We start from the raw sequence: 120,000 nt of genomic DNA, 5'->3' as shown, positions 1-120,000 counted from the left end.
AACTTCATCATCACGTCTTGTTCAGCAGCCAACAGACTTCGCTCTCGCCTCAGTGTCTGTAGTGTATTTTCTTGGTGTTACCAGGAAGACGTTAACGTGTCTCTTCTTGCTTTGAGCCAGACGGTCCCCGGCGCCGCCAAGTAGCAGAGATCCCTACGGCAGCACGTCAGTCAGCAGCAGCAGCAACGCGGGCTCCTGCAAAGGCAGCGACTGCAGCCCCAGCAAAGGGTAGAGCATCAGAAAATGGACCATATCCACAGTCCAAATGCAGTAAAAAGTTCTGCCATGGGCAGAAAGTGTAAAATACCATCAGTAATGTCTCCATGTCTGTGACACATTACGATGACGTGCCCCACACTTCCACACTGATCCCTGTAAACGGTCATGTGGTTTGCATGTAATGGGTTCATAGCCGCTCTATGAAACAGGGACACAAACGTTTGTTTCCCCCCCCCCCAGGTCAGTATTAAAAGCTGCCGTATGAAGCTGCCACACTTGTAACTAGCATTAAGCTTTGCTTCCCAGGCGCCATCAGAAGTACGCGTCCTGCACAGACAACCATGGCATCCGGCCCCCTCCGCCGGAGCAGTACCTCACGCCCCTGCAACAGAAAGAGGTGTGTATCCGCCACCTGCGGGCCAGGTTGAAGGAAACGATAAACACGCTGCAAGACAGGTGAGATGCAAAGTTAAGCACATTTTCATATTGTCTAAATCAGTGGTCCCCAACCTTATTCCTGCCACGGACCCGTTTCATAACGGGCAATTTTTTTGCGTACTGGAGGGTAATGAATTTAAAAAAGAGGAATATCTTACTAATAAACTTTATATTATGCACTTGCAATAACTATTAAACAAGTATTTAATAGTTACACAATGTCTACTCACCATTAGTTGTGGTCTCAATAATTGCTTCTGTCCTTCATGGTCACGTTTTTGTGTGTCATAAATTCCACATTCTTGTCTTTTAATCCAGGGATCTTGTGTTTTAATCCACGGTTCTTGGTCTCTATGTGCCGAAGCAGTTTTGAACACTTTGTTGCCACTTTTAAAACACATTCTAGATGCTAATAATCGATACAATGGAAATTGTATAAATTATTTCTTCGTTCTGTGCGGCCTGGTAACAAATGCCTCATGGGCCGGTACCGGTGGTTGGGGACCACTGGTATAAATGCTTGATTATCTTGCGTTTCCCTAAGACTGAGATCATCGTCATTGGTCCACCCTCTCTTCCTCCATCCTTCCTTTATTTTTTCCTTTGGAATGCTTAGGGACACAGAGATTGATGGACTGAGAGGACAGCTTTACAGGATGCAGCAGGACTGGGTTGAGGAGGAATGTCACCGCGTGGAGGCCCAGCTGGCACTTAAGGAAGCGCGTCAGGAGATCCTGCAACTCAAACAGGCTGTGGACACTGTCCGTGCCAGACTCAGCGATGCTGGGGAGATCAGCGGGGACATAGGGGTCCAGAAGTACTTCCAGGACATCAACACTCAGAACCACAAGCTTGAAATTCTTTTGCTCAATATGGAGCTAGCCCAAGTGGCATTAGCCAAAGAAGGGAAAGTCATACCAGGCCGTGGGACCCGTGATGGCGGTTCAGCCCCAGCATCGTTGTCGGGGGAAAGTCCAGGGGGAATGCCCAAACCGTCAATAGGAGGGAGGGGTTCTAGTTCCTGTAATGGTTCCCCAGCCCATTGTCTTACCAGGAGCTCCACTTACACTAAACTGAGTGATCAGGCCATGGGGGACAGCAAGCGGGACAGTGGCTTTGTGTGCTGTGGTGAGAGCAGCCTCCCCAGCCGGGCGGACCTGCTGCTGGAGGCCGCCTTCCTCTCTGAGGAAACGGCGTCTTTGCTCAACTCGTATACGAAGACCTTTTCACAGTCTGTGACCAGCCCTCTCCCCAGCTGTCCGCCTGACACACTCTCCCACGCCTTCCCTCATTCTTTCCCCCACAGTCTACCCCACACTATGCCACACTCCTCCACTTATGAGAAGCTTTGCACAGGTGAGCGACTAATGCCTTTTCGTTGTAGCCTGGGTGGAGTGGGCTGCATGAGCCACCCCCGCGTGTCCCATCACCACCTCTACCTACATTCCCTGCAGGAGACAGGTATTCAGACCGAAAGCTGCCCAGTCCCTGAAACCGCAGGCTACCCATCTGATCTTGACACTATAACTGAGCAACGCACTTTCCGCTCCCAAGCCTGCAGCCCCACATCCACCTGGATGTCTGATGAGGGAGAGGAGGACTTTGACTCCATCACAACGACCATGTCAGCAACCACAGCAACAGTCATAAGCGCAGCCACAGAGCCAATTCCAGTCTCCACAACACCGCCGGTGCCTCCCTTACCACGTTCCGCGACGATGGTTTGTTCTATGGAAAGTCTTTTGTGTCGGGGGTCAGAAGATGTCGAGATAGAGGAAGAGCAAGAGGGAGGGAACAGAGAGAAGGTGGAGCTGGGAGAAATGGCAGCAATAGAAATCACAAAGGAAGGTCAACAAAGCCAGACGGGCTCTCTGGGAGGGAATCACATGGAAGTCCAGGGTGAAATGAGAGCGACAGGTCCAGGAGAAACGTCTGAAGGTATGCAAGGTGGCCTGAGTTCTGGAGGAGGCTGTGGAGAAGACCAACGGGCTGGGACAACAGTAGGAGACAGACAAGAAGAGGCTGATCTAGCAGGAGGATCAACCCAGGTAGAGACAGCAGAAACGAGCCCCCCCGGATTACCGTCTGATCTAGAACCTCACACCTCCCAGCCGAGGAGCAGTGTGTCCCGTGAGGAGATGGCTGGTGTCGCTGTGGTGGCAGTGCGCGATATGAATGATGAAGATGAACAGGGCATCCCAGACAGTGGCGCAGCAGAGGAGGGCGATCCCGCTGGCGCTGGTCAAATTCAAAAGAACTACTGGAGCCGGCACTTCCTGGTAGATTTGCTAGCCGTGGCCATACCTGTGGTGCCAACGGTGGCCTGGCTGTGCCGTGGTCCAGTCCGCGGCGGACAGCCCATCTATCACATCGGGTCCCTGCTGCGTGGCTGTTGCACTGTGGCGCTGCACTCACTTCGCAGAGGAGGGGGGCTAAGGCATTACCCCGCAGGTGGGGGGGACATGGGAAGATCGCTGATTTAAGACTAAGTTCTGTTCAGCAGCACCTCTGTGGCCCTTAAAGCAGACAGAAACCCGCTTGGTCTTGGGTCGCTGGGTTGCTGGAAGACACTTGATCAGAGGGATGAAAGCATCGTCCTCTGCTTGTTTCCCTGCAAGGTTTTTAGAGACGAGGGCCAGGAACTGGTCCGGTCCGGCCGCCTGCTGTTCCTCGCCTACTGGACCGACAGCTGATGCAGGACCGTTTGCTGCTGCTTGCTGTGTTTCCTTTTGTGCAGCTTATTCCTGAGCATCAGAGTAAACGGCTCTGAGTTAAAAGTGCTTGTGATGAACCAGGAGATCCAGTTTGAGTGTGTTAAAGGCTTGTTGGATTCCGTGCCAGTGGGCAATAGTGCTTTAATTTTATAACTGTTTTATTTACTGCGTTGTTTTTTTTGTTTGCTTGTCATGACAATCGCAAAGTCAGCATTCCTTTTATAATTAAATAAATGTGAATGGTGTGGATGGGTATGTTTCGAATCTGCATCCAGGTGCAGCTGAAGCGCTCTCTCTGGTATGGAGGACCAAAACGGCCATATTTAAAAATAAATATAAATGGGGAAAAATTATAAAAATAAAAATGAATAAATACAAAACAGTTCATATAAATACAAAAATATAAAACAAGACTCCCTGTACAGCCACCTTATCGTGGTGGAGGGGTTTGCGTGTCCCAATGATCCTAGGAGCTCAGTAGTCGGGGGCTATATGCCCCTGGTAGGGTCACCCATGGCAAACAGGTCCTAGGGGAGGGACCGACCAAGGGTGGCTCAAAAACCCCTCATGATGAATACAATAATTGGTCCTGGGCTTCCCTCGTCTGGACACGGGTCACCGCGGCCCCCTCCTGGAGCCAGGCCTGGGGGTGGGGCATGATGGCGAGCGCCTGGTGGCCGGGTCTTCACCCATGGAGCCCGATCGGGCATCGCCCGAAGAACCAACGTGGGACCTTCTTCCCGTGGGCTCACCACCCATAGGAGGGACCAGAGGGGTCGGGTGCAATGTGAGCTGGGCGGCAGCCAAAGGCGGGGACCTTTGCGGTCCGACCCTCGGCTCCAGAAACTAGCTCTCGGGACGTGGAATGTCACCTCTCTGGCGGGGAAGGCGTCTGAGCTGGTGTGCGAGGTTGAGAAGTTCCAACTGGGTATAGTTGGCCTCACCTCGACACACAGCAAGGACTCCGGAACCACCCTTCTTGAGAGGGGTTGGACTCTCTTCCACTCTGGAGTTGCCACTGGTGGGAGGCGCCGGGCAGGGGTGGCAATACTTATTGCCCCCCGGCTTAGTGCCTGTATGTTGGAGTTTACCCCAATAAACGAGAGGGTAGCCTCCCTCCACCTTCGGGTGGCGGGACGGATCCTGACTGTTGTTTGTGCCTATGGTCCAAACAGCGGTTCAGAGTATCCACCCTTTTTGGAGTCCCTGGAGGGGGTACTGGAGAGTGCTCCTTCTGGGGATTCCCTCGTTCTGTTGGGGGACTTCAACGCCCATGTTGGCAATGACAGTGAGACCTGGAGGGGTGTGATTGGGAGGAATGGCCCCCCTGATCGGAATCCGAGTGGTGTTTTGTTATTGGACTTCTGTGCTCGTCACAGATTGTCCATAACGAACACCATGTTCAAGCATAAGGGTGTCCATATGTGCACTTGGCACCAGGACACCCTAGTCCGCAGTTCGATGATCAATTTTATAGTCACTCGGGTGAAGAGAGGGGTGGAGCTTTCAACCGATCATCACCTGGTGGTGAGCCAACTCCGACGGTGGGGGAGGATGCCGGACAGACCTGGCAGGCCCAAATGTATTGTGAGGGTCTGTTGGGAACGTCTGGCAGAATCTCCTGTCAGAAGGAGTTTTAACTCCCACCTCCGGGAGAGCTTCGACCATGTACCGGGGGAGGTAGGGGACATTGAGTCTGAGTGGACTATGTTTCGTGCCTCCATTGTTGAAGCGGCCGATCGGTGCTGTGGCCGTAAGGTGGTCGGTGCCTGTCGTGGCGGCAATCCCAGAACCTCATGGTGGACTCCGGTGGTGAGGGATGCCGTCAAGCTGAAGAAGGAGTCCTATCAGGCCCTTTTGGCCTGTGGGACTCCGGAGGCAGCTGACAAGTACCGACAGACCAAGCGGAGTGCAGCTGGTGGGGATGGTGTGCTGCTGACCTCGACTCGAGATGTCGTAGATCGGTGGAGGGACGACTTCGAAGACCTCCTCAATCCCACCGACATGCCTTCCAGTGAGGAAGCAGGGCCTGGGGACTCGGGGGTGAGCTCCTCCATCTCTGGGGCCGAGGTTGCTGAGGTAGTTAAAAAGCTCCTCGTATGGCAAGGCCCCAGGGGTGGATGATATCCGCCGACAGTTCCTTAAGGCTCTGGATGTTGTAGGGCTGTCATGGTTGACACGACTCTGCAACATTGCATGGACATCGGGGGCAGTGCCTTTGGATTGGCAGACCGGGGTGGTGGTCCCTCTTTATAAGAAGGGGGACCGGAGGGTGTGTTCCAACTATAGAGGGATCACACTCCTCAGCCTCCCTGGTAAGGTCTATTCAGGGGTACTGGAGAGGAGGGTCCGCCGGATAGTCGAACCTCGGATTCAGGAGAAGCAATGTGGTTTTCGTCCTGGCCGTGGAACTGTGGACCAGCTCTACACCCTCGGCAGGGTCCTGGGGGGTGCATGGGAGTTTGCCCAACCAGTCCACATGTGTTTTGTGGATTTGGAGAAGGCATTCGACCGTGTCCCTCGGGGAGTCCTGTGGGGGGTGCTCCGGGAGTACGGGGTGTCGGACCCCCTGATACGGGGTGTCCGCTCCCTATATGACCGGTGCCAGAGCTTGGTCCGCATTGCCGGCAGTAAGTCGGACCTATTTCCAGTGCGGGTTGGACTCCGTCAGGGCTGCCCTTTGTCACCGATTCTGTTCAGAACCTTTATGGACAGAATTTCTAGGTGCAGCCGGGGCGTTGAGGGGGTTCGGTTTGGTGACCTCAGGATGGGGTCGCTGCTTTTGGCAGACGACGTGATCCTGTTGGCTTCATCAAGCCGTGCCCTCCAGCTCTCACTGGATCGGTTCATCAGCCGCATGTGAAGCGGCCGGGATGAGAATCAGCACCTCTAAATCCAAAGCCATGGTTCTCAGCCGGAAAAGGGTGGAGAGCACCCTCCAGGTCGGGGAGGAGATCCTGCCCCAAGTGGAGGAGTTCAAGTACCTCGGGGTCTTGTTCACGAGTGAGGAAAGGATGGAGCGAGAGATCGACAGACGGATTGGTGCAGCGTCTGCAGTGATGTGGACTCTGCACAGATCCGTCATGGTGAAGAGAGAGCTGAGCCGAAAGGCAAAGCTCTCGATTTACCGGTCGATCTCCGTTCCTACCCTCACCTCTGGTCACGGAGCTTTGGGTAGTGACCAAAAGAACAAGATCACGGGTACAAGCGGCTGAAATGAGCTTCCTCCGTAGGGGGGCTGGGCTCTCCCTTAGAGATAGGGTGAGAAGCTCAGTCATCCGGGAGGAGCTCGGAGTTTGCAGGGACTCGGGTGAAGTTGTTGAGCAACTAAATATTCAAGTCACAAGTTCTGGTGACGGTGGGCAAGCTGGTCGTGCATCGCTGGGGCTCTCCCTGCAAGCCGTGGAGACTTAACTTGTTGTTGTTGATCAACCAATAGGAGAACAGTTAAACTCAGAGACACACCTAAGACCCGCCCCCTCATTTGAATAACGTTTTTGCTGCATTTTTCATCTGCAGCATGAAAAATATAAATATATAAGCAGAGAGCTTTTATTTATTTATTTATATTTATATATTTATTTTCGTATTTATTTCCACATATATATTTTTTTAATCTTGTTTTATATTTTTGTATTCATAATAACTGTTTTTTATTTATTTCTGTATATATATATATTATTGTGGCAGTTTTTGTCCTCCATAGTAAAACAGACCGGTGATGAGTGCAGGATTTACTGTCTAGCATTATGACACATGCTAGAAAGTTTCATCCATTCATATTTACCGTGATAATGTTAATGCAGTATCAGGAATACAAGTCAACACCGTCAAAATGACGAAAGGAGACCAACACTGGGACGCTGGCACATCGTCGTACCGAATTCAAGGTCATCAAAATTACAGAATCACAATTGATCACGGAAAATACTATATAATATATTTTTTAGCCTGTGTGTATATTGATAGTCAACCAGAAACACATGATAACTTTAGTATATGGATCCGGATGCTTGGTTTTCATTGTCTCTGTAATAAGTCTCAGGGAGCGGCTGCGACAGTGACTTATATTAGTTCTATGTCTCAGAGCGTGGGGGCGTCGCCATTCCTGCACGGCTCCATGACTTAGCCGGTTTAGAAGAACATGGCCGTCCTTTACATTATTGTGTCCCCACTTGCAAACATTTCCAAATATTTCCGATTACAATCTAATGTTGATGATGGATTAGAAGCCTGGCTCCTTTTTAATGGTGTTTGCTGTGTCCAGCTGACCCAATGGTCCATCTCAAGACAATCCAGCCCTTGTGATTGGCCAATGCGGAGCGTAGTTTGTCTGAATGAATGCTAGCTGTGGTTCAGGCTGACACTTCAAACCATCCTTTATCGGGGTGTCAAGAAATCACCTGGATTTCTGGAACGTAACTTTGTTTTCGACTCCGTTTGAAGCTTTCCCTTTGGCGGCCGTTGATCCTGACCCGACAGGCGGTCTTAGCTTAGCGTGGAGACTAAAGGCACTTTGGCAGTGCAAGCTTTGCCTTCTATATTTAACATCTTACATGTTTAATCTTCCACAAATGTAAAAAAAAAGCAATAGTTTAACATGAATTTAGGTACTTATCATTTCCTCTTAATGAGATGTAGAAAGATGGACATTTCACAAATTAAAGAGCATTTCGCCTTTTTGTTTGTAGTTTTGAGACGTGATTAACCGAAACACAGGAACTGCTCGCAATCCTTCACCTGAATCAGAGGAAATATACCTCCAGACCAGCAGGTGGCAGCATGACTCATTTAGTCGCCATATTTTGCACTATTGTTCACTTTATGAATTTTAAGCAATGACTTGATGAGACTGTATCCAAAGTGTTGTATATTTCCTGGATGAATGCCAGTTAGCGTTTCATGACGCTGATATGATCGAGGTCAAGTGTGCGTCTCCATGCGTGTCATTATTGTGTGAATAATGTAAAGCTGTTGCCTTCATCCGTGATCGGAGCTGTCTACCACAGTAGACCTACAGTCAACCTACAGTCAACCTACAGCCGGCCTGCAGTAAATGAAATGAAATGCTTTTATTAATCATCATCTGCTGACGCACACAATGAAATCGAATTTTCACCTAGAACAACGGGCCCCTTGAAACAACCACACAATACGTGCATCAAAGGGCCCTAGCACACAGACATTATGTTTTACTGTCCCTTGCTCAAGGGCACCTCGGCAGTGCTCTGGAGGCAGACTGGCCCCTCTCCAGTCACCAGCCCACACTCCACATCCCACCAGAGTGGACTTCTCTGCTTCCCAGCCCAGGGCCCAACCCACTGAGCCACTGCCGCCCCTACAACAGTGGGCCAACAGTCAGCCTAAAGTCAGGCTACAGTCAGCCTAAAGTCAGCCTAAAGTCAGCCTACAGTCAGCCTAAGGTCAGCCTACAGTCAGCCTAAAGTCAGCCTACAGTCAGCCTAAGGTCAGCCTACAGTCAGCCTACAGTCAGCCTACAGTCAGCCTACAGTCAGCCTAAGGTCAGCCAACAGTCAGCCTACAGTCAGCCTACAGTCAGCCTAAAGTCAGCCTACTGTCAGCCTAAAGTCAGCCTACAGTCAGCCTACAGTCAGCCTACAGTCAGCCTACAGTCAGGCTACAGTCAGCCTACAGTCAGCCTACATTCAGCCTACAGTCAGCCTAAAGTCAGCCTACAGTCAGCCTACAGTCAGCCTACAGTCAGCCTACAGTCAGCCTACAGTCAGGCTACAGTCAGCCTACAGTCAGCCTAAAGTCAGCCTAAAGTCAGCCTAAGGTCAGCCTAAGGTCAGCCTACAGTCAGCCTAAGGTCAGCCAACAGTCAGCCTAAAGTCAGCATTCAGTCAGCCTAAAGTCAGCCTACAGTCAGCCTACAGTCAGCCTACAGTCAGCCTAAAGTCAGCCTACAGGCTACGTGCTGCTCTAAAACCACACACACACAGAACAGTCTGTCGGTTAAACTATTGGTGTGTTTTCACTTCAACAGACTGAACACATCAGCCTAATGCAGATGAGGAGAGACGCAGGGTCATGTTTAACAAGAAGCCAAATATATATATATATACATATATATATATATGTATATGTGTACACAACTGTGTACTAATGAGCCATTCCGTAAGTTTAAATTTAAACACATTACAGGTCTCTGGATTTCTGACCGTCACTGGGATGGAATTCCACTCATGTGCAGCTTTAGAGGAAAAGGCAGACTGACCAAACGAGCTTTTCCTGAGTGGGATAACGCAGTCGCCTCTAGAGACTCGATGTGTGGCAGTTCTTACATCCACAAACTGTCCGAGCGGAGATGTTAAACCATTAATAATTTTAAACATCAGACATGAATTTATATATTTAATCACATTTTCCCCGTTTAACAATCTGTGTTTATGTAATATCGGGCAGTGATGAAAATGTGCTGGTTTCTTGTCCAGTATTTTGAGTGTTTGTTTGTACACAGACCGTAGAGGTATTAGAGTAGTGGGACTGAATCTACCACATCCGTCATCGTCTCCCTTTATCGTTGCTGTTGGAGGGATATTAAACATGTAGATCTGCAGCGTCATCCGTTTTAGGATTCCGAAGTTGAAATGTCCCCGTCTCTTCAGGGCGTGGCTCACCTGACATTCATCCAGTTCTGGTCCACCTGATCTTCCTGCTGTAGCGTGAGGTCCTATCAGTGTACAGTCAGAGGATGCCAGAGTGACGTAGTAATTAGATGAGGAGAGGTGGGGGGGGGGGGGGGGGGTCTGTTTTAGATCAATATGTGAATGTGTACTGTCAATACCTGCTTTGCTCCTTGTGTGACTGTTTCTGTGTTTCTGTTTCTGGTCCTTCAACATCCAGGCGAGGATGAACGTAGCTGGAACCACTGATTCTACAGAGAACCTGTAACCATTGTACTGGCAGTCGTATTGTATACAGTAAAACACATCAGTCGAATACTTCTCCATTCACCCCCCCGCAGGGCATAAAGACCCACAGCCAATATTAAACAGCATGGAGGCAACGTTCCTGTTTCTGTGTGTTTGTCTCGGGATGTTCTCAGTGGAACTCTGGTTCCTCTCATATTGGTAGCACGTATACTATACAGAGAGATTACTCCCATTGTACACACTATATATGGAGAGTTTGCATACAGCTACAGATGCGTCAACGTTTTTTTTCTGTTAGGGGCCTGCAGAACGGATCGTGAAGGCCTTGAGGAAGACTTCTTTGACCTTGACCCTGGCTGAAATGTGATTGGTTAGATGTCTGGAAACAGCACAACCACCGGAAAAGCTACGAAAGGAAGCGGACAGACCATTTGGAATTATTTAATAAGTATTGATGAACAAAATGTAATTAACTTCAGTCTGAGTCAGATATTTTTTTAGGCCAGCAGAGAAGGCCTTGCAGGCCCTGACGGCCCCCTACTGATCGAAACAAACACGAGCACCCGTCCCCCAGCCAGCATGTGAATCCTTCACCTAAATCAGAGGAAATATACCTCCAGACCAGCAGGTGGCAGTACTCCACCACACCAACATCATTTTCCTGGTTTACTTCATGTTCTCATCTGCCTTATCAAATCAAGACAAATGCAACAGGGATATGGATGAGAGCTACCTCGCCTTTTTATACTTCCTCTCTCTTCTTTTTTTCTTTGGCTCAACTACCAGTCAGCCGTTTCTCTGCCTGCTCTGTCGCCAATCTAACATACTCAAAGTGGCAGAACTGGGTTTCAAAGTAAACAGTAAAAAACGTGCGTGAAGTGAAAGACTTTTATTGGTTTTACAGTATTATCTTGGTTACATTCGCACATAAACTTTGATCTTCGTAGAATCTTCTCCCAGAATGACGGCGACGATTATCGGATTGCATACACAGAAAGGAAGAATATGCATCGTCCAAACATGAACAGCATAAAAGGATCGACTTTATATAACAAGTAGAAAGTCATACTTATACTACGACATGGCCCTGCTCTGTCAACAGGGGGCGCGCTACCGAGAGACGTCCCCTCAGCGCAGAGGACGGTCGTTGGCGAAGTCCATGATGGGGAACGCTTTTAGCTTCCTACAGTTAAAACAGCTACAAAGATAAAAAGGCTCACTGCTGAAATGATTACAGGAAAGACCTCGTAAGGTACTGGAAAGTGCACTTCATGGGTCTGTCCAGCAAAGACCCCGTTCCAAATGTAGACCGCGGCCCACGAGCGGACCCATCGTACGTTTCTGAAATGACTGTAAACTCGGACCCGTCAGCAAACATTAACTCAGCTCGGATTATCTCTGCATCAGGGGCAGAAGTTGGGCGCACCGCCAGCCAGCAGGGCGGCGATGGCCGCCTGCCAGCTTTTACAGCATCCTGACAACACGAAGCTACATCGATGCTTCGTCTCTGGACTCGAGACAAAAAAAGGTCCTTGATCAGTGACATAAGCTAATAGGCTATCAGCTAATGCAGAGTAGCAGATATACTGAGCAACAGAATAGAGCCATTACATTATTGTACGATGAGAGAGAGAGAGAGAGAGAGAGAGAGAGAGAGAGGGGCCACCCTGGCCGTTGGCAGGCCTCTGCGGGGGCTTCACACCTCTGGGACAGAGTGGTCCATGGCTGAGCGCAGGAGACCAGTGGACATCCTGGGGGAGCACACAGTCACCTCGAGCGTTAGCTGCAGCTGCCCGACTCGCCCCCGGGACACGCCGCCGGGACACGCCGCCGGGACACGCCGCCGGACACGCCCCCGGGACACGCCGCCGGACACGTACCTCTTTATCATGTGCTCATAGATGAACTTTGGCATGACGGTGATGGTCATGGCAGACGGAGACGTGGTCAGGATGTCCTTGATCTGGGCATCCTGGGGTCGGACAGGAAGTGACACGGGAGGACCTCGTGAGACCGGCTAGCGACGTTCAAAGCGTCCCACGCTAACACGCTAACAGGCTTTGGGCCTGACCTTGAGCCCAATGACGTTCTGCCCGTTGACCTCACAGATGTAGTGCTCGACCAGCAGGCCGTTGCGCGCAGCAGAGCCGTCCTTGGCCAGCGAGGTGATCTTGCCACTCTTGTAGATGAAGCCCACGTGGCCGGTGCTGTCTTTGTGCATGGTGACCGTGCGCTGAAACGGCCTGAAGACACAGAAAGACGTGCGCATGCGTGACGACAGCAGGGACAAGCGGCCGCGGCGCCCCGCTGAAACGAACGCCGCTTTGAACGTCTGGCCGAACCCGGTCCTTGGAGGGACTTGTGTCTGGTGCTTCCTCACCGGTCCCGGACCACCAGCTCGATGCGGGTCTCCGCCGCAGCCTTCAGGGCCTTGTGGGACTTGTCTGCACTCCAGCCGGCACAGTTCTGCCCGTTGATCTGAAGGACCTGGTCCCCAAAGCGCAGCCCGGCCAACGCGGCGGGGGAGTTCGCCTGCACCAGCTGGAGAAACACTCCCTGCAGGAGAAAACATTCAGTTAGTCCAAGGGAAGGGTGAAGAGGCGGAGCTAAGCCGGTCTCATCAGAGTCCTTGAAAGGCCGCTCACGTTTACTGCTACTAGTAGCGAGTATAAAACAAGCCTGTTTGGTTCCAGCGGTACAATCAAAGTATATTTACGGTCTCGCTGAATGCATTTTGGAAGTTGAGCCTCTGTCCACTAGGGGCTAGCCGCTATCGTCCTCTATGCCCGGTGTTACGGTAATGATGCACCGCCGTTACCGGGAACCGGCGCCGGCGCTGCGGTCCAAGAGACTGGCTTTGACCAGCAGGTGGTGCTGGTGCCTCGGCCTTACTCACGTTGTCAATGGCTCTGAGGCGGAGCCCCACCCTCCCATCCTGGTCCTTACACAGGATGATCTCCCGCAGCCCTGGCCGGATGTCCGCTCGCCTGATGCCGACGTCAGCCCCGGTGACGGGCTGCACCATGCCGACGCCGTAGCCGACGCCGTAGCCGACGGGCACGCCCACCTGCTGGAGAGCAGCGGAAAGAACCAGGGAAAGTGAGGGAGACGATGGAGGAAGAACGGATCTGCATCAGCGTGCCACCGTTACCCCGGTAACAACACAGTCCTTACACCGTCTGCCGCCGGCACCAGAGCCAGGTCCCGCTGAACTTCGTCGCCGTTCAGGGCCAGGCCCATGTAGTCGCCCAGCTCCTCCAGGTCGGGGTACAGGGCTGGAAGCGCAGAGACACGATGAGATCGGCGCAGATCTCCATGGAGACCCGTAAACACAAAGCAGAGGAGTCATCTCCGCATCTACAGCTGGTCATTAGCATCAGAGGAATTACAGAGGAAGCCACAGGAAACGTCCACGGAGCGGGAAGACCCACATTCCACAGCGAGACACGCCCCGAGACACGCCCAGTCCACAGAGGACCTGGGACAAGGGCCGAAACAGAAAGGGAGGTGCCCTCTAGTGTAACGGTGCGGGCGTTACAGCACGCACAGAGGAGACGGGGGAAACCCTTTCCTGTTGTTGCAGTGTGCACCAACAGCCACCAGGTGGTGCATGTGAGCATGCATTCTCTTGCTGTGTGTGTGTGTAAATCACTCCCCTCTCCTTTTGAAATCAGCTTACTTACCCTTTCTCCCATCAGTCTCCGTGGCGACTCGCTGCAGCGGTGAAAATAAAAGCCGAAGGCTGCAGCACTGGCAACAGTTCTGGAATCCCTAAAGGGCCCCCACTTTTAACCGTTTCTTCCCCCTCACTACGGCTGACCGTAGAAACACAAGGTAGCAACAAGCGCAGCAGGAAGGAGAGATAGAACGGCCCGAATCACACGCTCCTCTAATACTACAGTTGTGTACATTAGCGCCGCACCAGCAGCACAGGCGCCGGCGCCGAGCAGGATCAGCAGACAAATCAAGGTCCGGCAGGGGCCGAGAGAGACTAAACGAAGAGAGGGATACAAGAACGTCTGAAGAACTCACTCGATCCTGACACCCCAGCAGGGGCAGGCTGAGGCGGGTAGGGCCCCCCAGTGATGGCTGGCATGGGGCCGGGAGTCTGGGAGAACTGGGCCTGGGCCTGAAATAAAGACACATATACGGATCAAAGCGGCGTCCGTCGTGCGTCTTTGATCCCCTGCGGTTGGCAAATTTATCGTTTGAAAAAAGGACTTAAATGCTTTTATTTATTTTTTTAATGCAAACAATAGAATTGGTATAAATAAATAAAAGCGACCCATTTGGGGGAAATTAGATCAAGTTTTAAAAACAATTGTATTGTAGCCATTTAAAAATCCTAATAAAAGCATCAATAATAAATTACAACTGTAAACTTTGAACACTTAGCAACAGCCTGAACATGACAAATGTAACTACTACTACTACTACTACTACAACTACTACTAACTATTCAAGCTCAAAGGTTTTGGCTAGAAAGATTAGCGTATCCACATTTCCTGCAGAAAGCACAGATCTGGTTGCCGTGACAACATCTCCAGCAGAGCAGGAAACCCGCTCGCTAGCAACAGAGCTAGCTGGAATACAGAGCTAATGCTTTGCTAGTTTTGCTACGTGTGCTCGCCTGCGAGCTTCCAGAGCCCCTCCCCCTCAGTCAATGGTGTCCGACACTCGGAGCGAAAACTCGCTCGGGACTTCATATTTTTGTATTATACACGTATACATGTATTATACATGTATAATACATGATATTTTACATGAAGGAAGCTGCAGGAAGTGCCGTCTTTCCAAGGTTACTTCCGGAGGCACTCAGGAGGTAATGAAGGAAGCACCAGGTGCTCCAAGGATAAAGACTCAGTCGGGTTCCCAGCGCTGCTCTCCTCCACACACTGACCTTGATGACCTTGTCGACCTTGAGGTCCTCCAGGGATGGATACAGGGACATCCTGAGGACACAGAAACAGGCGGGACTCAAGGAGGATAGCTGTGTAGACGCCATGAGTACCGAATGAGACCAGCTCAAGTTAGCTCACTGCCATTCCGCACCCCGGAACTTACCCCATCGCCATGGAAACAAACGACTTCCTGACGCGAGCGCGTCAACGCAACACGTCCATCAGACTGCAAAGACAACGCTGGAGTGGACGATTCTTTAAAGTCTCATTCGACAAGTGGAAGCCCTTAGGCCACGCCCATCGACCGGCCCATCGACCGGCCCATCGACCGGCCCAGCGACCGGTTAGCGACCGGTTAGCGACCGGCTAGGGACCAGCCCATCTTTTTTACGGCTAGATTCTACTCCGATACACGATACACGCTGTATGTATGGGATTAGGGGAAATGTAACAGCTGAGAGAACTTTGGCACCACAGCGTGTAGCGTGTAGCGTGTATCGTGTAGCGTGAAGCGTGTATCGTGTAGTGTGTATCGTGTAACGTGTAGCGTGTATCGTGTAGTGTGTATCGTGTAGCGTGAAGCGTGTATCGTGTAGTGTGTATCGTGTAGCGTGTATCGTGTAGTGTGTATCGTGTAGCGTGTAGCGTGTATCGTGTAGCGTGAAGCGTGTATCGTGAAGCGTGTATCGTGTATCGTGTAACGTGTAGCGTGTATCGTGTAGTGTGTATCGTGTAACGTGTAGCGTGTATCGTGTAGTGTGTATCGTGTAACGTGTAGCGTGAAGCGTGTATCGTGTATCGTGTAGTGTGTATCGTGTAACGTGAAGCGTGTATCGTGTATCGTGTAGTGTGTATCGTGTAACGTGTAGCGTGTATCGTGTAGTGTGTATCGTGTAACGTGTAGCGTGAAGCGTGTATCGTGTATCGTGAAGCGTGTAGCGTGTATCGTGTAGCGTGTATCGTGTAACGTGTAGCGTGAAGCGTGTATCGTGTAGCGTGTAGCGTGTATCGTGTAGCGTGTAGCGTGAAGCGTGTATCGTGAAGCGTGTATCGTGTAGCGTGTATCGTGTAGCGTGAAGCGTGTATCGTGAAGCGTGTATCGTGTAGTGTGTATCGTGTAACGTGTAGCGTGTATCGTGTAGTGTGTATCGTGTAACGTGTAGCGTGAAGCGTGAAGCGTGTATCGTGTATCGTGAAGCGTGTAGCGTGTATCGTGTAGCGTGTAGCGTGAAGCGTGTATCGTGAAGCGTGTATCGTGTAGCGTGTATCGTGTAGCGTGAAGCGTGTATCGTGAAGCGTGTAGCGTGTATCGTGTATCGTGTAGCATGTAGCGTGTAACGTGTAGCGTGAAGCGTGTAGCGTGAAACGTGTAGCGTGTAGCGTGTAGCGTGAAGCGTGTAGCGTGTAGCGTGTAGCGTGTAGCGTGTATCGTGTAGCGTGTATCGTGTATCGTGTAGCGTGTATCGTGTATCGTGTAGCGTGTATCGTGTATCGTGTAGCGTGAAGCGTGTATCGTGAAGCGTGTATCATGTATCGTGTAACGTGTAGCGTGAAGCGTGTATCGTGTATCGTGTATCGTGTAGTGTGTATCGTGTAACGTGTAGCGTGTATCGTGTATCGTGTAGTGTGCATCGTGTAACGTGTAGCGTGAAGCGTGTATCGTGTAGTGTGTATCGTGTAACGTGTAGCGTGAAGCGTGTATCGTGTATCGTGAAGCGTGTAGCGTGTAGCGTGAAGCGTGTAGCGTGTAGCGTGAAGCGTGTAGCGTGAAGCGTGAAGCGTGTAGCGTGTAGCGTGAAGCGTGTAACGTGTAGCGTGTAGCGTGAAGCGTGTAACGTGTAGCGTGAAGCGTGTAACGTGTAGCGTGAAGCGTGTAACGTGTAGCGTGAAGCGTGAAGCGTGTAACGTGTAGCGTGAAGCGTGAAGCGTGTAACGTGAAGCGTGAAGCGTGTAACGTGTAGCGTGAAGCGTGTAGCGTGAAGCGTGAAGCGTGAAGCATGAAGCGTGTAACGTGTAGCGTGAAGCGTGTAGCGTGAAGCGTGAAGCGTGTAACGTGTAGCGTGAAGCGTGTAGCGTGAAGCGTGTAACGTGTAGCATGAAGCGTGAAGCGTGAAGCGTGTAACGTGTAGCGTGTAGCGTGAAGCGTGAAGCGTGTAACGTGTAGCGTGTAGCGTGTAGCGTGTAACGCGTAGCGTGTAGCATGAAGCGTGAAGCGTGTAGCGTGAAGCGTGAAGCGTGAAGCGTGTAGCTTGTAGCGTGTAGCGTGTAGCGTGTAGCGCAGGCATAGGCAAACCCAGGCCCGGGGGCCATATGCGGCCCGTTGGTCTTTTTAATCCGGCCCGCCGAACTTGTCCAAACTATATCATTAAATAAAATTGTATTCTAATTAAACTTCATTCATTTGACCTTTTCCCTGTAATGCTGCCTGTAAAAGGTCAAATCCTTTAATGCAATAGCTTTCATGTGTCATTTATATTAGCTCACACAAACACTCCATCCATCTGTTCTTGGTCCGGCCCCTCTGTCAAATTCTAGAACCTATTGTGGCCCGCGAGTCAAAACGTTTGCCCCCCCTGGTGTAGTGTGTAAGAGCGAAAGCATGAGCCGGCTCAACCAGGACGACGGACTCATTCCCGCCGTCGTTCTCCAGTAATCTGAACTCAAATACGTCCAATAATCCCAACGTGCCAGAGATTAACAAACAGACCTTTCGCTGATGACTCACAATCAGAAGACACGCCCACAGCCCGATTAGAAAGGAACAGGAAAACAAAGGACACTGATCTATCGCTACACACACCATGGCAACCATGCGTCCCACAAACGGGCAAGACACACGAGGGACACACGAGGGACGCACAAGACGCACGAGGGACACACGAGGGACACACGAGAGACACACGAGGGACACACGAGGGACACACGAGACACACGAGGGACGCACGAGACGCACGAGGGACGCACGAGGGACACAGGAGGGACACACGAGGGACGCACGAGACGCACGAGGGACGCACGAGGGACGCACGAAGGACGCACGAGGGACGCACAAGAGACGCACGAGGGACGCACGAGGGACGCACGAGAGACGCACGAGAGACGCACAAGACACGCACGAGAGACGCACGAGGGACGCACAAGGGACACACGAGGGACACACGGGGGACGCACGAGGGACGCACGAGGGACGCACGAGAGACGCACGAGGGACGCACGAGGGACGCACGAAGGACGCACGAAGGACGCACGAGGGACGCACGAGGGACACACGAGGGACACACGAGGGACACACTAGGGACGCACTAGGGACGCACGAGGGACGCACGAGGGACGCACGAGGGACCCACGAGGGACGCACGAGGGACACACGAGGGACACACAAGGGACACACGAGAGACACACGAGGGACACACGAGAGACACACTAGGGACACACGAGGGACACACGAGGGACACACGAGGGACACACGAGGGACGCACGAGGGACGCACGAGGGACGCACGAGGGACACTCGAGGGACACACGAGGGACACACGAGAAACACACGAGGGACGCACAGGGGACGCACGAGGGACACACGAGGGACACACGAGAGACACACGAGGGACACACGAGGGACACACGAGGGACACACGAGGGACGCAGCAGAAAGACACGGATTAGTCCATCAGTGAAGCTCGAACAGGAAGCGGAACCGCCAGAAACACGAGTCTCCTGACTGATGTCACGAAAATGAAGACGCCACGGGCAGGGTGCGGAGGGGACAGAGGGGACAGAGGGGACGACCTCCTGCCGTTGTCCTCTTTATTCCGCCCTGATCCAGCTGGGCTGAACCTCCCCTGGAAAAAATGAGCCATTTTCCCAAAGTCGCGACGAGATCCGGAAGTCAAAGAGAAGTTTGTAGAAAGTGAAAGAAGCTCAGCTCAGCTGGCTTCCGGTTCCGCCCGGACGACAGAAGCGGAGGCCTGACCCGGTTCGGGGCGACCCACACCCTGACAGCTCATAGTACTTGTACACACTATACTACAGTAACTGTGTTCACGATACACAACGCCCGTTTCCGCCTTCAACAAGCACAGCACAGCTCTGTACTGGAGTACCACGTTACATTACTCTGCCGTTACAAAGTAACGCGGAGACAGACGTGTACGTCAGCGAGCGGAGGACCCGCTGGGCTCCGAATCGGAGCTCGGCAGACGGACTGGTCTGAGCCGAGTCTTTGTTCGGCCAGCAGAGAGCTAGCCGCAGCGCTAGCCTGAGTTAGCCGCAGCGCTAGCTCGAGTTAGCCGCAGCGCTAGCCTGAGTTAGCCGCAGCGCTAGCTCGAGTTAGCCGCAGCGCTAGCTCGAGTTAGCCGCAGCGCTAGCTCGAGTTAGCCGCAGCGCTAGCCTGAGTTAGCCGCAGCGCTAGCTCGAGTTAGCCGCACCGCTAGCTTGAGTTAGCCGCACCGCTAGCTTGAGTTAGCCGCCTCACCTCGTAGCTTCGGTCGTAGGATCCGTGGACAGCCGCCTCCCTCGCTTCTTTGTGTTCGAGTCTCTTTCCTGTCGCGGTCGCAGCACAGACGGGGGATTTCTGGAAAGTAACGTTCCTGCCACGCAATCACGTCAATCGACGTCGACGTCATAAACCACGCCTTCAGCCGGTCACGCGCTGTGACTCGCAGAAACTGGATGAAAACACGACACAAAAGACCGAGAACAGTTTAGACAGTGGTGAGGACAGCCATGATGGACGGCTCAGAGACAGTGGTGAGGACAGCCATGATGGACGGCTCAGAGACAGTGGTGAGGACAGCCATGATGGACGGCTCAGAGACAGTGGTGAGGACAGCCATGATGGACGGCTTAGAGACAGTGGTGAGGACAGCCATGATGGACGGCTCAGAGACAGTGGTGAGGACAGCCATGATGGATGGCTTAGAGACAGTGGTGAGGACAGCCATGATGGACGGCTTAGAGACAGTGGTGAGGACAGCCATGATGGACGGCTCAGAGACAGTGGTGAGGACAGCCATGATGGACGGCTCAGAGACAGTGGTGAGGACAGCCATGATGGACGGCTTAGAGACAGTGGTGAGGACAGCCATGATGGACGGCTTAGAGACAGTGGTGAGGACAGCCATGATGGACGGCTTAGAGACAGTGGTGAGGACAGCCATGATGGACGGCTTAGAGACAGTGGTGAGGACAGACATGATGGACGGCTTAGAGACAGTGGTGAGGACAGCCATGATGGACGGCTTAGAGACAGTGGTGAGGACAGACATGATGGATGGTTAGAGACAGTGGTGAGGACAGCCATGATGGACGGCTTAGAGACAGTGGTGAGGACAGCCATGATGGACGGTTAGAGACAGTGGTGAGGACAGCCATGATGGACGGCTTAGAGACAGTGGTGAGGACAGCCATGATGGACGGCTGAGAGACAGTGGTGAGGACAGACATGATGGACGGTTAGAGACAGTGTCTCTGAGCTAAAGACAGGAGGCGGAGCTAGAAGTGGAGGAGATGAAGATGCTGAGGTTCTCCTTGGCAGTGACCAGGTTGGACAGGATTAGAAATGAGACAATAAGAGGGACAGTGAGGGTGAGACGTCTTGGAGACAAGGTCAGAGAGACCAGACTTTGATACACATCAGAATCAGAATCAGTTTATTGTCAGTGAGGGTTCAGACTAGGAATGTTTCTCAGTGAAAAGCTCCCCCTAGAGGCAGACTCATCACCATCCGAGATGAGCCCGATGTTTAATCAGTTCAACTGATGGCTGGAGGTGCAGCAGTTAGTGCAGTCAGAAGTGGAGAACGTTGATTTGCTGTGGCGACCCCTCATGGGACAAGAAGAAAGTCCAGTAGTGGTAGAACCAGCCCCCCGTTCCCCATCCAGGGGTCGATCCAGACCCCCAACCAGCTTCCCAACTCCCTGGTGTCGTGCTCTTGACCATTCTGCTCCAGGACCGAGTGGAGATGGATTCTGCTCCCAGACGGCTCAACCGCCTTGGACTTGTTGCGTTCTGGACTATTGGACTTGTTGCGTTCTGGACTATTGGACTTGTTGCGTTCTGGACTATTGGACTTGTTGCGTTCTGGACTATTGGACTTGTTGAGTTCTGGACTATTGGACTTGTTGCGTTCTGGACTATTGGACTTGTTGCGTTCTGGACTATTGGACTTGTTGAGTTCTGGACTATTGGACTTGTTGCGTTCTGGACTATTGGACTTGTTGAGTTCTGGACTATTGGACTTGTTGCGTTCTGGACTATTGGACTTGTTGCGTTCTGGACTATTGGACTTGTTGAGTTCTGGACTATTGGACTTTTTGCGTTCTGGACTATTGGACTTGTTGCGTTCTGGACTATTGGACTTGTTGAGTTCTGGACTATTGGACTTGTTGAGTTCTGGACTATTGGACTTGTTGAGTTCTGGACTATTGGACTTGTTGAGTTCTGGACTATTGGACTTGTTGAGTTCTGGACTATTGGACTTGTTGCGTTCTGGACTATTGGACTTGTTGCGTTCTGGACTATTGGACTTGTTGAGTTCTGGACTATTGGACTTGTTGAGTTCTGGACTATTGGACTTGTTGCGTTCTGGACTATTGGACTTGTTGCGTTCTGGACTATTGGACTTGTTGCGTTCTGGACTATTGGACTTGTTGCGTTCTGGACTATTGGACTTGTTGAGTTCTGGACTATTGGACTTTTTGCGTTCTGGACTATTGGACTTGTTGCGTTCTGGACTATTGGACTTGTTGAGTTCTGGACTATTGGACTTGTTGAGTTCTGGACTATTGGACTTGTTGCGTTCTGGACTATTGGACTTGTTGCGTTCTGGACTATTGGACTTGTTGCGTTCTGGACTATTGGACTTTTTGCGTTCTGGACTATTGGACTTGTTGAGTTCTGGACTATTGGACTTGTTGAGTTCTGGACTATTGGACTTGTTGAGTTCTGGACTATTGGACTTGTTGCGTTCTGGACTATTGGACTTGTTGAGTTCTGGACTATTGGACTTGTTGAGTTCTGGACTATTGGACTTGTTGCGTTCTGGACTATTGGACTTGTTGCGTTCTGGACTATTGGACTTGTTGCGTTCTGGACTATTGGACTTTTTGCGTTCTGGACTATTGGACTTGTTGAGTTCTGGACTATTGGACTTGTTGAGTTCTGGACTATTGGACTTGTTGAGTTCTGGACTATTGGACTTGTTGCGTTCTGGACTATTGGACTTGTTGAGTTCTGGACTATTGGACTTGTTGAGTTCTGGACTATTGGACTTGTTGCGTTCTGGACTATTGGACTTGTTGCGTTCTGGACTATTGGACTTGTTGCGTTCTGGACTATTGGACTTGTTGCGTTCTGGACTATTGGACATTTACCCACCTGAGGCAGAGGGACCCCTCAGCCGTTTCTTCTTCTTCTTCTTCCATGTGTGGTGCTTTATGGAGTTTCTCCCCCCAGTGCGGCGGTCTCCAGCAGAGGGCGTCACTCTGTCCAGACCCTCACCTGGGTTCAGGTAAGCGGCCGCAGACGGACAAATACTGATCGTTTACTGAATTACTGAAAGAATGAATGAAATATTTGTTTCAGGAACTTGTTCCACGGAGAAATGTCATCTTAAATATTGTGAGTAACTTCATTTTTTTGGTGCAGAATCTCCACTGACTTCATCGGGGCAGCCTTTTGATAATACTCTTAATACTTTAAATACTTTAATGTCCCTCTGTAATCAGGAATCAAGTATGACCTCCCTTTTCTTTATGCCAGAAATCATTTTCAGTTGTTCTTTAGTTCTAAACTCTTTTGTCATGACCCCCCCCCCCCAAAAAAAGTATTTCACTTCCTGTTTACTGGAATCCCAAATACTGCATATCCATCTGGCTGACAATAAGTTCATGTTTTTTAAGTTGGCCCGTCCAGGAAGATCGTCATTTCATTTAAAGCTCCAATATCTGAACTCCTCTTTATGAAAATCGCTCCCAGTTCCAACAATAAAATAAATAAATCATTGGGGGGAGAATGAATTGGTTGAATTTGACATTTTAACCTCAAATCTCTCCCTGCTGGAGGGAAACAGAACTGCATCATGTTAGCTCCCTCAATACATTTAACGCTAACCCAAACCCAAATCTACAAAGAAGCAGACAAAGTCCAGACAGAACATGGATTTAAATAACTGAACACTGTAAAACGTGTATTCGTTGTCATCCTGTCCTATCCAGTACTGGAACTTGATAACGTCAGGTGATCTCACTGACTTTAGACTCATGTGACTGCCTGGTCATAAGACGACAGGATGTTGAGAATGATTATCCAAACTCAGATCAAAGATATGTGAACGAGATCAATCATGGATTATCCAAACTCAGATCAAACATATGTGAACGAGATCAATCATGGATTATCCAAACTCAGATTAAAGATATGTGAACGAGATCAATCATGGATTATCCAAACTCAGATCAAAGATATGTGAACGAGATCAATCATGTCTCCTTGCAGCGATATGAACGTTGCCTTTGCTGACAGCAACTCCTGAAGCTTTGCCATCCGCTGTGAAACGTACACGTTGTCCACCCCAAACTGGAAGAAGTCCTGTCCCGGACCGCTGTCCCGGACCGCTGTCTCCCGGACCGCTGTCCCGGACCGCTGTCTCCCGGACCGCTGTCTCCCGGACCGCTGTCCCCCGGACCGCTGTCCCCCGGACCGCTGTCTCCCGGACCGCTGACAGCCGTGAACAAAAAGACTCGTGATGGTAGAAAATGATTTTATAAATGTTTGGGAGAGATCTGCATTCCAAAAACACACAAAAGTACTGAACAAACGTTTTTACTCACACTGATACCAGTAATCGGTCAGGAGGTGTATTTGTTACTCGCGCTCCGTGCAGAACTGAAGTCCCAGCGAGTTTCCGCCTGAGTGTCGCACACAGTAAAACTAGCAAAGCATTAGCTCTGTAGCTAGCGAGTGGGCTTTCTTCACTGCTGGAGATGTTGTCACGGCAACCAGATCTGTACTTTCTGCAGAAAATGTGGATTAGTTCATCTTTCTAGCCAAAACCTTTAAAATTGAATAATTAGTAATAGTAATAGTAACATTTGTCATATTCAGGCTGTTGCTGCCAAGTGTTATTATTAATAATAATTTTATAAAGATTTTTAAATTGCTACAATGACAATAGTTTTTAAAACTGAAATATCACCCAAATAGGTCGCTTCTATTTTTTGATACAAATTCTGTTGTTTGCATTTTTTGAAATAAAAGCATTTGAATTCATTTTTTCCCGCCTTTTTTGTACTGAAAATAAACCGAACCAAAATAACATTTTTGTGTCCCGTCACACCCCTAATTAGAACGCCCTCGGTCAAAAAACCTCAAGTATTTAAGAAGGTAAATGACAGGTTTTAGCTTTATTAGGAGAATATCTATCTGTGTACAATTGTTACGAAATTAAATGAAACATTTCCAATCACACTTACTTTCATCCGTTACAGTGACAATAATAAACAAAGTAAACATTTACAAATACAAATTTCTGACAGTTGAGAAAAAAAAGAATAAGCGTGTTTTCACGACCATAGGGGCACTAATCGGAACGAAACAGTCAGATAAGTTAAACTTTATTCAACGGATTCTCAAGATGAAACTCGCCCGGCGTCGCCTCCCCGTCTCGGTGAACGTGTGTTCTTCTGTCTCCAGCGCTCTGCAGCTCACAGTTTAACGGTGAACGGTTGGAGTTCTTTGGTTAATCCACCCGGGATGATGATGATAAATTCGATATTAGCTAGTTAGCTAGCTTCACTCCGGTTTAGACCGTATCGGTGAGATCGGTACGCACGGAGTCGCAGGTCTCAGGAGCCGAGTTGCTGCAGGTCGTCTTGTTGCTTCCTCCTCTTCCTCCATTGATTCATTAATGCTGGATTCTCTCGCCGCTGCTCTATTCCCGTGTTCTGCTGCGGGACCGACAGCCTCGAGTTGGAACTCCGCTTAGTCAGCACGCCATAATACTATGCTGAAGGACAGCACCGGTACGTATCACTCCGCGAGGCTCCTGACCATAATACTATGGTGAAGGACAGCACCGGTACGTATCACTCCGCGAGGCTCCTGACCATAATACTATGGTGAAGGACAGCACCGGTACGTATCACTCCGCGAGGCTCCTGACTATAATACTATGGTGAAGGACAGCACCGGTACGTATCACTCCGCGAGGCTCCTGACTATAATACTATGTTGAAGGACAGCACCGGTACGTATCACTCCGCGAGGCTCCTGACTATAATACTATGGTGAAGGACAGCACCGGTACGTATCACTCCGCGAGACTCCTGACTATAATACTATGGTGAAGGACAGCACCGGTACGTATCACTCCGCGAGGCTCCTGACTATAATACTATGGTGAAGGACAGCACCGGTACGTGTCACTCCGTGAGACTCCTGACTATAATACTATGTTGAAGGACAGCACCGGTACGTATCACTCCGCGAGGCTCCTGACTATAATACTATGGTGAAGGACAGCACCGGTACGTATCACTCCGCGAGGCTCCTGACTATAATACTATGTTGAAGGACAGCACCGGTACGTATCACTCCGCGAGGCTCCTGACTATAATACTATGGTGAAGGACAGCACCGGTACGTATCACTCCGCGAGACTCCTGACTATAATACTATGGTGAAGGACAGCACCGGTACGTATCACTCCGCGAGGCTCCTGACTATAATACTATGGTGAAGGACAGCACCGGTACGTGTCACTCCGTGAGACTCCTGATTATAATACTATGTTGAAGGACAGCACCGGTACGTATCACTCCGCGAGGCTCCTGACTGTAATACTATGTTGAAGGACAGCACCGGTACGTATCACTCCGCGAGACTCCTGACTATAATACTATGTTGAAGGACTATGTTGAAAAGCCTTTGGGGGTTGAGTTCACATAAAGGACATAAAAGGGCCCCGCCAGGACTACAAAGGACGCTGATGAGACGGGAGGAGCTGAACCTGCAGGCGTCCCACAAACCCGGATCATAAAACACGTCCCCCTGCATCAGGAACATTCTGGACATTCAAAGGAGCTGCTCTCTCAGGACCGTTGTTCTGAAAGGCAAAGCCGATTGTTCCTCCCAGCGTGAGAGCTGAGATGCTGCAGAAGGTTCGACGCCCATCCAGGCTTCGTTAAATGCAAAGAGCAGGAGACGTTCTCTCTGGAGAACACGTCATTAAAAGCTCCATTTGCAGCACATTCAAATGCAATAACGTCAAAGACCCACTTGTGTGTTCACGAAATACCAGACAGAGCTCGGGCAAAAGTTGGACTGTTCCATCCTGACCGGGACGAATATCGGCCGTGCGGATTACTACTCGAAATATCCCGAAGTGGCAAGACTTCCACGGACAACGAGCAATCATGGGCTCGTTGCCCTCAGGTCGATGTTTGCTCGACATGGAATCCCAGACGTTGGGCCCAGTTTGCCGCAAGGCAACGTCTTCAGAAGAGACAGGAGGCGTCTGCTCGGGACAACGACCCACTCCTGAGGACAGCCACCGATCAAGCTGCTGCTAATCCAACAGCAGCCGAAGGGCGGAGCAGGTGGAGCAGCTACGGCAGTGCTAACACCTCCCAAAAGATACTCAACGCATGTCATGAAATAAAGACCATGTTAATGTTTAGCACGCATCGCCATGTAAACCGCAGGCCAGCTGGAAACGTGCACCGTTGTTATTTTGTGTCGGTGTTCATTGTCAGTATCGCCACGCCGACCCGTACGAGCCGGAGCCGGAGCCGGAGCCTTTGCTCCTCCGATGAGGCGGCTCCCCGTTTTTCTAGCCGTGTACTTTCAGGTTGCCATTTTGAGGACGACTCGTTTAGTGGAAGTTTCTTTGGTCTGCGTTGCGTTTTTACAACCTCGACATTGATATTCATTCAAACTTCCCGATCTAACGAGCTGGATTAACATTTCCTGTGAGAATATTTAGCTACGGACAACGGACCGTTGTTCTGTTTATCCTTCGTTTAATAACTAAAGCAATAAGCAGCAAATTAAACACTGTTTAACTCATTTTGCCCTGGATTCCAAAACCCACAGGATACTATGGGTTATACTATGACGAGGCAAACACCGAACCTACCGAACAAAAGATCCGAGTCGCTTCTTTCTTCAGGAAAAAAATGTGCGTTCCGACCATTTTGCATTCTGGAGTTATTGAAAGGAGGAAGAACTTTAGCCGTCGATGGCATTGAATGAGTTAAAATGAGCTTTTTATTCACATTAGCATTTCTTTTATTGGTGGTTTGAACAGTTCGCTGATGGAAGCGGAGAACACGTCAAACACGACGACAGACACAAACTCAACCGACCGTTCAGGGTCAAACTATTTTTATTCAATCCCATGTATTGAAAAGATTCTTGAATTAAAGTGAATTAAATTCTACAACAGAAATTTGCTCAGAAATCAAAATGGAATCTGTATTTTTTGGGGGTCACAACCTCGTGGTTGTCCTTTAAAACCGGTTCAAAGGGGACAGCGTCTGTAAACCGCGATCCGAGTGGAGCCGTACCGACACAAACACGTCTGGACCGGCCCACGAAACAGAACAAAATGGCTGCCCGCTGCGTCATGGCGACGCATGAACACACAACCACAGCCTGGATTTATTCCAGCAGAGGCCCGAACATGTTCCGTGCTGCCCCCGGAGGCAGAGAGGATGTCGGCGCGCGGAACGTTTGTCGTGTTACGCAACATCAAAAACGCCACCGTCAACCTGGAGGGACAAGGAAAGACACGCCACCACCTCCATGTGGACAGGGGGAGTAAGGCTAGGGGGCGGGGCCTTCTAGCACATCAGCGCACCTCTCAGTGGAGACGTGAAACGTGCACGTTCCCTAGGAAACGAACGGACTCTCTCGTGGGTCTGCTTCGTGCTGCGACAGTTCAAGGGCAAATTAAGGTCCGCCTCTAAATCCTCCCGCCCCGTAACCGAGAGCGACGCTTCATACCTAAACAGCTGTCTGAGGGGGTGGAGTCACGCAGCCTTTGAGCGCATGGGAAATGGAGCGAGGTTTAGTGAGCGGGGGGGGGGGGGGCAGTTTGGATGTCATGTTTCACTCTTCAAAAAAAAATAGAAATCACTCGTTCATACATGAGTCCATGTTCGTTCCTCCCTCAGAGGGGGCAGCGGGTCTCTTGATTGCCCCCCCCCCCCCCCCCGCCTCACTTTAGCTGCTGCACGATGACAGCGTTGAGGAGGTTGGCTTGCTGCAGCGTCTGGCTCTCGTCCGACAGCTCCATGTTGGGGAAGGTGGTCATGAGGACAAACTCCCTGGCAGCCATAGCGGGCCGCGCCGCCACCACGTACTGCCGGAGGTCGGACACCCTGAGGGACAACAGGCAATCAGATGCAATGCCCTCTAGTGGTAGAAGACAGCAACAGCAACAGCAACGGCAGCGCAAACAGGGCTGGACCGGTCCGCAGCATCCACCTGCATCAAGCTCCGCCCGTAGCACCGGCGCATTGTTACCGTGGAGACCGACTTTGGCCAGCAGGTGGCGCCGGTGCTACCGGGACGCTCCCCCCCACCTGTGAGTGTAGTTGAACCGCTGCACCAGCCTGCCGCCGTCGGCCAGGCGGATCTGGATGTTTGTGAGCGGCTGGGAGGCGTCGACGGCCACGGAGGCGCCGGCCTGGGCCTCGTCGGCAGCCCGGTCCCCCTGGGAGGTAGCCGGGGCAGTAGTCAACTCCGGGGTGGCACTGGGGGGGGGGGGGGGGACATCAATACTGAAATACTTGATGGAACATTACATTTGATTGTTGCTTGTCGTTTATTTTACTTTGTCTATTTATTCATCTTCTTCCTCATGATGCTCTTAGTTTCGTTTGTCGTTCCACGCGACAGTTATACTCTAAACGCATCACTGTTGCCGTGACGACATGTTTCCAGCTTTCTGATTGGCAGGTCGGCCATGCAGACCTGTGAGCACAACAACCGTTTCCACGGCGACTTCACGTGAACTTTAATCAAACGTTTCCCTTTTAACACCTTAATCAGGTATCAGGCTTGAGACTTCATTATGTTTATATCCAAATGCATCAAACTAGAGCTCAGACCCCCCCCCCCCCCCCCCCTCCTAACTGGACCCACACGGTGATCTGGATCAGCACCAGAAGGTTCTAGATTGTTCTGGTACCTTTAAACACCAACATGAAAAGTAAACGTGAATCAGAGCTGATGTTTATTTTTAACTGATTCTTAATCCGTAAATGGGTTTAAATGTTAATATTTAAAATACTATCCTGACCTCATTCTGGATCAGAACCAGAAGACATTGTTCATGATACCGGACCCCTTTGTGACGGAGATTTCTGGTGAGTGAATTAAATGCAGATTTGATTTTTTAGATAGGATTTCTTTTTTAAAGCATCCAGTATAAGTAAATGGGAAAATCCAGATCCACCCAGCTCAGAAGCAGAACCAGAACCTCCTGCTGCCCAAACTCACCTTCCCAACTTCTGGCCTTCACCTCCGAAGGCTCTGAAGGCCAGCTTAGGTTTGGAGAAGTCCTCGTCTCTGTGATCCTCCATGTCCAGGTTGACCTGTCCCCCCCGAGACCGCTGCCTCAGCTCCAGGGGGATCTCCCTGTGGAGAGGGACAATCAGAGGGGGACCCGGGGGCCAGTCCTCTACAGTCCGACGACTCACCCCCGCCTGATGGCCTCCAGGAACTGGGTATTGCCAGGATCATTGTAGGTTCTGAGTTCACCATTATCCAGACTGAAACCCGTCTTCCACAGCTTCAGCACCACGTGCACCTGAAACACACCACACACACACACACACACACACACACACACACACACACACACACCGTGTTTTAACCGGACACACGTGGACTACTGCCAATGGTAATAAAGTTATTATTTGTTGTAGTTGATCTATATTGCTTTCTTTTTCATGTTAATAAGGATACAAGAGTGTTTTCTTTGGGGGGGGGGGGGGGGGGCGTAACAGAAAATAATTGAGAAGCACTGCACTAAGCTAGCAAGAGAAAACAGCAGCCACTAAGCTAGCAGGAGTGAACAGCAGCCCCGAAGCTAGCAGGAGTGAACAGCAGCCACTAAGCTAGCAGGAGTGAACAGCAGCCACTAAGCTAGCAGGAGTGAACAGCAGCCACTAAGCTAGCAGGAGTGAATGGCAGCCCCTAAGCTAGCAGGAGTGAACAGCAGCCCCGAAGCTAGCAGGAGTGAACAGCAGCCCCTAAGCTAGCAGGAGTGAACAGCAGCCCCTAAGCTAGCAAGAGAAAACAGCAGCCACTAAGCTAGCAGGAGTGAACAGCAGCCCCTAAGCTAGCAGGAGTGAACGGCAGCCACTAAGCTAGCAGGAGTGAACGGCAGCCCCTAAGCTAGCAGGAGTGAACAGCAGCCACTAAGCTAGCAGGAGTGAACGGCAGCCACTAAGCTAGCAGGAGTGAACAGCAGCCACTAAGCTAGCAGGAGTGAACGGCAGCCCCTAAGCTAGCAGGAGTGAACGGCAGCCACTAAGCTAGCAGGAGTGAACAGCAGCCACTAAGCTAGCAGGAGTGAACAGCAGCCCCTAAGCTAGCAGGAGTGAACGGCAGCCACTAAGCTAGCAGGAGTGAACGGCAGCCCCTAAGCTAGCAGGAGTGAACAGCAGCCACTAAGCTAGCAGGAGTGAACAGCAGCCCCTAAGCTAGCAGGAGTGAACGGCAGCCACTAAGCTAGCAGGAGTGAACGGCAGCCCCTAAGCTAGCAGGAGTGAACAGCAGCCCCTAAGCTAGCAGGAGTGAACGGCAGCCACTAAGCTAGCAGGAGTGAACGGCAGTCACTAAGCTAGCAGGAGTGAACGGCAGCCCCTAAGCTAGCAGGAGTGAACAGCAGCCCCTAAGCTAGCAGGAGTGAACGGCAGCCACTAAGCTAGCAGGAGTGAACGGCAGCCACTAAGCTAGCAGGAGTGAACGGCAGTCACTAAGCTAGCAGGAGTGAACGGCAGCCACTAAGCTAGCAGGAGTGAACGGCAGCCACTAAGCTAGCAGGAGTGAACGGCAGCCACTAAGCTAGCAGGAGTGAATGGCAGCCACTAAGCTAGCAGGAGTGAACGGCAGCCCCTAAGCTAGCAGGAGTGAATGGCAGCCCCTAAGCTAGCAGGAGTGAACCGCAGCCCCTAAGCTAGCAGGAGTGAACAGCAGCCCCTAAGCTAGCAGGAGTGAACAGCAGCCACTAAGCTAGCAGGAGTGAACAGCAGCCCCTAAGCTAGCAGGAGTGAACAGCAGCCCCTAAGCTAGCAGGAGTGAACAGCAGCCACTAAGCTAGCAGGAGTGAACAGCAGCCCCTAAGCTAGCAGGAGTGAACAGCAGCCACTAAGCTAGCAGGAGTGAACAGCAGCCACTAAGCTAGCAGGAGTGAACAGCAGCCACTAAGCTAGCAGGAGTGAACACAACGGCCATTTCTTGATGGAATGGACACCATAAACACGTCCACACCTCAGCAATGCAATGCCAACTTCATTCACTGATAAACAATAGACAGAAATCAATAAATGGAATGTAGCGCAAACATCGAACAAATGCTAATTAACTGCGTGGTGACGAGGTTCTTCAGTCCTTTAAAGCGTCTTTTGTTTTTCTTCTTCGGCTTCAGGGGACGACATTTAGAAGTTGAATATTGTTACCCTCATAGCATAATTGCTCATTGTCAATAGATTAAGGCAATTATGCTATGAGGATAATGCTAGCTAGCAGCAGAGCTTCATATACACGGCAGGTTGTATAGAGACCCGCCTCGTGTCCACGATGACGTGTCCTCCCGGCGAGGAGACCCGCCTCGTGTCCACGATGACGTGTCCTCCCGGCGAGGAGACCCGCCTCGTGTCCACGATGACGTGTCCTCCCGGCGAGGAGACCCGCCTCGTGTCCACGATGACGTGTCCTCCCGCGAGGAGACCCGCCTCGTGTCCACGATGCCAGACCCGGTCACACGAGCAAGGAGCAGCCATGACGCTGCGTACTCACATCCTGCAGGCCTTTGGAAGCTTGTCTCTCTGCAGACACGTAGGCCGACTCCTCCTCCGGAGCGGCGCCGAGCCTGTAGCCCCCCCCAAAGAAGGCCTGAGTGATGCGAGGAGACAATATGATGAAGACATCTAAAAAAAAAGAGCTGAAGAAACAGATCCTTCAAGCACAAAGAGATGTAGATGCAAGGGTTCGGACAGGCAGACTACGTCCCTCCGTCCTTTTTACACCAGGGGACAACAAAGTGAAAGACAAGGCGAAGGGGACGGGTGGAGGACCCGGTCACCTTGGCTTTGCTGGGCTCTCCCAGCCCTTTCCCACTGCGGTCCAGAGGCACAGCACCATGTTCCCTCGCTCCCTTGAACAAATCCTCCACCACTTCGTTGGAGCTCTTCTTCTTCGGCGGTCCAACTATTTGCTGCCCGCTGCGCTCGGATCCTCCGGCGAAGAACCTGGGAGAGGGGGTTCCATTATACTGCAGTACAAATACTCACAGACATTATACTGCAGTACAAACACACACAGACATTATATACTGCAGTACAAACGCTCAGACATCATACTGCAGTACAAACGCTCACAGACATTATATACTGCAGTACAAACGCTCAGACATCATACTGCAGTACAAACGCTCACAGACATTATACTGCAGTACAAACACTCAGACATTATACTGCAGTACAAGCGCTCACAGACATTATACTGCAGTACAAGCGCTCACAGACATTATACTGCAGTACAAACGCTCACAGACATTATATACTGCAGTACAAACACTCAGACATCATACTGCAGTACAAACGCTCACAGACATTATACTGCAGTACAAACGCTCACAGACATCATACTGCAGTACAAACGCTCACAGACATTATATACTGCAGTACAAACACACACAGACATTACACTGCAGTACAAACACTCACAGACATTATACTGCAGTACAAACACTCAGACATTATACTGCAGTACAAGCGCTCACAGACATTATACTGCAGTACAAGCGCTCACAGACATTATACTGCAGTACAAACGCTCACAGACATTATATACTGCAGTACAAACACTCAGACATCATACTGCAGTACAAACGCTCACAGACATTATACTGCAGTACAAACGCTCACAGACATCATACTGCAGTACAAACGCTCACAGACATTATATACTGCAGTACAAACACACACAGACATTACACTGCAGTACAAACACTCACAGACATTATACTGCAGTACAAACGCTCACAGACATTATATACTGCAGTACAAACACTCAGACATCATACTGCAGTACAAACGCTCACAGACATTATACTGCAGTACAAACACTCAGACATTATACTGCAGTACAAGCGCTCACAGACATTATACTGCAGTACAAGCGCTCACAGACATTATACTGCAGTACAAACGCTCACAGACATTATATACTGCAGTACAAACACTCAGACATCATACTGCAGTACAAACGCTCACAGACATTATACTGCAGTACAAACGCTCACAGACATCATACTGCAGTACAAACGCTCACAGACATTATACTGCAGTACAAACACTCAGACATCATACTGCAGTACAAACGCTCACAGACATTATACTGCAGTACAAACACTCAGACATTATACTGCAGTACAAGCGCTCACAGACATTATACTGCAGTACAAGCGCTCACAGACATTATACTGCAGTACAAACGCTCACAGACATTATATACTGCAGTACAAACACTCAGACATCATACTGCAGTACAAACGCTCACAGACATTATACTGCAGTACAAACGCTCACAGACATCATACTGCAGTACAAACGCTCACAGACATTATATACTGCAGTACAAACACACACAGACATTACACTGCAGTACAAACACTCACAGACATTATACTGCAGTACAAACGCTCACAGACATTATATACTGCAGTACAAACACTCAGACATCATACTGCAGTACAAACGCTCACAGACATTATACTGCAGTACAAACGCTCACAGACATTATACTGCAGTACAAATACTCACAGACATTATACTGCAGTACAAATACTCACAGACATCATACTGCAGTACAAACACTCACAGACATTATATACTGCAGTACAAACACACACAGACATTACACTGCAGTACAAACACACACAGACACTATACTGCAGTACAAACACACAGACATTATACCGCAGTACAAACACTGAGACATCATACTGCAGTACAAACACTCAGACATCATACTGCAGTACAAACACTCACAGACATTATACTGCAGGACAAACACTCACAGACATTATACTGCAGGACAAACGCTCAGACATTATACTGCAGTACAAACACTCACAGACATTATACTGCAGTACAAACACACAGACATTATACTGCAGTACAAACACTCACAGACATTATACTGCAGTACAAACGCTCACAGACATTATACTGCAGTACAAACGCTCACAGACATTATACTGCAGTACAAACGCTCACAGACATTATATACTGCAGTACAAACACTCAGACATCATACTGCAGTACAAACGCTCACAGACATTATACTGCAGTACAAACGCTCACAGACATTATACTGCAGTACAAATACTCACAGACATTATACTGCAGTACAAATACTCACAGACATCATACTGCAGTACAAACACTCACAGACATTATATACTGCAGTACAAACACACACAGACATTACACTGCAGTACAAACACACACAGACACTATACTGCAGTACAAACACACAGACATTATACCGCAGTACAAACACTGAGACATCATACTGCAGTACAAACACTCAGACATCATACTGCAGTACAAACACTCACAGACATTATACTGCAGGACAAACACTCACAGACATTATACTGCAGGACAAACGCTCAGACATTATACTGCAGTACAAACACTCACAGACATTATACTGCAGTACAAACACACAGACATTATACTGCAGTACAAACACTCACAGACATTATACTGCAGTACAAACGCTCACAGACATTATACTGCAGTACAAACGCTCACAGACATTATACTGCAGTACAAACGCTCACAGACATTATACTGCAGTACAAACGCTCACAGACATACTGCAGTACAAACGCTCACAGACATTATACTGCAGTACAAACGCTCACAGACATTATACTGCAGTACAAACACACAGACATTATACTGCAGTACAAACACACACAGACATTATACTGCAGTATGAACACACAGACATTATACTGCAGTACAAACACACACAGACATTATACTGCAGTACAAACACTCAGACATTATACTGCAGTACAAACACTCAGACATTATACTGCAGTACAAACACTCACAGACATTATACTGCAGTACAAACACTCACAGACATTATACTGCAGTACAAACGCTCACAGACATTATACTGCAGTACAAACACTCAGACATTATACTGCAGTACAAACACTCACAGACATTATACTGCAGTACAAACACTCAGACATTATACTGCAGTACGAACACACAGACATTATACTGCAGTACAAACACACACAGACATTATACTGCAGTACAAACACACAGACATTATACTGCAGTACGAACACACAGACATTATACTGCAGTACAAACACACACAGACATTATACTGCAGTACAAATACTCACAGACATCATACTGCAGTACAAACACTCACAGACATTATATACTGCAGTACAAACACACACAGACATTATACTGCAGTACAAACACTGAGATATCATACTGCAGTACAAACACTGAGACATCATACTGCAGTACAAACACTGAGACATCATACTGCAGTACAAACACTCAGACATCATACTGCAGTACAAACACTCACAGACACTATACTGCAGTACAAACACTCAGACATCATACTGCAGTACAAACACTCAGACATTACACTGCAGTACAAACACACACAGACACTATACTGCAGTACAAACACTCACAGACATTATACTGCAGTACAAAAGCTCACAGACATTATACTGCAGTACAAACGCTCACAGACATTATACTGCAGTACAAACACACACAGACATTATACTGCAGTACAAACACACAGACATTATACTGCAATACAAACACACACAGACATTATACTGCAGTACGAACACACAGACATTATACTGCAGTACAAACACACACAGACATTATACTGCAGTACAAACACACAGACATTATAATGCAGTACAAACACTCACAGACATTATACTGCAGTACAAACACTCACAGACATTATACTGCAGTACAAACACACACAGACATTATAATGCAGTACAAACACACAGACATTATACTGCAGTACAACCACTCACAGACATTATACTGCAGTACAAACACACACAGACATTATACTGCAGTACAAACACTCAGACATTATACTGCAGTACAAACACACACTGCTCCAGCTCACAGCCAATGAGGCGAGCCCTAGCGTACATGTGCATTCTGGACTCGCCTCATTGGCTAGCTGCTCTAAACCATCGGACCACCTCCCGTCCTCGGGTGAGAGAATCAACCGGACAAAGATCTCACCTTTGGCCTTCCTCTTCATCACTCTCCTCATCCGCTTCATGCATCAGGTCTCTGATGGAGGTCACTCTGGGCTGAGGGCTAGCACGGAGACAGACAAAGGGTTGAAGCACCAAACGGGCGTTACCAAGATCAAAGGAGCCTTTGTTACCGGGACACAAGCGTTACCAAGAACAAAGGAGCCTTTGTTACCGAGACACGGGTGTTACAAAGAACAAAGGAGCCTTTGTTACCGGGACACGGGTGTTACAAAGAACAAAGGAGCCTTTGTTACCGGGACACGGGCGTTACAAAGAACAAAGGAGCCTTTGTTACCAGGACACGGGCGTTACCAAGAACAAAGGAGCCTTTGTTACCGGGACACGGGCGTTACCAAGAACAAAGGAGTCTTTGTTACCGGGACATGGGCGTTACCAAGAACAAAGGAGCCTTTGTTACCGGGACATGAGCGTTACCAAGAACAAAGGAGCCTCTGTTACCGGGACACGAGCGTTACCAAGAACAAAGGAGCCTTTGTTACCGGGACACGGGCGTTACCAAGAACAAAGGAGCCTTTGTTACCGGGACACGGGCGTTACCAAGAACAAAGGAGCCTTTGTTACCGGGACACGAGCGCTACAAAGAACAAAGGAGCCTTTGTTACAGGGACACGAGCGTTACAAAGATCAAAGGAGCCTTTGTTACCGGGACACGGAGCTCCCTTCAGGTGGAGGAAGAGTCACGATGTCATCGTCAGCGCCGTCCTCAAAGAAACTGGCCAGTGCGAGCTGGGAGGAGACGGAAGATGACGTCACAAGAAACCCTGCCCGGAAGCTTCCTACATGAAGAGTCATCGTTCAACCCCCCCCCCCCCCCGCTGTGTGTTTAAAATCTCCTTAGTGACAGCTGAAGAGGAGGAGGAGCCCTTTAGCGTCTCGTATCGATTTACGGATCCGTTATTGAGAGTTAATGACCACAAACTGAAATTCCGCGCTACGAACAATCCCGATCCCGATGATGTGACAGACACCGCGGCGTGGCAAGCTAATCATGCTAGCGGCTAAAGTTAACTTGAACCGCCGCTGCGGTGAAACAGAAATGGACCTTCTGATAACAGACCTAAGCGGCCGGAGAGCGGCCGGAGAGCCGCCAGGCCATCGCCAGAGAATGACTTGCACAAACGACCGGCAACACAGGCTAGCGTTAGCCGGTGGCTACACACCGGACACCGCCGCGCGGCGTCCATCGCGGACCGAAGACCGACCTGAAGGTTCCAGCCGGCGGACTCCAGGAAGAACCGCGCCCGCTCCTCGTCCACGTCAGTGACAGCGACGAACTCCCTCACAGACTCCTCTTGGCCCGCCATTTTGATACGCTCCTCCGAGTCCGACCGCTCGTCCGACTGCATGCGGGGAAACAAGCCACGGAGGAAGGTTCCTAGTCGGACTCGGTTCCTACCGGAACCAGAACGACGCAGCAATTTAAATTTAAAAGAAAACATGTGTATTAATGGTCGTTGAGGATTCTTCATTCTGAACGTCCACAGTCTTTATTTTGTTAAAATCATCAGAATGATGAAAATAAATGTTGAATCATGTGAAGTGAGAGAAAATAAAAAGAATAATAAAAACACATTCAAGCAGCTGGCACGCAGTTTTTATCATCTCTGCGGGTAATCAATACCTTTTTCTTTTTTTTACCTTGTCTGCATTCGTGCTCCACAGTGACGTACACAACGTCAGTCTCTGCTAGATTCTATGCTTTTTATTCTTATAGTGATTGTGACCGTCACCTGCCCTCTTGGCAGACTAGCCTATTCATATTTTATTAGTTTTATTACCTGCTTACCGCCGTAGAGGGCTGTGCACACCGCAGTGAACACACAACATGGACAAACACAAAGTGACAAATACACAGTGTTCTGAGGAGAGAGTGCAACGGATTTATTTGTGCTCCTTAATTCTACCCCTTCCATCCAATCCTCACCAAGAGTTGTCCCAATACACCAGGTTCACATCAGCCTCTAGAGGAAAGTCTGGATCACCAAGTTCTCAGGAGATCTGAGGAAGAAGAGAGAGAGCATAGTGAGAGCCACAAACACTGAACCAGCAACCTCCACTGACTCAGAGATCTGTGGGCGGAGTTAACTCTCAGATCGAGTTTTGATTGGTGCTGGAGTGGTGGATCTGGCATGCATGAAACCTCCACCTAAGAACGGGGCAGCCACCCCGGACCCAACAATGGCAACATAAGCCCCCAGATCACCCCAAGCAGCCACAGCAACCCGAGAACGACCCCCGGGCCCCCCCCAGAGCCACACGCAGAAGAACCAGCCCAGGGCCCGGGAGCAACCCCCGGGGCCCCCCCAGAGCCACACGCAGAAGAACCAGCTCGGGGCCCGGGAGCAACCGTCACCAACACAGCCGACGAAACCAAGGCCAGTGCAACGGCACGGGGCACAGCGGGCCGGCCCGGCGTCCCATCAGCACCCAACACCACGCCCCCCACAGCCGCCCGCCCCCCTCCCAGCACGCTCCACCCATCCCGCACACCCGCATACCCCCCCAGCCCCCCAGCCCCCCAGCCCAGCCACCCACCACCCCTACAGGGGATGCGGAGGAGGGCAACGGGACGCTCGGTGAACGCCCCCCAGCACCAGGCCCCCCAAGTGCATGTACCCTATGTGTGTACAGTAGTCCCTTATTTTCCGCGGGGGTTACGTTCCAAAAACAACCCGCAATAAGTGAAATCCGCAATGTAGTAATTTTCTTTTTTTTTCAATTATTATACATGTACATAAATGTTTTAAGGCTGTAAAACCCCTCACCACACACTTTATACACGTTTAACAGGCAGGCATTAATCTAAATAGATTGTTTCAGTATTATAGAATGAAAGCAAAGATCAAAACCTTTTCAGAACTAAACATTTGTTCGAGAAATACAAATATATAGTACGTACAGTAAACGTTTTCCTGTTAATAATGTTAAGGCGTGCAGGTCGAGGAAAGAGCCGCTTGGAGTGCAGAAGAACAAATATTCTACTCGTGCTGTCTTTAGCCTCTCATGCTGCTTTATTGGATAGCTTAGCACAGCGGAACGGCAGCGGCTACATGTATCAACAGGAAGAAACGAAACCCAAAAGGGACGTGACGTTTATGCTCCTACAAAATAAAAGCCTCTTTTTACACAGAGAATAAGAGCGCTATAAAACAAACGCTTAACAAATAAACATGATAGCTTTTAGAAATAACAAATTTTATTTTAATGATCAACCTATGAGGTTGAACACATGAGAAATGATTAATAGCGACTCGCGCGTATTTCACAGTTCCTCCGACCGGCACATTCGTCATTGCGCCGTTTCAAGGCGCGTTCAAGTGCAAAAAAAAAAATCGGAAATTGCACCAAAAAACTCCGCGAAGCAGCGAAGTCGCGGAAAATGAACCGCATTATATCGAGGGACTACTGTATTTACAAATGTGTTGTGCTAAGGTGGTGAATTAAGAGGCGCAGCACATGAGGCCCCGACCAACCAGGCGTGGGGAGGAGGGAGCCCGACCATAATGCCCCCAGCCTCAACCATCCCACCCACAGGTGCCAGAGGGCCCAACCATGCACAGGGCCAGGGTCGAGCACCGCCCCTGATGCCTCCCACCCAGCCCCCATAAACCAGCCCCCAGGAAGGAGGGAGCCGCAAGGCCCTAAAAGGTAATCAATACCTTTTACATGGGCGTGTCCTCCAGCCTGCTTAATAAATACTTTGCCTATTGTTAACCGCTCCACGGAGGAGGTCACCAAGGTCGCCGGGATGCCAGCCGGGACACCAGCTGGGACGCCAGCCGGGACGGACTGGCACATGACTCTCGGACTCTCCTCTTCCATTTGCAGATGGATAAACGACTTCCTGTCTGACTACCCACAAACCATCAGAGTGGGCTCCCACCTCCAACCCCCCATCCCACTCAACACCGGCTCCCCACAAGGTTGTGTAATACGTCTACTCTTGTACTCTCTGTACACACATAACTGCACACCAACCCATCTCTCTGGGGCTGAGTCGTGGAGGCAACAGACTGAGCGGGGGGGCTCCACTCCAAGCTCCTCCCCCTGTCTCCCTGCAGAGGAAACTCATTTTAGCTGCTTGTATCCGGGATCGTTTCCTTTCGGCATGACTATAGGTGAGAGTAGGAACGTGGATTGACGGGTAAATCCCTTTTTGGCTCAGCTCCGTCTTCACCGCGACAGACCGATATAGTGACGCCAGATCCACCAGATCCACCAGATCCACCAGATCCACCTGCCCTCTCTTATTCCATCCTTCCTTTACTCCTGAACAGGACCCCAAGATTCTTGTGCTGCTCCCCTTGTGGCAAAGACTCCCCACCGACCAAAAGAAGCAACAACCTTCATTTTTATCGAGAACCATGGCCTCGGATTTTGCTGTAGTTCTGGTTGGTGTCCTCAGAGGACAGGCGCAGCTGTTGATGTTGATTTATTTGTTGTGGACGTTGTCATCCAATACTTCCATTAATTTACAACACTGACCTTCTAATTGTAGCGGCTGAAATGAGCTTCCTCCGTAGGGTGGCTGGGCTCTCCCTTAGAGATAGGGTGAGAAGCTCAGTCATCCGGGAGGAGCTCGGAGTAGAGCCGCTGCTCCTCCGCGTTGAGAGGAGCCAGATGAGGTGCATCTATTCAGGATGCCTCCTGAACGCCTCCCTGGTGAGGTGTTCAGGGCACGTCCCACCGGGAGGAGACCACGGGGAAGACCCAGGACACGCTGGAGAGACTATGTCTCTCTGCTGGCCTGGGAACGCCTCGGGATCCCCCCGGAAGAGCTGGAGGAAGTGGCCGGGGAGAGGGAAGTCTGGGCTTCCCTGCTTAGGCTGCTGCCCCCGCGACCCGGCCCCGGATAAGCGGAAGAAGATGAGATGAGACCTTCTAATTGTATTCAAAGGAAAACCATCTTGTTTGGACGACCCTTGATTCTTATTTAAGTTGATGTGACGAAAGGAGTGGACTGGCCCCACGGGCCGACCTCTGAACAGGGCCGGGGGGGGGGGAGTAGAAAAGCTGCACGAGCGTCTACTCTGCAGCGATCCGGTGATCCAATGGGGACACGTAGAGAGATCTGTTAGGTGCAGACCGGTACAAGAGGCCATTAAGGAGATGTGGAATCAGAGCAGCACATCACAGCATTGTTAGCATAACACTGAACATTTGGAGACACTTTGATGCAGACAGGTTCCATACTGTAAAGGATGGAGAGAAGCAGGCCCAGGATTGAACCCTGAGGCACACCCTTGGATAAACGCAGGCTTGTAGAAGTCCAGAGAGACCAGAGAGTTGTAATAGAACACGAGAAATGCAAACTGTCTCGTCACTGAATTGGGAAAAAAGTTTGATCCTCTTTGAGGTCGATCATTTCTATTAGTTCCACAATCATTGATTTGGACGTCTTGTGGTCTAGTAGGGGCGATGGTGGCGCAGTGGTTGAGAGGGTCGTCCTATGATCGGGGTTGGCAGTTCGATTCCCGGCTCAGGCACATGTGTACGCTGTCGTTGTGTCCTCAGGCAAGACGCTTCACCCACATCGCCTGGGCGCGTGCGCACGCTGCGACCAGCAGCAGACTACAGTTAGACTGTAACTGCAAACCATCGCCCTCCGAGGGACAAATCAATAAAAAGTATTTAGTATTTGTTCTAAACCTGAGAGGACATCAGCAGAGGCAGAATCTACCCAAATACGAGTCGTTTCCATTTCTACTGCTAAACTGTGTACATTCAAAGGAATGATATATTTATTAGATAGACTGTTAGGGCAGTACAAGTACAGTCAAACAGTTGCGTGTATTACAGTACAAGTACAGTCAAACAGTCGCGTGTATTACAGTACAAGTACAGTCAAACAGTAGCGTGTATTATAGTACAAGTACAGTCAAACACCCTGTCTAAGAGGAGCAGGGTGATAAAACAGCATCTGGAACACATTTCTAGAAGGACTCGGCTTCGGCCGAGATGCAAGTGAAGACCAGGAATTGTCTTTCCTGTGCGGCTCCACAATGGAACGTAAAAGCTTGACCGAGCGTCCCAAGGCAGCGGGGGAGGGTATTCCTGCAGGCTTTTAGTGTTGTGTGTCAGAACCGAGCCCCAAAGGTTCAACCCAATCACCATTTAGGAACGAGACTAGTATTCTTTCTTTCAGCAAGGGAGCCCTCGACTCTCCCAGCAAGGGAGAGTGGCTGCTGCTAGCCTCGTCCTCGATTCTCAGAGAAACAGCTCCCCCTGCTGGTTTTATTAGCAGATAAGAATGTGTACGTGCGTAAATCACGCAGACATGAAGACTCCAACCTTGAGCAGATAGCTCTTCCAGACAACACAAAGTGTTCACTTCTTCAGTCTCGTCAGCATATAACAGATATACGATTGTCACATACTTTATGAATATCTTGAGTATTGATTATGAAGGAAATGATTATAAATGGCCTTAAAAGAACCATGACATAACTACTGCTCCTGATTGGTGAATTAATGATAAACACATTCGCAGATTTATCTAACAGCTGCATAAAGATGAAGGCGTGGTTGGTGGGTCACAAACTGGCTTCCCAGAGCCGCTCATGACCCTCGAGGGACAGAGCTCACAGTTCTGAGTGGCCCTCTTGAGGTCCACATTAACCCCTGTAGGCTAGAAGTACTTGCAGTACATCGTTTCATTCTACCTACAAAAACGACACCAAAACATGCAGGATTGTTTGTACATTTGCTATCATGAAGACATATCATTTGTATTTTCTCATGTACGCCGTTGACAGACACGTCTGCTCAGACTGCAACGACGGCACATATTCAAACGGAACCTTCCTGTGCTGCCTGCCGCACACGCAGGAAGTGAAGCCGCACACCAGGGCCGAATGCGTCGCGTCTGCCACGCAGGTGTGAATCCATGAATCGACGTCTGGTAAGTCCAGGGACAGCCTCAGCTGGCGCCCAATGTGGAAGACAGACTTCTCTCCTGGCAGGAATTGTGGGCAGCGCTGTTGTGGGGGTTTTGGCAGCAGGTGGCGCTGTAGCTGTAATGTTCTTAGCATTTTACAGAAGGAAGGGAAAGTCAAACAGGTATGATTCACAATTGGAGATTTGAAAACAAATAACATGACAGTACCGTCTTCACATTATTATGCTGTCGATCGGGATCCATGTCATTTATTGCACATTATCAATGATTGGCCGACTGGAGCAGGTAAGAGAGCCGCGTTCCCTCTGCTCAGAGGTTCTGATGTGGGAACGAAATGGAGCCTTTTGGGCTTCTGATGGAATATCTTCTAGAATAGACAGACGTGTTCTGTCCTGTGTCGAGACATTAAATGAGTCCAATGTGATTTATTGAAACCACCTCCCAAACAGAAAGAAAGAAAGAAAGAAAGAAGTAGCCAGTCTTGATGAGAAACTCGCACAGCTACGTCTCCCATCCATCCATCCATCCATCCATCTTCTTTCTACTTGTGGGTCACGTTGCTGGAGCCAATCAGAACTGACAATGGGCGAGAGGCGGGGCATGCCCCAAAAGCTTCGCCGGAACATCACGAGGCCACACAGACGCCTGTGATGGAGATCAAAATCAACCACGAACGGTCTGCCGGACGTATTGGACCGCGGTATATTTCCTTCACAAGAAGGTGCATGAAGCCTTCCATAGTCAGAAAACAACTCACCATCGGATCTGATCGTTGAAGTACGGATACGGATGATGGAACAAGGACTTGTGGAATATTCCAGGCACTGAGGAACTTCCTCTCCAGGGCACAGCACCGATGAATCTCCAGGGAACTGCGAAGTCAATTGTCTGGAACAACGCGCTGGCAAGCCTCAGGAGAAGCGCAGTGTTCCGTTGCTCCGGACGGATGCCTGCCTGGACATGTCTGGTTATTAGGATTATGCTCAAGTTCAATATTGCAATTAACACCATGTGGCTACCCATCCTGAGAGACAAGCTCGTGGGTATGGGGGTGACCCACTAGCTTCTTTTTGTCCACAGCGTCTTGGTGAAGGCAGCAGAAGCAGAACCTCCTTTGTGGAGCTAATCAGAGAGACATTATTGAAAGGGTCCAAAAAATAAGTCGTTTTGTTGTGAAAATGTACCCTGATTTCACCTGGACCTGTTTCCTCAGGTATCAAAGATAGAACTAGGGAATACGGGACGACACGTAGAACAGGAGAACCTGAAAATACTGAGGAACCAGAGAGGATGTTCTGCCAGAGAACTGTCCAGAGAGGGAGGAGCTGATCAGGTGAGATGTGGAACAGGTGAGATCTTTCAGGTCAACGATGCCTGCAGCTGTGCAGGGCAGAAATCAACGTGCAGCAACAGTCGCCATAGCAACCCTCACACATGGAGTTTAATGTTAAAATGTAATATTCTTTCCTGACCTTATTCTGGATCAGATCCAGAAGACATTTTGCATGATAGTTCATATCGGACCCCTTTGTGGCTGTGATGTTTGGTGATGAAGTGAATGCAGATTTGATGAGATATGATTTATGAAAAAAACCTCCATTATAACTAAACGGGAAGCTCCGGATCTGATCCAGATGAAATTCTGAGGTGAGGTAGAGGCCCCCACCCGACATGATTGAGTCAAATTCCATAAACATCGGTCAATAATCTACCGAGATGTTGAGGAACACATTCTGAAGCTCCAGAAATTTCAAAGTGATCCAGAATCCAAGATCTTTTCTGGATCATCACCAAAACGTAATCAGCTGTTCCTGGTAAAATGCAAATAGAAAGAACAGTTGCTGCTGAGTGGAGGTGACGTCATCAACCAGATGAGGCGTCAGTCAGCTCTTGGTTTCCATCAGACCCTGGAGAAGTCTGTGATGAGGGCAGCGTTTTGTTCCCTGACCAGTAGGTGGCGGTAGCAGACTACAACATAATAGACAAGTCAGAAGGATTCATTTACAGCATTTACGGAGAAGAGCCTCCAGTCCGGCGAGGTAAAAGTCCTTTCTAACCATGAGTGTGTGTTCAGGGTGAGAGCTCCCTCTGATCGCTGCAGCGCGTCGGACCGGCCAACGCGTCACGACGCAGGTGAGTTTGGACTCCGGTAACCATAGTGAGGTCCGACGGGTCGCATCAAGGTACCTAGAGATTGTACTCGAGCCTTCGGAAGTAAGGACGTTTCACTTTCAAATTAAAACTACCCACAGTTTGACGCTGCCTTCAACGTTCTACTTGGAGTCCTGCGTTTTAATTTGAAAAAGCAAACCGGAAGTAGTCGTCCTAATTGAATTACTCTGACAAATCCTTCACCGGAGAACCGTCTCATGTCCCAGACGAAACTTCAGAGCAGCTCGACAAAGAGAACTACAACCTGACCAGGTAACACTGGGAGAACTACAACCTGACCAGGTAACACTGGGAGAACTACAACCTGACCAGGTAACACTGGGAGAACTACAACCTGACCAGGTAACACTGGGAGAACTACAACCTGACCGGGTAACACTGAGAGAACTACAACCTGACCAGTCAACACTGGGAGAACTACAACCTGACCGGGTAACACTGGGAGAACTACAACCTGACCAGTCAACACTGGGAGAACTACAACCTGACCAGGTAACACTGGGAGAACTACAACCTGACCAGTCAACACTGGGAGAACTACAACCTGACCAGGTAACACTGAGAGAACTACAACCTGACCAGTCAACACTGGGAGAACTACAACCTGACCAGGTAACACTGGGAGAACTACAACCTGACCAGTCAAAACTGAGAGAACTACAACCTGACCAGTTAACACTGGGAGAACTACAACCTGACCAGTCAACTCTGGGAGAACTACAACCTGACCAGTTAACACTGGGAGAACTACAACCTGACCAGTTAACACTGGGAGAACTACAACCTGACCAGGTAACACTGGGAGAACTACAACCTGACCAGGTAACACCGGGAGAACTACAACCTGACCAGTTAACACTGGGAGAACTACAACCTGACCAGGTAACACTGAGAGAACTACAACCTGACCAGTTAACACTGGGAGAACTACAACCTGACCAGGTAACACCGGGAGAACTACAACCTGACCAGTTAACACTGGGAGAACTACAACCTGACCAGGTAACACTGAGAGAACTACAACCTGACCAGTCAAAACTGAGAGAACTACAACCTGACCAGTCAACTCTGGGAGAACTACAACCTGACCAGTTAACACTGGGAGAACTACAACCTGACCAGTTAACACTGGGAGAACTACAACCTGACCAGGTAACACTGGGAGAACTACAACCTGACCAGTTAACACTGGGAGAACTACAACCTGACCAGTTAACACTGGGAGAACTACAACCTGACCAGGTAACACCGGGAGAACTACAACCTGACCAGTTAACACTGGGAGAACTACAACCTGACCAGGTAACACCGGGAGAACTACAACCTGACCAGTTAACACTGGGAGAACTACAACCTGACCAGTTAACACTGGGAGAACTACAACCTGACCAGGTAACACCGGGAGAACTACAACCTGACCAGTTAACACTGGGAGAACTACAACCTGACCAGTCAACACTGGGAGAACTACAAATTTACAGCCGTCTGCAGCCTGACTAGTTGACGCTGTTGCCGTGAGACGGATCCATAATGGACTTGGACTTGGTGAAAATGAGAGCCCACTACAGCGGGTAAGTTTTTGGCGTGTTGGTTGTACCTCAAATGGGTCACAGTGACTGATTGTTCTCCAGGGACATGAACAATGTCTTCTGGATCTGATCCAGAATGAGGTCAGGACAAATATTAAACTTTACGCTTTTAATTTTCATGGTTGGTGTGTAAAGATACCAAGAACAAATGATAACCTGTTGATGACAATCCAGGTCACCATGTGGATGAACTTTTCAATATATTGTTATTTATTTATGGTGCCTTGGTGGAGTTGTGCTCTCCAAGTGCTTTTTCTTTTTCTTTTTCTTTTTCTTCCAACCCCTTTCTTGTTTCTCTCTCTCTTTCTTCTGTCCAGTGCAGTTGCTTTGTGTAACTCAGTAATAAATAAAATGCAGACTCTGCAACTGGAGAAGGATGGTCTCCTCTTTTGCAGAGAAAAGACTATTTTTTAAACCGTTTGGCTCAACCAACCTCAGGCTTATGGAAGAGAGGCCTAAAGCTTTGATCTGATAAAGAGTGGTGGAGTTACGTGAACTATTGCAGCACAAGTCGTCACATTGCCAGTGAGTGGGAGGCGATCACTAACTAGTAAGTTCTTCAAGTTCTGTAGCAATCTTCAAATAAAAGAAGATAGTTTTTTGTTTTTAGTCTCACTACACACTGGGGTTAAACACATCCCATTTGTCTCAAGGATCGGCTCAACCAATCCCATTTTGTCTGGAGCATAGACACTTCTTGGTGCAAGGGTCAAGGGTCAGCCATAGAACTGGATACAGTTACGGACTGCGAGGTTTCCTCCCATGCATCAGCAGCTTCGGTTTAAAGAGCCAGTTGAGTTGGAATGGAATGGAAGTTATTCCTCGTTTCGTGTTCCAAGGCGAGACTTCAGTCCCTCCAAGCCAGGACTCAGTCCGGAGATCGATACAGTTCTACCTGCTGGGGCAGGATGGGATCCAGTTTCTGCCGGTCCTCCCCGGATCGATCCCTGAGCTTTGCCCAGGTCCTCGATTCGAGACACCACACGGTCCCCCAGAGCACCGAAGAGCACTTTTAGATCCATGGTCAATTTATCCAGAACTTTGAAAGCCGCCCCCCCCGATAAGCCACCAATAAGTTGGATGCAGAATGCTGATATGTAATGACACCTGCAACAGCATTTATCTGTAATTATATCAATGCTGCATAATCCTTCATTCATTCATTGTCCCAACCGCTTATTCCGTCATCGGGTCGCGGGCCAAGCTGGAGCCAATCTCAGCAGTCAATGGGCGAGAGGCGGGGCTACACCCTGGACAAGCCGCCAGTCCATCTCAGGGCAACACAGAGACAGACAATCAGCCACACACACACTCACACCTACGGGCAATTTAGTGTCACCAATCAGCCTAGGCTGCATGTTTTTGGTGGTGGGAGGAAGCCGGAGAACCCGGAGAGAACCCACACAGACACGGGGAGAACCCGGAGAGAACCCACGCAGACACGGAGAGAACCCACGCAGACACGGGGAGAACCCGGAGAGAACCCACACAGACACGGAGAACATGCAAACTCCTCACAGAAAAGCCACAAGTTGGAGACGAACCTGCGACCATCTCGATGTGAGGCAACAGCGCTTACCACTGCGCCACCGGGCCGCCCTGCTGCATAATCGTTAATCATTTATTTTTTGGCTGCATCGATGACATTCCAATAACTCTATGACCCTCTACTGGCTCAATGTGTGTGTGTGTGTGTGTGGGTGTGTGTGTGTGTGTGTGTGAGAGAGACATCATTTCATGTTTACTATGTGAGCATTCCTGTTGGGAATCATTTGTGCCGCACCTTTCCAGAGTCCAAGGAACACACCTGGAAACCGTGCGCCGCAGTGTGCACACACCATTCACACTGTGCGTAGCATGGTGAACGTGAACGCACGCCAGAAGTCTGATCGGAATAAAAATGCTTCATGTACACACCCAAACCGGATTAGTCTGACCCGATCAAGATTCTATCCCGATTGAGAGGAGTGGTTTATGCCGATTGATGATCCGATCAGGGCGCATGAAAACACTTATTCCGATGTTTCGGGACAAGCCGTCCTTACTGCGCTACGTCAGCTAAACATGCTAATGCTATTCCCGGAAGCTAGTTGAAGCAGAGCGAGCAAAAGACAGAACTGATCAATATCTGAGACAAACACGTTACCGGAGATATTAAAGGAGGAAACTAAAACCGCAAACGGGGAAAACACACAAAATAACGCTAACGATTGAAGCAGGAAAGGGCGGAGCCATGCTTTGTTTCCAAAGGCTTCTTCTTCTACTACTCTTTCCGGTATATTTGGTAAAATGTCAAAAGGACTTATTGCGATCGAAAGTGTGATGCATGAACACGCAAGTCCTCAAGTTGAGGAACTAGTGCTCCTGGTGAGGAACTAGTGCTCCTGGTGAGGAACTAGTGCTCCTGGTGAGGAACTAGTGCTCCTGGTGAGGAACTAGTGCTCCTGGTGAGGAACTAGTGATCCTGGTGAGGAACTAGTGCTCCTGTTGAGGAACTAGTGCTCTTGGTGAGGAACTAGTGCTCCTGTTGAGGAGCTAGTGCTCCTGGTGAGGAACCAGTGCTCTTGGTGAGGAACTAGTGCTCCTGTTGAGGAACTAGTGCTCCTGGTGAGGAACTAGTGCTCCTGGTGAGGAACTAGTGCTCCTGGGGAGGAACTAGTGCTCCTGTTGAGGAACTAGTGCTCCTGGTGAGGAACCAGTGCTCTTGGTGAGGAACTAGTGCTCTTGGTGAGGAACTAGTGCTCTTGGTGAGGAACTAGTGCTCTTGGTGAGGAACTAGTGCTCCTGGTGATGAACTAGTGCTCCTGGTGAGGAACTAGTGCTCTTGGTGAGGAACTAGTGCTCCTGGGGAGGAACCAGTGCTCCTGGGGAGGAACTAGTGCTCCTGGTGAGGAACTAGTGCTCCTGTTGAGGAACCAGTGCTCCTGGTGAGGAACTAGTGCTCTTGGTGAGGAACCAGTGCTTCTGGTGAGGAACTAGTGCTCTTGGTGAGGAACTAGTGCTCTTGGTGAGGAACTAGTTCTCCTGGTGAGGAACTAGTGCATCTGGTGAGGAACTAGTGCTCTTGGTGAGGAACTAGTTCTCCTGTTGAGGAACCAGTGCTCCTGGTGAGGAACTAGTGCTCCTGGTGAGGAACCGGTGCTCCTGGTGAGGAACCAGTGCTCTTGGTGAGGAACTAGTGCTCTTGGTGAGGAACTAGTGCTCCTGTTGAGGAACTAGTGCTCCTGGTGAGGAACTAGTGCTCCTGGTGATGAACTAGTGCTCCTGGTGAGGAACTAGTGCTCTTGGTGAGGAACTAGTGCTCCTGGTGAGGAACTAGTGCTCCTGTTGAGGAACTAGTGCTCCTGGTGAGGAACCAGTGCTCTTGGTGAGGAACTAGTGCTCTTGGTGAGGAACTAGTGCTCTTGGTGAGGAACTAGTGCTCTTGGTGAGGAACTAGTGCTCCTGGTGATGAACTAGTGCTCCTGGTGAGGAACTAGTGCTCTTGGTGAGGAACTAGTGCTCCTGGGGAGGAACTAGTGCTCCTGTTGAGGAACTAGTGCTCCTGGTGAGGAACTAGTGCTCTTGGTGAGGAACCAGTGCTCCTGGTGAGGAACTAGTGCTCTTGGTGAGGAACCAGTGCTTCTGGTGAGGAACTAGTGCTCTTGGTGAGGAACTAGTGCTCCTGGTGAGGAACTAGTGCTCTTGGTGAGGAACTAGTGCTCCTGGGGAGGAACTAGTGCTCTTGGTGAGGAACTAGTTCTCCTGTTGAGGAACCAGTGCTCCTGGTGAGGAACTAGTGCTCCTGTTGAGGAACTAGTGCTCTTGGTGAGGAACTAGTGCTCCTGGTGAGGAACCAGTGCTCCTGTTGAGGAACTAGTGCTCCTGGTGAGGAACTAGTGCTCTTGGTGAGGAACTAGTGCTCTTGGTGAGGAACTAGTGCTCCTGGTGAGGAACTAGTGCTCTTGGTGAGGAACTAGTGCATCTGGTGAGGAACTAGTGCTCTTGGTGAGGAACTAGTGCTCCTGGTGAGGAACCAGTGCTCCTGTTGAGGAACTAGTGCTCCTGGTGAGGAACTAGTGCTCTTGGTGAGGAACTAGTGCTCCTGGTGAGAAACCAGTGCTCCTGTTGAGGAACTAGTGCTCCTGGTGATGAACTAGTGCTCCTGGTGAGGAACTAGTGCTCCTGGTGAGGAACTAGTGCTCTTGGTGAGGAACTAGTGCTCCTGTTGAGGAACTAGTGCTCCTGTTGAGGAAGTAGTGCTCCTGGTGAGGAACTAGTGCTCCTGTTGAGGAACTAGTGCTCCTGGTGAGGAACTAGTGCTCCTGTTGAGGAACCAGTGCTCTTGGTGAGGAACTAGTGCTCCTGGTGATGAACTAGTGCTCTTGGTGAGGAACTAGTGCTCCTGTTGAGAAACTAGTGCTCCTGTTGAGGAACTAGTGCTCCTGGTGAGGAACTAGTGCTCCTGTTGAGGAACTAGTGCTCTTGGTGAGGAACTAGTGCTCCTGGTGATGAACTAGTACTCCTGTTGAGGAACTAGTGCTCCTGGGGAGGAACTAGTGCTCCTGGGCAGGAACTAGTGCTCCTGGTAAGGAACTAGTGCTCCTGGGCAGGAACTAGTGCTCCTGGTAAGGAACTAGTGCTCCTGGGCAGGAACTAGTGCTCCTGGTGAGGAACTAGTGCTCCTGGGGAGGAACTAGTGCTCCTGTTGAGGAACTAGTGCTCCTGGTGAGGAACTAGTGCTCCTGGGGAGGAACTAGTGCTCCTGGTGAGGAACTAGTGCTCCTGGTGATGAACTAGTGCTCCTGGTGAGGAACTAGTGCTCCTGTTGAGGAACTAGTGCTCCTGGTGAGGAACTAGTGCTCCTGGTGAGGAACTAGTGCTCCTGGTGAGGAACTAGTGATCCTGGTGAGGAACTAGTGCTCCTGTTGAGGAACTAGTGCTCTTGGTGAGGAACTAGTGCTCCTGTTGAGGAGCTAGTGCTCCTGGTGAGGAACCAGTGCTCTTGGTGAGGAACTAGTGCTCCTGTTGAGGAACTAGTGCTCCTGGGGAGGAACCAGTGCTCCTGGTGAGGAACCAGTGTTCCTGGTGAGGAACTAGTGCTCCTGGGGAGGAACTAGTGCTCCTGTTGAGGAACTAGTGCTCCTGGTGAGGAACCAGTGCTCTTGGTGAGGAACTAGTGCTCTTGGTGAGGAACTAGTGCTCTTGGTGAGGAACTAGTGCTCTTGGTGAGGAACTAGTGCTCCTGGTGATGAACTAGTGCTCCTGGTGAGGAACTAGTGCTCTTGGTGAGGAACTAGTGCTCCTGGTGAGGAAGTAGTGCTCCTGGTGAGGAACTAGTGCTCCTGTTGAGGAAGTAGTGCTCCTGGTGAGGAACTAGTGCTCCTGTTGAGGAAGTAGTGCTCCTGGTGAGGAACCAGTGCTCTTGGTGAGGAACTAGTGCTCCTGTTGAGGAACTAGTGCTCCTGGGGAGGAACCAGTGCTCCTGGTGAGGAACCAGTGCTCCTGGTGAGGAACTAGTGCTCCTGGGGAGGAACTAGTGCTCCTGTTGAGGAACTAGTGCTCCTGGTGAGGAACCAGTGCTCTTGGTGAGGAACTAGTGCTCTTGGTGAGGAACTAGTGCTCTTGGTGAGGAACTAGTGCTCTTGGTGAGGAACTAGTGCTCCTGTTGAGGAGCTAGTGCTCCTGGTGAGGAACCAGTGCTCTTGGTGAGGAACTAGTGCTCCTGTTGAGGAACTAGTGCTCCTGGGGAGGAACCAGTGCTCCTGGTGAGGAACCAGTGCTCCTGGTGAGGAACTAGTGCTCCTGGGGAGGAACTAGTGCTCCTGTTGAGGAACTAGTGCTCCTGGTGAGGAACCAGTGCTCTTGGTGAGGAACTAGTGCTCTTGGTGAGGAACTAGTGCTCTTGGGGAGGAACTAGTGCTCTTGGTGAGGAACTAGTGCTCCTGGTGATGAACTAGTGCTCCTGGTGAGGAACTAGTGCTCTTGGTGAGGAACTAGTGCTCCTGGTGAGGAAGTAGTGCTCCTGGTGAGGAACTAGTGCTCCTGTTGAGGAAGTAGTGCTCCTGGTGAGGAACTAGTGCTCCTGGTGAGGAACCAGTGCTCTTGGTGAGGAACTAGTGCTCCTGTTGAGGAACTAGTGCTCCTGGGGAGGAACCAGTGCTCCTGGTGAGGAACCAGTGCTCCTGGTGAGGAACTAGTGCTCCTGGGGAGGAACTAGTGCTCCTGTTGAGGAACTAGTGCTCCTGGTGAGGAACCAGTGCTCTTGGTGAGGAACTAGTGCTCTTGGTGAGGAACTAGTGCTCTTGGTGAGGAACTAGTGCTCTTGGTGAGGAACTAGTGCTCCTGGTGATGAACTAGTGCTCCTGGTGAGGAACTAGTGCTCTTGGTGAGGAACTAGTGCTCCTGGTGAGGAAGTAGTGCTCCTGGTGAGGAACTAGTGCTCCTGGTGAGGAAGTAGTGCTCCTGGTGAGGAACTAGTGCTCCTGGTGAGGAACTAGTGCTCCTGTTGAGGAAGTAGTGCTCCTGGTGAGGAACTAGTGCTCCTGGTGAGGAACTAGTGCTCCTGGTGAGGCTTCAGCGGTGAGGAGAGGATGGATTGGCTCCGGACATTCTGGAGGATAAGAGGCTGTGACCAAAATATGACCCTTAATTTCTACTGTAAATGTCCTATTTCATTGCATGCATTTGTTTGCCTCTTATCATAACCCCCCCTCTCTCTCTCCCCCTCTCTCTCTCCCCCTCTCTCCCCTCCCTCCCCTCTATCTCTCTGCCTTTCTCCCCCACTCTCTCTCCCCTACTCTCTCTCCCTTCCTCTCTCCCCTCCCTCGCTCCCCCTCTCTCCCTCTCGTCCCCTCTCTCTCTCCCCTCCCACTCTCCCTCTTGTCCCCTCTCTCCCTCCCTCTCTCCCCCTCTCTCCCCTCCCTCCCCTCTATCTCTCTGCCTTTCTCCCCCACTCTCTCTCTCTCCCTCTCTCCCTCCCTCTCTCCCCCTCTCTCCCCCCTCCCCCTCGCTATGTCCATTCAGGGACATGCTTATAACAGACCTTCCAGCCACACTAACCTTTGTGGAGTTGTGTGAGGAGGTGAGATCAATGTTCAGTGTCGCCAGGCAGCAGCCAATCACACTCAAGTGGATAGATGATGAAGGTGGGTAGAGAAAACTCTTCATCACTCTGTGTACTCTGCCTGTCTTGCTTTTTGCTGCTGTGACTGATTTGCATGATGTTTGTGCTGTCCCTGAAAGCCACGCTGGAGCAGGAGCTCAAACTTTATTCAACTGTTTTGAGCAAACTGCTGGTCAGACCTCCATGGGTTGATTGTGGGTCCGCTGAAGAGAGGATGCAAATAGAGACGTATCTGTTTTTGTAGAATGGTGAACTATAGATCAGAGATTTATATTTCATTAATCCCCTGAATTCTGTATATAATGCATTTATGCTAAGGCTGCTGCTCTACAGTTATCGGTTGAAGACGCGGCTCACAACTGACCGGATGCAGTTCGACAAAGATGGAACCGCTGATGCCATGGTTTGCGATTGTGTGCCCAGGGGACCCTTGTACCATCTCATCTCAAATGGAGCTGCAGGAAGCGCTTCGTATTTACAGTCGAACCACGAGATCTGGACTGCTGCTGCACGGTGAGGGAGATCCGAATCGTCCTGAATGTCTAACAATAAAGGGAACACTTTAGTCAGATCATGATGAACAAGCTATTCATGTCTTTACTGGTGTACCTTGTTAATTTATTGAGAACAACATGATGCAACAACGGTCAACGGAAACAGAAATTAGAGGCTGATGTTCTGGGGACGCTCCGCTCAGACTTGGGTCATGGCACCGATTAGCTCTGGACAGTCTGTGGTGCCATGCCCTTAGCCCAGTCCTTCTCATGAAGGTCTGTGCAGCCATGTTGGGTTGGAGGTGACACCTCAAGAATCAGTCAGGAAGGCCTGGAGAGGAAGCCATTCCCTTTTTGGGGGCTACCTAGTTTTTTCCTCCCATTACACCTTTTGTCACTTTTATTTGCACCAAAGCAGGATAAATTGCTTCAGTCACTCCTGCACATCCAAAATGGACAGTTTAATATCCATAAACTTAAACTGGTGCTATACTGTGATCATAAAGTGTTCCCTCTCTGATTGTCTGTCTATATACATGTATATACTGTATATGTACATGTATATACTGTACGTAAAGTATCAGCTTTGGGGTGAAAATTCAGGATGAATCAAATATGCACTATAACAGGTGAACTTAATGTGATCTTCTCTAATGTGGAGCTTAACGGCAAAATTCAAATTCAACACAGGTGTTTGATCCATGCGTTGAACAGATTTCTTGGTTCAGTCAGAATTGGTGTTTAGACAGTCCTCCTCACCGTGAGAGCAAGACGACACCTCAACACTGGTCAGTAGTACCTCGCCGTGGCGAGGCTTCAGACAGGACGTTCTCAGAAGTAAGAGGCCACTAAGTGTAAGAGTGTCATCAGCACGATGAAACCGCGATCCTGGAAGGGTCACAAAAAGGCACAGAAGTGGACATTCTTTGGCCACATTCCACATTGTTGTTCGCTTTCGGATGATAAATGGCAGGTATATTTAAAGGAGGTGGGAGGCACCCAAGTTCCACCGCAGAGCGTTCGGTCTGCGCGCTCGACGGCCTGAAAGAGTACCTCTCCACGGCTTCCTCGTCTTTCACGGCGCCAGGACGGACCCGTGGGCCTCAGTGCTGAGATTCATGTTGAGCAGAAACAGAGACACTGAGGAGCGTGCTGTGTGCCTTTGGTGAGGGTGGTACTGCAGTGTGGGCAGGTGTGCCCAGAACTGCCCGGAACCCTGTGAAGGCTCATCGTACCCGAGTAGCGCCGTTAACGCAGCCATTGTGCCCCTGCATGGACAACAAAGACCTATCTTTGGATGCACGGCCCACAATGCAGCAGCATCATGAGCAAACGGCTGCTGGAGACTGGGGTACCCCCAACGGCGTAACCGGCGGCACTTTTAACCGACCCGAATCCCGTGTAGAACCTCCTGACCTGAGGGACGCCTTTCAGGGAAAGTGGGATCCATTCCACACACCGTTGTCGAGCTCTAAGTTATTGAGACATTGATATTTTGTTTTACTGTATTTGCATGTGTATATATATTCTGATTGAACTGGTATTTTGCAGTATTCCCAGGTATCCCGGAGCAGCCTGGCCTACCCTGCCCTGGAGAGAACAGTGAGTAAATCAGCTTGGACTCTTTACGTGCCCTCCAGGACTCCTACGGTATCGAGTCGTGTTTTCCTTCATATTGGAAGCTACAGTACTTTAAAGCCGTTACTTTGTGAGTAATTCAAGTCATTTTTCCTACTTTCTCGACGCCTCCAGTCGCAGACCCAAAGTGAAACGTTCTCCGTATGAGTGTGAGATTTGAATTAGGCTGAATTTGGTTCAATAAACCACCTTTCATGTCATCGTTATCTTTCTTGAGAGAGTCGATCTGTTCTTCCATGTGTTTCACTTTCGTTTTACACTCTTCCAGCTCCTCTGAGTTTCGCTGCGCTGTTTTAATAGCAGCAGCTAGCATGGCGCTGTGTTGTAGCATTTGTGTGCTAACCTCCTCCATGCGGTCGTCGACACGTTTTGCTAGAGACTCGATAGCTTTCAGAATGGCGCAGATGGATTCAGAGTCCTTCTCTTCAGACGTACCTTTCGCTTTCTTCTCCGTGTGTGATTTATCTGGAGTACTTGCAGGGCTTGTTGACCTTCTGTCCCGTTAGCTGCTGCTAGCGTTAGCTGCTGCTAGCGTTAGCTGCTTCCATCGGAGTTGAGTCGTCGTGCTCTTCGTTCCTTTGGGTCGTAAACTTGAGGTTTTTCGCTGGCGAAGGTTTCGTGCTGTGAGTTTTCTTCATGTTCGGGCTGGAACTGTAAGGGACGTGGAATATATGCGCTCAAAAAATATTACAGGGACTTCGATAAGGAGCTCAAGCGGAAGCGACTGCTTAGTACGCCATCTTCCCCAGGACTCCCACTACTGTAAGTCTGATCTTCACAGGGGCGCTCCGGGGCCCAGGGGCCCAGGGGCCCAGGGGCCCGCTATGACGTGAAACTGTTGGAACTCCTGTGTGCTGAACCTTTTGCCTACTTTTTTGGGTGCTTTTCTGGTTTTGACTTCTGTCTGCATTTTGCATTCCTTAAATTAAAATCCTGTGCTGTACCTTTGGTAACTCTGCACACGGCTGATCTATACTCAATATGATAACACCAGGTGTACCAAAGTACATTCAGTGGCACATTGTAGTATTTTCTCACCCCCCCCCCACCCGCTCCCTCCCACTGCCTCCTCATTTTCCCAGCATCCTCCTGCCTCCCTCTCAGCTGTGTGGCTCCACTGTCACTTCAGGGAGGAGCTTGGAGTGTTTCTGCATCACAGCAGAGGCAGCGGCTGAGCAACATTGTGTGAGTGTGGAGGGAGAGAGAGAGAGGGGGGGAGGGAGAGAGAGAGGGAGCGAGGGAGAGGGAGGGAGGGAGAGGGAGAGAGAGAGAGAGGGAGCGAGGGAGAGGGCGAGAGAGCGAGAGGGAGGGAGAGAGTGAGCGAGAGGGAGGGAGAGAGCGAGCGAGGGAGGGAGGGAGGGAGAGAGGGAGAGAGGGAGGGAGAGGGAGAAAGGGAGGGAGAGGGCGAGAGAGCGCGAGAGGGAGGGAGAGAACAAGCGAGGGAGGGAGGAAGGGAGAGAGGGAGCGAGGGAGAGAGGGAGGGAGGGAGAGGGAGGGAGGGAGAGAGCAAGCGAGGGAGAGGGAGAGGGCGAGAGAGAGGGAGGGAGGGAGCGCCGTGGAGCATCTCGCCCTTCCAGCTCCTTTCGGACGCGGCAGGCGCAGAATCTTTTCAGGCTTTCTCGTCTTTCTAGCCGTGAGAATAGGCAAAGCCGTCATCAAGCAGGACAAGCCCCCCCCCCCCCCCAAAAAAAGAACGGCAGCTGACCCAGGGAGGAAGAGCGGAGGAGGGGATGACAGAGGGCAGGAAATTATTAAATAACAGTCAGGGAGGAGAGAGAAAGCGGGAGGGATTGTAGCAGTGTGTATCCTTGGTTCACCACCCACACACACACACACAAGCACACACACACACACACACACACACACACACACACACACACACACACACACACACATCTAGCCTGGATAATGTGCTGAAAGAGGTGGAGAGAAAGGAGGAGACAAACCGGTGAGCTATCTTCCATCTTTCTTTAGGCCATCGTTTAGTGCAGTGTTCTGGAGACTGAAGGTTTGGGTCAGCCTGCGTGTGTGTGTGTGTGTGAGTGCGTGTGCGTGTGTGTGTGTGACGTCTTCCTCCACATAGACACTGTGCCATTGATCCATTCCTTGCTGCTGATCATGCCGTGCATCGCAGGCAGAGGATGAATGCGACCGGCTAGCTGCGTTAGCACCACTGGTAGCTCTGGCCCAGCTGCACCTGCTAACGGGCTCAACGTGGGGCTCCTGTTTTTCCGGCTGCTTTGTGATGGCGAGTGCTTGAGACGAGCACCGGTCTTCATGTGCAATAGGGAGTGCCTTCTGCCTCTGATCTGGTCTAAACGCGGTTCCACAGACTCACCAGGTGCGTCTGGAACTGCGTGTACCAACGGTGGAAAGATAATGGTGGTGCTTTAAGAAAAAAACGTTTTAAATTAATGTGTGTGTGTGTGAGAGAGCGAGCGAGAGAGACAGAGAGAGAGCATCCCGTCTGGCAATGTTGTGAGCCAAAGTCATTTCATGTTTCATGGTCGGGACTGGTAAGCCTTTGGAAACGGCAGCTTTAGCATGTTTCAGATACGCAGGGTTTGATGTCAGTGGCTTTGATGTCAGTGGCTTTAGAAAATCTCATGTGTATAAACTGTTACAATCACGTTTGAGATTCTACGGTTACCGAAATGAAACTATGCGTTTGGACTCGAGCTAAAAACTCATCATGTGCAATACCCCAAAATAAAACTACACCTCACATCCTGCCTGGACACACCCACACCCAACCATGAATGGCCGAAGGGAAACCACCTCACCAAAGCTAGTGCTTTGAAATGAGCGCCTGATCAGTGTTGTTCTTTGGTGGTGAGGACAAGGATGAAGAGAATGCCTGTTTTCTGGAGGCGATGTTTATACCCAGGATCAACGGACACAGAGAGAAGACGTGTTTTCTGTTTGTCCCTCGTCTCGGTCTCAAGCTCGGATAAATGCAGAGAATGGCGTCATTGAAGAAAGTCACACCGGGTCGGTCGAGGTCCGGGGTAACAACGACCGCCGGCAAAGTTGTTAACCCACGGAGCGCTGCTGCATTACTGTGGGTCAAAGACAGAGACGAAGAGGAGGAAGACGAGTTCATCAGCAGCGAGAGAAGAGGGAATGGAAGAGTTCAGGACTGAGAGTAGAGACTCTGAATGTTGGTAGGAGGTGAGTTAGAGGAGGAGAAGTTCTTACGCTCCTCAGGTAGGAGGTGAGTTAGAGGAGGAGAAGTTCTTACGCTCCACAGGTAGGAGGTGAGTTAGAGGAGGAGAAGTTCTTACGCTCCACAGGTAGGAGGTGAGTTAGAGGAGAAGGAGAAGTTCTTACGCTCCACAGGTAGGAGGTGAGTTGGAGGAGAAGGAGAAGTTCTTACGCTCCACAGGTAGGAGGTGAGTTAGAGGAGGAGGAGACGTTCTTACGCTCCACAGGTAGGAGGTGAGTTAGAGGAGAAGGAGAAGTTCTTACGCTCCACAGGTAGGAGGTGAGTTAGAGGAGGAGAAGTTCTTACGCTCCACAGGTAGGAGGTGAGTTAGAGGAGAAGGAGAAGTTCTTACGCTCCACAGGTAGGAGGTGAGTTAGAGGAGGAGGAGACGTTCTTACGCTCCACAGGTAGGAGGTGAGTTAGAGGAGGAGGAGACGTTCTTACGCTCCACAGGTAGGAGGTGAGTTAGAGGAGAAGGAGAAGTTCTTACGCTCCACAGGTAGGAGGTGAGTTAGAGGAGAAGGAGAAGTTCTTACGCTCCACAGATAGGAGGTGAGTTAGAGGAGAAGGAGAAGTTCTTACGCTCCACAGGTAGGAGGTGAGTTAGAGGAGAAGGAGAAGTTCTGGAGTGTCTTAGATGAAGTGCTTCAGAGCATCCTAGCAGAGAGAGAGTCCTGATTGGAGCAGACCTCAATGGGCGTGTTGGTGAAGGAAATAGAGGAGATGAAGAAGTGATGGTAAGTTTGGTGTTCAGGACCAGAACAGAGAAGCGACTAGAGGCCAGTCGTGTGTAGGAAGAAGGAAGAAGTATTTGTTGACCAGGAAGTACCAAAGATTAGCATGAGTGAAGTAACAAAGGCGATGAAGAGGATGAAGAATGGGAATACAGTTGGACCGGATTACCTGTGGAGGTGTGGAAGTATCTAGGAGAGGAAGCTGCAGAGTTTTTAACGGGGTTGTTGAATACAATCCTAGAGGAAGAAGATGAAGAGGAACGGAGGAGAAGAGTTCTGGTGTTCTTCAAGAAGAAGGGAGACAAACAGAGTTGTAGAAACTCCAGAGGATAAAGCTGATGAGATACGATGAGGTTATGGAAAAGGTGTTTGAGGCTAGACTAAGGACAGAAGTGAGTATCTGTGAGCAGCAGTATTGCTTCATGCTGATGAAGAGTACCACAGACACAACGTTAGCATTGAGGCTAGCAATGGAGAAGTACAGGAAGGTCAGAAGGAGCTGCATTGTGTCTTTGTAGTTCTAGAGAAAGCCTAGGACAGGGTGTACAGAGAGGAACTGTGGTACTGCATGAGGAACTGTAGTACTATATGGGGTACTATGGTACTGCATGAGGACGTCTGGAGAGGCAGAGAAGTATGTCAGAGTAGTTCAGGATATGTAGGACAGCAGTGAAGTGTGCAGTAGGAGTAACAGGTGAGTTTAGTGTAGAGGTGGGATGCACCAGGGATCAGCTCTGAGCCCCTTTTTGTTGCCATGGTGATGGATAGACTAACAGATGAGGTGAGACAGGAAGCTCCTCTGAATATGATGTTTGCAGATGACATTGTGATCTGCAGGTAGAGGAGAATCTAGAGAAGTGGAGGTCTGCTCTAGAAAAGAGAGGGATGAAGGTGAGCAGGAGTAAAACAGAGTACATGTGTGTACATGAGAAGGTCCCAGGGGGGACAGTGAAGCTACAAGGAAGAGACGTAAAGAAGGGAGAGGACTTCAGGTACCTCGGGTCAACAGAGCAGAGTGATGGAGAGAATGTGGAAAGGAGGTGAAGAATCGTGTGCAGGCAGGCTGGAACGGGGGGAGGAGAGTATCAGGTGTGCTCTGTGATAGGACGAAGGGACAGGTCTACAAGACAGTGGTGAGGACAGACATGATGGACGGCTTAGAGACAGTGGTGAGGACAGCCATGATGGACGGCTTAGAGACCGTGGTGAGGACAGCCATGATGGACGGCTCAGAGACAGTGGTGAGGACAGCCATGATGGACGGCTCAGAGACAGTGGTGAGGCCAGCAATGATGGACGGCTTAAAGACAGTGGTGAGGACAGCCATGATGGACGGCTCAGAGACAGTGGTGAGGACAGCCATGATGGACGGCTCAGAGACAGTGGTGAGGCCAGCAATGATGGACGGCTTAAAGACAGTGGTGAGGACAGCCATGATGGACGGCTCAGAGACAGTGGTGAGGACAGCCATGATGGACGGCTCAGAGACAGTGGTGAGGACAGACATGATGGACGGCTTAGAGACAGTGGTGAGGACAGACATGATGGACGGCTTAGAGACAGTGGTGAGGACAGCCATGATGGACGGCTTAGAGACAGTGATGAGGACAGACATGATGGATGGCTGAGAGACAGTGTCTCTGAGGAAAAGACAGGAGGCGGAGCTAGAAGTGGAGGAGATGAAGATGCTGAGGTTCTCCTTGGGAGTGACCAGGTTGGACAGGATTAGAAATGAGACAATAAGAGGGACAGTGAAGGTGAGACGTTTTGGAGACGAGGTCAGAGAGACCAGACTTTGATGGTTTGCTTTGATCACAGCAGCCGTTTGGGGGCGTAGGTGTGTGTGTGTTTCCTTAGGTGTGTGTGTGTGTGTGTGTGTGTGTGTGTGTTTCCTTAGGTGTGTGTGTGTGTGTGTGTGTGTGTGTTTCCTTAGGTGTGTGTGTGTGTGTGTGTGTTTCCTTAGGTGTGTGTGTGTTTCCTTAGGTGTGTGTGTGTGTGTGTGTGTGTGTGTGTGTGTGTGTGTGTTTCCTTAGGTGTGTGTGTGTGTGTGTGTGTGTGTGTGTGTTTCCTTAGGTGTGTGTGTGTGTGTGTGTGTGTGTGTGTGTGTTCCTTAGGTGTGTGTGTGTGTGTGTGTGTGTGTGTGTGTGTGTGTTTCCTTAGGTGTGTGTGTGTGTGTGTGTGTGTGTGTTTCCTTAGGTGTGTGTGTGTGTGTGTGTGTGTGTTTCCTTAGGTGTGTGTGTGTGTGTGTGTGTGTGTGTTTCCTTAGGTGTGTGTGTGTGTGTGTGTTTCCTTAGGTGTGTGTGTGTGTGTGTGTGTTTCCTTAGGTGTGTGTGTGTGTGTGTGTGTGTGTGTTTCCTTAGGTGTGTGTGTGTGTGTGTGTGTGTGTTTCCTTAGGTGTGTGTGTGTGTGTGTGTGTGTGTGTGTGTGTTTCCTTAGGTGTGTGTGTGTGTGTGTGTGTGTGTGTGTGTGTTTCCTTAGGTGTGTGTGTGTGTGTGTGTGTGTGTGTGTGTTTCCTTAGGTGTGTGTGTTCTGACTACACACTGACCTATTAATAGCTCTTTATTGATCAATCAGCTCAGCCGGCTGTTTCAGGGTGCTCTACGAGGGGAGCCTTCCGGCCCCCCCACTGGGCCTGGGGGGCCGGCACGCTGCTGCCGTCTACGTCCGGCTACCAGCACCATTCACCTGAGGACGGAGCGCCACCTGCTGTCCTCTTGTCTGGTGATCATATTAGCGATGATGAGCTCCCGACCTCGATGGGAAACACACAAAGTTCAAACGTCCTGCCCGGAAGTCATCGCCATGGCGATATGGCCCCACTGAGCGGCTCCTACGCTCACGTTGGAGCTACAAGCTAATTGAAGAGCCGAGCGAAGGTCTTAGCATCTTAGCATCTTAGCATCTTAGCGAACACTGAAGCTCCCTAATGTTTTGACGATCTTTTATTGATTGATTGATTTTTAATTTGGGCAGACCCCTTCAGGATTTATCTCGAGTACATTCTGGCCAAACGCACCATAATAGAGTAGAAAGATGGGAAAGTGAGTTTTCATGATGAAGCTGAAGCAGCCTCGGGTCTGAGGGACGGAGCGCCACCTGGTTGGGGCCACCTGGTTGGGGCCACCTTGTTGGGGCCACCTTGTTGGGGCCACCTTGTTGGGGCCACCTTGTTGGGGCCACCTTGTTGGGGCCACCTGGTTGGGGCCACCTTGTTGGGGCCACCTTGTTGGGGCCACCTGGTTGGGGCCACCTGGTTGGGGCCACCTGGTTGGGGCCACCTTGTTGCCCTCACCAGGGCAGCTCCTGAGAGCCTCGCTCTTCTCCTGGGGCAGATGAGTTCTGCTGATGTAATACGAGTCCTAGTTTAGGGGGTTGAGGGCGTAAGAGAAATGCTCTCGAGTGTGTTTCTGCTTTCTGGTGGCTTTGATGTTCTACCAAAGAACCGGACTTTGCTTGAACAGCCTGCATGAGCCCCCCCCTGCTCTGAGCCCCCCCTGCTCTGAGCCCCCCTGCTCTGAGCCCCCCTGCTCTGGAGCATCGAGCACACAGTCGACCTTGTTGAATGAACAACCAGACAAAACTGCACGACTTCAGTTTGAGTGCAAACGTTGACTTTCTGGTTGCTCTCTCTGCATCAATGCAACGCAGTGTAGCCCCTCCCTGAGTGGCCCCTGCCCCCATAGCGGCGGCCGTTCACCCTGCGGCCCCTCCCTGGGTGGCCCCTGCCCCCATAGCGGCGGCCGTTCACCCTGCAGCCCCTCCCTGAGTGGCCCCTGCCCCCATAGCGGCGGCCGTTCACCCTGCAGCCCCTCCCTGAGTGGCCCCTGCCCCCATAGCGGCGGCCGTTCACCCTGCAGCCCCTCCCTGAGTGGCCCCTGCCCCCATAGCGGCGGCCGTTCACCCTGCAGCCCCTCCCTGGGTGGCCCCTGCCCCCATAGCGGCGGCCGTTCACCCTGCAGCCCCTCCCTGAGTGGCCCCTGCCCCCATAGCGGCGGCCGTTCACCCTGCAGCCCCTCCCTGAGTGGCCCCTGCCCCCATAGCGGCAACCGTTCACCCTGCGGCCCCTCCCTGAGTGGCCCCTGCCCCCATAGCGGCGGCCGTTCACCCTGCGGCCCCTCCCTGAGTGGCCCCTGCCCCCATAGCGGCGGCCGTTCACCCTGCGGCCCCTCCCTGAGTGGCCCCTGCCCCCATAGCGGCGGCCGTTCACCCTGCGGCCCCTCCCTGAGTGGCCCCTGCCCCCATAGCGGCGGCCGTTCACCCTGCGGCCCCTCCCTGGGTGACCCCTGCCCCCATAGCGGCGGCCGTTCACCCTGCGGCCCCTCCCTGAGTGGCCCCTGCCCCCATAGCGGCAGCCGTTCACCCTGCGGCCCCTCCCTGAGTGGCCCCTGAGAGTTAAGCTGATTTGGTCGTTCAAACAAAGACTCATTATACGTAGCTAAGCTCCAGCGGAGAACGTCGTATAAACGCTCGTATATTTTACACAGTCTGTGTATTCTGGACTCACCATACCCTCTAAAGTTACCAGTTTCTAGAGTGGTTTGTGAATTCAAACTGATTTAACTCCCACCAGTAAGATAAGACAGTGCTGTGGGAATGAAGCGACTTTAAAGCAACTTAGTTATTGACCTATTTAAGACTGTAAAAAGACAAGCTCATTTGCATATCTGCACCAGGCATGCTTCTGCCGGAGAAGAGCCCGACAGCGGAAGGGTCGCGCTGCCATCGACTTGGGCGAGTACGCGAGCGTCCTTCCTAACGTTCCCTGCGGGTGGCGTGGCGCTATGAGCGTCTTTAAGGGGCTGCTAATGAGCAATTACAATAGTCCCGCCCAGATGAATGAATGAATCATGTGACTAGGGAACGTCTGGTCTGTCCGGCCTCCGGACCGAGAGTAGGCTTTGCGAGAAGATATTTAATTACAGCTAGTCTGAATGTCTGTGATGGTTTATTGATAAAGATCAATTGATTATGCCGAATGGAGAAGCGCTGACTCGGGGTGAAACCTTTCCGCCTGCCCATCAAACCCGGATTCAAACGCACCAATCACAGGCTTCCTCTACTGCCATTTTCACCAGCGGAACTTTGAAATGCTTCATAATACTTTTGAACAACAGCTTTGCAGTTCTGGGCTGTGTCTGCGCGTAACCCAAATACTATTAAATTAGGAGCCCAGCGCAGCCTGAGCGTGTGAATGGGCCCTTGTTAGCAAGCGTTGGCACAGGACAGCACTCTTGTTCTGCCTTTAACACACTGGCTGTGACACAGATTGGGCGGGGGGGGGTCGCTGCCCTGATCCAGCCCTGTTGTGTTGAGACGATGCAGCGTGTCGAGCTACTAGCTAGAATACACAGGCTCAGTACTCTCCTCGTCGCTCCTTCGTCTTTGTGACTCTGGAACTTCTTCAGCGCCTGGTTCAAATCTCCAGTTTGAGTCTTTTGAAAGCCCGGGTGACTGTGTGACCTGAGTGGGGAGCTTCTGGCGGTCAGATTAGGACACTAAGTGCTTCTTAAATGTTCTAAATGTCTGCAGCGTCGCACCCAGCTGTTGGGTTCAGAGCCCATCTCCACATTCACAAGCATGCCAAACTCTCGCTAAAGAATCTCATTCAAGATAATCCTAAATCAATGCTAACATTGTAATGCTCAACTGTATTTCTGCTACAATGATCAGAATGTAGTATTCCAAGACGTTGGTTGCTAGGTGATGAATGATGATAATGATAACAAGCAGCTTATAAAGCTCTTCCTCCTTTTGTATCCAACAGATGCAAAACGGTGTCAGCAATCATTTACGGCAGTTTTTGTTTTTCATTCGTGCTAGCTGTGCTAGCCACTCAGGTAGCAACCGCGACTGTTTCAGAGCGCTCCCTCTAGTGGATCATGTCATTATGACAACATAGCAGGCCAACTTCTGCTAAAAAAGGAGCGTTTGTTCCGCTCAGCTGTAAGGAGAGCTGACTCAGGATGCGTCAGGTTAGGGTTCTAAAGGTATTCTGCAGTACTCTGATGTTCTCTCACGGTACAGCTGATGAACATCTGCATCCATGCTGGCTTTAACTCAACCTTTTTTGAGCCGCGGCACATTTTTTACATTTACAAAATCCTGGGGCAGACCACCAACCAAAATGACACAAAATGACGCTCTAACAGTACATATTAGATTAGATGACCTTTAATACATATAGTTAATAATATAGTTTTTTAATGTATTTCTACTTAGTGGGAAACCTGGGGCTGCTTCGATGAGTTCCTCTTGCTCCTTTAAACGGAATCCGTTCATTTTATCGGTGCTTGTAAGCAAATTTTCATTTCGGCCTTGCATCCGAGTGTTCAGTTCATTCACATGATGAAATATATCTGACAGGTACGCCAGCTTTGAGTAATCGGACCTCTCGTTTGTCAGAAACACTTTAAGTTCCTCTCGTAGCTCGTACACACGGGCCAGCCACCGGACCTCCGTGTGGAGCAACACGCTCCCACTTTAGCTATCTCTGTGGCCGCGTCAGGGCCGAGCATCTTGTTTACCTTCACAAGCTGCAGTATTAATGTTTCTGCCACAGTGTGGGACATTTTTGATTTAGCTACAAGTTCAGCAACGAGGTAGCTAGCTTTGAGGACTCTCTCCTTTACCTTTGAGGTTTCTCTAAAAACAGTTTCCTGTTTCTCATTGTTTGTACGTAAGCGTACAGAATAGTCCATCGGCTTGTTCTGAACGGGGTGTTCCGTTTGGAGACGGCGTTTGAGCTTGCTTGGCACCGTGGAGTTATTGGATAGCTTCTCACCACACACCAAGCCCAGCGGAGTCGGTGCCGTTGCATCCCCGGTGAAAGTCAATCCAAATGAGAGATAGCTTTCGCTGTATTGCCTCGAGCTCACCGTCTTTTCTTTATTCTTTGGTCGACCACTCATACTAGGGCCTTCATCTGGGTCTGGATTTTGTCCAGGGTCCTGTTCGGCATTTGCATTTTCTCTTCTCAAAAACGTCTCCATCACTGTCACTTGCTCGTCTTGCTGTGATCCCAAACTGCCACTGAGGATGACCCCCCCCTCAAAGGGGAACCGAAGCGCTCACAAAGTGTAGAGTAGGCAAAAGCCAAGGCATGAAGAACTGGTTTTAGGGGAAATATTTGTTTTCTGTTTTTTAATAAATGTGTTTTTTAAAAATTTGCCACACTCTAAATGCAGCGCAGTTGCGTGGCATTTATTTTGAAGTGTGCGCTCTTATTCTGAAGTGCAAGGAGAAGTTGCTGTACTAGAGTTAGCGGCAGAGAGGAACAGAGCGACACCGTGCTCAGGTCTGAAGAGCGATCTACGGGCGGAACACACTTTATTACAGCACAGACACCGACAATGTTAATCAGGTGATGTTAGGTCATTTCTCACGGCACGCCTGTGGTTGCGTAAAAATGGACGGAGTGAGGCGGTAGAGTGTGATGTGGCTCACCATGTGCAAGGTCCAAAACCAGCAAGCCGAATTCACACTGAAACAGGAATCAGAACATACCTGCAAGCAACCGAGCACAAAACGTGAGGGACAGATGTAGAAAGTACTTCCTGCCCGTACATTTCATTAGATTAATGGTTTAGGGGACTTCTTACAATATACAGTATATAGAAATGTGAAAATGTTAGTCTAGGCTACCAAGTCTATCTGATTTATGTGGATCCAAATTGAGAAACTGGTTGCAAAAAGAACGGGGAGAGGTTAAGGAAATGTACAGCCCGGGGGCCATATGCGGCCCGTGGGCTTTTTAATCCGGCCCACCGAACTTCAGTCCAAATTATATCATTAAATTACATTTCATTATAATTAAACCTCATTCATTCGCCATGTCCCTGTAATTTGTACAATGAGATTTGCATATTCATGCTACCTGGAAAAGGTCAAATCCTTTTCTGTAATGGTTTTACTTGTCTTTTATATTAGTTCACACAAAAACTCCATCCATCTTTTCCTGGCCCGGCCCCTCTAGCAGATTTTAGAATCCATTGTGGTCCGCGAGTCCAAAAGTTTGCAGAGGCATTACCAGCCGTGACAAAATATTTATTGGCTCGGTAAGGAGTTGATGATTATCGACATTGAATTTGGCCTTTCTGGGTACATTTACTTCTCAGTGTCCTGATGGTTTGCCAGCCAGATCTGTTCCTGGAGGTCTTTACACCAAAGCAGATCTGGTGAACCAGCATAGGCAGTAGAGGAAACCAAGGACAGTTTTTAATCCTGGTTTTCTTTACAGGACCAAGTTGAGCGAATGTGGATTTGAAAAATAACCAAGGACCCTCAATGTTTGTAGAAGAAGGCCTGTCCATTAACGTGTTTTAGCAGATGCTTAGAACCGATGGAAGTGGGTCTTTTGGGGTTAGTACCTTTGAGTACACAAATGTCTCTACAGGGATCATTGAGGCCTTGGCAAGAAAAAAATCCTGATTCAAGTCACCTGACAGACAGACAGACACACACACACACACACACACACACACACACACACTCACACTCACACACTAGACTAGTGGGAAGCTCCAGCAGTAGAAGCTGTCTTTTGAGACAGCAGCGGTTGCAGAGAAAGTTTGTGGTAAGGAATTAATGCGAGATGAATCATGAAGAGCTGCTTGTGATAAGAACCAGCCAACTGACCTAAATAAGCTGCTTCCACACAAAAAGGCTTGTATCTGCCGTGCAGGAGAAAATGAAGAAGAGGAAAATGACAATCAGACTAAAGCATGTTGTAAGGAGTGTTTCCCCCTCGGTGCAGCTTTGCATGGCCAAAATAACTAATTGCTACACACACAGCACACAGTCTTTCTCCGATGGAAGATCGAGGCTTTGCTAAACACATTCATAAGCATGCCAAACTCTCGTTACTATTTTGTGTTCGACTACCGGGTCGTTGTGGAACCGAGGGTCCACTGTACTTCCTGTTTGGAAGCGACGCGGCCTCTGAGAGGAATCTCTTCTGAAATGGGAGAAGAATAAAAATGACACTTTTTCACGTCTTTCCTCCTCCCTTTTCTGTGATTTGTGTAACTCCGATGGCGTATGCAACAATATATACGTACATCCAGGTCGCTAAACACATACTTTTTATATTTCAAACCCGTCATAACTCAGAGTCGGCGTTAAACAAGCACGTCGTTAAGTGAGGATCACCTGGAATCTTATCTTGTCTTATCCTTTTTTTTTTTTTCGTTTAAATCTCAATTTAAAGCAAAAACATGACTAATCGCTTTTTTTTTCAGAATCTTGCAGCCCTACTGCGAATATTTAAATGTAGTAGACAAAAACATTTGCAATTACAAAAACATTAAAAGGTTAATTGATTGAAGTATATTGATTAGTGATATGGAGGTGAACAAATAACAGGTAAACCAGAATCTAAGTTGGATGTTCCTTAAAATCAGTACGAAAATGTTTCCCAGCCCAGAGTCTAAAGAACTGCAAAGGAGCCTTGGCTCCCGTCAGGGCCGTGATCTGGTATTTGATAGTATGTAATAGTTTAGCTAAAATCATTTCTGTACTGCGACTAAAACTGACTTGACTGAAGTAATGATTAACTTTAGCCTTTTCTTGATTGAGACAGATCTAAAAACATGCAACATGCATTTTGACCTTCGTCACAAACATAACTCCAACAGGAAACGACGTTCCATTAAAGAAGTTGGCTTGTTTCATTCAGCACAACCATGAAGGTTCTGATCTCTTCTCTACCTCTGCTGCTGACCTCATTTTTTTTGTGCAGCGTGATTCAGAGCGGCTGCCATGTACTACTATTGAATCTTTGCAGTGAAGCGTGTTAGCCTGGAGCACATCTGTTCAAATGGCTAATCCATGAAAGCCTAGTCCTTTGCATCGTGCTCACAACGAGCAACCGCTTTAGCTGGTGTACATGACCCGTGCAACAACTAGCCACGATGAGGCTATGTAAGGAGCTAAAAACAAGGTCAAGGGTTGTGTTTGTGACAGGGGCGTAACCGTTTCGGTTCTGCATGTTCCGTTTTGAATTTTCGGTATCTTAGGGTTAGGGTTAGGGTTAGGGTGCGAAAATAAAGCCCTGGGCGGGTTTGTGCACAGACGCTTCTGAGTTCATCTTTCTAACCAAAAATGTTAATCTTGAATAGTTAGTAGTAGTAGTAGTAGTAGTAGTAGTAGTCACTTCCAGTCATTTGTCGTTACTGGTTATGGTGGACAACCTCCGTGAAACCAGCCAGCCTCTGTTTTCTAATGCAGGCCACTGCCTCCAGCCAGCGCTGGTTGAGCGCTGGTTGAGCGCTGGTTGAGCGCTGGTTGAGTGCTGGTTGAGCGCTGGTTTAATTGCTGGTTGAGCGCTGGTTGAGCGCTGGTTGAGCGCTGGTTTAATCGCTGGTTGAGTGCTGGTTGAGCGCTGGTTGAGTGCTGGTTGAGTGCTGGTTGAGCGCTGGTTGAGAGCTGGTTGAGCGCTGTTTGAGCGCTGGTTGAGCGCTGGTTGAGTGCTGGTTGAGCGCTGGCTGAGCGCTGGTTGAGTGCTGGTTGAGCGCTGGTTGAGAGCTGGTTGAGCGCTGGTTGAGTGCTGGTTGAGCGCTGGTTTAATCGCTGGTTGAGCGCTGGTTGAGCGCTGGTTGAGCGCTGGTTGAGTGCTGGTTGAGCACTGGTTGAGCGCTGGTTGAGCGCTGGTTTAATCGCTGGTTGAGCGCTGGTTGAGCGCTGGTTGAGCGCTGGTTGAGCGCTGGTTGAGTGCTGGTTGAGCGCTGGTTGAGTGCTGGTTGAGTGCTGGTTGAGCGCTGGTTGAGTGCTGGTTGAGTGCTGGTTGAGCGCTGGTTGAGAGCTGGTTGAGCGCTGTTTGAGCGCTGGTTGAGCGCTGGTTGAGTGCTGGTTGAGCGCTGGCTGAGCGCTGGTTGAGTGCTGGTTGAGCGCTGGTTGAGAGCTGGTTGAGCGCTGGTTGAGCGCTGGTTGAGTGCTGGTTGAGCGCTGGTTTAATCGCTGGTTGAGCACTGGTTGAGCGCTGGTTGAGTGCTGGTTGAGCACTGGTTGAGCGCTGGTTGAGCGCTGGTTTAATCGCTGGTTGAGCGCTGGTTGAGTGCTGGTTGAGCGCTGGTTGAGTGCTGGTTGAGCACTGGTTGAGCGCTGGTTGAGCGCTGGTTGAGCGCTGGTTTAATCGCTGGTTGAGCGCTGGTTGAGCGCTGGTTTAATCGCTGGTTGAGTGCTGGTTGAGCGCTGGTTGAGTGCTGGTTGAGTGCTGGTTGAGCGCTGGTTGAGTGCTGGTTGAGTGCTGGTTGAGCGCTGGTTGAGAGCTGGTTGAGCGCTGTTTGAGCGCTGGTTGAGCGCTGGTTGAGTGCTGGTTGAGCGCTGGCTGAGCGCTGGTTGAGTGCTGGTTGAGCGCTGGTTGAGAGCTGGTTGAGCGCTGGTTGAGCGCTGGTTGAGTGCTGGTTGAGCGCTGGTTTAATCGCTGGTTGAGCACTGGTTGAGCGCTGGTTGAGTGCTGGTTGAGCACTGGTTGAGCGCTGGTTGAGCGCTGGTTTAATCGCTGGTTGAGCGCTGGTTGAGTGCTGGTTGAGCGCTGGTTGAGTGCTGGTTGAGCACTGGTTGAGCGCTGGTTGAGAGCTGGTTGAGCGCTGGTTGAGCACTGGTTGAGTGCTGGTTGAGCACTGGTTTAATTGCTGGTTGAGCGCTGGTTTAATTGCTGGTTGAGCGCTGGTTTAATCGCTGGTTGAGTGCTGGTTGAGAGCTGGTTGAGCGCTGGTTGAGTGCTGGTTGAGCGCTGGTTGAGAGCTGGTTGAGCGCTGGTTGAGCGCTGGTTGAGCGCTGGTTGAGTGCTGGTTGAGCGCTGGCTGAGCGCTGGTTGAGTGCTGGTTGAGCGCTGGTTGAGAGCTGGTTGAGCGCTGGTTGAGCGCTGGTTGAGTGCTGGTTGAGCGCTGGTTGAGAGCTGGTTGAGCGCTGGTTGAGCGCTGGTTGAGTGCTGGTTGAGCGCTGGTTGAGCGCTGGTTGAGTGCTGGTTGAGTGCTGGTTGAGCACTGGTTTAATTGCTGGTTGAGCGCTGGTTGAGTGCTGGTTGAGTGCTGGTTTAATCGCTGGTTGAGCGCTGGTTGAGCGCTGGTTGAGAGCTGGTTGAGCGCTGGTTGAGCACTGGTTGAGCGCTGGTTGAGTGCTGGTTTAATCGCTGGTTGAGCGCTGGTTTAATCGCTGGTTGAGCGCTGGTTTAATTGCTGGTTGAGTGCTGGTTTAATCGCTGGTTGAGCGCTGGTTTAATTGCTGGTTGAGTGCTGGTTTAATCGCTGGTTGAGTGCTGGTTGAGCGCTGGTTTAATCGCTGGTTGAGAACTGGTTGAGTGCTGGTTGAGCGCTGGTTGAGCGCTGGTTGATCGCTGGTTTAATTGCTGGTTGAGCGCTGGTTGAGCGCTGGTTGAGTGCTGGTTGAGCACTGGTTGAGTGCTGGTTTAATCGCTGGTTGAGCGCTGGTTTAATCGCTGGTTGAGCGCTGGTTTAATCGCTGGTTGAGTGCTGGTTAAGCGCTGGTTTAATTGCTGGTTGAGCGCTGGTTGATCGCTGGTTGAGTGCTGGTTGAGCGCTGGTTGGTCGCTGGTTTAATTGCTGGTTGAGCGCTGGTTGAGCGCTGGTTGAGTGCTGGTTTAATCGCTGGTTGAGTGCTGGTTGAGCGCTGGTTGAGCGCTGGTTTAATCGCTGGTTGAGTGCTGGTTTAATCGCTGGTTGAGTGCTGGTTGAGCGCTGGTTTAATCGCTGGTTGAGAACTGGTTGAGTGCTGGTTGAGCGCTGGTTGAGTGCTGGTTTAATCGCTGGTTGAGAACTGGTTGAGTGCTGGTTGAGCGCTGGTTGATCGCTGGTTTAATTGCTGGTTGAGCGCTGGTTAAGTGCTGGTTTAATCGCTGGTTGAGTGCAGGTTGAGCGCTGGTTGAGTGCTGGTTGAGCGCTGATTTAATCGCTGGTTGAGCGCTGGTTGAGCGCTGGCTGAGCACTGGTTTAATCGCTGGTTGAGTGCTGGTTGAGCGCTGGTTGAGCGCTGGTTGAGTGCTGGTTTAATCGCTGGTTGAGCGCTGGTTTAATCGCTGGTTGAGTGCTGGTTGAGCGCTGGTTGAGCGCTGGTTGAGTGCTGGTTTAATCGCTGGTTGAGCGCTGGTTTAATCGCTGGTTGAGCGCTGGTTTAATCGCTGGTTGAGTGCTGGTTAAGCGCTGGTTTAATTGCTGGTTGAGCGCTGGTTGATCGCTGGTTGAGTGCTGGTTGAGCGCTGGTTGGTCGCTGGTTTAATTGCTGGTTGAGCGCTGGTTGAGCGCTGGTTGAGTGCTGGTTTAATCGCTGGTTGAGTGCTGGTTGAGCGCTGGTTGAGCGCTGGTTTAATCGCTGGTTGAGTGCTGGTTTAATCGCTGGTTGAGTGCTGGTTGAGCGCTGGTTTAATCGCTGGTTGAGAACTGGTTGAGTGCTGGTTGAGCGCTGGTTGAGCGCTGGTTGATCGCTGGTTTAAATGCTGGTTGAGCGCTGGTTAAGTGCTGGTTTAATCGCTGGTTGAGTGCAGGTTGAGCGCTGGTTGAGTGCTGGTTGAGCGCTGATTTAATCGCTGGTTGAGCGCTGGTTGAGCGCTGGTTGAGCGCTGGTTGAGTGCTGGTTGAGCGCTGGTTTAATCGCTGGTTGAGCGCTGGTTGAGCGCTGGTTGAGCGCTGGTTGAGTGCTGGTTGAGCACTGGTTGAGCGCTGGTTGAGCGCTGGTTTAATCGCTGGTTGAGCGCTGGTTGAGCGCTGGTTGAGCGCTGGTTTAATCGCTGGTTGAGTGCTGGTTGAGCGCTGGTTGAGTGCTGGTTGAGTGCTGGTTGAGCGCTGGTTGAGTGCTGGTTGAGTGCTGGTTGAGCGCTGGTTGAGAGCTGGTTGAGCGCTGTTTGAGCGCTGGTTGAGCGCTGGTTGAGTGCTGGTTGAGCGCTGGCTGAGCGCTGGTTGAGTGCTGGTTGAGCGCTGGTTGAGAGCTGGTTGAGCGCTGGTTGAGCGCTGGTTGAGTGCTGGTTGAGCGCTGGTTTAATCGCTGGTTGAGCACTGGTTGAGCGCTGGTTGAGTGCTGGTTGAGCACTGGTTGAGCGCTGGTTGAGCGCTGGTTTAATCGCTGGTTGAGCGCTGGTTGAGTGCTGGTTGAGCGCTGGTTGAGTGCTGGTTGAGCACTGGTTGAGCGCTGGTTGAGCGCTGGTTGAGCACTGGTTTAATCGCTGGTTGAGCGCTGGTTGAGCGCTGGTTGAGCGCTGGTTTAATCGCTGGTTGAGTGCTGGTTGAGCGCTGGTTGAGTGCTGGTTGAGTGCTGGTTGAGCGCTGGTTGAGTGCTGGTTTAATCGCTGGTTGAGTGCTGGTTGAGCGCTGGTTGAGCGCTGGTTTAATCGCTGGTTGAGTGCTGGTTTAATCGCTGGTTGAGTGCTGGTTGAGCGCTGGTTTAATCGCTGGTTGAGAACTGGTTGAGTGCTGGTTGAGCGCTGGTTGAGCGCTGGTTGATCGCTGGTTTAATTGCTGGTTGAGCGCTGGTTAAGTGCTGGTTGAGCGCTGGTTTAATTGCTGGTTGAGTGCTGGTTTAATCGCTGGTTGAGCACTGGTTTAATCGCTGGTTGAGCGCTGGTTGATCGCTGGTTGAGAGCTGGTTGAGTGCTGGTTGAGCGCTGGTTGAGCGCTGGTTGATCGCTGGTTTAATTGCTGGTTGAGCGCTGGTTGAGTGCTGGTTGAGTGCTGGTTTAATTGCTGGTTGAGTGCTGGTTGAGCGCTGGTTGAGCGCTGGTTGAGCGCTGGTTGAGTGCTGGTTGAGCGCTGGTTTAATCGCTGGTTGAGCGCTGGTTGAATGCTGGTTGAGTGCTGGTTGAGCGCTGGTTTAATTGCTGGTTGAGCGCTGGTTGAGCGCTGGTTGATCACTGGTTGAGTGCTGGTTGAGCGCCTGTTTTGAATGCTGGTTGAGCGCTGGTTGAGAGCTGGTTGAGCGCTGGCTGAGCGCTGGTTGAGCACTGGTTGAGCGCTGGTTTAATCGCTGGTTGAGCGCTGGCTGAGCGCTGGTTGAGTGCTGGTTGAGCGCTGGTTTAATTGCTGGTTGAGCGCTGGTTTAATCGCTGGTTGAGCGCTGGTGCGCTGGTTTAATTGCTGGGTTGAGCGCTGGTTGAGTGCTGAGCGCTGGTTTAATCGCTGGTTGAGCGCTGGTTGAGCGCTGGTTGAGTGCTGGTTTAATCGCTGGTTGAGAACTGGTTGAGTGCTGGTTGAGCGCTGGTTGAGCGCTGGTTGATCGCTGGTTTAATTGCTGGTTGAGCGCTGGTTGAGCGCTGGTTGAGTGCTGGTTGAGCACTGGTTGAGTGCTGGTTTAATCGCTGGTTGAGCGCTGGTTTAATCGCTGGTTGAGCGCTGGTTTAATCGCTGGTTGAGTGCTGGTTAAGCGCTGGTTTAATTGCTGGTTGAGCACTGGTTGATCGCTGGTTGAGTGCTGGTTGAGCGCTGGTTGGTCGCTGGTTTAATTGCTGGTTGAGCGCTGGTTGAGCGCTGGTTGAGTGCTGGTTTAATCGCTGGTTGAGTGCTGGTTGAGCGCTGGTTGAGCGCTGGTTTAATCGCTGGTTGAGTGCTGGTTTAATCGCTGGTTGAGTGCTGGTTGAGCGCTGGTTTAATCGCTGGTTGAGAACTGGTTGAGTGCTGGTTGAGCGCTGGTTGAGTGCTGGTTTAATCGCTGGTTGAGAACTGGTTGAGTGCTGGTTGAGCGCTGGTTGATCGCTGGTTTAATTGCTGGTTGAGCGCTGGTTAAGTGCTGGTTTAATCGCTGGTTGAGTGCAGGTTGAGCGCTGGTTGAGTGCTGGTTGAGCGCTGATTTAATCGCTGGTTGAGCGCTGGTTGAGCGCTGGCTGAGCACTGGTTTAATCGCTGGTTGAGTGCTGGTTGAGCGCTGGTTGAGCGCTGGTTGAGTGCTGGTTTAATCGCTGGTTGAGCGCTGGTTTAATCGCTGGTTGAGTGCTGGTTGAGCGCTGGTTGAGCGCTGGTTGAGTGCTGGTTTAATCGCTGGTTGAGCGCTGGTTTAATCGCTGGTTGAGCGCTGGTTTAATCGCTGGTTGAGTGCTGGTTAAGCGCTGGTTTAATTGCTGGTTGAGCGCTGGTTGATCGCTGGTTGAGTGCTGGTTGAGCGCTGGTTGGTCGCTGGTTTAATTGCTGGTTGAGCGCTGGTTGAGCGCTGGTTGAGTGCTGGTTTAATCGCTGGTTGAGTGCTGGTTGAGCGCTGGTTGAGCGCTGGTTTAATCGCTGGTTGAGTGCTGGTTTAATCGCTGGTTGAGTGCTGGTTGAGCGCTGGTTTAATCGCTGGTTGAGAACTGGTTGAGTGCTGGTTGAGCGCTGGTTGAGCGCTGGTTGATCGCTGGTTTAAATGCTGGTTGAGCGCTGGTTAAGTGCTGGTTTAATCGCTGGTTGAGTGCAGGTTGAGCGCTGGTTGAGTGCTGGTTGAGCGCTGATTTAATCGCTGGTTGAGCGCTGGTTGAGCGCTGGTTGAGCGCTGGTTGAGTGCTGGTTGAGCGCTGGTTTAATCGCTGGTTGAGCGCTGGTTGAGCGCTGGTTGAGCGCTGGTTGAGTGCTGGTTGAGCACTGGTTGAGCGCTGGTTGAGCGCTGGTTTAATCGCTGGTTGAGCGCTGGTTGAGCGCTGGTTGAGCGCTGGTTTAATCGCTGGTTGAGTGCTGGTTGAGCGCTGGTTGAGTGCTGGTTGAGTGCTGGTTGAGCGCTGGTTGAGTGCTGGTTGAGTGCTGGTTGAGCGCTGGTTGAGAGCTGGTTGAGCGCTGTTTGAGCGCTGGTTGAGCGCTGGTTGAGTGCTGGTTGAGCGCTGGCTGAGCGCTGGTTGAGTGCTGGTTGAGCGCTGGTTGAGAGCTGGTTGAGCGCTGGTTGAGCGCTGGTTGAGTGCTGGTTGAGCGCTGGTTTAATCGCTGGTTGAGCACTGGTTGAGCGCTGGTTGAGTGCTGGTTGAGCACTGGTTGAGCGCTGGTTGAGCGCTGGTTTAATCGCTGGTTGAGCGCTGGTTGAGTGCTGGTTGAGCGCTGGTTGAGTGCTGGTTGAGCACTGGTTGAGCGCTGGTTGAGCGCTGGTTGAGCACTGGTTTAATCGCTGGTTGAGCGCTGGTTGAGCGCTGGTTGAGCGCTGGTTTAATCGCTGGTTGAGTGCTGGTTGAGCGCTGGTTGAGTGCTGGTTGAGTGCTGGTTGAGCGCTGGTTGAGTGCTGGTTTAATCGCTGGTTGAGTGCTGGTTGAGCGCTGGTTGAATCGCTGGTTGAGTGCTGGTTGAGCGCTGGTTTAATCGCTGGTTGAGAACTGGTTGAGTGCTGGTTGAGCGCTGGTTGAGCGCTGGTTGATCGCTGGTTTAATTGCTGGTTGAGCGCTGGTTAAGTGCTGGTTGAGCGCTGGTTTAATTGCTGGTTGAGTGCTGGTTTAATCGCTGGTTGAGTGCTGGTTTAATCGCTGGTTGAGTGCTGGTTGAGCACTGGTTTAATCGCTGGTTGAGCGCTGGTTGATCGCTGGTTGAGAGCTGGTTGAGTGCTGGTTGAGCGCTGGTTGAGCGCTGGTTGATCGCTGGTTTAATTGCTGGTTGAGCGCTGGTTGAGTGCTGGTTGAGTGCTGGTTTAATCGCTGGTTGAGTGCTGGTTGAGCGCTGGTTGAGCGCTGGTTGAGCGCTGGTTGAGTGCTGGTTGAGCGCTGGTTTAATCGCTGGTTGAGCGCTGGTTGAACGCTGGTTGAGTGCTGGTTGAGCGCTGGTTTAATCGCTGGTTGAGCGCTGGTTGAGCGCTGGTTGATCACTGGTTGAGTGCTGGTTGAGCGCCTGTTTTGAATTCTGGTTGAGCGCTGGTTGAGAGCTGGTTGAGCGCTGGCTGAGCGCTGGTTGAGCACTGGTTGAGCGCTGGTTTAATCGCTGGTTGAGCGCTGGCTGAGCGCTGGTTGAGTGCTGGTTGAGCGCTGGTTTAATTGCTGGTTGAGCGCTGGTTTAATCGCTGGTTGAGCGCTGGTGCGCTGGTTTAATTGCTGGGTTGAGCGCTGGTTGAGTGCTGAGCGCTGGTTTAATCGCTGGTTGAGCGCTGGTTGAGCGCTGGTTGAGTGCTGGTTGAGCGCTGGTTTAATCGCTGGTTGAGCGCTGGTTGAGTGCTGAGCGCTGGTTTAATCGCTGGTTGAGCGCTGGTGCGCTGGTTTAATTGCTGGGTTGAGCGCTGGTTGAGTGCTGAGCGCTGGTTTAATTGCTGGTTGAGCGCTGGTTGAGCCTGGAGGCGGGGCTCTTCGTCACCACCGGCTCCGAGCACCGCTGATAACGTCAAAATGCCTTGAAGGTTTCTGTGATAAAGCCAGAGAGAAGCTTTCCACCCTCACTGTGAAGGAATGAAGAAAATGTTTGCACCACCGCCAGGCTGCCAAGGGAACAGCGCCCATGTTGACCTTCCAAAGAGTCTTTCTGTGCTGGAATGTTTGCCCTTCAGCCACAACTTGCACTACACGCATCAAGTTTTCATGATTTACTCAATAGTATTTTATCTCTTCATCATCTGGAGTTGCTTTTCTTGTTGAGGGTCGGGGTGGTGGTAGGTGTGTGTGGAGGCATGGAGTACACCCTGGACCAGTCACCAGCTTGTCACTAACACCAATGAGATACATCTAGAAGACGATGGACGGTATGTTAAAACCCAGGAGCTCACAGACACCTCTCACTGGTGCACATTGTGGCATCGGTCATATCAAGGGAAGCTGTTGTCTCATGGAAAATGGTTCCAAGGTCAGCAAAAGTAAACGTCAGATAATGCAACAATGGCTACGGCTCAGAGAGACAAGGAGAACTTCTGGCGTCAGGTGTTGGGATCTAATCCCAGAAACAGATAGAGACAGAAACGCTGGTCGAGACTAACACTTTATTCTACATCAGTCCCTCATTAGCTTGTGGTGGGGAGAGGAAGACAGAGCTGTAACCGTAGCAACAGTAACATCTACTGTAACAGAAAGATTGTAATTGAGTTAGATATTAGTATTTAGAAGAGTTAAAGAAGAGCACAGTGGCGGAGTGGGTAGTGCTGTCGCCTCACAGCAAGAAGGAACCGGGTCCGTATCCTATCTGTGCGGAGTTAGCAGGTTCTCCCCATGTCAGTTTTCTCCGGGTTCTGCAGTTTCCTCCAAAAACATGCAATCTAATTACAAATTGCACATTACAAACGGACATTAGTGCAGAATCTGCAGCGGTAGCAGCAATCTGGGTGGGATAATCAGGCGTGCTCTAAGGTGCACCATGCAGGGCAGATGACTCTTGCCCTGCATCTGGTGGTGGCTCCTGATGGGGGGGTCCTTGGAGCAGACTTTACCAGCCTCTGCAGCACCGCCTTCTCTGTCACAGACAACCAACAGTGTGAAACATGAGGTCAGGATGCTCTACACCACATATGTCAAAGTCAAGGCCCGGGGGCCACATCAGGCCCGCGAGAAGGTTTTCTCAACCTTCTGTAGCCTTTGTTCCGTATTCTTGTTTTTGTCCGTGTTTCCTTCCATAATGTCTCCGATTATACTCTTTCAGTACCCCACACTTCCTCCACACAGAAGACACGCAGGTTCTCCAGCTTCCTCCATGAACATGGACTCCGACCCCCACCTTGTTTGAAACCCCCGGTTCTCAGGGTCCACCTTCCGTTCTGCCATTTTTGATGGGTATCTGAAAGTTAACTTTACTGTTATTCTAACGACTGCTTGGTGCGTCAATGTTGCATTGTGGGAAATGTAGTATTGGTGCGTGTAATAGATCTGCGGGCTGCGGGCCGGTTCTAATAATAAATCAATATCATCTCAGGGGCCGTAGAAAACCTTCTCGCGGGCCTGATGTGGCCCCCGGGCCTTGACTTTGACATATGTGAATTAGACGCTGTCAGTGGATTAGAAATCAAAAGTAAAGTGAATAAAAGTACAATGAAGCTATTTTTGGATGGCATCAAATGAATCGGTGTTTCACGATGTTCTATTAAAAGAGGGCTTGAAGCACCGTGAGACAGGCCACTTCTAGGACAGGCACCAGAAATAGTCCACATGGTAAGAGTTTTGTTGGAATGAGGATGGTGCCATAAGAGTCCGAGCTGCTTCTGCCATCTTGTGGCCAAACGATGCACTTGCATTGTGGAGACGTGTGTCGTGGTGAAGAAGGAGCTGAGCAGAAAGGCAAAGCTCAGTTCTACGTTCCTACTCTCACCGACGGCCATGAGCTTTGGGTCATGAGCGGAAGGACAAGATCCCGGATGCAAGCGGGGGGGCTGGGCATTCCCTGAGAGGCAGGGGGAGGAGCTCAGTCACCAGGCAGGAACTCGGAGTAGAGCCGATGCTCCTCCGCATCGAGAGGAGTCAGCTGAGGTGGCTGGGGCGTCTATTTCGGATGCCCGATGGACGCCTCCTCGGGAGGTGTTCCGTCCATGTCCTTCTGGGAGGAGGCCTCGACACCCTGGAGAGATGTCCAGGCCTGGGAATGACTTGGGATACCCCTGGACGAGCTGGAGGAGGTGGCTATGGACGGGGAAGTCTGGAAACCCCGGCACCGGATAAGTGTTGGGTGGGGGGATGGATGGATGGGATTCAGCGCCACGACCTCTAATCGTTGGCTCACCTGAGTGCCAGCTATCCTGACGGAACCTTCAGAGGCAGCCAGCTTCATTTCCTCTTTGGTTCCTACACCAAGGAGGACCCCGAGGGGCCTCGGATCCCACCTCAGCCGGAGCTGCACAGGGAGCCCACATGTTGAACGCACCAGCCGGTGGTCAGGAGGGAATCTAGAAATGTTATTTATGCTTATTCAGAGGGATTAGAGAAATCCTCGACAGTAATTCGTGCTGATTGGCTCGCCGTTGGGATTGGACAACAGCGCTTGTCTCGTCGTTGTGTCCTCTTCTTCATGAACTTCATCGTAGTTTCGATGAACCAACTGAAGTCTTCTGTGAAGTAACGAGACTGATTCTGGTTAAATGTATCAGTGCAGTCACACAAACCCGAACCCTGCAACATCTACTGTTGTAAAATATGGAATTGGAACTAGAAAGCCTTTATTGTCATTGCATAGTGAGTCTACAACGAGATTAGGAAATGAATAGAAGCAAAGAATCGACTGGACTTGCTTCGGGTTGGTGTTCTACACTCACAGATTCCCCTGTGGTCCTGAAAAGACTCGAAACAACTCTTTTCAGTGATCCCGGCTTTGAGTTGGACACCTTGTGTCAGGTGAAAAGCACACTGGCCAGCAGGAGCAGTGTCCTGGAGATGACCTGCCCACGCTGCTACCTTCCTGTCAGACGGACAATCTCTGGAAACGAGTCGAGCTCCTATGAGTGCTGCGCCTCGGGGACATTGTGCCGCAGCACCAGATATCAGCTACAGGAAGCCCAGCCAGGCCTCTGTTCTCTGTTAGACCTTCAACGGACAACATGGCAGGACTGTATCTGCTGGCCTTTACTTCTGGGGGTGTAGTATGTCATTTGGATTCCTAATTTGACAAGCTGTTTCACTTCTCTGAGTCCGACTCTGATTCCGGCACTGGCACGCCGATCGTTCTCGGGGGGGAGATTAGTTGTAGCAGGTCGCCCTTGTGACGGGCAGTGAGTCGGGGGAAGGCTCAACGTGAGCTCTGTTGAAGACATCTCATATAAGAGTTTGTCTCCGGCTATGAAAGTCTAACTTGTGCTTCGTACCGGCTGCTCTACCCACGCAGAGCAACACAGAGAAGTTCCATCGTCTTTGCTATAATAATAGTTTCACGGCGACGGAGGCGGAATAAAAGGCGAGCGGAGGAGGGCTTGACAGAAAGTCCCATTAGCTGGACCGCCCACCAGACGGGAAAACAGGCGGGCACGAATAACGGGCTGAGGTCGGAGAGAAGGCAACGGGCGCGTAGGACGTAGGACTGCTGAAGTCCATTTCTGCAGTTCATCATTTGTCTTCTCACTGTTCTGTCACACACCTTCAGGGCGTCGGCAGAATCAGAGCCCTTTTTGATCACCAGAGCGATAGCGAGACCTTCCGTCCCAGCTGAACATGCCTCTGTCGTCCCACCATGCTTTCCTCTCTCCTAGGATCCATCTATCGCCGTGGAGCCAGAAGATGGAGGAAGCTGTATCGCGCCAACGGACACCTCTTCCAGGCCAGGCACTTTAACAGGGTGAGTGGCCGACCGATGCTCAAAGTGTTTGGCTCCCTAGACATGTTGCCCAACCCAGACCTGGCCAACTTCACCTTTCTCCTCCTGCCTCGCCGTTCTTCTCCGCACACACCGAAGCATCGCTGCAGAACCAAACGATTCGCACCTTAATTTAACAGTAAATCAAAGTTTCCCTTTTCAGGGACCAGTCCATTCTGTTTCTGTGTCAGGCCATTGACTATTGACCATCAGGTTCTGAAAGCGTGACTTGGAGCCTCTGCCGACGGTCCAGACCCTGTCGGTTGGTTCCCTAGTTCTACGTCAGGCCCCCTAACCGGTTGGTGTGCCTCCTCCTGTCCGTGTCTAACAGAAAGCCTACTGTGGCCACTGTGGTGAAAGGATATGGGGGCTTGGCAGCCAGGGCTACAAGTGTATCAGCTGCAAACTGCTGGCCCATAAGCGCTGTCACCGACTCGTCCCTCAGACCTGCCAGAGGCTTATGGTGTGTATTCGGTTGAAGTGTAAATGCTTTAATGCATTATGGCGTGTTGAACTCTGACTCGCTGTCTTTCCTCACATCCATGTTTGGGTTCCTCTCTTCAGGATCCAGTCATGCCATCACAGGAGCCCCCTTCAGATACCAAGAGTGATGTGGACCTTCCACCAGAGGACACCGAGGACACAGAGGACACCGGCAGTAAGACAGGCAGTGCAATGTGCTTGTTGTCACACAGTGCTGCCCTGGCCGTGGGTGATTGTGTTCATGGCTTTGTAGCTTCAGGCGTCTCAGGAGTCGGAGATGGTTCTAATGTGCATTACAGGAGCCAATATATCGCCAATATACCAAAAACACGTGACTCGCACAGGGCGGCCCGGTGGTGCGGTGGTAGGCGCTGCCTCCTCACAGCAAGGAGGTTGCAGGTTCGAATCCGACTTGTGGCCTTTCTCTGGGTTTGCATGTTCTCTCCACAAGTCTGCGTGGGTTCTCTCCGAAAACAGGCTGATTGTCTATCAGAAGACTTCAGCCAGTCTATCTGTGTCGGCCTGCGATGACCTGTCCAGGGTGTACCCCGAGGTGTACCCCGCCTCTTGCCCGTTGTCCAGCTTGACCCGCAACCCAATTCTGAGAAGTGATAAATCTGAATAAGCATGACCAGGAAGCTCTGCGGTCTTGTTTCCGTTGAAAGTCCTTCGTACATAAATCATCGACATTTAACAATACAAATAAAACTAATATTAAATTACTCAATTTATGTAAAGGTGAAGATGACGTTTCCTGCACAGCCGTTTTTTCTGTTTTATTTATCTAGAAAACACTTATTTTGGCAATATGATGATATAAATATTACAAATGTAAACATTTATACAAACGGCAGAATTGTGCGCTCGAGTGGAGAACCCGCAATAAAGCGTGGGACGACAATCGTTTCAGTCGATTCTGTGTCCTCTACCGCCCTCTGCTGGACACGAAAAAGCGGTGCGTTCAAGCGTCTCGGCCCTGATTCAGATTCTCTTCCTCTGCTCCTCCGCAGTATCCTTTTTACCTCACAACTGTACAGTGGATAAAAGAGAAGATGCAGACTCAGAGGTAAGAAAAGTGCTGAATCACAGCAGAACTGACCTTTGCCCTCGTGAGACTGCCGACCTTTCTGCCTGCCATCATTTATAAAACCCTGCTGTTGCCGGTTGCATGAAATATTTCAGCCGTATGATTTATTTTAAAGGCATTAATTCAGTTGTTCCATCGCTGCCTCTCCAGGACATGAAAGAAGTGGTGGACGGCATCGATGGCATTAAACTGACCCAGGGCCTGGTTCTGGGCCTGACAGACTTTGACCTGATCCGGGTTATTGGCCGTGGAAGCTACGCCAAGGTCCTGCTGGTCCGGCTGAAGAAGAACGATCAAGTGTATGCCATGAAGGTGGTGAAGAAGGAGCTGGTCCATGACGATGAAGTGAGTCGCCTTTCCCCGCGTGTTGTAGAAAAAGACAAGAAACAACTGTTTACCCTTTCATACCTAAAAACGCATCCCTGGACTGGTCAGTCGTTTGTGGGGCTTGATTTGGCTGTGGTTACTGGAAACGAGTACTGGAAGTCCATGTACTTTGACACACCTGAGCAGGTATCACTCGTTCAGCCTCAACGTCCAGACTGATGAAGATGATGGTTCCTCCCCTCCTAAGCTGAACGCTTCACCGTAGCCTTTAAGCCTTTGGTTCCTGTCTGAGGTGAACAAGTGTGACTGTGGGAGTAAACCTCCCATATTTAACGTTCTCCTGTGAGTAAACCTCCCATATTTAACGTTCTCCTGTGAGTAAACCTCCCATATTTAACGTTCTCCTGTGAGTAAACCTCCCATATTTAACGTTCTCCTGTGAGTAAACCTCCCATATTTAACGTTCTCCTGTGAGTAAACCTCCCATATTTAACGTTCTCCTGTGAGTAAACCCTCCCCATATTTAATGTTCTCCTGTGAGTAAACCCTCCCATATTTAACGTTCTCCTGTGAGTAAACCTCCCATATTTAACGTTCTCCTGTGAGTAAACCTCCCATATTTAACGTTCTCCTGTGAGTAAACCCTCCCCATATTTAATGTTCTCCTGTGAGTAAACCCTCCCATATTTAACGTTCTCCTGTGAGTAAACCTCCCATATTTAACGTTCTCCTGTGAGTAAACCCTCCCCATATTTAATGTTCTCCTGTGAGTAAACCTCCCATATTTAACGTTCTCCTGTGAGTAAACCTCCCCATATTTAATGTTCTCCTGTGAGTAAACCTCCCATATTTAACGTTCTCCTGTGAGTAAACCTCCCATATTTAACGTTCTCCTGTGAGTAAACCCTCCCCATATTTAATGTTCTCCTGTGAGTAAACCCTCCCATATTTAACGTTCTCCTGTGAGTAAACCTCCCATATTTAACGTTCTCCTGTGAGTAAACCTCCCATATTTAACGTTCTCCTGTGAGTAAACCCTCCCCATATTTAATGTTCTCCTGTGAGTAAACCCTCCCATATTTAACGTTCTCCTGTGAGTAAACCTCCCCATATTTAATGTTCTCCTGTGAGTAAACCCTTCCATATTTAACGTTCTCCTGTGAGTAAACCCTCCCATATTTAATGTTCTCCTGTGAGTAAACCTCCCCATATTTAATGTTCTCCTGTGAGTAAACCTCCCCATATTTAACATTCTCCTGTGAGTAAACCTCCCATATTTAATGTTCTCCTGTGAGTAAACCTCCCCATATTTAACGTTTTCCTGTGAGTAAACCTCCCATATTTAATGTTCTCCTGTGAGTAAACCTCCCCATATTTAACGTTCTCCTGTGAGTAAACCTCCCCATATTTAACGTTCTCCTGTGAGTAAACCTCCCCATATTTAATGTTCTCCTGTGAGTAAACCTCCCATATTTAATGTTCTCCTGTGAGTAAACCCTCCCCATATTTAACATTCTCCTGTGAGTAAACCTCCCATATTTAACGTTCTCCTGTGAGTAAACCTCCCATATTTAATGTTCTCCTGTGAGTAAACCCTCCCATATTTAACGTTCTCCTGTGAGTAAACCTCCCATATTTAACGTTCTCCTGTGAGTAAACCTCCCATATTTAACGTTCTCCTGTGAGTAAACCCTCCCATATTTAATGTTCTCCTGTGAGTAAACCTCCCATATTTAATGTTCTCCTGTGAGTAAACCTCCCCATATTTAACGTTCTCCTGTGAGTAAACCTCCCCATATTTAACGTTCTCCTGTGAGTAAACCCTCCCCATATTTAACGTTCTCCTGTGAGTAAACCTCCCCATATTTAACGTTCTCCTGTGAGTAAACCCTCCCATATTTAACGTTCTCCTGTGAGTAAACCTCCCATATTTAACGTTCTCCTGTGAGTAAACCTCCCATATTTAACGTTCTCCTGTGAGTAAACCCTCCCATATTTAATGTTCTCCTGTGAGTAAACCTCCCATATTTAATGTTCTCCTGTGAGTAAACCTCCCCATATTTAACGTTCTCCTGTGAGTAAACCTCCCCATATTTAACGTTCTCCTGTGAGTAAACCCTCCCCATATTTAACGTTCTCCTGTGAGTAAACCTCCCATATTTAACGTTCTCCTGTGAGTAAACCTCCCATATTTAACGTTCTCCTGTGAGTAAACCTCCCCATATTTAACGTTCTCCTGTGAGTAAACCCTCCCATATTTAACGTTCTCCTGTGAGTAAACCTCCCATATTTAACGTTCTCCTGTGAGTAAACCTCCCCATATTTGACGGACTGTGAAGTGTAGATTTATTGATTGACAGCGAATCACCTGATCGTTGTCCCATTGTGGAACAGTCAGAAGTGTTCGACTGTCTCTGGTCTCCATGAGCGCCGTGTCCAGCATGAAGCCATCGCCTTGACTATACCAGCCCACTAGATGGCGTGTTTGCTTCATATAAGAGAGCAACTCGTCCCAGGCTCAGTGTGGTTGGTCAGAACGCTGAAGGTCCAGCCAATCCCAGACAAGATCAATAACAGGACTGGCCTCAGGCTCCGCCTCCCTCGCCAGCTCGCTCACCAACACTCAAGCGCTTGTGTTATTGAAACGAACAAAGTCGACACTCACAAAAAAGATGAAAAGAAATCATGGCTTGCTCATGTTTTCATTGGACGCCAATCTTCATTGATTCGTGCGCGGTATTTGAATAATTCATCTGCGTGTTCGTCTGAAGCCCGACAGCGTTCCAGAGCGAGGGTGAAAACATCAAACACGTCGGGCTAATAAGGGAGAGGGTAACATGGGGTATTTAATGTTTAACCCCACCCACCTTGATGACTCAGCATAAAACCATCTTTGCCTCAGGCTACTGAGGAATAGTTCTCTCCGTGGAACGTCTCTGTGGAACGTCGTATACCAACAACCTCCTGCTGCTCCTCGAGCAGTTCGGCGGTCGGAACTTCTCGTGTCTGTCGGTCCCTGTGCTCCTGCTCTGGATGAAATCCATCAGGACTGAACCTTTCCTCGCCGTTCTTCCCGAGTGTTCCGTGTCCAGATGCTCTAAAGACTCTGCAGTTGCAGCGAGGACCCGTAGCTTTAGCATTTAGCTACCTGTAGGACATTCCTTTGAGACCTTTACCCTGTCATTCACTTTGCTTCCGTGTGCCGGGATAAAGGCGTTTATTTCTTTGCTTTTGACTGTACTGTCAATGATGATGATGACATCATCATCGTCATCATCAGATATGTATATAAAGAAGCAATAACTGCACTCGATCGACGACGAGGCCCTGAATCATGCGGCAGATTTCCGTTCTTCTTGAGAGCAGCTGCTCTCCTGAAAAGCTTGAAAGATTGAGACGAGATGGCCGGTGAGAGCGCTCGCACTGCAGATCCACCTCGATCAGCGCTCTACAAGAGAAAGCAACATCTCCTAAAGACCATCCAGGTCCTCGAGGATGGAAAGCCGTACCGTTGTCGAGGAGGTGCATGGAAACGCCTTCAGTGTGAATTTCACTGAGCGTAGCCGTGGCTACTGCTAACAACTTCCTTCTGTCGGCGTCCGGTTGATTGTGAACACTACGCACGCTGTTCATGGCTGTCCCTCATCATGCCTGTCCTCATTTCTGCAGGACATAGACTGGGTGCAGACGGAGAAGCATGTCTTTGAGCAGGCATCCACCAATCCATTCCTCGTCGGCCTCCATTCCTGTTTCCAGACGGAAAGTCGGTAAGAGACGGAGGAGATGTTGGTGGCACGTTTTACTTCCAGCTGTAGAACAGAACTTTTCAGTACTTCTCCATCCCAGGAAATGTTCATTCCTCTAATTCAATAAAGGAGCGTTAGGATTAGGGTTTAGGGTTAGTATTTAGGTTTACCGCTAACTGACTACTCCTGTTCACTTAGATCAGGGTAATGCCTTCTTTCCACATTATATTCTTTTGGCCATGCAGCTGAGCAGTTTGTCCCAAAGGTGCTGATTGTCTCACATGCAAACATCCACAGAAACGGGCCTGGCCTGAAATGGGCCGTGCCTTTCAGTAAACGGTCCATCCAGTGAGGACAGCCCTGGTTCTTGTCTGATGGATTGTGTCATCGTGGTTTTCAGGTTATTCCTGGTGATTGAATATGTAAACGGCGGAGATTTGATGTTTCATATGCAACGACAAAGGAAGCTTCCTGAAGATCATGCCAGGTAGGCGTCCAGATGAATGCACCTGTTTAAGTACATCGTTAAGAGTTCCGATCCCAGAGCAGCATTTTAGCTTCTGTCTGAGCGGCGACACGAATGCACTGACATTTATAAATGTACAACCGTTGAAATAGATTTTGCTTTGGCCTTCACTGGCTACCATGGACTGGACTATCTGGTGCCGAATGCAGATGGGCCTCACCAATCCTACGCCACCTCTGATTGGCTTGGCATGGAACGATTCTCATGTAGACCCTTTGTCTACGTGAGAATCATCACTTTGACTTTGGGTCGGAATCCCGGCCCCAAACCATCTTCAGGACATTATCCACTGGTTATCCGGGGCCGGGTCATCGAGGCAACCGATTTTCCAGACTTCCCTTGTCCCAGAGACCTCCTCCAGCTCTTCCGCGGGAATCCTGAGGCGTTCTCAGGCCAGCCGAGAGACACGGTCTCTCCAGCGTGTCTTGGGTCTTCCCAGAGGCCTCCTCTCAGTGGGACGTGCCCAGAACTCCTCTCCAGGGAGGCGTCCAGGGGACAGCCGAAATAGACGTCCTTGTCACCTCAACTGACTCCTCTCGATGTGGAGGAGCAGCGGCTCTACTCCGAGCTCCTCCCTGGTGACTGAGCTCCTCACCGTGTCTCTAAGGGAGAGCCCAGCCCCCCTGCGGAGGAAGCTCATTTTGACTGCTTGGATCCGGGGTCTTGTCCTTTCGGTCCTGACACAAAGCACATGGTGAGAGTAGGATCATAGATTGACTGGTAGATCAATCGGTAGATCAATCGGTAGGTGTGATGCCCCCCACTTCATCACATGCATCACATCTCGAAATCCAAGCACCTTTTTACCTCCCCAGAGCCCCCACATAAGGGCTGTTCACAGGGCTTTTTACACCCATCCTCCTTCCTACTACTTCCATCGCTCTTCACGGCTGTGGAAACAACGGGAAAGCACAACTTGAAATATAACGAGCACCCATAATTCATTGTGCCGGTGTCTTTGCAGGGCACTTCCACTGCGGCACAGATAAAGGCTGGATCAAAGGCAGGGTAATTTAGAGAGACACCCTATCAGCCCCAGCGATCTGCATCCAGGAGACTGGCTGTACACATGCAAAGCAGCGTGTTAATCACTTAGAACCATTGTACATATTCATGAGCAGCTCTAGGAGAGAGCGCCCTGCCGCATTCCCACCGCCCAACGGTCGGCGATGCTGATAGGCCACAGCTTCAATCAGGCCAATGAAACGGGGCAGACAGCGAGGACTGCGTGGGAGCCGTCAGATGGAGGCTTATCTCCGAGACACAGGACGCACACTACCTACCCGTGAAAAGAAAACATGATCCTGATTCACGCACAAGTGCGTCCAATCAAAATGCACGCTTTAAAGGGGGTTGGTTGAAGCATAACGCTCACTGTTATTTAAAACTTGTGTATTAAAGTGCCTCAGACTCTGTCATCAGAAACATGCAAATATGCATGTTTACATCTAAACATCGCTCTTCTAGACTGCATGATCACGTTGGACAGAACACATCGATCATTAACCCTTTCCTCCCTGACAGTCGTCTGGGGCTGCTGCCCTACAAATGATTTCCACTATGTGTCCTGAGCTAATCTGGCTAACGAGTGCAATTCTCGGGGGCCGCGTCTCACGCGCCGCTAGTTAGTGGGTTCTCGTGGGGGAGCAATGTTTTCCGTGAAGCTGGCAAACTGCTCGCGTGTCATTCTCTAGGAATCTATCTTGTCACTGGTCCGTTGTCAGATCTAAGTTTATACTAGACCAGGGGTCGGCAACCTCAGACACGCGTGTCCTGGCTGGCACACGAGGGCATTTATGTTGGTGCGCAGAATATTAAGTGGCAGTCATTCTCCAGGTTACCGGGTCGCGGGCCAAGCTGGAGCCCATCTCAACAGTCAAAGGACAAGCCGCCCCAGTTCATCAGCGCAACACAGAGACACACACACTCACTACGGGAAATTTAGCGTCACCAATCCGCCTAGGCTGCATGTTTTTGGAGGAAGCCGGATAACCCGGAGAGAACCCACGCAAACACGGGGAGAACATGCAAACTCACAGAAAGGCCACAAGTCGGATTCGAACCTGCGACCTCCTAGATGCGAGGCAACAGCGCTTACCACTGCACCTCACAAGAAACGGAGCCTCATGTTAAATAAATACTTAAATACTGAATAGATACTTAAACAAATAACGGTTTAATACGTAGCGTAAATCATTACGCTGATTCAGCTTGTCACCACCGGTAAGCTAGTCAGCTAGCTTAGCAGCGGTGTTAGCATGTCGCGTAAACTAGCCTCCAGTCATTCTTTTTAACATAGTTGGACAGGGGAGCATGGATTTCTTTCAGAAGGAGACCGGGGGATATGCGTCCTTTGCTGTGAAAGTGTGGAGTGTAGGACATCGAGTGTGTGGCGGCATTTTGAGGCTAAACAAGAAAAGAAATTGCATCAATAAAAATTGCGCTAGCAAGTATGCTAGTATGCTAAACAGAGCAACACCTTCGAGATGTTTTGTATTGTTGAAAACCAGGCAACGGAGTGGAGTAATAACATTTCTCACACAGCAAAACATGGAAAACCATTCGCTGGCGGAGAATACATAAAGGAGACTTTCCTGTCAACTGCGGTGGTTTTATTTGAAGGACTGCCAAATAAGGACAGAATTACGTCAAGAGTCTGAGACACAGGTGTCAAACTCATAGCCCGGGGGGCCAATACGTTATTTTTTGTGGCCCGTAGAGCTATGTGTCGACATTTGTTTTTGACTGTTGATTGATGGAGTAATTTTGTTTTCTTCACCTGATAAATTAAAAGGATTAATGTTATAACTAGAAAAGCACTCGGAGAGCACAGACCTCCTCCAAGCAGCTCGTTCCCCTCCTAATTAGTTTTACACCGTCCACATGGTGATCTGGATCATCATCAAAAGGTTCTAGATTGTTCTGGTACCTTTATACACCAACCATGAAAAGTCCAAGCGAATCAGAGTTGATTCACTTTTTAACTATTTTTAACTGATTTTTGAATCCTTAAATGGGGTTTTAATATTAAAATTAAATATTTTGTACTGACTCCATTCTGGATCAGATCCGGATGAAATGTGGGGGTGCAATAGAGGCCCCCGCCCTACATAACTGTGTCACATTCCATAAACATCAGTCAATAATCAACCGGGATATTGAGGAACACATTCTAAAGCTCCAATTGGCTGCAACGCTAACTAAAGATTCAAAGTAATCCAGAATCCAGGATCCCTTCTGGGTCGTCACCAAAATGGAATCATCTGTTTCTGGTAACATTCTTAACATTTCATGAAAAGTTCATCAGGATCCGTCCAGAACGTTTTGAGTTATCTTGCTAACAGGTGCAAAGACAGAGGCCGGCGATTACATAGCCTCGCCTCGGCGGAGGGAAATACAGCAATAAGCTATCAGTATAATTTTACACCACGTATTTGCATATGTAATGTTTGTAACTTAATTGTGTAGTAGTGATAAGTAAAAAGCATGTTAAGGAGTAGTTACATTACATTTAGTTACATTTACACTGTGTTCCTGGCCCTTTGAGGGTCACCATAATGCTGATGTGGCCCTCGGAGAACATGAGTTTCACACCCCTGAGCTGAGAGATGCCCCTTTCAGCAGGGACTGTGGAAAGGCGTGTCAGTGAAGTGTCAGAAAACGTCTCTTGTCTTCTGCACCCTTTGGGTTCCGGACGGAACGTCGCTGGCACTTTGGGCTTGAGTACATTGTGAAGTGGCACGCGTCATGAAAAAGGTTGCCGACCCCTGCACGAGAACAACACGACAACGGCCTTCGATTTGAATTGTTTCTCTTTGTTTTTATCAGACACGTCTTTATCTTTTTCCATAGATTTTATGCGGCTGAAATCTGTATTGCTCTGAACTTCTTGCATGAAAAGGGCATCATTTACCGTGATCTAAAGCTGGACAACGTTCTCTTGGATCACGAAGGACACATCAAGCTTACAGACTATGGAATGTGCAAGGTAGGAGGTTCCCCGGCTTAGACTAACGAGGCTCTTTCCAGCCACTGTTGATGTTCTTGCACGTAGAGCCAAACCTTTCTAAGCAGACCACTAAAGGTACTGAGGACAAGTGGACACATTTGGACAGGTGGCCTTCTTCTGGAGAATATGGAGACCTAAGAGTTTCACAAGTTATATCATTGTACTTCACTGCCATACAGCAATGAATTGTGGGAAAATGTCCCTTTGCACTGTGTCAGCTCTGAGAACTTGAGGAGATTATCGAGCGACTGATGATAATGGAAACAGAAACAGAACTGTGGGGAAGGGGGTCACCTTACACGGGGTCACTAGACCCCGTTGGACGGTATCTTCCACACTGCTGAGGTTTACCGTACTTTGATCTTCTCCTTGTGATCGTCTTTGTTCTCTCAGGAGGGCATCAGACCCGGGGACACCACTAGTACCTTCTGTGGGACGCCCAACTACATCGCACCTGAGATCCTAAGAGGCGAGGACTATGGTGAGTACTGGAGGCAGCCTGGGATCGGTCCACTCCTCCGGTAACCCATCAATCAGGCGTTGCTCCTGTCTCCAGGCTTCAGTGTGGATTGGTGGGCTCTGGGAGTGCTTATGTTTGAGATGATGGCTGGGAGGTCCCCATTTGACATCATCACAGACAACCCTGACATGAACACGGAGGAGTACCTGTTTCAAGGTGAGACACACTTTGATTCTGAATGGTCGCTGTCCAGGAAGCGATTCCCAAAGTGTTTTACCGATGTGTGCTGTCTGGCCTAAAGGGCCGTCCAGCCCTGGAACAAACGGGAAGCACGTCAGCGCAAAATTACGCAAATCGTTTGAAATATTGTGTCTTGTCTCAATCCACTGTTGTGGTAGCCTCCATTATAAGTAAATGGGAAAATCCGTATTGTTTTAAAATGGAGGCTACATGATACAAAAACAAACAGTTGATCAACGGGGTTTAAGTTCAGGGGTCTTCAGAACGTTAAGTGAGGAGCAGCTTCATGTGGAGGAACCTCGGTTCTCCAACATAATTTGTTCTGTAATACAAAAGCGTAATAAAAGTTAATTTAACACAATTCTGTATCATTTACATACTGCGGTGTTGGGTGGGAGGGGGAGGGGCTATTCCCTTAAAGGGAGTCCTGATGATGATGATGAATATATTTATTAGATAGAATGTTAGAGTACAAGTACAGTCACACAGTAGCATGTATTACAGTACAAGTACAGTCAAAGTTCCTGCCAATGGAGCCACACCCTTGGGTCGCGCTGCTCCACACGCTGACCCCAGGTCCATTGATGGGCCTGCTGATGAGCGGTGACTCTACGTTCTAAAGGTCATGTGCTCCGCTGAGTTCTAATCCAGAACGCCATGCAGATTTAGGGTACTTTAAGTTGATGTGTACATTTAACGACAACGAAAACGCTTTGTTTATTCCCAAGAAACGTCAAGACATAGTAGGACCGAATTCCAGAACAGCCGAGCATCGAATCAAAGCCATGCGCCCCCGTCCATCGCTGATGGGCGTTGATGGCGATGCCTTCTCTTTATTTTGGGTTCGGCGTGACCGCGGCTGCCTCTCAACACACACCGGCGGCGTTCCTTTGAGCTGTCATGAAAGGACACCTCCAGTCACCGTCCTTGGGTTCGGGCTTGGAAGAGTCTCCAGGGCGTGCGCTCAAAGCAGAAGAAGGAAAGCGTCCTCATTATTCGGCTCCCACGCAGCAGGGACGGACGGTGGCAGGACATGCTGGACTGTCAATCATCCGCCTCCTTACTGAAAGTGTCCCGCCCTCTTGTCTCTTCACAAACAGTGATTCTGGAGAAGCCCATCCGCATCCCCAGGTCTTTGTCGGTGAAAGCTGCCGGCGTCCTGAAGGGCTTCCTCAACAAGGTGACAGCAGTCCCCCCCCCGGCCCCGTTTCATTCATGCTGACATGTTTTCAGGAGATGCAAGTTTCAATGCTGTCTGATTGTTGGTTGCTTGGCAACCGTGCTGCACCTGAGCACACCTTAAAGTACACAGGAGTAGAATTTGCTCCTGTACCGAGCTCGTAACTCCAATCGCTCGTTTATCATTTTAATGTTTTCCGTATAAAATAACTGGGGGGGGTGGGGGGGTTCTCGGTTCCGGCGTCTAAACACTCAAATGAACGCTAACAATGGGAAAAACATTTGAATCGCTGTACAGACACACAATGAGAGAGTATTACTGTAATATAAAACGTGCTTGTGTTACGAGGTTGACCTTTGAACCAGACGATAGCGCTGACAGCTGTGGGGGAGGGGGAGGGGGGTGGGGGGTGTAAGACGACCCTCGCCATTAGAGGACAAGCGCTGGACTGGGTCGTCAGACTGGTGAATGAATGAATGAACGAATGAACGAATGAATGAACGTAGACCAGTAGAAGGTCTCATATGTACGTACAGCCTGAATGATGAAATGCTGAGGTTCGCTCAGGAAACCAGAACATTTTCACTTGGACTTCAGCACCGATGCTGAATGAGACAAATGTCCCGGATCCTGTTTCCGCTCATGACCCGCTGTCTCGCTCCCAAGGATCCTAAGGAGAGGCTGGGTTGCCAAGTCCAGACGGGCTTCACAGACATCAAGGCACACACATTCTTCCGCAGTATCGACTGGGAGCAGGTAAGAACTGGGTCGACCTTTGGACTCGCTTTTTACTCTCGTCTTCGCAGCACGTTCCGCTCAATGAGAACTGAAATGAGATTCATCTGAGCAGTGATGAGAGGTGGAGCTGAAACATCTCAGTCCAGACGCTGAACATGCTCCGCCTGGCTCGTGTTCTTCAAACCGACCAGACAATCAGAGGCTGCAGGCCCCGCCTCCAAAAGACTCTTCGATGCACCGATCCGACAACGACCGGGTCCCTGCAGCGGTGCAGCAGCTGCACGACCGGGTGGGGGGGGGGGGGGCTCGCCGGTGCGCCTCCACATCAAGAGGAGTCAATTCGGCTAGCTCCTGTGGGGAGGTGTTCTGGACATGTCCCACCGGGAGGAGGCCTTGGTGCTCGAGGACTTTCCTCCGCATGGGGCGACAGTTAGTGCAGTGTTAACGAATCCAATGTTTCATCCTTTCATGGAAGCATCGAGAGCTCAGCTGTGATCTTTGTGCTCTCAGAAAAGCACGTTTACCAGGATGAGTAGCCAAAGTGAAACCATGGAAACAAACCACCCAGAACCCCTCACAGGTCCAATCAGCAGCCCTCTGCATTCAGAGCTGCTCGGAAACGTAGAAAACAGGAGATGGGACCACGAAGAAAATCACCACTGGGGTTCATCGCGCAGTGTTTAATTTAATTCATCTCAGAGAAGTCACATTTACCCCAAAATAAGAAGTGGAGTGAGACCTCTGCCAGGCTGAGCTGTTGCTCTGGTTGCAGCTGGAGCTTCAGAACTTTCCTCATTATCCATGTTGATGTGTTTGTTCTTCCTCAGCTGGAGAAGAAAGAAGTAACGCCTCCCTTCCAGCCTCAAAGCTCTGACGACTACGGCCTCGAGAATTTTGACACGCAGTTTACTAACGAACCAGCGCAGCTAACGCCAGATGATGAGTAAGTTCTGCTGCTCCAGCTCACACCACAGGACGGGGAGCAGTGGCCACACGGGGGGGCGCCACACGGGGGGGCGCGTTCTGTTTGCTGCACATCCTTCATTTTGGTCACGCATGTGCAGCTGTTGGGCATAATTCTTTCTACGACATATTTCTTAATCCGATGCAAATGTATAAGGAATTGGCTTTTGCCTCCTTTTCTAACCGCTCCACGCTTTGGAGGCGTATCGTGGCGCTCCGTGTCTGCCTACCCTGATGCTGATGAAGGGAGGCAGCGTTGGGCCTCGCGCTCGGCAGCAAACAAAGATGGAGGCTGGTTTTAAAATGCACAAATCAAACATGAGGACTCCAGACAGCGCTTAATTCAACTCTGAGGAAACATCGAGATCAATCCTCGATTCTCAAACAGAATTCGTTATTCGTTCCATAATAGTAAAGTAAAATAGTACGAAGAACAAAGACAACGACTCACACACTACGGACAGGGATTCGAACCCGGCACCTTCCTGCTGTGAGGAGACAGCGCTAACCAATACACCACTGTGCCGTCTTAAGAATCTAGATTATAGTGAAATAAATGTGAAGATTTTGGGGGGGGGGGGCAGAAGCCACTGGGAAAACACTGATATAGACAGAACGATGGCAGCATGAAATAACAGGCTAATATTCCGTGAGTCTAACAGAGGCGCTGGACCCCCCCCCCCCCCCCCCTCCCTTAATCTAGATCCGACAGTCCCACTGATTCTGTTTGATGCTACCATGTAGCCTTCAGGCTGTAGCAGGAACGCTGAGACGACTATGATAGGAAGGTCTGGCACCATTATGTGTGTGTGTGTGTGTGTCGGGGGGGCGGGGGCGGGGAGAGGGGGGGGGAGGGGTACACACTACCAGTTCAGTATTGGAGATATGAACTAGGCATCAAACACGATGGCACATCAAAAGAAGGCGCAAGCCTCCCCCTCCATCTCACTTCATCAGCCCCCTCTTACCAAAGCGAGGGCCTGGAGTCGCCCACTCCTGCGTGGGGGGGGGGGGGGGGGGGTGCAAAGGCTTTCTAGTCTCCCGTCTCTCCCACTCATGAGGGGCTTGGCACAGGACGAAAGAGAAGCGAGAGAAGGGCAAACTCTCCATGTTAGCGATTTATAATGTGACGTTAAAAGCCAGAATGGCTGGGGGGCCTTGCCAGCATGGTGAAGGGAGGGGGGGGGGGGGCTTTCTTTTCTGTGCCAGCTCCTTGTCTTAGAAAATGGCAGCCTCAGGCTTTCGTCTTCTGTCCCTGGAGCACCGACCTGCTCAGGCCTGCTAGCGACCACACTGTAGCTGCTTTAGCGCAGTCCCGTCCTGTTCACCATGACAACGCCGCTGTGTCCCCTTTTGCCCCATCGGTACAGACGCCAACACAGTGTGTCCACATAAGTCCGTTTGATGTCACAAAGGTGTCCAGCATTTTGAAAATGTCCTCTCCAGTTGCCCTTGTTTCCAGAGACATGTACCAGGACATGTACCAGGACATGTAACAGGACATGTACCAGGACATGTACCAGGACATGTACCAGGACATGTACCAGGACATGTACCAGGACATGTACCAGGACATGTACCAGGACATGTACCAGGACATGTACCAGGACATGTACCAGGACATGTACCAGGACATGTACCAGGACATGTACCAGGACATGTACCAGGACATGTACCAGGACATGTACCAGGACATGTAACAGGACATGTACCAGGCCCAACATCTGTTGACTCATCCAGCTGTGGTGCGTAAAATTCACTGGCTCGCACACGATATACTAGTTGGTTTAAAACGTCTTCTGCCATGTAACCTTGTTTGATGATGATTTTGTTTTTTTTGGGGGGGGGGGGGGGGGGGCTTTTTCGCCCAGCATTGTCCCAGCCATATCCGCGGCAGCAGGGACAATCAAGTCCTCCACACTCGCTAACTCACCATGTACGATGCTTGTAGCCCGCTCCTATTAACGATACCGTCCTTCCGTATGCAAGTCTCTCTGGAAAGTCCTCAAAAAGCGAAATGTCTGCGTAGCGGTGAAGCTTTCATTGCGTTCGAGACAGCACCTTTGCACATATAACACACTGTGACCGAGTAAATCCACCAGTATTAACCAAGTGAACCCCAAAGCAATGTCATTTTCATTATATTTTTGCCTTTTTGATGTCTTTTTGGTTGTTTCTCTGTCCGTCGCACTTCAATGACATTCTGAGAGTGACACCTGATGCTGATGCACCTGTGCAGGTAAAAAGATGCCAAGTTTCAGGCCCAAAACCAAAGCAGTGCAGACGAGACTAACGCCTTTAGATGCTGCCTGAGACGCTGTTTGCACTGAAAGAACGCAGCTCTGTGAAGAAGAGTCCTTCCTGTACTTTTCATAGGATTTCCCTCTCGGTACTTCCTTTTGTCATGAATGGAGAGCACCGAGGCCGGCCCCTGAGCCCCTGACCGAACAAACTGGCGATAGCGCTAGGAAGTGCAGCATTAGCGCACAGCATTAGCTTGAACCGCATTAGGTTGGCTTATTGTCTCTCTGTTGGATTAACGTTAGCCCAGGGCCACTATCGTAGCTACCATAGCCAGAGCGCTAAAGACGCGTAAAGCTAAACGCTGGGCTTTAGCGTTTAGCTTTAAATCAAATGAACTCAGTCACAGTGACGCAGCGTTTGCTAGCCCTGTGGTCACGTGAGGAACTCCAAAGCGAATGAGTGTGTGTGTGTGTGTGTGCTGCGAGAGCTGAGCAGGTCTGTCTGTAACCGTCCTTTCTGTCCACCTCTCAGGGACGTCATCAAGAGACTCGACCAATCGGAGTTTGAGGGCTTTGAATACATCAACCCGCTGCTGCTGTCCACAGAAGAGTCTGCATGAGGGAGAGAGCAGCTTCCTCAGCCAAAGACTCACAGGCGAGGAGGAAGAGCGACGGACAGCAGGACGATGAAGATGAAGATGAAGACGAAGACGCAAGTCTTTCCTTCCTGGACTGCCCACATTGTTTTGGTGTTACTGACAAACTCCTCGTTGTCAGTCCCTCCATGGAACAGACTTCAAACACATTCCCTCTTCTTTCTTTGTCTCCCCCTCGTCTTCCTCCTCCAGCCTCACCCCTTCGTCCCCTTCGTCCCCTTCGTCCCCTTCCTCTGTGAGAACAGCCCGAGCAGCTTTGTGATTCTGCCACGGTGAAAACATTCAGCCATCCCACCTCCCGATATCGATACGACCGCTTTCACATGCACTTTTTGGATTTCTTGTTTTCCTATTGTTTTGAAAACGAATGTACGAGGAGAAAGGAAAGAAATAATAATTTATTATTGTGTATTTTAATGTAGTTCATGAGCCCAAATTGACAATGCCTTTTTATTGATGCAACCGGCACATTTTCATCTTTAACCACAAACGTTTGCTTTTCTTGTACGAACAATGGGGTGGGCGGGGCTTGGGGGGGCGGGGCTAACTGGGAGATGGATTTGTATTAAGAAGTGCCTCAACAGTTGAATTCTTTAACTTGTCTCTGATTGCACTTATAGCTTATTGGACGTGTCCTCGCCTGCCGTGGACGCTGCCTGTTGCAGTCGTCACATGACCAGAATCTTGGTGTTTAATCAATCAATTGAAAAAATCCGTGTCGAAGTGAATATTAATACCTGGTTGATACGTTCCTGAGTACTATGTAAGATAGCATCGGGGACGATCGGGTGAAGATCGAACTTCAGGATCCAGAGGCAACGCCGCAGGCGCTGGACAGGCTTGCTGGCGAGGTCAAGTTCTGCACCAGCTGCCACCGTCTGCAGTCGGTAAGAAGGGTCGTGCTGCCTGTTTCCGTCTTTGGTTTGCTCGTCCCTCCGTCTCCACACGTCAGCTGGATTCATGCGGTGTGTTTATGCGTTCAAGCGTCATGTTTAAATTCTATTAGTTTCATTTCTAAAGGGACGTCTTCGGAGATCCGTCAGTGGACAGGCTGCCGTCGGAGGACGGATCTGCCAGTGGGATTCGTTACAATCCTTCAAATACAGACTAATATTATTTCTAAAATGACCAGATATGAAATCATCACAATGAAAATGAGGGTAGCAACACTTCGGATGATTTCCTTCTCCCTCATCACACCGTGTTAGCGGGACATGTAAACCACACCGGCACCGTAAATAAAGACTTTAGAAATGAATTCAAGATCCCAACCTGGGGACTTTCACAAAGGACACGAAGGAAAGCACGATTTAAAGTCCCGCTCCTGACAGACCAATCGTGGCTCTATAAAGCCCATCGAGTCCGTTCAGGTCGCTTGTGAGTGAACATTGCTTTTAAGCCTGCTTTATTTGCCTTGTGAAACGTGCCCCAGGTGATTTGCTGCAGTACCCAGTACCTGCAGCCAGGGTACCGTGCACAGTAGACGTCCTCCTGGACTTGGACTGGTGCTCCTCGGCCTGTGTGGTCGATGCGATCAGAAACATCTGACAAGTAGCATCCTACGTTAGCACGCAAGCAAATGTGTATCTCTTTCTCTGGACGCGATGCACCTTTAGCGTCAGGACCAGCACGGGTCAGCTAAGCTCAGTTTACCAATAGAGGGAACGTATCCGTAGCATTGATCACTGAGAGGCTAAATATTTGAATGGAGTCTTATTCCAACCTCAGACAGAAACCTTTATGCACAGAGAGCTGCTCAAAGCTAAAGCCACCGATGGACCAGTGTCCAGACCAGCTGGCCTGAACCAGAACGATGAAACACAAGCACAGCCCTGGAACCTGAGCCACGAGCACGAAAGCTCGTCGCCTCTGAAATGAGCTGTGCTTTGATCTCTGCACTTCTGAGGGCTTGATCTAATGAGCCACGCTAATCTGATAACCGTTAACAATTTGCTGCAGACAGCACGGAGACGATAATGGAGCAGTCAGTCATCGACGAGTCCACAGCCGACGGTCCTCTTCCTGCTCTCATGTCTTCTGCTGTCAAGAAGAGCAAAACAAAAAAACAAGTTGCTGAAGTTTGGCTGAAGACGTTTCACCCTCATCCAAGAGGCGTCTTCAGTTTGTTCAACCTTTATTAATGCCACATTTTGTCGGGAGTTCCTTGAAGCCACAGTAAACGGCGGCGGCTAACGCACCGCTGCTTGGATAAGCTGAGTGTTTGTAAATATGTGTAATTATTAAACATGTTTTCTGTGACCTGACTTGTTTTTGTGGGATGCTACAGCGTATTGTGTGTGTGTGTGTGGGAGGCAGCGTCACAGACACACACTCTCTGATCTCGGCTAACTGTTCATATTGGGAGAGCAGCATTTAGCACCACAATGGAATGTTTTTCACTCCGACTATGGCCCCTCTGACAATCGTCGCACACGCACGCACGCACGCACACACACACACACACACACACACACGTAGGTTGTTGGCTTTCAGAGAGGGCATAATGTGAGGCTCCGGGTCCGGGAATCAAACCCGGGTGTCCTGCTTGGCAGGCAAGAATTGTGCTGAACCACCATGGTTCCACCGAGATTTGAACTAACCACTGCACCATGGTTGGTGTTGCTCACAGAGCGCAGGAGAATCCTGCCACCTGATTTTCTGCTGGTACTGGATGCGTGGAACGAGGCTGTGTCCCGACCTCACAGCGAAGGCCGATGAATGAAGCGTTCAATCCAAATCATTGTTATTCCTATAATAATAATAATAATAATACATTTTATTTATATAGCGCTTTTCTGAGAACTCAAAGACGCCAGATCATCACGGAAATGTATTTAAGAGCACTTTACAGGATCAGCAGGGAAACACAGAACCCAACTTGACCCACAAGAGCAAGAACTTTGGAGACGGAGGCAAGAAAAACTTCCCTTTAACAGGCAGAAACCTTGGACAGAACCTAGAATCATGGTGGACGGCCATCTGTCTGACCGGCTGGGTTGAGAGAGAGAGAGAGAGAGAGAGAGAACAAGCGCAGCCAAAAACAAGATGTACCGGTATTAACTACATCCAGTGATGTACAAGATATACTGCTGCGCAAACTACGGACTAAAGAGCAGCGATATAAAGCTATAAATGCTAATGCTAGCGATATAAAGCTATAAATGCTAATGCTAGCGATATAAAGCTATAAATGCTAATGCTAGCGATATAAAGCTATAAATGCTAATGCTAGCGATATAAAGCTATAAATGCTAATGCTAGCGATATAAAGCTATAAATGCTAATGCTAGCGATGTAAAGCTATAAATGCTAATGCTAGCGATATAAAGCTATAAATGCTAATGCTAGCGATATAAAGCTATAAATGCTAATGCTAGCGATGTAAAGCTATAAATGCTAATGCTAGCGACGTGGACATCAGTGCTGAGGGACACAGGTTCAGGTTCTGCAGCACCACGGACAGAAGGACCTGCATTATTTTTTAGACATGGAATAAATCTACAATGAGCAACTAGTTTATTTTTATTTTCTTTTAGCACTTTGTGTATTAGATTTAAAAAAATACTTGTAACTTGACGAATAAAACATCACTTTCACTACCAAGTTTTAGTATTTTAAAAATCATCAATCCTAAACTTTAACAAAATGCACATTTACACACACAGGATACAAGTACACCATCATAACATCCAAAGGTTTGTCTTTTTGATTCTGACACACTGTTACTGTGGTCGGCCCAAAGACCCCAGAGAGACCCCACCTCCCGATGGAACTACTACGATAGGCGTCCACTCTTCATGCTCTCTCAGCCTATATATCCCCTCATACCATAAGATGGGGCCTGCTTAAGGTTTCTGACTGTTAAAGTCAGTTTTTTTCCCTCCATTGTCTTCGTGCTCTTGTTGAAAGAATTGTTGGGTCTCTGTATAATAAAGAGTTGCTCTTCTTGAAAAGTACAGATTTTATGTTTTTTTTTCACACCGTGCTGCGTATAAAAAGATGCTTATACTGATAATGATACTTAACTTATAAAAACTGACATGGAAACTACAAAGTGAACGTCGTCAACAAAGTGCATGAAACAGACGGTAAAATAGTCCGAACTTTCTTTCCTCACTGAAGGCTCTCCGTCCCCACATTTCATTTGTTCAGTCCTGGGGTGCAGACGTGGGGACTTGTCTTGTTCAGATCTCTGGGACAGCAGCCACCGTTCTCTCGTCTCACCAGGACATATCCGCATTCACTTCTGAGAGACACTGGGCCAGATGGCCGTCACAGTCCATCTGGGTGAACCTGGAGGGACAGAAAGGTTCAGTGTGGGACAAAGACACGTTTCACATAGTGCCAGTCTGTGGGCCTTCCATCCACTACGTTGTACTCGAAAACATTCTGCGATGCAGGCAGGGAAAAGCATTTGTCCTGCTTTTACAACCTTATGGCAGGAACCGGACTTGTGTCCTTTCCAGTGAGTCTCCCTAATGGAAGAAAAGACTTTAGGTAGAAGACTTCACACTTATGTGCCGCATGGCCACGCGTGTCCCTTTATTGGAAGGTTTGGTGCTGCTGTTCTTTTAAAGGCCTCACTTTTAGCAAAGAAGACCAGCCCTCTCTTTGATGGCATTTCCTTAATTTCCCTGAGGAGTCTTCCGGGTGGGAGGGAACTCTCTCGCAGAAGCAGAACAAGTAGAAGTAGAAGAAATGATTGACGGAGAAATGAATGAAATGTCAAATAAACACAAGGGGGAAAACAAATCGAATGAGCAAAGGTGAAAGAAAGACAGAATTTCAGAAGGCTGACTCCTGACAAGGTTTGGGTTTAGCCTGTGTACTGGACACAGACTGAAATGTGAGGCAATGCTGCACAAGAACCAGGCCGGGTCTAGCCGCACAAGAACCAAGCCGGGTCTAGCTGTACAAGAACCAAGCCGGGTCTAGCTGTACAAGAACCAAGCCGGGTCTAGCTGTACAAGAACCAGGCCGGGTCTAGCCGCACAAGAACCAAGCCGGGTCTAGCTGTACAAGAACCAGGCCGGGTCTAGCCGCACAAGAACCAAGCCGGGTCTAGCTGTACAAGAACCAGGCCGGGTCTAGCTGCACAAGAACCAGGCCGGGTCTAGCCGCACAAGAACCAGGCCAGGTCTAGCTGTACAAGAACCAGGCCATGTCTAGCTGCACAAGAACCAAGCCGGGTCTAGCTGCACAAGAACCAGGCCAGGTCTAGCTGTACAAGAACCAGGCCATGTCTAGCCGCACAAGAACCAGGCCGGGTCTAGCTGCACAAGAACCAAGCCGGGTCTAGCTGCACAAGAACCAAGCCGGGTCTAGCTGTACAAGAACCAGGCCGGGTCTAGCCGCACAAGAACCAAGCCGGGTCTAGCTGTACAAGAACCAGGCCATGTCTAGCCGCACAAGAACCAGGCCGGGTCTAGCCGCGCAAGAACCAGGCCGGGTCTAGCCGCGCAAGAACCAGGCCGGGTCTAGCCGTACAAGAACCAGGCCGCACAAGAACCAGGCCGGGTCTAGCCGCACAAGAACCAGGCCGGGTCTAGCCGCACAAGAACCAGGCCATGTCTAGCCGCACAAGAACCAGGCCATGTCTAGCCGCACAAGAACCAGGCCGGGTCTAGCCGCACAAGAACCAGGCCGGGTCTAGCCGCACAAGAACCAGGCCGGGTCTAGCTGCACAAGAACCAAGTCTAGCCGTTGGTGTTGAAGGTCTAGCTTCATACCTTCACATTTGGTGCACTTGTTGTCTGCTGCTTTGGCTGGTCTTGATTTTGGGAGTGTGTCTCGTCCGCCCCGTGGCTCTGTTGGTCAACGTTTGTCTTTATTCTTAGCCTAGTACTTTGCTTAATGCAAGCCATTTAATTACCTTCAAGAGCCTGGTAGGATTCCCAAAAGTTTGGATCCGGGTGCGTCTTTTTACCCTCTGATACGGTGCATCTATCCATGCTGGTCATTCCAGACTGCGGACGCCTCAGATGCACTCTAAGCTATTTGGATTCTGTGCCTCTTCACTCGTTTAACAGACTTTAGGGTCTTGATTTCCAAGCCTTACTTTTACCTGAAAAGAAAACTTTGGACATTGAGATTCCAAAAGACAAAAGACAAATATGTGCGACTGAAGCATGTTCACATGGACGTCTGCTCCTGGACAGTCTGCGGGGGCACTTGGAAGCCGCTAATGGAGCCATGGCAAACGTCCCACAGGTGCTGAATTGGACTGAGTTCAGGGGAACATAAGGGCCAGGAAGGAACAGCCGGCTCTGGCCGCGGGAGGCCAGTGTTCAGTTTGAGTTCTGACATCACAGTATCCATGAGCAGTCAGGGTACAGTCGGCTATGACCTGGAAGTCTGCGTGACCCTCCATGGATCGCTCGATTGATCAATCACATTTCATTTTGTATAGCCCAAATTCAGAAATAGCGTTTGCCTCTTGAGGGATTTACAATCGGGACAGAGAAAGACTTCAGTGGACACTTGGTCCTCATACACGAGTTCAGATTAGTGATGTTTGTAGGGCCCTTGCTTTCAAATATGAACAAATTCCAAAGTCACCTTTAAGCCTTGTTAGCCTTCAAACAAGTTCCATCCACGGCCCTTCAAGGGGACAAAAATGTCCACCTGTCATTTAGCCATTTGTACTATTTGTATATTCTCAAAATCTTGTACAAAATTAGCCCCTCTTGTAAAAAAAACAAATCACCCGTCTGTGACGTTTTGTTTGGACGCCTTTCTGAAAAAAAGAAGACATTTTTGTCCCGATGTAAGAAGGTTGAACACGGATTTGCATGATGGATTTTCATGCTGAAAGCTGAGATTTTTACATTTCACCCAGAATGACGCTGCCTCACGGAACAAATCGACTCCTGTGAGGAGGGTGGCTGCATGTAAGGGAGTTTCGAATTTCTGAAATGGACAAATATGTCCAGGGGGTAACACAAGGGTGACCACAAAGTCAGAAACATAAACGAGTGAGAGGGACTGAAATGGAAAGCATTAATGTGCCAGAAAAGACAAATTGGGACAGATGTTAGGGATGAAAGCAACATCTTCAAAGCCAGACTTGTCTCACCCAGCAGGGAACAGCAGCAGGCACATGGGGCAGCTCTGCAGCCGTGCTTCATCACCTCTGATGCTCTTCTGCACCTCCTCTTGATCTCCACTCATCTCCTGCAGTGAAACTCGCCTTTCAGATGCCGATGATGGCGACGCCCCCTTCAAGCTGTGATGGGTTGGCTGTGGACTCTCAGTTAGAGCTTGAAAGGATTTGGTCTCGCCATTGCCAGTTTGTCGTCTGTCAGGGAGGTCTGCAGGCCGGTCTTCTGCAGGCCGGTCTTCTGCAGGCCGTTCTTCTGCAGGCCGTTCTTCTGCAGGCCGTTCTTCTGCAGGCCGTTCTTCTGCAGGCCGGTCTTCTGCAGGCCGGTCGTGCAGTGAAGGTTCCTGCTGAGAGGAGCAGCGCCTGAAAGGAGACCACGAAGTCCTCGATGAGGGTGGAGGGAGTTCAAGGAGTGGAACAGCTCCTTCGTTCATGTCACACCACCGCTGGTCAACCGGCTTCACTTTTGTGTCTCCCTAAGATTAGACACAGAGAGAGAGCAGATGCAAAAACCGTAACCAATCAAAAGGGGTTATTTATTGAAGCTTGGATGTTTTCAGGCCAACATCATAATGCGGCGACAGCGTGTCGGAAAACGTTCCACTAACGGTACTTGGAGGAAACCTGGAGCAGAACATTTTAGAACAACTCGGATTTACACAATCAATATGTTCCGCTTTAGTTAAAATGTCGCCTTTAACCCCCATCTTTGGGTTTGGGTTAGGGTCTTTGGGTTTGGGTTAGGGTCTTTGGGTTAGGGTCTTTGGGTTTGGGTCTTTGGGTTTGGGTTAGGGTCTTTGGGTTAGGGGGTTTGGGTTTGGGTCTTTGGGTTTGGGTTAGGGTCTTTGGGTTAGGGGGTTTGGGTTTGGGTCTTTGGGTTAGGGGGTTTGGGTTTGGGGGTTTGGGTTAGGGTCTTTGGGTTAGGGGGTTTGGGTTTGGGTCTTTGGGTTAGGGGGTTTGGGGGTTTGGGTTAGGGTCTTTGGGTTAGGGGGTTTGGGTTAGGGGGTTTGGGTTTGGGTCTTTGGGTTAGGGGGTTTGGGTTTGGGGGTTTGGGTTAGGGGGTTTGGGTTTGGGTCTTTGGGTTTGGGTTAGGGTCTTTGGGTTAGGGGGTTTGGGTCTTTGGGTTAGGGGGTTTGGGTTTGGGGGTTTGGGTTAGGGTCTTTGGGTTAGGGGGTTTGGGTCTTTGGGTTAGGGGGTTTGGGGGTTTGGGTTAGGGTCTTTGGGTTAGGGGGTTTGGGTTAGGGGGTTTGGGTTTGGGTCTTTGGGTTAGGGGGTTTGGGTTTGGGGGTTTGGGTTAGGGTCTTTGGGTTAGGGGGTTTGGGTCAGGGGGTTTGGGTTAGGGTCTTTGGGTTAGGGGGTTTGGGTTTGGGTCTTTGGGTTAGGGGGTTTGGGTTTTGGGGTTTGGGTTAGGGGGTTTGGGTTAGGGTCTTTGGGTTAGGGGGTTTGGGTTTGGGTTAGGGTCTTTGGGTTTGGGGGTTTGGGTTTGGGTCTTTGGGTTAGGGGGTTTGGGTTTGGGGGTTTGGGTTAGGGGGTTTGGGTTAGGGGGTTTGGGTTTTTGGGTTAGGGGGTTTGGGTTAGGGTCTTTGGGTTAGGGGGTTTGGGTTAGGGTCTTTGGGTTAGGGTCTTTGGGTTTGGGTTAGGGTCTTTGGGTTAGGGGGTTTGGGTTTGGGTCTTTGGGTTAGGGGGTTTGGGTTTGGGGGTTTGGGTTAGGGGGTTTGGGTTTGGGTCTTTGGGTTAGGGGGTTTGGGTTTGGGTCTTTGGGTTAGGGGGTTTGGGTTTGGGGGTTTGGGTTAGGGTCTTTGGGTTAGGGGGTTTGGGTTAGGGTCTTTGGGTTAGGGGGTTTGGGTTAGGGTCTTTGGGTTAGGGGGTTTGGGTTTGGGTTAGGGCCTTTGATTTGAGCTATTTCTTGTCTTAATCTAACAACCAAAATAAAACTCATCATCATCATCATCATTTGTAGAGACTTGAGATGCGTGACACTGTAGACTCACTGAGGTGAGTCGACAGGAAGCGTGTCGTGCAGCTCCTCCAGCGGGAACCTACCGCTGCCGACGGATGTGGAAGATCAGGAACCCGGTAGCTGCTCTGGCTCTCAATGCGGGACAGAGAAGACTCCAGGGCCGACGCCCACAAGCTCTCCGTGGTCCACCTCGGTCCTGCAGAAGGCTCTGGCCTGTGAATCCCACATTGCACCATCAAACGGCTGCCACTGCCCCGCCAACCTCACCAGACTGAACTCTGAGATTATTGGTGAGTCGCTCTTTTCGTGGCTGCATGGAGACTGAAACTATTTATATTCAATTGCTGCTTCTCTAGAAACAAAGTGGAGCAGATGATGGTCGGTGCGATATCTATATCAATGTCGTAATATTATTAGTAGTATACAGTACATGTGTGTTATTTAGCTAATATTCAATAAATAGTACTTCATTTGTGTAATATTGTGACTTTATTCTAGTAGGACTAGAATGCATCATATATTATGACATAACTTGTGTAATATATGCCAGAGCAAGAGTGAGACTTCCTCCATGTGATATTATGAGCCGGTCGTTTCCTCTTACTAATAAACAAATTAAATGAAATCAAAGACACCAGATCATTGGACGATCGTTGGACGATCGTTGGACGGTCGTTGGACGGTCGTTGGACGATCGTTGGACGGTCGTTGGACGATCGTTGGACGGTCGTTGGACGATCGTTGGACGATCGTTGGACGATATACAACAACTTTCACAAGGATCCTCTTCGTCGTGACTTATTCTACACCCATCCTGCCGTCTGGTTCTTCCCGTGTTTGAGAATGTACTTCCTGAAGAACTCTGCGGCGTCAAGTAGCAAAATATTATTATCTATTATATTGCTTATATTCCTGGTTCCTATTGGGCGTAAGAAAACAAATGTATTCGAGGTTCGTTCACAGCTGCTCTTTCCTTTCCTCTTCACTTCCTCCCCTCCTTCCTTTCCTCTTCACCCCCTTGCTTCCTTTCTTCTTCGTTCCCCCCCCCCCTTCCCTTCTTCTTCGTTTCCCCCCTCTTCCTTTCTTCTTCGTTTCCCCCCTCTTCCTTTCTTCTTCGTTTCCCCCCCTCTTCCTTTCTTTTTCGTTTCCCCCCTCTTCCTTTCTTCTTCGTTTCCCCCCTCTTCCTTTCTTCTTCGTTTCCCCCCCTCTTCCTTTCTTCTTCGTTTCCCCCCTCTTCCTTTCTTCTTCGTTTCCCCCCCTCTTCCTTTCTTCTTCGTTTCCCCCCCTCTTCCTTTCTTCTTCGTTTCCCCCCCTCTTCCTTTCTTCTTCGTTTCCCCCCTCTTCCTTTCTTCTTCGTTTCCCCCCCTCTTCCTTTCTTTTTCGTTTCCCCCCTCTTCCTTTCTTCTTCGTTTCCCCCCCTCTTCCTTTCTTCTTCGTTTCCCCCCTCTTCCTTTCTTCTTCGTTTCCCCCCCTCTTCCTTTCGTCTTCGTTTCCCCCCCTCTTCCTTTCTTCTTCGTTTCCCCCCCTCTTCCTTTCTTCTTCGTTTCCCCCCCTCTTCCTTTCTTCTTCGTTTCCCCCCCTCTTCCTTTCTTCTTCGTTTCCCCCCCTCTTCCTTTCTTCTTCGTTTCCCCCCTCTTCCTTTCTTCTTCGTTTCCCCCCCTCTTCCTTTCTTCTTCGTTTCCCCCCTCTTCCTTTCTTCTTCGTTTCCCCACTCTTCCTTTCTTCTTCGTTTCCCCCCTCTTCCTTTCTTCTTCGTTTCCCCCCCTCTTCCTTTCTTCTTCGTTTCCCCACTCTTCCTTTCTTCTTCGTTTCCCCCCTCTTCCTTTCTTCTTCGTTTCCCCCCCTCTTCCTTTCTTCTTCGTTTCCTCCCCCTAGTCTTCCCCAAACCTATGCTAGCTAACACAACCTCGTAGCATAGTTCGTTTCTCACCCGTGACGCTGTGCTGTGACGTCACCGGAGAGCGCGTCCGCTTGACTCCGCCTCCCCCCGGAACGTCTCTCCAGCTGCTGGTCCTCGACACACGCTTTCCTTCGCTTCAGTTTGGACTTTGAATGATCGCCGGCCATTTGCTCCGGATCAGGACGCTCAACGCTGCAGCTTCAAAAGGGAGGACTTCCGTGTTCTGAAGCTGCGTCACTTCATCTAGCCAATCAGAGGAGGTTTGTTCACACGCGCTCTGAATGACGATGATGAATATATTTATTAGATAGAATGTTGAGAGTACAAGTACACTCACACAGTATTGTGTATTACAGTACAAGTACAGTCAAACGGTAGCATGTATTACAGTACGAGTACAGTCAAACAGTAGTGTGTATTACAGTACAAATACAGTCAAACAGTAGTATGTATTACAGTACAAATACAGTCAAACAGTAGTGTGTATTACAGTACAAGTACAGATAAACGGTAGCATGTATTACAGTACAAGTACAGTCAAACGGTAGTGTGTATTACAGTACAAATACAGTCAAACAGTAGTGTGTATTACAGTACAAGTACAGTCACACAGCATGCATTACAGTACAAGTACAAACGGAACCTTGTCCTCGTCCCTCCCGGTAAGCTGCGGGGTTCCTCAAGGCAGCATTCTAGGGCCGTTACTGTTCCTCCTATACATTAACGACATGAATGCTGCCTGTAACTGCAAATTGTTCCTGTTTGCTGATGACTCAGCACTCCTGATTTCGGGAGAGGACAAAGTGCAGGTTAAGGAAGCTCTCAGCTCTGAGGCCACCAGAATCCGTACTTGGCTTACTGATAACAAACTGTCACTACATCTTGGTAAAACAGAATCTATTCTTTTTGGGTCTAAACACTCTACGTGAGATAAATGTTAATGATTTCAAGGTCACAGTCGATAATACAGTAATCTCCAGCAAAGAAGAGATTACCTATTTGGGCTGTGTTCTTGACAAATACCTGTCTGGTGATAGTATGGCAACTAAGGTGATCAAAAAAGTCAATCAGAGAACAAGATTTTTAGGCAGAATGTCTGCTTTTGTCTCCGGACTCTTGCTGGAGCCTCGTTCAGCCCCTCTTTGACTATGCTAGCACCTCCTGGTATTCCAACATCAAAATGTCCCTGAAAACCAGGCTCCAAACCTCCCAAAACAAACTGATTCGGCTACTCCTCAATCTGGGGCCCATGACCCACCTTCTTCCTGGACATTTTGCTAGCCTAAAATGTCTCAGGGTAGAAGACAGGGTTAAACAACTCAAAATGGGATTGGCATTTAAAATAGTCAATGCAGCTCTGCCCTCAGTCCCCTCAATCCCTGCATACCTGAATAAACACCTCCACAGATTTAGTGACACCCACAGCCACAACACTAGAGGGAGCTCAAACAACAACCTGATTACCCCCTCCTACAGGACTAACATGGGTAAATCATCTTTTTACAATACTGCCCCCCAAGGGTGGAACTGTTTGACTCCTGCCCTCAAAACATGCACCTCTTTGGCCTCCTTCAAAACGGCCCTAAAAATACACCTTTTAGGGGGACAGAAACGGAGATAGTCATCACGACTCTCTCCGGATCAACCCCCTTTTTTGTCCACCTACGTTGCACATATTATGTGTCTTTTTAATTTATTGTTATTTTGCATCTGTGGAGTAATTTATTTTTATTTTTATTTGTATTGTTAAATGTCGATGATTTATGTACGAAGGACTTTCAACAGAAACAAGACCGCAAGGGCTTTTTTGAAATGCTCCTCTTAGACAGGATGTTTGACTACTTGTACTCTTACATTGTATCTAATGGATGGATGAATGAATGAATGAATGGATGGATGGATGTCTCCAAGTCGAATTACATGTCCAATGCAACGAAGATTAGTCACACTAGCATGGAAAGGTGACCTTGTCCCATAATGTTAGCAAAATAAGGTTTTTCAAGTCTGCATTGAAAGACACTATACATTTTCTCGTGCGTTTTTTTCTTGTTATATATATGTATGCAGACAGTTACAAATATTTATGAACACATAATTTCATTGATAAAATCAAATCCCGAATTATATTTTAAAACAATTCTGGGCCTTTTGCCTTGTGGTTTGCTGTAAAGCATGTTCCGCATGAATAAGTATTACACTGTTCACATCCAGTTGTAGTTCATTCCTCGCACCCCCTTTCCATGCACTGTTTGTCCGTTTTTAAAAAAAGTAAGTCGGCAAATATAAAAGTCCCGGCTTGCACTCTTCTCTTCGTCTGTTCCCCCAAAAGGTTCCCAGAAGTTGGCGGGAAAGTTTCTGGCGAAGGCAAGTTGAGCGTCATCTTCATTTCTCAGGTCTCAGTAGTGAAGATTTCATGAACTTCTTCAGTACCAAAATCGAATCTATTAGGGACGTCATTCATCAGCGTCTGCCTTCGCGTGGCATTGACCCCTCCCTGAGTGATGGAAGTAGAGATACGACTGTTACTCTTGATAGTTACTTGGATAGTTTCACCCCCATTAACTTGCAGCAAATGAGTGCAGCTATTGCCTCATCTAAACCGTGCACTTGTCTACTAGACCCGGTCCAAACTAGGCTGCTTAAAGAAGTCTTCCCCTCAATTAGTATTGCTTTGCTAAATATAATTAATCTATCTTTACTCACAGGCTATGTACCAAGTCTTTTGAAACAGCAGTCATTAAACCGCTTCTCAAAAAACCAACATTGGATCCTGATGTCTTGGCTAACTATCGGCCAATTTCAAACCTTCCATTCCTGTCAAAGCTTTTAGAGAAAGCAGTTTCCAGTCAGCTGTGTGAATTCTGACAAGACAATAAGTTATTTGAGGTTTTCCAGTCGGGTTTCAGAGCTCATCATAGCACAGAGACAGCATTTTAAATATGGAGTTCCACAGGGTTCAGTGCTTGGACCTATTCTGTTCACGCTGTATATGCTTCCCTTAGGTAACATCATTCAGAAACATAGCATAAATTTCCACTGCTATGCAGACGATACTCAATTATACCTGTCAGTTCAGCCAGACAAAGTCGATCAGTTGGTTAGACTTCAGACGTGCCTTAAGGACATTAACTCCTGGATGACCGAGAACTTCCTGTTATTAAATCTAAATAAAACTGAGGTTCTGGTTCTTGGGCCAAAGCATCTCAGAAATGTTTGTTCTAGTGTTGTAGATGAACTAGATGGCATCTCAGAGTCCACCAGCACCACGTCCAGAATGCAGCAGCTCGTGTTCTAACAGGAACCAGACTGAGAGAACACATTTCCCCTGTTCTGGCGTCTCTGCTTCCTGTTAGAGAACGGATTGAATATAAAATCCTTCTACTCACTTTTAAAGCCCTCACTGGCCAGGCCCCTCCTTACCTTACAGAGCTGATTATCCCGTATTGCCCCACTAGGACCCTGCGGTCCCAAAATGCTGGCCTGCTCGTGGTTCCAGACATTTCCAAGAGCAGACAGGGGGGCGGAGCTTTCAGTTATCAAGCTCCTTTATTGTGGAATCGGCTCCCTGATTGGTTCGTGAGACAGACACCATCTCTATGTTCAAGAGTAGACTAAAGACTTTCCTTTTTAACAAAGCTTATAGTTAATCGATACAGTAATCAATATAATCAATATGCTGTCATTAGGCAGCACTGGTGGCTTAACATCATGACACACTGAGCTCCTCCCCCTTTATCTGGTTATTCATGTTATAAATATATGTCAGTAATCTCTCTCTCTCTTCCTGTAGTCTTGTTCTCTCTCTCCCTCTGTTTGTCCCTCTCTCTCTTTCAGGTCCTTCTGTCCGTGGTGCTGCAGAACCTGGACCTGTGTCCCTCAGCGCTGATGTCCACGTCGCTAGCATTAGCATTTATAGCTTTATATCGCTAGCATTAGCATCTATAGCTTTATATCGTTAGCATTAGCATTTATAGCTTTATATCGCTAGCATTAGCATCTTATTTTTGTCTGCTCCTGCTCTGTCTCGCTATCACTTCCCATCCATCTCCTTGTTTTTGACTTGTCTCCGACCTGCCATTCTCTCTCTCTCTCTCTCTCTCTCTCTCTCAACCCAGCCGGTCAGACAGATGGCCGTCCACTATGAGCCTAGGTTCTGTCCAAGGTTTCTGCCTGTTAAAGGGAAGTTTTTCCTTGCCTCCGTTGCCAAAGCTCTGGTCTACTAAATCATGGAATTGATTAACTGGTCTCTGAGTGCGATTGATCACATTTTTTCACCCAAGCATGGGACTCCGGGGGGGCCCACCTGTCCAGACGGGACCCACGCAGCAGGCTACACCATGGACCCCTGGAGAAATGGAGAAATGGAGAGTGGTCTGTCTCACGGTCCTATCTGTAGAGGATGTGGAAGATATTTGGCTGTTTGGCTTATTGGCAGATGCCCCGCCCCCGGCTAATCGGGACGGGAGTTGCCCTGGTGTACCGGAAAGTCTCCAAGACGGCGGCTTTCAAAGTTCTGGATAAATTGACCATGGATCTAAAAGTGCTCTTCGGTGCTCTGGGGGACCGTGTGGTGTCTCGAATCGAGGACCTGGGCAAAGAACTCAGGGATCGATCCGGGGAGGACCGGCAGAAACTGGATACCATCCTGCCCCAGCAGGTAGAACTGTATCGGCAGATCTCCGGACTGAGTCCTGGCTTGGAGGGACTGAAGTCTCGCCTTGGCACACGAAACGAGGAATAACTGAGGACCAGTTGTATATTTGGACTAAAGTTTCATTTTGGCTGAGTATTGGATCTATTATGTCTCCTGTCCAGTGCCTTGAGATGACTTTCTGTTGTGATCTGGCGCTATAGAAATAAAAGTGAATTGAATTGAATTTCATCCCGTTCTGACTCTGTTGACGTAGAGGAAGACTGAGGAGGGGAGGAGGCGGATCCCTGTTCTGTATAGAACCGATACAAGCAGTGGAAATGACTGACTGTCCTTGACCTGTCGAGAACCATGTGCATGTTTTACAAACCCTTATTCTATGTCAAAAACAGAAAATCAATACAATTTCACCATTACTCATCCTCATCCAAGCACCTCTTTATATTTTAAGTACTTTTTTACAACACATCATTTTAACAGTTATTACAGTCATCAAAGTGTTTTTGGCTCCAGCTCCCAAACAATTATTGATGCAGCGGCTTCCTGGCTTGCAAACAACTGGATTTGCTGTTGCGGTTAAACGAGGGCATTTGTCTCGCAACAATCAGAGACTGGAGAGATGATTTAGACTTTCGTGTTTGCTATACCCGATAATGTGCAAGGCGAGGGAGAGGCAACGCGTCAGGAACGGTCAGCCCAATTTGCACCGCACAGCACTGAATCCTGGCAGCGACAGCCTTGGCGAACGCTCCACGCCGTCGAGCTACTGATGTTCATTCTTGAACATTAATGTGAAGAAAACAAAGGAAATGCTCGTTGATTTTAGGAGGAAGCCCCCCACCCTGTCTTCATTCATGGTCAGGCGGTGGAAACGGTACAGCAGTACAAATACCTGGGTACCATCGTGGTACCTGGGGGGGATGCTACATCCACACTGATCCTCTAATCACGTCCCCCTGTCTTCATTTGTAGTTTCCTCTACCTTTAATCTGCAGTCTGGTTTCCCCCAACTGTTTACTGACTTTAATGACACTGATAAGTTATCATTCCAAAACAAAAGTAAAATCATCTTGGAAAAGCGACTTCCTCACAGACCATCAATAAAGACAGGCATCCACAGATGAATTCACAGTGCCGGTGTTACGGCGTTGTGTCGCTGCCTCTGCGTTGTGTTGCGTAACACACGGACGGTTCTGTCGTCATTTACTGGACGGGCTGGATTTATACATAAATGTACATCAGCACATCTCGGGATCATGGCTGCTCCTCCCAGCGTGTCCAAACGAAGGGCTGGGGGAGGGGAACCAGGAAGCAGGGCAAAACCGTAGGACGGAGAGCCAGGAGGGACAAAATACTCCAATGTACATTAAAACAAATGAAATAAAAAACGTGTGCAACTATAAAAGGAAAACAAGACAAATACGTCAATAGAAAATGAATAAATCCCCTTTATGCAGGATTTAACTGCATTCATATTTACTCTGTTACACCAATATAGAACACAAAATATTTGGTGTATTCATTATTTTCAAACTGTTTTTTACACTATCATCCATGATATATTTATCAATAACCTGAAAGGTGTGGCATCGGGGGGCGGGCTTATTATGTGTTCAGAGGTATTTCACTGAGAGACAATAGTTTGTGAAGTTGGGCAATTTCTGCTTCCCATCATTTGGACATTGCTTGTGATGTCCCCCAGGGCTCAGTGTTTGAGCCCATGTTGTTTTATACTGTTGCTTTATTATTATCACCACATGATTGAAGTTAGTATATAGTACATTTATGGTATATTTTCTGTTCTAAAAACATTAGAATATCACAAAATAAATGAACAAAATAAAATAGAGTTTCAACAAAGTCAAATGATTCTACTTAAAGGTGTTCAAAAGGAAACATAATGTGTGATAATTGAGAGCGTCACCAAAGCGAAGCAGGCTCTGAATCAGAAATCACTCCATCTCTAATTCGTGCTCTGATTCGTGCTCTGACCCCCAACGGAGCTAATCAGAATGTATCTTAAGACAACAGATAGAAAGAATCTGTTTTTTCTTCTTGTCTTGAAGTTTGACAAAGTTCATAGCAAAAAGATGTGGTTGAACCCCCCCCCCCCCCTCCCCCCGCCATCATACAGCAGTTCCAGCTGTGTCCTGCTAGGGGGCGCCAGGCTAGCAGCAAGCTTCTTATCCTGCTGGATGTGATCTTGATTGAATATACGACCTCATCTTGTTTGTGATGTAGTAATTATTGACGTAAACATCTCTTAAACTTGATTACTGAGAGAGATAAAATGACAAACGCCATCTTCTCTGCTCATATTTGTCTCTCAGGGTTTCTGACACAAGACAATTGGCTTATTTGGTATGCTGTCAAAATATATTTAACACTTTCGAACAGAAGGTAAATCAATCCGCAGCCGGAAGAAGTAACGTGTCCGCCAAAGTAACGTTCGCCTGATCACCACCGCACCGAAACATTTCTGGTTTTCTGTGAAGCGCACCGGATTCACGTTGACCGTCTGAGACGTTCACAGACCAGAGCGAACGTTGGAAATGCCCAAAGTTTTATTCTCATAGCTGCTGATTGACAACACTCCGGAAGTGACGTTAACCCCCGTCACGCGAGGAGAACTTCATAAAAACAACCAATTTCTAAAACAAAACTACAATTTTTCAATCAAGTGAACGTACGAGTGGAAGCAATGTCAGTTACAATTTAAAGTTATTCATTAAAAAATGAATAGAGAAATATTAGCATATATCAGAAACAAACTCATTAATGAAATAAAACAAAATCAATGGGCAGAGTGCAGCAACGGGCTTGAATTCAGAGTTGTAGTTTTTCCCACGCTACTCAAACGCAACCTCAGCCTCCACCCCCCCCCCCCCCCCCCCCCCCCCTCTGTGTTTGTTCCGCTGCTCTCTGCAGGCCAGTGGGGGGTGACGGCTTGTTCCTGGAAGAGCCCGGCCTGCCTGCAGAGGCACTCACATTCCTGGCCGGGATTCAATGACTGGAGCAGACACAAACACGAGGGAGGGGGGGAGAGAGAGAGAGAGGGAGAGAGAGAGTGAGGGGGAGGGGGCAGAGCGAGCGGGGGCGGCAGGCTGCCTCTCAGACTTCTGCTGCTCCTCAGACTGAACTGCAGCAGCAGCCGGAGCGGACGGCCTGATCCTCGACAGCGGGAAGAGCCCAAACCCGGGGGTTCCGGCGTGAAGAACCCAAACCCGGAGGTCCGGCGGGAAGAGCCCAAACCCGGGGGTTCCGGCGAGCTGAGGGAAGAGCCCAAACCCGGGGGTTCCGGCGTGAAGAGCCCAAACCCGGAGGTCCGGCGTGAAGAGCCCAAACCCGGGGGTTCCGGCGTGAAGAGCCCAAACCCGGAGGTCCGGCGGGAAGAGCCCAAACCCGGAGCTCCGGCGAGCTGCGTTCCTCCTCGTCGACCGGGACAAACAGAACTTTTGGGAACATGGACAGTCGGCGAGCCGCCGCGGGGAGTCGCTGGCCGGTGTTCGCTTCCTGCCGACGCTGGGAACTCGTCGCGGCTACTTTTTAATGGATGTTTAATGCAGCGCTTTGAACTTGTGTTCAGTTCTGGGTCAGCGCGCATTCAGCGGTTCCAGCAGCGGTTCCCGGTCGACGACATGGAGGCGGCGAGTCGGCAGAGCTTCCAGCCGCACCCGGGGCTGCAACAGACCCTCCAGCAGTTCCACCTCAGCTCGATGAGCTCCCTCGGCGGCCCGGCGGCCTTCTCCGCCCGCTGGCAGCACGAGCTGCTCTTCAAGAAGGACGGCGAGGAGCCCGAGCCGGTCCCGGTCCCGCCGCCGGTCATGCCGGGCCCGCTGTTCATCCCGTCGGACCGCTCCACGGAGAGGTGCGAGACGGTGCTGGGGGGCGAGACCATCTCCTGCTTCGTCGTCGGCGGGAGAAGCGGCTGTGTCTGCCGCAGATCCTCAACACGGTGCTGCGGGACTTCAGCCTGCAGCAGATCAACTCGGTGTGCGACGAGCTGCACGTCTACTGCTCCCGGTGCACGGCGGACCAGCTGGACATCCTGAAGGTCCTGGGGGTCCTGCCCTTCCCGGCGCCGTCCTGCGGCCTCATCACCAAAACGGACGCGGAGCGGCTGTGCAACGCCCTGCTCTACGGCGGCGCCTTCCCGCCGCGCTGCAACAAGGACCCAAGCGCCCCCCCCCCAGAGCTGGAGCTCACCGAGCGGAGCTTCAAGGTCTACCACGAGTGCTTTGGGAAGTGCAAGGGCTTGCTCGTGCCCGAGCTGTACACCAGCCCGCACGCAGCGTGCATCCAGTGCATGGACTGCCGGCTCATGTACCCCCCCCACAGGTTCGTGGTGCACAGCCACAGGGCGCAGGAGAACCGGACCTGCCACTGGGGGTTCGACTCGGCCAGCTGGAGGGCCTACGTCCTGCTGGGCCAGGACTACACGGGCAAAGAGGAGCAGGCCCGGCTGGAGCGGCTCCTGGACCACATCAAGGAGAAGTTTGACTTCGCCAACAAGTACAAGAGGAAAGCCTCCCCCAGGGTGAGTCTGTCCTCATTGCCTTCCTTCCCAGGGGGGGCTCAGTCCTGTTCAGCTGCAACCCATCACAGCCTTCTACACCTCCAGTGAGTTGGAGCAGGTGCATCCAGGCCTTCGGGCCGGGGGGGTGGGGGGGGGTCCGGGTTGGGGGAGAGCATGCTGTGGACGAAGAGTTTAGCGTTTAAGACTTCTGTGGCTCAGAGTGGTCCCCCCAGAGGGGTTCTTCTTCATGTCCACCGTCCCCTGAAGGTCTCGGTGTGTGAGTCTGAGTGGATGAACTGCCCCCCCCCCCCCCCCTTTATATTTGACCACCATTTACATGTTGCTGCTAATTAGACTAATCACGGAGGTAATAAACCTGTGATGTGTCAAACACCTCCCAGGCCCCCCTTGATTGGCCTCACCATAAATAGAATTGATTCGTGGCTCAGAGGGACCCAGTAATGGATGTCTGCCCCCCCCCCC

At 49.8% G+C, this 120,000-nt stretch overlaps 4 protein-coding genes and 1 long non-coding RNA gene across 6 annotated transcripts in view; 3 read left to right on the top strand and 2 right to left on the bottom strand.

Annotated features, from left to right (window-relative positions):
* Positions 1–11,141: 11,141 nt before the first annotated feature.
* Positions 11,142–19,852, bottom strand: sdcbp2 (syndecan binding protein (syntenin) 2). Of its 2 annotated transcripts, none has more exons than XM_068744920.1 (9): positions 19,639–19,852; positions 15,168–15,219; positions 14,300–14,396; positions 13,442–13,542; positions 13,164–13,337; positions 12,648–12,823; positions 12,339–12,510; positions 12,148–12,239; positions 11,142–12,018 (listed from the first exon to the last, which is right to left on the bottom strand). In XM_068744920.1, the coding sequence occupies exons 2-9, from the start codon at positions 15,216–15,218 to the stop codon at positions 11,964–11,966; spliced, it is 918 nt and encodes a 305-aa protein (XP_068601021.1). In that variant the 5' UTR covers position 15,219; positions 19,639–19,852; the 3' UTR covers positions 11,142–11,963. The 2 variants fall into 2 exon arrangements, with proteins under 2 accessions (XP_068601021.1, XP_068601030.1); XM_068744929.1 differs by having other exon boundaries at positions 13,164–13,334.
* A 2,553-nt stretch (positions 19,853–22,405) lies between these two features.
* On the top strand, positions 22,406–24,417 carry LOC137900796 (uncharacterized). Its single transcript, XR_011105677.1, has 3 exons — positions 22,406–22,674; positions 22,749–22,784; positions 23,661–24,417. It is a non-coding gene; the product is annotated as an uncharacterized lncRNA (long non-coding RNA).
* Positions 24,418–28,368: 3,951 nt separating this feature from the next.
* Positions 28,369–38,338, bottom strand: nsfl1c (NSFL1 (p97) cofactor (p47)). Its single transcript, XM_068746354.1, has 9 exons — positions 37,977–38,338; positions 37,418–37,500; positions 36,737–36,814; positions 32,482–32,647; positions 32,196–32,291; positions 29,870–29,979; positions 29,670–29,807; positions 28,751–28,921; positions 28,369–28,546 (listed from the first exon to the last, which is right to left on the bottom strand). The coding sequence occupies exons 1-9, from the start codon at positions 38,241–38,243 to the stop codon at positions 28,384–28,386; spliced, it is 1,272 nt and encodes a 423-aa protein (XP_068602455.1). The 5' UTR covers positions 38,244–38,338; the 3' UTR covers positions 28,369–28,383.
* Positions 38,339–47,356: 9,018 nt separating this feature from the next.
* Positions 47,357–99,355, top strand: prkcz (protein kinase C, zeta). Its single transcript, XM_068748902.1, has 18 exons — positions 47,357–47,415; positions 54,439–54,560; positions 54,962–55,051; positions 56,584–56,634; positions 82,630–82,715; positions 83,065–83,196; positions 83,298–83,391; positions 84,227–84,282; positions 84,454–84,648; positions 88,300–88,397; positions 88,777–88,863; positions 92,755–92,890; positions 93,305–93,392; positions 93,468–93,587; positions 94,712–94,791; positions 95,458–95,547; positions 96,357–96,472; positions 99,268–99,355. Exons 1-18 carry the CDS (start codon positions 47,375–47,377, stop codon positions 99,353–99,355), a joined length of 1,770 nt encoding a protein of 589 aa, XP_068605003.1. The 5' UTR covers positions 47,357–47,374.
* An 18,819-nt stretch (positions 99,356–118,174) lies between these two features.
* LOC137901837 (ski oncogene-like) overlaps positions 118,175–120,000 on the top strand; it is a 95,797-nt gene continuing 93,971 nt past the window's right edge. Inside the window, 2 exon segments of the mRNA XM_068745884.1 lie at positions 118,175–118,919; positions 118,922–119,538. Of these exon segments, the coding sequence (XP_068601985.1) occupies positions 118,562–118,919; positions 118,922–119,538 (975 nt within the window). The 5' untranslated portion in view covers positions 118,175–118,561.

Source organism: Brachionichthys hirsutus, chromosome 2, assembly GCF_040956055.1.
Source record: "Brachionichthys hirsutus isolate HB-005 chromosome 2, CSIRO-AGI_Bhir_v1, whole genome shotgun sequence".
Classification (NCBI taxonomy): Eukaryota; Metazoa; Chordata; class Actinopteri; order Lophiiformes; family Brachionichthyidae; genus Brachionichthys; species Brachionichthys hirsutus.
This window is presented reverse-complemented; position numbering and strand designations above follow the sequence as displayed.

What these genes read in the sequence shown, in the direction of transcription:
- sdcbp2 (XM_068744920.1), bottom strand. Translation starts at nt 15,218, where the DNA reads ATGTCCCTGTATCCATCCCTGGAGGACCTCAAGGTCGACAAGGTCATC. An exon ending in AGAACGTCATTGGGCTCAAG is followed by an intron (nt 12,240 to 12,338) that starts GTCAGGCCCAAA and finishes GTCCGACCCCAG; the next exon opens with GATGCCCAGATCAAGGACAT. An exon ending in TATGAGCACATGATAAAGAG is followed by an intron (nt 12,019 to 12,147) that starts GTACGTGTCCGG and finishes GTGCTCCCCCAG; the next exon opens with GATGTCCACTGGTCTCCTGC.
- nsfl1c (XM_068746354.1), bottom strand. Translation starts at nt 38,243, where the DNA reads ATGAAGAATCCTCAACGACCATTAATACACATGTTTTCTTTTAAATTT. An exon ending in GAGAGCCCAGCAAAGCCAAG is followed by an intron (nt 32,292 to 32,481) that starts GTGACCGGGTCC and finishes CGCATCACTCAG; the next exon opens with GCCTTCTTTGGGGGGGGCTA. An exon ending in GAAGGCCAGAAGTTGGGAAG is followed by an intron (nt 28,922 to 29,669) that starts GTGAGTTTGGGC and finishes CCCCCCCCCCAG; the next exon opens with TGCCACCCCGGAGTTGACTA.
- prkcz (XM_068748902.1), top strand. Translation starts at nt 47,375, where the DNA reads ATGGACTTGGACTTGGTGAAAATGAGAGCCCACTACAGCGG. An exon ending in ATCTGGACTGCTGCTGCACG is followed by an intron (nt 55,052 to 56,583) that starts GTGAGGGAGATC and finishes GGTATTTTGCAG; the next exon opens with TATTCCCAGGTATCCCGGAG. An exon ending in AGACCTGCCAGAGGCTTATG is followed by an intron (nt 83,197 to 83,297) that starts GTGTGTATTCGG and finishes TCCTCTCTTCAG; the next exon opens with GATCCAGTCATGCCATCACA.